The sequence below is a fragment of the Acanthopagrus latus genome, chromosome 23 (genome assembly GCF_904848185.1).
Source record: "Acanthopagrus latus isolate v.2019 chromosome 23, fAcaLat1.1, whole genome shotgun sequence".
Taxonomy (NCBI): Eukaryota; Metazoa; Chordata; class Actinopteri; order Spariformes; family Sparidae; genus Acanthopagrus; species Acanthopagrus latus.
In genome coordinates, this window is record NC_051061.1 from 16823216 (window position 1) to 16964950 (window position 141735).

Sequence of the window (141735 nt, forward strand, 5' to 3'; positions counted from 1 at the left end):
CACAGCGCAATTAGCTCTTCAGTTTTTATGCAAGCTTCTTTTGAAACCACCATCCTCTCTGGGGCTCCTCTCTCTCTCTTTCTCTGTCTCCCTCTCTCTCTCTCTCTCTGTCTCGTAGAGCTCTTCTTTGGTGAGTCAGCCAGCACGAAGAGCCAGACATCAATACTTGATCAGGGTCCAAGGCAGCCTGCAGCTACCCAGCTCCACCAGCTGGTCGGGGCAGCTTCACCGTGGAGCGGTAGAAGAGAAGGCAGGATGGAAAAGACCGGAACAGGCACTGCTCACAGGCTCCAGCATGCTCACGGTGTCCAGAGAGCCAGCAGGATGCGCTTGGCGGTGCACAGTCAGCCTCAGGTGGCATAGAGAGGGCATGACAGGGGTCCATCTTAAAATATCCCAAACACAGAAAGCGAAAATAAAAACACTGCCTATCAGGCAGCTGAGGGATGTGCTTGTGTTTGTAGAGAAGGTGTTGTTTGTTTGTCGAGTCCCGCTGGGTCCTAAATGTGTTAAGTCCCATGTGAGACATTATGAGGCAGCCCAGCATCTGCCAGAGACACACGCCTCCACCATTTTTCTCCGTCTCACCACCAAGCAAAGCCACAGTTCATCTAGAGAAGACATTCAGACCCGTCACACTGTGACATCTTCAGGGAGAGCTTTGTCTTGAGGCAGCGGCCAGATGAAACTCTGAAGATGTCCTCCATTCTTATGCAAATAATTTAAAGAAAACATTAACACCATTTAAATTTTAAATCATGGATAGATTAAATCCTCATCCATCAATTAGACAAGATAAAGAATTACAATTCAAGACTCTGAGATAAGATAGTGGGCGAGCATGTTTACTGCCGAATTGGCAATGATTAATTTTAATTTGAAAAGCTTAGAGTGAGCCAGCAAAACAATAAACAGCTTCAAGTTTGAAACTGATTATTTGAATCAGTGAAGTAAGAAGTATTGAGATGCTGTAGAGGAGCAAAAGAAGATGAAAAACAGTGAAAGAATACTTGTTTCACCAGTAAAATATGCTTTAAAAGTGCATAAACAGAATGGTTCTGTTCAATGTTCAGTTATTTCTATTATTATTACTAGTAGTAGTAGTAATAGTAGTAGTAGTAGCGATACCAAATCCAACACTCTTCATAAGTTAGGCTGGCAAAAACTAAGGCTTTGAGGTGCAAATGTACCTTGAGAGAAAATATTCTGTTTTCTGTTGTTATCAAGTTCAGCAATAAACTTCAATGCTCAAACAATGACTGATTCATATACTTGTTTATCATGTAAAGTTTTTTGGTTGGTACTTTTGCAGCTAGGAAATAAATAAAACATATAAGATTCTTGTAAATCTCCTCTGACTAACTGAAACCACAGAGACAAATGTAGAAGAATCATACCATCTCTACCAACATCTTTGCCTGGAGTGCAGAATGAGTCATCATCATTTTTTATCCTTTTCCATTAGGTGACAAACACTTAAATACCATTAAGAAAGCCACAAAACGAAAACTTTTTTGTCTTCATTGGAGATCTTCTGCCTGTGACTATTCACTGTTGTTAAACATCTGGCTCACACTCATGGAAGAAAATCAAACAATTGCTGTAAAAATTGAAACAGAAAGTTGAGGCTCATCTGTGCCACCAACTGAGTTACTGCCTTATTTGCAAATCTTATCCAAGCAACTACATGAGCATCCCACAGTCATTTGTGACACAGTTCATGAAAGCAAACACAAGCATTCGCCATTTGGAAGGTCTGAACACATTGTAGAGTTTAAAGTTCACCAGTCAGCAAAGCTGTGCACCAGTACGCACATGTCCAAGTCCAATTAGTCCTGAGTATAGTGAATTATCTCCTAAACTGCATCCAAATTTAAACAGAGTGACAGGCTTGGCAGAGCTGACTGTGTTTGTGCAGCAAACATCCAAATGTGCGATCATCCAAGGATTAATACGGCACTCAGATCTGAAAATTTTACTTGGAGCTTTAAGCTGTGAAGAGCAGACAGTTTGGGTGTCAGTGTGTCAATATGACTACGAGGCCCAGAGGAAAGACTGAGCCAATAATGGCTATGTAATGGCTACGTTTAATCAGCCACAAAGCCAGAGGGAGCACAGCTGAGGAAATACATTTGTATTTATCCACTAAACCCCCCAATACTTGTTTAGTTAGCATTTCTGTCCTGCTGATCATCACTGTATTTTCCTCTCTCCCAGCTCTGTCTCTTTACTCCGCAGCAGCAAACCATCACTCTTCATTCAGATTAATTCCTGTTCTCATTAAAGGTTGGTTCTTCACAGAATTACTGAACCGTATTTTCTCACTTATCTCTCATGATTATAAGCTAGACAGATGCTTTAGTCTTTGTTTTCCCAAATTTGTGATTCAGCTACATGACGCCTTCCCAGATCAAATATCCTGTGTTTCTCTGGTTTAAGGAGGCTGTTTGGTAGCATTTTAACAAATTCAGACTCTTTAAAATCCCTTTCCAAACCATATGTGGTTACATTTCAACATTTCCAAGTCACTAAAATCTCCAATATCCTGAACCCACATATCAAATCACCTTTTGTTGGCAGTGAATGCAGAGACACTAACAATTTTTAGAAGAAAGCTAATTAATGTTCACAACCTGAAAACAAGATGAGCAGCAGAATGTATCACAGCACTGTAAATGTCTGGAAGACCCGAGAACTAAAGCCTTCTGTAGTTTACTTACGCCGAATACTTAAATAGATCATTATTATAAGATGATAATAATAAGATATAAGATGATAATATCAAAAACTTTAAGTAGGAAACTAAAATGCTGTCAGCCCAGTCAATAGAATAAATGTTGGCATTTTACATTTCTGCAAATCATAGATATGATCAAATTTTTACCGCTCATACGTGAACCAGCTGCCAAGTGAGAGAACACTGGTCAAGATGGTGTTTTGTCGTTTGTTAGAGTAAAACCACTGGATATTTGTGATGTTACTAGGCAAGCCACATTTTTATCTTTTCCTCATATAACAGCATTGTCACAACATTAAAATGAAAATTGTATTGTAGAACAATTGCAGAACACGTACATTGTCGACATTTATTCTGCCGACTGGGTTGGATGAGTAGACACTTCCAAAAACTATGAGTTGAACTACAAAAACACTTGAGTGAGTGGTGTTTCAGTTATAAATTGAACATTCATTATATTAACCAGCGACAGTGAGACATGTTTTTTTTGATCATTGCTAATAAAAAAGGCTGTGGGGTGATAAAACGCTGGTCTTTATTAAACCTTGTTCCGTTATCTCTCAACATTAGCAAATCACTAATACCTGAAATAAGTTGTTCCTAATAAAAAGGACAGATGAGTGATAAAACGTTTAAAAAGCACTGAAATCTAACAGTTCTGGGTATTTAGTGTCATGCTATCGGAATCCATTCCTCTTCTGCAGTCCTTCCTGCGTACAGCTCTCACTGGAATGATCCCCTCTTCTGAGGAAATTGTCCCTATAAAAACTGAAAATCAAAAAAACCAAAAAAACTCTTTCTGTAGATAATGTATACTGGAACCCCTCCTTTTATGTCATCCCTGACCCCTTCCTTTAGGATCTGTTCACAACACTCCTTCATCTGATGGACCCTTGGGAGACTTCAAAAAAACCCTCTCCATATCCCATGAGTCTTTGGGCTCAGCTTGCAAGAGCAACCCCCTGTCAGCCGGAATCCCCTGAGAAACATTCTCCTCACTGGGACAGTTTGCTCTGAGTGAACTCTGCATTGCCACACTGAGCATGTATGATCGGTATACAGCACTGCAATAAAAAACATATTTCCGATTGAGAGTAAATTATGTCAGTGCTGTTGTTTACAGGGTTTAAAGAATCACTGTTCTGCAGCAAACAATATGGCTCTACACAGCACACATAAAGCCACACATCCACTCAAACACACAAGCAGAAACAGAAAACTCCTGTCAAAGTGACATACAGGCAGAGCTGTGCTCTGCTTCACTGGCTGCTGTGCACCTGAGTCTCTGCACTCTCTAGTCTCTCGCCTGGATGCTTCGGTGGAGAGATGGATCTTCCAGGAAAAGGCTGCAACAAAATCAGATCGCTCATCTCTCTGAGGGGGGAAGTAGGCCTGATCTCCTTTTATTACCTCTCTAACACTGCCCACCTATGGACATGAACACACAAGACACAGCGACCCTGTCACGCAGGCTCTCATCCAAAACTCAAACAAACTGCTTTCCCACAGGCTCCCTCTCAGCCATGCATTACAGTCAGATCAGCAACTGACAAGCTGTTTTTGATGCAAAATCTAACTGAAAGACATCACTTGTGATCTTAAAAGAAGATGCAGATTAAAGAAAAGGCACAGCAGTTTGTGTTTAAACAATTTCTCATGTCCTGACATCTGATATGGCTGCGAGTCTGTATCTTCAGGTGTGTGTCACAACCACTTAGCTCCCACCCACAAAAGCATTAAGTTGGAGGGCTGAAATATCGTGTGGAGCAGAATGTGCAGCAGAGGATGAGCCTGAGGACGGCTGAGAGGCCTGCACGCTTTTCTGTGGCGTCTCATTCATTAATGCGACGAGCGTGAGTCACCATGAAAAGCTCAAATCACTGTGGGAATAAAAACTACATTATGTATTTGTCTATTACGCATGTGTGGATGTATTTTGTCAAGATAAATTACAATAATATGAATAGAGGAAGGCTGCTGGTGTATATTGATTTTGTTTTGGACCTGAATCATGGTGGAAAATAAACTAGATAAGTAATTACGGGAAAAAATCATTTCGTATTCATCAATATGTGTGTTTGCTTCTCCATGCCAGCCATCCCTGAGACCTGGAGAAATAATAACACATAGCAACTGCTTGTTGTAATGGGAGAACTGGCTTTGCTACCAGCTAGCAGAAAATCTGAATTTCACACATTCTTTAAATGAGACCTACATGTGAACCAATTGGTGCACACCAATAAACAGTCCTGATATTGATTTCACACTGTGTGACAGCTGTTGGAGGTGAGAAAGGCACTGACAAAGGAAAGGAGGAAGACAAAATATGGACACAAACAATACGGGTTTCATATTCTATGTATAATTGGCTCTGAATGTTTTATGAGGGAGAAACAAGTTTGTTGGGCCTGAAGGATACACACAATGGGTGTTGGTGAAAAGCAGCAAGTGTAAAAAATATCTTTGTTGACATTAAAAGCCCACAGGGCACATTAAAAAAAAAAGGAAGGCCATCAGTGTCGGATGTCACAAGTTTTTGTCTCATGATAATGACTCAGCTTACGAGCTCCATCCACTGGGAAAGACTGTCTGTGAGATATGTATGTTGATGGCACAATGTAATGGCTATAGAATAATGACACCATTGATGTTATGAGTGGTTCCCTATAAACCTCGCTATCACTACACAATTTTGTCTGCCACTGGGCACGAAATCTTCAAGGAATAGGAAGGTTTGTTGTGTTTGTTGTTACTCTGAGGAAAATGAAAATAAGTTTGCTATGTAAGCTAAATTAAGTCAACAGTGACTTTTGGTTTCATACAGGACACAAACAATGGTCTCCTGGGTGAAAGTCCAGGTGTGTTTGATCCATCCTATCACTTCTGCCTGCTCCATTAAGTGACTCCATCACTTTTCATACTATGTCACCTGACTTGAGTCTTTGCATTCACCATAATTACCATGGTGACTAGACATCACTGCCAAACTACTGATGTAATTATTGGTGGACCCATTTTTCTAGTGTGGCCGGGTTGCATAACACACACAGATCTCTGATTTGAAGCTGTGTATTCTGGGTAATGTAGGTATTAGGTTTGGAAATAGAAGAATAATATATGGTTCTGCTGCATCTATTTCTGTCCATTGTCTAAACTGCCCATCCAGTTTTCGACAATGTTATAGGAAACCAGTTTCATTGTATTTGCCATTCGTAACTTTTTTGCCTCTGATAATTACTTATTGGTTACGATGTTGTTACAGAGTAACAACCCTAACCCCAACCCTGTAAAAACTGAGTGAGCTGTCAAACTACATTTCACACTGTAAGAAATGTATAAACCACCAAATCCGACATGCATGTAATCCATCATATGTGATGAAAGCAACTCTTTGCATCAAATGTTTCTTCTTTGTCAAATAGCCATGTTTATTCTGAAAAAGAAAATGTGCACTGGCTCCAACAGGAGACTTTGAGAGGCAAATAAATGGAACAGGCCAAACAGCGATGCATTTCTATGTAATGACATGTTTGTATATACTATACACTCTACACTGCACACCTCTTGCTCTCCTGTCTCTTTTCCGCACATTCCAGCAGACGTAAACTACACTCAATCTGTGCACAGCACTATCAGAGGTCTCACTGACATCTGAAAATGTTGACATGCAAATGACATCAGATGGGTTTAAGCTGCATGGAGATAAACGTCCGGATTAGCTCTCTCCTTCAGAGGAAATGCTGCAGCTTGACATTTTTCCTCGCCTGCCTTTCTGTCAGTAACTGTTTCCCTCACTCAGAAACATCCTCATCCTCATATATGTTTATTCATGCTAGGATTAATATGAAATCCACCAGGTTTGATTTCCCCAAAGACACTATGGGTTTACACATACACAAGCAGCGAACACATTTGCATAGCATGAAACAGATTTACTGACTGAATACCATGTGGTTACCAAGCTAATTTGGTGCATTGTATGAGGAGCTCATTGCGATAAGCATGACACCTATATGGTAATAATACTCAGCTTCCACCCTGTTGCAGCACATGGTCAGATTTCTTCCAATATCATCTGTGTTTCCAGGAACTATGAATAAATGAATTCTTATTTGAAAACAGCCCCAGCCGAGGCCCCAGATGTGGAAAATACACAAGGACATCCGTTAGAGTCAAGCTGAATACACAAGGGAAACAATATCCTGGATCACATCATGTAGCCCTGTGTGCCCTCACAAAACATTACAACAAACATGCTTGTTCTGAAATAAGAACTAAGATATCCTAATTTTCACATCAAACATTATTACTGATGTAGAGAAGTCACGGAGCAGGACATGAGCTTTTTTTTTGTTCGACTTAAACATTAGAAAAAAGTTCAATCTGAAATAGAGTTTCATTAGTTGTCTTATAAAACAGCAGATAGAAAACATGCAGCTTGAGACTGTATCTATGCAAGTGCAACAGATGGGTAATATGTGCTGCATCTGAGTGGGAACAACCTTTCAAACCTTGATTTTTTTTTTTTTTTTTTTTAAATAAGCCGGAAAGAACTTTCCACCAAGATTACCATTATTTTCACTTCATCCCAAGGTAAGTACATAACAAGCTTGCTATCTGTAATTTCAGAAGGAAGGAGAGTCTCCTAAAATGCTTACTTTGCTCAAAATGTTTCCTAATAATAGATAAACAAACTTCGATATGAGCAGTTTAATAATAGCAAGGTGAGATGTTCCCTCTGGTCATACTTTTCAGTCGTGTGTTTCCAATTCATGATTACAAATTCTGACGATAATAACTAGCAGTAGTGAAATTATCAAACACTCAGTGACCAGAGGAGAGCCCCTACAGCAGACGGGGGTGTTTAATGATGACAAGAATAATTCAGTTTTTAATTAAATTGCATTCCGCTGTCTGCAATAGCATCTTGCATTGTTCAGCTCCTCCATGTCTGACTCTGGATGTTTGGTAATGCAGAGAAGTTGTTCCTTCAGTTGTGCAGGAAACAGTGGGCACTCTGGGGGACGAATGGAGGGAGTCTTTTAATTATCATGGCTGAGCGCGCAGCACAAACAAAACAGCACTACACAGTCACCATGAAGGATGCTCTCCTCCCTATACTGAACATCTTTGCTGCCGTCTATATATTGTGTTTTCTTGCAACACAGTCTTTACAGAAGGAGCATCACAGAGCTGAATCACAAATTTGTGTGCGTGTGTGTAAAATCTTAAAACTGATTAGCAACAGGATTTGTCATCATGCCTCGTCACTGCATGCTTGCCTCGTCTGTTCTTGATTGCTTGGCTTCCCTTGTTTTGTCCTTGTTTCTCAGACTTGCTTGCATTGCATAGAGTCTTCTGAGTGTGCTACTTGCAGAGCTAAATCAACTGAATAGCTGATCATAAGAAAATTAATCTGCGACTGTTTTGTTAACTGAATCATTGTTTAAGTCATTTATCAAAATCTTTTCAACCAGAAAAGGGTTGGACAAAGATACTTGATCACAAAATCTTAGACGTTCATTTGTATTTTTGCTATTATTGTGAAATAAGTCGATATAGTGTATACTGTGTGATAGAAAAACATCTGTCATTTTCTTAATTTGCTCTCGCACAGTCAGGGTCACGGCTCCCTAATGGGCCAAGAAGGTACAGTAGATGGGAGTGGTAAATTGCAATAAACAAATAAAGTTTATGATGTTCTATTTTGTAAGTAAGTTTGAAGTTGCCAATTATTTAAGATTAAAAGAGTAGTCAGAAATGATAAAACAAGGTTGTCAATTAACATGTGTTTCTTCCTTTTTCTGACCTATTTTTAGCTGCTGTTGTGAAGTCTGTGACCTTAAAAACAAATGCTTTTCTCTCTCTTTGTTAGGTTTTCATTTGAGGTTCAGCTGCCTTCTGTGTGCTGATTTTACAGTGAGTCTACCGTGTTGTTATTCAAACGAGTAATTTATCATCTGAACAACTGTCAACAATTTGAAGATGTCCACTTGAATAACACTGGCATATTTGCAGTACCCATGTACACAATTTATAAAAGAAAGGAAAATAAAGTATTGCTCACCTGTTAGAACAAACAGCTCATACTCTTTGTCGGCAGCCTGTTTAGAAATTCGATGCACGGCGGCGCCATTAGAGAGTTCAGGCACATTTAACTCTCATGGGTCTGCAAAAGCCTCGAGCAGAGTGCCCTCTCTTGCATCCATAGCCACCCTCCCACTCTCTTTATCTTTCAAAAAGATTATTTTTTTAAATTATCTTTTATAGTGACAAGCGTTTGCTTCACAATTAATGTGACACCACAGGCGGGTAATTCTGGTAATTGAGGCGTTCTAGCCCAGGGAGCCCTGTAGAATGGTAATTAAGCCATGGCTTTAACGCCAGCCAGTGCCACATCCAGAGAAGAAACAAAGGGAAGGGAGATAGATGACATCCCAAGAAACCTCACCTGAACCCCTAGTGGCATCTTCAGAGATGGCATTAAGCATCACTGAATAGGTGTTAAATTGAACCAATCTCTGCTGTGAATGACTTGGTGAGCTGTATAAAGAATACATTGTAAATCACATAAAGTTCACACTATCTCTATATTTAAGGCCGCTGATTACATGTCGAAAGGGGTGAAAAACACCCTCTCAGTATCACAGAGTTACTTACTTCTGCACTTTTTGGTGATTGTCAATATTAGAGCAGCAGTTATGTAACCCTCTGTGATTCTCCATCTGTTCACCGCTGTGTAAAAGAGATGGCTTTACTCATGGGTACACCTTAAAGGACGCTGCAATAGCTTTTTGTCTGTAAAGAGGCAACAGAACACAAAGAGACATAGAGAGAAAAGGAAGAAGAGGAAGAGCTACGAGTCTAAGTCTCAATTTTCCGCCCCTCTTCTCTTCTCCTTTATCAACTCTTTTTCCCCTCACCTCTCGGTCACGCTTCAGTACAGGCACCAGGCTCACGTCTCCAGAACAGATGTGATTTATCAGGCCGCGTCTCTGCAGCAGCCCACCCATCCCTGTCCTGCCTTCCACCACAGCCCCTCTGTCTGAGCTGCACTGCTGGGGCTTGATATGCACAACCACAACAAACCTCGAACCATGTCAATTCAAAAACTAAAACCATCTACACAACTACACCCAGAAATATGTACAGATAGATGGAGACTCTCAACTTTGTATTTTCTTTCATATCCTTTTTGTAACCAGGGCGTCATTAAGTTGCCACTATGGTAAATAAATTAAATTCTTGTCTTGGTTGAAATCTGACGTTTGTGAATTCTCAAATGTTAAAACAATCAATATGTATTCTTCAATTTTTCAGCTGCCATGCTTTTGTTGGCCCCATTATCCCACCTCTGTTTGCTCTGACCCTTATAATTTCCAGTCAGAGGGACACTAGGGCCATTTTTCATATACATTTGCTAGTCTGGCTGTACTAAATTTGACTCTGCGGCTCCCCAGCATTGCAGGGATTTCCATTTCCACCACAACTGAGCTACTTGCTTGAAGGTGCATCTTAAACCACGTTAGAGGGAATGTTACAGGAAACGTTGCACTTTCACCAGCAATGAAACATGACAACTAAACATGACAGTCAGAAATAATTGGCATTCTAAACCTTTTTGTGTTGAAGAAATAAAAGTGACTGTATAAAAGTAACCACGTAGATTCTGTTATTTAAGTAAAAGATCCGAATAGCATCTACATCACTGCGTAATTACCACAAACAACTGCTGCAATGCAATTAAAAATAATTATTACCAAAAGGTTTCTACTCCCTTAAGATATTGTTAACACCTGCTATAACTCGACGTATTGAATAATGAAGAGCTAGTGTGAGTTGCTTGAGGATCTGAGGGGGAAACAGCATTAATTTTATTGTCTGTGTTCTCAACAGTCCAGCCTCTCAGGAGTTTGGTCAATTTGGTAAGTTCTGGAAAGAAAAGAAAATACAAAAGACAGAAAGACTGTGGACAGAGCTACACAGAATGATTTAAGTCATTTAAATCTACTCCTTAAAATAAACATTTCAGACTCCTGTGGTGCTCAGAGCTTGTGTTCCAGCCTTCATTAGTTTCTCTGGGAATCAATAAGCAAAAAAGCTCCAGCCAAATGAAACATTGCCTACTTTTTTTACGTGCGTCACTGAACTACTTTAGCAGATAATGTCTCTTATAAAGAACACAAAGCCCCAAGGTGAGAGAACAGAGATCAAAGATGGAAATGCTTTTGCGTCACTGGTTATATACAACCAAAGAAATAATGAAGGTTCAGCTCCAGAGAGGTCACTCAGATGAATGCTTCATGCACATTTAACCACCACAACAGATTTATAGGAGGAACAAACACTTAAAATGCACTGACAATTAAAAGATAACACTTTATACTAACATAATCAGTGAATGAATAAAATTATTCCAATAAAGTATCAAACGTACAATTTAGAGAAGAGACTGCTTACTTTTGATACTTGAAATATACGTACTTGTCGTTTAATACATTTTTGAATGCGGAACTTTTACTTGTAAAGTCATATTTTTGCAGTACAGCACAGTCCAAGTTCCATTCATCTATAAACAGCAATGGAGAGTGTTGAGGATAAGACAAGGATGCTGGGACAGCATTGCTCCACCGCTGTGGAACACATAAATGTTTGGGTAAATTGTAACTACATAAAACACTCAACACTTTTCATTATTCTTTTTAATTTCACAGCCTCAGAGAAGGTTTTCAGTTTCATAGCCTGTGCATGAAATTAAAAATGAACACATATTAGGCAGGAAGCTGACCATGTTGTAACAAGTTTAATAACGTTCATTAGCGCATACTACCAACAAACAGAAAGGTGATTGAAAATCATATAAGTAAAGAACTGAGTAGTATTGCACACTATCAGTATTACCAAAGGGCTTGAAGGAGATATAACAGCAGGCAGCTATGACTATGAAAAAAATTCTAAAGCCTGCAAATGTATGTATGAATATTTATTCACTACAACAGGAAAATGAACACAGTAGCATAAAGGTAGGTTAAAGTCAAGACTGCCGTCGTTCTCACATCTCATTATTCCACCCAAGACCAGTGCAAGATGACAACGCCACAGATCCTGGGCCTTTGCAAACAACTGATCAGTGTTAATACATGTACACCATACAGATTCATTCTCCCTGAGGACACCCGTGTTACCTTTGAGTGCATGATATGCATGTTTCTATTTACAGAAGAGAGAAGTCATTACCATCCTATGTTCTCACACAAGCCTCTTGTGTAACAAGTTGAAGCCAGAGGTGCCATTCTGTTCAACTGAGTCATGCGGATGAAAACAGTACAGTGACCATGTAAGACTACAGCAGCTTCTCACACATCCTGTGCACATGTGCAGGCGTATTCCTCACTTAAACAAGCACACGTGCTGTACTATAGTATGTCAGCAGAGCAACATACAAAGAAATAAACGGCACATACTCCGTGGCGTAACTCTATCACTCGTATAACCACACATAAATTCAGAACAAAGCGTGGGCTCTGGTCTGCGCTGACAAAGTATGAGTGGACCGGTGTGTCTGAACTTTTCCCCCACTCCATCGTCGGAGTGGGCGAGGAGCATGGGTGATGCAAGCTCAGGCAGAGGCAAATTCTCATTTCCCTGCTTCAAAAAGCCGGCAGCACTGCAACGTTTGATATCCTGGCAGCCGAGGCTTTCCCTCTGCTCTGCTGGTGAATACAACCTGACCCAGAATCCACTGCGGGGGAGCTGCAGGCGCAGACTGCGGGGATCGCCTTCTGTTCAGTCTCTGCTTTCATGTGGAAGTGAGAGCGTTGTGGGCATTTGTCTGTAGCTGCAGCTGAGTGGGTGTAGGGTTTCAATGTGATGCTCACTACAAGCACAATTACAGCAGCAGGATGATTAGGCTGACGAAAGCCTTTCCTTCCCATTTCCCTTCTCAATCCTTAATTCTCTCTGCTGGAATTAATTTTATTCTTCCTCACAGCCATTTAAACTCATTCACCCTTCTCATCTCACTTGTCATCAATACAAGAGCTTTGTATACTGCTGACCCATTGATCACCATTAAGTACTGACTGGACCTGCCTCCAATCAGCACTAATTGAAGAACACAGCTATAATTAACCACAAGTTCTAATTGGCATGTCTTAATGACCCTGCTTATCAAGTCAGGGTATTTTCCACAGCATGCAAGGTTCTTTATGCAATTAACTCTTCATTTGCCTTTTCACCACTGCTGTCACCCCCCACACACTCGAGGCGATACATTGATTCGGGTAAATCCCCAGTAGAAGCTGGTCGTATTTATGAGCTGAGCAGTCAGGAAAGACGCAGGTGATTGATATACCACATGCTCACAGTGATCACATTAGAGACGTTTGGGACATACAGGATCAGAGATTAATGTTTACAATATGCAGTATATCTGACCTTTCTAAGATGACAATTCACAATCAAAAGGGAGGGAAGTACAGAAAAGTGAATTAAAAGGGAAGAATAAGAACATGAGTAGAAAAGGTGACTAAAGAGAAAGAAGTGGAAGCTCATTTCTGTCAGGAAAAAAAAAAATGAGAGAACTGAATCTTCAAGGCATCTATTGACTCTGCTGTAAACAACTCTCTGAGTTGGAAGGCAATGTGGACAACGCCTCATCACATCTGGGCTTATTAGCTGGGCTTTTGGCTGCAGACTTTAGATTGAAAATGGCTATAGTGATTAGTAGTAGTGGGAAGTGTGGGTCTGGTCCAGTTCGTCCTTTCCAGTAAGTTCATAAAATCCAACATCTGGTCAAACATTTGTTTGTTGGTTAGTTGGTTTGTCAGCAGGATTACACAAAAACTTTAGAACGAAACTGGGATGGAGATTGGTCCTGGCCCAGAAAACATTTTTTTTCAGCTTTGCTTTAGCAGATTTTTTTCAACGGTTCCTTTATTTCTTGGTGAATAATGCATGGATGTTGATTAAAAGAATGCTGCGCTTATGAGTACAATTGAATGAGTACAATATGTGAATCCTAAATCTGGTCATCTTAAAATGATTAACGAGGTGTAGATGGTTTAAGATTTTGAATAAGACAGTAAGGGTTGGATATTAGATTAGGCTTGACTAAATTGAAGGGGACTGTTCGGGCTCGGGGGAGGTTTACACTCTACTTAGTGCCATTCTGGTTCTGATTTAGTGTATCACAGTTTTGTCATAGAAAGTCGAAATGTCAGCTTTGATTGACTTACCTTTTTCATTTGATTGTTTTTTTTTGTGGCATAGATTAGCAACTCATGCAGATAACAACAATTATTTGTATAATTCATGCTGTTCCAAACTGAAGCAAACATAAATTATAGGTCCAGAGCTTACTAACTTTTCCCTACATCTGCTCAATACGGTCTGTGCTTGTTTAAATTCATTGTCTCTTTCTATTCAGGGCCATTAAGCATGACACTTCTCCCAGAGTAGGAGAACACTCCTGACATATTGTCAATTCACATTCATACCTCACTGCAACGGACCTGCACTCACGCTAGCTTGGAGCAGTGTGAGTGTATGCGTTCTCACTGACTGTTTGTGGTGTTTTTTATTTATTTTATTTTGTACATGTTTTATTTATGTATGATGTATTAGTATGGATTTTGGTTTGTTTTTTATTGTCTGTGTACTAACTGCTCTTATTGGGCATTTATGTATAAAACAAGGTTGAAAGAAAAACAAACTTTTTCAAAGTCAAACATAATTTTGTAATAAAATAGTATTCTCAAATCATTGTACTATTACCACTGGTGATATGCAAGTATAAAGGGTTCAGTTACAGCACAAACACAGCCTTGCACAGGAGAATATTTTAAGCAGCCCTGTTGAAACTGTAGTCGAGGACAGCGAACCAAGCATTGTTGGTTTTTAAGCAATGATGCTGAGCATCCACTACGTTTGTAAAGTTGGCTGCAAAAAAGCACAGAAAAGTAGCTGAATAGAGAAGATCTAAAATTAAACTTGAATAAAATAATAATAAGTTAATTAACATAAACAATGGAAATCCATCACAGATCATTTTCAGAAAACAAAAAACCAAGAAATTAATTGGGAATCATTGTTGCCAAATATTGCTTATCATAGCGCCGACATAAATAGCTATTTTATTCTCAAAGTCTGTGGTTTCTTTCAGTTCTAACGATAAAGCAGACCTTGATTCGCCCATCCCCATTTGTTTTTAAAGGGAATACAAATTCATTGTCTAATTTGTGAAAGGAAAGGCAGAGAGACAAGGAAACATGAGGACAAAGAAAGGCATAATAATGCCCTGGCAGTGCACACCACAGTCTCCAAATGTTGTTTCTTTGTGCCTTATAAACATGTTCGAAAAGATGAAGAAAGAAGAAGAAGAGCTTCCACTCCAGTCGCTTTCCACAGCTAATTATAAAGGTTTACAATGAAGTTAATGTATATAAAATATATGAAAAATGGTAAATATAAACAGTGACATTTGGTCCACAATACATTAATAATAGAAAAATCCCCCTACAGCTGATTTATGACCCAGGACTGAGGGAGATAATTGAACAACCACAGCCTCTAAATGAAGTGTATGTATGTTACATCTGTTAAGATGAAGGATTCGTGCAGAACGAGGGGTCTTGTTACACCATGCACTGGGCCAGCTAACCTGCAATAAGCCCATGGAAAAGGACAAGGTGCTTCACACCAAGCAATCAATAATAGCTACACATAGATATGTAAAAACGTGCAGAATATTTTTTTTTCTCTCACCTTGGTCAACTGTGTATACTAGTGTTTGTGTGCATGTCTGGTGCAGAGTGACATTGTGACTCATTGGGACCTGGGTGGCCCCCGTCAGGCCTCTTTTCTTGCTGCTGACTGAATGCTCCTGGTTCTGTAAACATAGACAAATGTGCCCAACAGGAGCGCCTGCCGCCCTGCAGCTCCCCCATGCCTCAAACTAATGAATTTTTAAAGACGGCATCAATCAAACTGCAGGCCAGATCAATAGACCACAGAGTGGATTTCATCAGCGCTGCAGAGCGAGGTTTTGGTACAGACATCGCTTCCACCCGGGCGTCTTGTCAAGCTTCCCGTTGGCTTTGGTTAAACCCAAGGCCGTCGACCACGAGCGGAGCAATAAAATATTGAGGCAGGTCTGTCCATTAATATAATCTGAGTAAAGAGATTACGGAGTGTTGATGATGGCAGCCTGTCCTCTTCACAGGACCTACATGGATGATTAGGACATCTGATGGTCAGTCAATCAGAGCATCAATACAGTAGTCATGGACCATCAATTCATTTTACAACACTGAGGTCATTGTGTGCATTATTCTACATCAGAAACACAACTAAATGCAACTCTCCACCAGACCCATTACACAACAATCTAATGCCAGTTTTCCAAGAAAGCCACAAGGGAACACACACATTTGGATTTATGCAGCCATTGATGGTAGAACAATACAATGGACAGGGGAGGGAGGAGTTGCCATGCGACAAAGGCTCAGGGCCAGTTTGGGCACACGATGCCAACTGAGCCACCAGGACACACATCGACACATTATCAGCAGGCAGATGGCAGATTGTAGTTTTAGCAACATACAGACATTTACAAACAGACAGAATTACTCCTGAGGTGGAAATTAACCGCAGTTTGAGGTTAATGTCAAAGGACAGAACCACAGAAACTTTTCTTACTTTGGAATTTGGCAAAGAAAGAACTATGGTCCAAAACCAACCCAATGACAAGAATAAGTATGTTTCAGCAAAACCACTGATAAACTCAAACTGCCAACTAGGTTCAACTTTCTATTCCCTCTTGTCAGGCTGTGTTCATGCTCTTCTTAACTTTAGGCACGAAGAATGCTTGGTTAAGGTTTGGGTAAACATCATTGTTTTGCTTTAAATGCTTGTTTTGGTCGCAACAAAAATGGCTGGAAATGCCACCACAGACTTGAACTGCAACCACCCACTTGGCAGCCTTCTGGCTTGTAATAACGCCACCACCTTCCCCTCCACCTTGTGGATGTTAAAGTCAGCAAGTAATAAGCATGTAATGGGAACGTGATATGCCATGTTTGGATGGAGAGGGAATTTGCAGAAATGTTAACTGCTAATATTATGTCCTGATGACTGAGTTGGTCAAAACACAAACAAAAACATAAAAGTCAGTGACTTGCCTCATCCCGTATGACATCCCAAAATGTCAAAAGGCTCTGTAACTACCTTACTTGAATAAATATCGAACATGGAGTAATGTTGTTACTAAATGTGAAATGTCATGTGGTGCTTTTTGCAATACAGACGCAATCCAGTTTAAATGTGGGCATAATGAGACATTTTCAGGCTCTTTAGGTGGAATTTTTATTTTCAGTGAGTTACAGAAATGGTCAGACAAATTAAACCAAGTGTGGGAGGAGGGCGTTTGAAGGCTATTCAACCATCAATAAGCACTTCTGAAGAAGCACACTGGCATGCTTAACTTTCTTATTAAAACTGCTTTCGCGTTTTCTACTTAGTTTCCTCCCTTTCAGCCCAGACCTTTCACAACGTTTTACTACTCAGTCAGGAAAATGGTGGTTATTATTACCCTCTGCTGTACCGTCACCATATATCTGTACTATTAAAACTCTGGTCTGAAGATCTCTTTTAAAAAGGAGGGCAGCAGGCTCAAGTTAATTCAGTCTATTTCAGCCATTTGTGTGAGAAGACCATCCACTCCAAAGCCTGCTATATGAATAACTTTGCAGTAGCATCGGATCTATCAATTTACCTGCAACAAAAATAAAATAGTTGGCTCCCTCATATCTTCTCACTCTCCCTTCAGCTTTTGAGAAGCAAGAAATTACTTAAAGATTAGGCACAGAATCTAAAGAGGAAGCAATTTCTCAGCTCCACTGTGCAGTGATAAGAAATCGAGAGGGGGGGGTAATCCCTTAAATCAGATTTTATTCAATTACATTAAATTAGAAATGTTGGGTGGAATACAAAATAGAAGCAATATCATCAGCAATGATAAGTGGATGGAAAAATACAGTCAGATGGCAAAGAGAAAAATGTCTTGTACACAGATGGAAGAAGAAAGTATTCATTTGTCACCTGTGTCAGATTCCAAGTGAGATATATTATCTCATAAAAGGGAAAAAGGAAACATCAGAAGGAGCTGAAGCATGCTAAATGAAAGGGAATCATAAAAAACATCACACTAAAATGTTGAAAACAGTAGAGGGATTTCTTAATCCATAATTCATTTAATGAAATTAGAAAAAAATGTCCATGCTCATATGAAGTCAGCAGGTACAAAGTAGAGGGGTGGAGCACATGGATGGCTAAAAACAGCCTAAGGCTCATCTCTGTATGAACAAAAGTTGACTTTCAGGTTGACTTCACACTATATTTTTTCTGCCTTACATAAAAATAATTAAAAAAAAAAAAAAAAAGAAAGGTGAAGTAGGAAAAGTAGGATGTTCCAGGGATGAGGTCACCAATCTTTAGACCAAGTGTTGACAATCTTGCTCACAGTGTGTCTGTTTACAGAGGGACGTAACACAATCAACTGTTTTTCTGCATGAGTTTTTTTTTTTTCACTTTAAATTTCTTGATCCAAAACTTTGTGGAGCTGATCTGCAGTGCACATAACACCTAGGGGTTGTGTGAGTCACAGGCACCATAAGATTTTGAGCTTTTGCCTTCAGTTTTTTGACCCAGCACAGCACTGTTAAACAAGTTTGTGTAATATGGGTAAGTTAACATCTAAAGACAATAGTAAACATTTAAAAGTACAAATCAACAAAACTTTTGTACAGGAAATGAGGCCTAAGGACCCTTCACGTAGCTGTAGTTTCTTTTTAAGTGACATTACTGCTGGTCATCAGACATGAAGTACCATCAAAGCCGCCTGGAAGAGATGTAAGGAAGAGGTTTACTCACACATCACTCTCTTGGTATTTAGGAAGCAAATTTAAATTGACAGTCAACTGCTTTAATGTTCAATAATCAGTATATCATTAATAAAATATGAAATATTAGTTCAGTTCAAATTCAGTTCTGTTGAAGAAGTCTGAGGCACTCATAAGGGTGATGAGTTAAAAAGCCCTTTCATATTTTGTGGCTGCCTGTTAGCATGTTTTTACTGTTGTAATGAAAGATTAAAGGCTTTTTAACTCATCACCCTCTTGAGTGCCTCAACCTTCTTCAACAATTCTGAGCTAACATGATCCCCCAACAGAAGAGCACCAGAGGGAAACCATTTTCCACACCTGAGCAGCACTCTATGCATGCTGACTAAATGATGTATTAATCATCTAGAGGCTGGCATATAAGCAGCTCAGGAGAGAGGAGAATGGAGAGAGTGGGTCACTTGTCTACACCACTCATTGGCAGTTGTAGGCTCCAAGGCGGGCATACAAGATCATATCTACACAAATGAGACGTCAATCTACTATCTCATGATCGTTGGTGTAAAGAGGTTAACAGCATCTGCTTAAAGTCTTTTTATAGATAAAAGCATGAAAAGCATCCATGATCATATTGCTAAATGAGCATAATTCATACATACTAAAACACGTATTGGTATACTGTACTTGTCTGCAACATCCTGTAATCTGCAGCAAAGGCAACAAAAGAAAAATGTTTGCCGTTTTTCTCAGTTTTCCTGCCAAGAAAGGGATTTCACAGAAGAGACTAGGCCGGGCGAAATAAAGAAGCAGAGCCATTTGGCTAAATGCCTGCTGGATTCTTTGATTCTCAAGGACATTTCTATGTCCTATACTCCACTGAATCCCCCACCCTTTATCTGAGCCCACCGCACCCAGCCCCATTGTATCACTCTCAGTTGCACAGAGCTTCCCGCAATTCCAACTCAGCTGCTTATAAAATAGGAAGCCATGTAAGCCGTTGGAGCTGCAGGGATTGGAGCTCCCTGGGGTAAAAGCTGGGAACATTTAGAAAAACTCTCTCGTTTCACTTTTGGATGTTTTTTTCCTCTGCCTTATTCTGAAAGTCAAGAGATTTTCAAGTCCCTCTTCACAGAAAATTGTCTTTTTAACAAGTTGAAAGGCCAGAAAACCAGTACAGGTCTTATAAAACAGGACTATTATAAGTAAACTATATGATAAGTGGCACTTAAAACTGAAAATGTTCTGCATGAACAGAGGGTGTCATATAGTCCATTCATTGGATGATCTATTCAGATGCATCCATTTATTAAATATGCTAGTGATTCACTTTCAGTCAGTTTACGTAATGAGCTGCAATGTTCTTAAAGATATTACTGTATAAAGCAGTTCTGCTTGCTTTATTGTTGAACAGACCATTTAATCTATTCACGTTCTCTGCATCTGAAGCCCTTTCAACCATGGCCATCAGATATATAGTGCATTTAGAGCATTCACCTCTCGTATCCACCCAGGGCAAGCTTTACACAATGCATTGTTGTGTCATGGGAATAATAGTCATTGGATGGATCCTCGGATTGTTACAGCAGTCTTCTCCCTCGTTCTCTTTTTAGTGCCAAATAGTCTCGGGTTATACCCAGACTAAATGTGTTGAGTGAGGCAGAACCGCTGCCTCATTCATTTTCTATCAAAAGCTGCAAATCCCTTGTGCACACAACAGGATCACAAGTTCCCTGGTGGTCCAGGCCCTAAGCTTCCATTTTTGTCATAATTTAGGTTTGAAGTCAGATTTATTTTGTTGTGACAAACAAAACTTGTCAGAGTATTTGGCTCCCTTAGTAGCCCTTTAACAAATTTGGGGATTATGAAAACTGTCAAAATATGGGTGCTATGCAAACTATGGCGTTTTAACATACACAGTTATACAAAATACAAAATTATAGTAAGAAAAACATCGGCATTTGGAAGGCACTATTACATATTACTTTTTTCTATTAACGCATAATTTCAATCATACCAAATTTAAGAATTTTTATGGTCCCAAAAAGACTAGTGCTGGCCAAGAATCTAAACAAACAGTATGTAATGTCTGCCACAAGAGGTCTCTTAATCAAATCAATAAGAAATATGTAAAAAAAAAAAAAAAAAAAAAACATGTGGATGATTGTCAATTGTGTGTGCATTTCATCCACTAATCAATTTCTGCCATTTATGATGGCTACGTGGTCACATTGGCAGCAGGCTGACACACATTCATCAGCTCTTTTTGGTGTAACCAGGCCATAGATATTACATACACAACTGCTCCAGTCTGCTCTGGGACAGTCACAGAGTCCCCTCCTAGTTGAATAAACCCAGATGCCTAAACCACCAGATGGGCTCTTCTCAATGTGTAAAAGCAGTGGTGCTCAGCCTTTACGGATTTTGGTGGTGTGTGTGTGTGTGTGTGTGGGGGGGGGGGGGGGGGGGGGGGGGGGGGGGGGGGGGATTTAATTGATGATTATAGGGTATAGATAGGGTTGATGATTATGGCTTGATTTATGCCTCTGTATTTAATCTACATCGTTAGGCGCTACTGGAATGCTTCTTGGAGGCTTCTCCTCCAGTGCTAAGCGGAATGGCTAATACAGGGGACTGTGAACTGTAGTTTCCCCAGTAAACACACCAACCTCTCCAGCTTTTGCCAAAACCAAGTAACTTCCAAGCTTGGTGTGTATGGATGGGCAACCCTTGCTGTGGCCACTAGGCCTCTCCTCTCTGCCTAACTAGAAACATAAAACAACCTTATTGGAGAGGATAAGTCCCAGAAATTGAAATTGAACTGAATTAAATAGATCACCTCAAGCAACTGGACACAAAATTCTGATGGACAGTCACATTGTCACAGTGCTTTAAAAAAGTGAATCAGTTGCAAACGCAGTAAAACCCTCTTCATTTTAAAATTGGAGCTGGACTTGTAAAAGCTATCTATCTGGCCAACTTTAGCACTGATGCAACCACATACGACTCAACCCACATTATACTTGAATTATTTCATATTGAACTATTAAGAAATTGATACATAAGAGCGCAATCATCTGTGGCAGCCATGCTGATGTTAGTTCCTTATCATGTGTGTTCATTCAAGCTCAGTACAGCAGAAGCAAATCGATGTACAAACCACAAGGTCACAACAGTACATGTAAAACAAGCAAAAAAGAAGCGCTTCACATGCACAATAGGAAAATCTATCTAGTATAACAAGCCACAAACCAACCACTCTCTGACAACTTCAGGTCGTGGTGATTGTGTCCGAGTTTAGGTCTTAAACAAACACAGAACCAAACATATGCACATATTAAAAATACATTTTTAATAACTATTCTATTGTTTAGAGGTGAAACCTCTTTACCAACGTTTCTAAGTCAGATGGTCTGTTACAGATGGTGTTGTCATGGTTTGCCTCCAGCTTCAGAGTGCTGATAAAACAGAGAAAACAAAACATCTTTTTTTTTTCTTTTTTTTTAAATCTGGGAAGCATTACCACCTCCACAAAACACATAAGATGGGCGTAGAAAATACAACAGGGGGTATATGGGCTTCAACAGCAATTCTCCCCGCAGACTGGCCAGTAATATTTTCCAATATACTGTTGGAAGAGATGGCAACATTTTTTTTCTTCTTTATTCCCAGGTAAACATTCTCATCTTTCAGTCTCTGCGCTGATGAAGTAAAGCCTCAACTTATGCATAACAATGTGAGGAAGATAATGAAGTCAGCTAAGGTGAAGAAAAAATAGGAAAAATCTTGATTACACCTGAGGTCTGAAAACATTGCTTTAATATATAATTGTTTATGAAGTCTTGAATTTAATCAGAATCCAAGCCATCGAAGTAATGTGAAATAACACAGAAAAAAATGGCCAAAGTTGATTGATTTTCCGCTTAAACGACCACACCTGCAAGGGAGACTGATGGAAATATTTTTGAGATGCCTGCCACTCTGTCAACAACACAAAGACTGCTGTCAAGCAGTGACAGTGAAGACTGTTTCCCACTGTTTCTGATTAAGACACTGAGAGCAATAGATAAATCATGAGAGTGCTGCTCCAGCACCACAGTTCCTCAAAGGCCACCCTCAGCCATCTGTTTAAGAACAACCCCCCTTCACACAAACACACACTTAATGCCCCTCCCCTGTTGCTTGGAGAGCTGCACAGGGCTAAAGATGTCATGAAAGGCCACAGGGACTGTAAACAAACCCACAACATCGATCAGTTAAAGGCAGACAGTCCAAAGCACCAGTGATGAACATCTACTCCAATGACTCGAAGTAAAATCATCAACAAGGATTAACGGCCATTTCTGTTCACTGTTTATGAACAAAAGGAGAGTGACAGGGAGTAACTCAGTCTGTTTAGTTTGTCATGAATCCATCAGTGCCGTGTGGACCATGCCTGAGATAATGAGAAGTGAAATAAAGTTGTAGGGAAACCATGCTTCATTTACTACTTCCCATCGACTGCCGAACTCGGCAGCTGCCAAACCAGTTTGTCTATCAAAAGATCTGGAGGAGACAACGGGGGGAGATGTCTGTTATGATACAATCCATTTGCTCTAATCATTGAGTGTGATAAATACTAATGGCAGAATGATGGCTGTTTTTGGAAACCTGCAGTATACATCTACGTGTTGGGGAAACATCACTGACTTCAGAAAACAATGAAAACTGACAATGAAAACTGCTTATTCCTAATTTACAAGTAAATATCTCTTGGAACAAAGTATACTTACTCACCTGAGGCTGACAGTGAGTATAGGCTGCATATTTCAGGTGGCCAATGGCAGGTAATCATTTTCAAAATCTTTACTGCTACAAGGAAACAATGACCTCAGAGCTAGCAATCCAAACACTGAAAAGGGCAAGTTCCTGTAACTATGACCTGGTCGCTAATTTACTAACCTAAACAAGCTAGCAGCTGTTACTTTTTCTTTTGCAGGGATTTAGCCATTTTAACACCAGGACTCAACTCTGCTGGGCTTTGGGCATTCAAAATGACAGTGATTAGTTTGAAAAAATACAAATAAGCCAGGTGTTTTTTTTCCCCTATAGCAAAATAATAATGGGTGCATGTTGTCAATAATTAGAACATAATAACAAGACTAAGAACACTATAACTTAAATGTTACAGCCACTAAATGGTAAGAATAGTGATTTTTAAAAATGTGGCACACAAATGTCATGCCTATAAAAACTATTTACATCATCAAGCATTTGTTGGTATTTATTTTTATATTATTATGTCTTTCTGTTGGGGGTTGTCATCCACACTGTCCGTCTTGTTTTTGGGTTGAATTTCTTCTTAGCAAGGCTAATTGTCAATTAGGCTAATTAGCCTTTACAGACATTACATCAGTATGATAAATACATTCACATGGCCTAGTCAGTGCATGATCATGAAGCACAATAAGAGAATTGAATTACTGTGCTACATGAACCTTGAAGCAGTATAATATTACAGTTAACATTGTCAGGGACTTCTGCTATACAGTAGCAGAAACACTGTTGAGAGGAAGGACACAGAAACAAATTTGGAAGGTCAAAATCAAATTTGAACATACAGGTCTGAATCTACAATGTAACATTATATATTTTGTTTCTTTTAGAGTGGCCTTCAGGGACCAGTCAACCCCCAAGAGGCAATGCTACAACCTGTTCAATGAAAGAAAGTTAACTAACATTTGAAGGAAATTATGAAGTACTTCAGCGGTTTAACCATTCTACCATAAATACACGTCTTTCCTGTAAACTCAGTCTAAGTCATTTCTCTATAGCTCCTGGACTCCTGACAGCCACCTGGCCAGCACTGAAGACAGTGAATAGTTCAATTACAGCTAGGCAGGTTCACTCTCAGGGGGAATTGGCAGTTACCAGCTGATTAGTTCTGCCGCTGCTTAATACCGCTACTGTATAACACTCACCTGTTTATTGACTGGTGAGACTGTGAAGCTTGTGGGCCAATGCTTGAACAACAAATGCTACAAGGTGAGCAGAAACCAGTGGAAAAGACTCAGTAAAGTTTCCCTTAAGATACAGATGTAGTTTCGTGAGGTGGATTATTTTTTTATCTAATTTATCATAGTGGTCATGATGTTGAGAAGAAAAGTTGTTCAATTTAAACTATGAGAATCTAAATTTCTATTCTCTATCCACACTGATGTTGTTAAAAAAAATATATTTTTGAGTTGGCCCAGTCTGCTTCTCCATTCTTGTGCTGAGTAAAACTTCAAAGACATGCGCCTGTACTAGAACGCTACACTGACACACACCTAATGATGCATAGCTGTGATTGACAGGATGGCTCCAATTCAAACCAGCTTTCACGGTCTCTGTGCTGAGGTACTCTGCTTTTATGCTTTTATTCTGGATTCAGTTGAAGAGGGGATAATTATCTCTGCTGGTGGTACCAATCAGCTCTGGCAAAGTGGAGCACACAGGATAAAGTGGATGTAGGGCATTAATGTATGAGAGAAAGCATCAGACTTGTGGTGTGTCACAGAGATGGATTAACAGTTTTACACTGTGGCATGGTTTAATGTTTCAGGAGTTGATGTGATGTATGCAGAGAGAAAAAGCAGCTGCTCATACCTCTTTAAAGTTGTATTCTGTAAATGATCCTGCATGTTTGGGAAGGGAAGTTGCTCTCAGCACTTTATCCATGTGCAGAGTGAGCAGTGTGCTCTGCAAAGATAAAGGAACATCATATTAAACATATTAATTGCTATTAATAGGATACATTGAAACACAACTTGCATGCCAACCAAATGATATTGATTATTTTATAATTCGTCCCTTTTATAGTGCCTCTCAAGTATTTTTTGAATAAGGATTGCATTCTTAAAAATAATTTGTTGGAGAAATACATCCAATTGGTTTTATCAGATGGTCCATTTTGTAAATGTTCTGGAGCTTTCTATGACATCATCATCAGGAGAGGTAATTTGCCCTGTTGTCATTGAACGGTAGATATAATAAAATTCCATTATTAATGAACACTTTAAGGACCTCTCATTCTTACTGGCTCAAAAGTTGAGTTTTTGAGTTAATTACTGACCTCTGAAACACCAATCAACTCAAAGTTGTCATGATTTGGGCTTTTGGTTGTTACTGTTTCCTGTTTTTAAGATTCATCCTCATGTCTCATGTCATGTGATGTCCTGTCTTTCTCTTGTGAATGTCCTGATTAGTTTCACCTGTCCCGGATGAACCTCCTGTGTATTTAATTCTTTCCCTCTCTCTTTGCCAATTAGTTTGTTTTGTTATCATCACTGTGCTGCTCATTTTGTTCCCAGAGCTTCTGGTTTGTAGTTGTTTTGGTACAAACAGCCTGTTTCTGTCAGTTTTGTTGCTTTCATTTTGGGCTTTGAAGCTCACCTTTTGTTCTGTTACCTGCCTGCCTCTGTGTGTTCAGCATTTGGTTTCAAGTTTTGTCACACATCACAAAGGTCAGATAAAAAGCTGTTCTTGAGCTTTGAAAATGTCACAGGATCTTCACCAATTAGTGACTGAGCTCCAGAACAGCCAACTAAAATGACCTTGGGGTGAGATGGTTTAGTCAACAATTCTTTCATAGGGCTATAATGAACTTTGAATCTACTAAAGCAGGGATCACCAACCTTTTTGAAACTGAGAGCTACTTCATGGCTACCGAGTCATACGAAGGGCTACCAGTTTGATACACTCTTCTGAAATAACAAATTTGCTCAGTTTGTCTTTAGTTACATGTGATTATTAATGATTAATGATACTCATCTATGTGAAGACACAGATCACGCTAATGATTTCTCACAATAATTATCAACAATGACTTAACAACCTGGGAGACAAATAGTATCAATATTCAGTTTTCATTTTTAGAACAGGCCTGAGGGCTACTCATGTGGTCCTTGGGGGCTACCTGGTGCCCGTGGGCACCACGTTGGTGACCCCTGTACTAAAGGCTTCAGAAAGTGCACAGAAAAAAATGGAAATTTGAACATCTGAACTATTTCATCACAACTGCGAAAACTCTATCTGCTGTTGAGGAACTTGTGATGTGATTGAAAGTGTCACAACAGCGACCATCACCAAAAGGTTTGTTTGGTAATCGTCTTACTTGCTTAGTGTTTTATAAAGTGTGTGGAAGATGAGTTTAAGGAGTCTCACATCTTGAGGAGAGAAGCTGCTCTGTAGTCTGGTGGAATGACGGGGGATACACCTGTGTCCTGTGCTGGGTGAGTGCCACAGGGCAGTCACTCTTTTTAAATAGACACTGCAGACTTTTTAGACACAGGGACATGTTGGCTGTCTTGAGGCAGATGGGAACAGCCTCCTGTGAGAGTGAGAAGTTGAATGTCAGTAATAATAATCAATTCTGTTTACAAAGGTCAGGGATAAAATTTGTGACTCAGTAACTGGCGATAAACTGATCACTTTTAAGACCAAAACTACAAATAACAGTATTTTTATGATTGATGCCAAATTTACAATACAGTCTTATTTCATTTCACTGTAATGACATACTGCGACTTCCTCAAGTTGGTAAAATCATCGTTTAAAGTGACGAACATCAAAACATTATTTGTCTCTCTCCATTTTAAGTTTTTCTGCATTAAGTTCCAGTGAGGGAAACCGGAATAAGGCGTGACTTCAGCGCTTTGCAAATAATAAGCCAATTAAGCTAACCTACTTATTTTTACAGCTGTGCTTTTCATAACTTTAAGCCAAAATGTCTGCAACTAATACAAAAATAAAAATGTTACCCTGGCAGGGACGGAAGTCGAAGTTTTCCTCGGAGAGCAGATTTAACAAGCTAAATGGTGACAAACAAGCAACTACGACACATTTAGCATTAGCATAAATGTGCTAATTCAGCATCAGCCGTTACAAATGACTACACGGTTAGACCTCATTACCCCACAGAATCGTTCAATTCCGTCGGACGTGACCTTACCTTTTGTCGTGTGTGATGAGAGCAGCGCATGTTAAGCAGGTGCAGTCCGCCACCTAGCGTTAAAGATGTCGCACTGAGTCCAGAGCTCTCCTTTTCCAACATGGCAGCGGGCGCGCGCGGCCCCAGCGACCGTTGGTGTACGCATCGGGCGCGCGCTGAAGGTGCGATCATCTCACTTCAGTCACTGGCGGCTGCAGCAGCTCCGCGCGCGCTCACGAGAACAGATTTGGAGATGTCGGTGCCGTCTCCGCGCGCCTGGAAGCGGAGAGGAAAGTGTTTTGTCTCCTCAAAGGAATCCGAGCAAAAAGGACAAAATGTTTAGGTGAGTAACCGCGAACCCATTGACTGTTTGCTTCATTCGTGTAGGAATTGTTAGACTTTAAAAAAAAAAAAAAAATCTTCAGTTAACTTTATTGAAATTGAAATCTTTGTTTGTGGTGTTAAAAAGCTTGCTTCTGTATGTTCTATTAATCAATTGAAGGAACTGTTGAAATTAGTCGCTAAAGTTGTGTGTTTTGTGTATCTCTGCCACATTGTACACTATTAGTGACTTTTGTTTCCCATGATTCCCCTCTGCATGCTCATTTCCCCCACCAGAGACCACACACACAGTAACAGCCTACACACCACACACGCCATTAAATGGATTAATTCAGTGTCACTTCACTTTTTTATTTTCTCTTTTATAAGTTTTGCTTTTGTTTATTCTATTTAAGAAAACATCTGTGTAGGCTACAGAGTGTTTTAATGGTCTTGCAGTGTTGAACAAAAGTATTCAGATGCAGATTTGACTTCAGTAAAGGTAGTGACACCAGTTCAATCTGCTATAATGTTGCTTGGTCTTTTCTACTGCAATGGATCATGTGGCAGATCATTAGTGTTGTAAAAAGTGACCAAAAGTCTTACTGGAGATATGATGTGAAAGCCTTAAAGTAAAGTAAAAGGATCTGATTTTAAATGTATTTAAGTATCCAAAGTAATTTCCTGGCAGGAAATGTGCAGAAGTTGATGATGGTTCTGAGTTATCCAGGTCATGGTTATTGTTGTTAGTTAGTTTGAACTGAAGCAGTCTCTTGAATTTGAGATGAAATGTCTTAAAGAAAAAGTCCAGTTGCCTACAATAGAGTACTCGTAGTGGATTAAAATGTCCAATATTTGCCTTCAATTCTAGAGGAGTGGAAGTGTAAATTCGCAGAAAATACTTGTACTGAGTTATATTCCATCACTGAGTAGAAGTAGTAAGACCAGCATGTAGCAGATAATGTTGTAAAAAGTACCCAAGAGTCATAATCGAAGAAAAGTGTAAGGAAAATATGATACCACATTTACAAACAAGTACATACTACGTCCTCCTCTTTCTTAACCTCAGCTGTGCAGAAACTACACAAATGAAATGAAATGAAATTAGTGTTTATCTTATTGGTGTAAAGTATTCATTCACGTACGATGTATCCATGTATCAGTTTGATCTTTATTTGGGATTGTTTTACTGTGAATTGGGTGTTATGTCTATGCCAAGAAAAAAGTACATTTGCAGTAAATTTTTCTCGGATATGCTCTAAAGAAAAACATCTATCCTTGTTTAAACAAAAAACAAACTCTTTATAAAGAGAATATCCAGAACTTGGGTCTGAGGGCCAAAGAGCAAAACTGACTGAAAGGAATAACATTTGAGACAGCTGTGTTGGTGCTGTTTATCATCACAGACCACACTGAGGAATGTGGGACATTGAGTGATTTTTTTTTTTTAAAAAAACTTTTCTTCACCTTTTAAAATCCCTCCAATCACTCAGTTTACCTTTTGTGAAAAAGGAGTCATAAAAGCTTCGGGGCAGCGCAGAGAGAGAGAGAGAGAGAGAGACAGGAGAAAGCTCTGTGTGATACGGCGAGTGTAACACAAATTAATCTGATTAAAGAATTACAGCATTCCACTGCCGAATCTCACATAATCATCCAGGCAAGAAATGCAGGTTTACGATGTTGTAATGCGGAAAAGTTCAGCTGCCCTTTGGTAATTTGTGCCTGTAACAGCATATAAAACTGTACCTCTGCTTCGTAAATGTCACGCTTAATTACAAATCAATTGCGCCGCACCTAGAGAGCCGCCAGGGGAGCCATTGACTTCGCTCCAGAGGGTTTACACACCTTCACACAGGTAATCAAGTGGGGCAGGACGGGTTAATGAGTGACTAGACTCGGGCAGAGGGACAGGTACACTTTACGCTTTCAGAGAGACGCTAAGTGTGGGAAAATGTCGCCTAAATTGAACTGCAGATAATCCAAAAGTACTTTGGCCCGGACTGAAAACATCAGAAGGTAGGAGGTCAAAGTTAGTGAGAGTTTTCTTCTCAAGTTTGAGGCTCAGCCTGCCGGTTTAGATGCATGTGGAGCTGCCAATGAGTCAAACAGAATATCTCCAGGCTGTTTTTTTAACTTAATAGAATGGATTTAATGTTTGTTGTCGGTGATGGTTGCCCCAGTTTAGCACAAAGTCTCTCTGTAGCAAACACTCAGCACTCATTTTGACATTGTGTGAAGCGCAAACAAAGGGCAAGTACACTTCAGCTCCTTGTGTACTCAGATAAAGATCAGCTTTATGTGTGCGTTGTAGGTGTGCCACATTTGGAAACGGACAAATCACTGCTGATGGTATTCTCCTCTCCACTGACTCAGAGGTGCTCTGCGTTTCAACAAAATGGAAATTTCCTTGCAGAAGCATCCTCAAGTGTGACGATAATGGCATTTTCTCTTGGTTCGATGTCACCCAATCAGACTGAAACCTCCCATTATTCTCCCCCTGAACAGATGAGCGCCCATAATCAAGTTCGGACAATCAGCCGATCCTGATTGGACTCTCTTCCTCTCGAAACAAGTCGCTGCCTGCAGCCGCCGTGGAAGCCGGAGTCACCATGGAGACGGTGGTGATCGTGGCGATCGGGGTGTTGGCCACCATTTTCCTGGCCTCCTTCGTTGCCCTGGTGGTGGTGTGCAGACACCGCTACTGCCACCCTCACGACCTGCTGCACCACTTCGACTCCAAGTCAGTGAAGTACCGCTTAAATATATTGGTTTACTTGGTTTTAGTTCACCTGTTACTTGATACTCTATTATAATATTCCACCTTTTTATTCACTTTTGTACTTTTAAAAGTTATTTCTGGACAATTTTATTTCATACTGATTAGCAAAAGTGGTGAGGTAAAATGAGGTAAAGAGATTCAACTCCTTGAGGTCTTGAACCAGGGGACGTTCATGGTTGGCATATTAACCGCCCAAGTCATCAGGTCACCCCTTTAATGTTCTTTGTAACCTAAGTCAGACTGAATCTACCTTAACAATAAATATCCGTTTGTAGAGCTGCAATGATTAATCGATTAGTTCTCAAATGTTAAATGAATTGTCAACTTTTATTGGATTAGTTGGTTTGAGAAATGTTTAAGTAAAAGTCATAATTCTCTGATTCTGACTTCTTAAAAGGTTGCAGTTGGAAAAAATGTGTCGGTAAAATTACCAACAGAATATGAAGGAATAACAAATTTGACGTCTATGTATTGTGCTCCCGTGCTAGCTAAGACTTTGTCAGTGTTTCAAGTTCCCAGGTTGGACTGCTAGCTGCGCGGCTAACTGAGTTAACTGGCTTATGTATTAACACTGTGTGCTCTCGTTGACAGGCCCACAGTGGATCTGATCGGAGCCATGGAGACCCAGAGTGAGCCGTCAGAGCTGGAGCTGGACGACGTGGTCATCACCAACCCTCACATTGAGGCCATCTTGGAGAATGAGGACTGGATAGAGGATGCCTCGTATGTCTTACTATCTCACTGGCGGCATTGTGGCTTGACATTCGAGTTCAAGATGTTTATGGCTGGGCTTTGTTTTGCTTCAGTAACAGGCCTTCTGTAACACTACCGGAATTTAAACATACTTTGCATATATAAACACAGAACTTGTAATTTAACTAGGAAACTTGTAATATAAGAATGATTGTCTCAGAGGTCTCATATGGTAAAAGCTTCCATGTCTTTTCATTACTATAAAGCCGACCTAGCTGTTTCACGGTGATATCTATTTTCAATTGGCTCATTTCTCAGACACTGAGCCAGAAATCTGCACTTTAGTGGCACTTAGACCAAAACTTTCCAGTTTTTCTTCCATCTACATCTTCTCTATCTCTAATCTGACGATCTGCTCTGAGGGGTTTGCTCATTTATCATTCATAGCCTGATTTATCTGATATTTTATTCCCCCAAAAACATTGCAAAACAAATGTATATTTCATTGCTGCTGACAGTATTTTCTGATTCATGGAGTCATAAAAAGATGTATCCATAATTCCCTCTGTAAAAGCAGAATGCTGAAGAATACTGAGACCGACGTTGTTCAGTGTTTTAAATTTCTGTTCTGGAATCATATGCAGAGTAGCGCACCTTTGATTGGACAGTGTCTCATTTGCCTATTTAAATAATCTTCATATAAGCAACTAATTCTGTGAAGTTTCCTCCAACAGTGGACTGGTCTCTCACTGCATCTCCATCCTCAAGGTAACAGAATGTCTTGCTTCCTCCTTGCGTCCATTTTCAGTGGTCCTACTTATTGACTGACACATTAAACTTCCACGTACAGATCTGCCACACTTTGACTGAGAAGCTGGTTGCCATGACAATGGGTTCGGGGGCAAAGGTCAAAGCACCAGCCAGCCTAAGTGACATCATCACTGTGGCCAAACGCATCAGCCCCAGGTAACACGCCTGCATTCAATCCAGCAGTATTAACTCATTAGGGACTCGGGCTCACCTGCTCACGGTCTCGTCTCACAGGGTGGACGACGTGGTCAGATCCATGTACCCGCCTCTGGATCCAATCCTCCTGGATGCCAGGTAATCACTTTAAAGAGGCTTTTTGAGAGCCTTTTTTTTACTTTCAGTCTGATTGATTAGGCATCTGTAAGAGCTGGAGAGGAGCAACCATTTGAATTGATTTATCCGTAATGTAATAACCACTGATGTATGCAGAGATAGTCACAGTGTCACAGCAAATTGATGCCACCAGGGAAATATTATAACTCAAACCTTTGTGTTTTTCATAATTTAGTCTGACTAACTAATGCGTTTGCAGCGTAAGACACTCATCGAAGTCGGTCTTTTAGGAAATAAATGCTTTTCAGCCAGCAGCAGCCACAAAAGGCAGTAAAAAGATCGATACCTCCTCTTCTTCCTCCTCAGGGCCACCGCTCTCCTGCTTTCAGTCAGCCACCTGGTGTTGGTCACCCGCAACGCCTGTCACATGTCCGGCAGTATGGACTGGATCGACCAGTCGCTTCACGCGGCCGAAGATCACATGGTGGTTCTGCGCGAGGCAGCGCTGGCCTCTGAACCAGAACGATACATACACGGAGCCGACTTTCAGAGAGAACAGGCCATCTAGAGCAAACACACAAACAAACAGCAGCAGCAGCGCATGCAAATCTGTCCGTTTTATCCTTGAGCTGCCCTTTTTTTCCTTTTTTCTGCACTCAATCAGTACTTAACAGGCAGATGTTCTGCCAGGCAGTTTTGAAAAGGCACACTTCCCAAACTCACCATCCAATCTAAAAGGACACTTAGCAGTAAACAGGCAGCACTGTTGGGTGCAAACATTTTTTTTTTCTTATCAAATTTGCAGCGAAACGTTCTTCAGCATCGTAGTAATAGCTGACAAGTACAGATATAGGGTTTTTTTTATATGTAACCCTGCTGCAGATCTTTTCAGTCTTGCTCTATTTAAAGTGTAAGCTGCCTGAAAGTAAAAGGCCTTTTGGAAATTTCTTCTCGAGTGCGCCATCACCCAGCAGTGGGCCTAAATCCAATCTCACCAGCACTGCTCAGTCACATGAAGGCTTAGTCAGCTAATCCATTCTGAGGAAAATAACACCCAGTTAGCCAGTGAACCCAAAAGGGCTCCGACTCATTGGACCAATGGAACCCCAGCCAGATGTATTTACAATTTGTGGGGTCAGCGTGACTTGTGGAAAATCCCTCAAATACTCTTGCGCCGTTTGAAATCACCCGTCTGTGATTTTTCCCAAGAGCAACACCTGTAGTTTCAGCCACATCAGCAGCAGCAGAGAAGTTTTTCCAGTTAAATAATGCTCTTTTGACCAGTTACTGCATTGTGTTATGATTCATGCAGGCTCTTATTTACATAGAAGCTGGTGTCTGTTCTACTGAAAGGTTTTTAGTCATGTGAGTGGTTTCCAGAGGATGAATCCTATAGACTTTGTTGATCCACTGAACTTTCCTCTACAACTGCAGGATCACATTTCTGATTTATAAAAATGGCTTGGACATTCATGTGCCCCACAGCATGGGTCATTATTACTTTGGTCAAAAATGTACACATACTGGCAGCAAAGTTGAATTTTTCCAACACTACAACTTGGGCTACTTCACATTCCAATCAGCCTGTATTTTTGTTTACTTTTAAGTAGCATGTTTTGGCATGCTAGCACGCTAAACAAAGGTGATAAACATCAGCATGTTAGCATTGTCAATGTTGAATTAAAGCAGGTTTAATGTTTACTATCACTGTTGAGTTTGTCAGCATGTGTTAGGTGTTTAGCATTATACCTGTTATACATCAGTATGCTAACAGTGACAACAACAAAGCTAACATGCTGATGTTTAGTTGTTTAGAGCTAAACTTTACAACTGCCAAACATCACCACGTTGGAATTATCACTGAGAGTGTTAGCATGTTATGATACACTATGATATTTTGTTTAGGCTAGTGTGTTAACATGTGTAAGATGCTAAACATACCTGCTAAATGTCAGCAACTCCATCTTTGTTTAGTTTTTTTGCAGGATCATTGTGAGTGTAGCCATGCTAATGTGCAGCAGGTATCCATGAGTTTCAAATGTAGTCCTACACCTGCCATGTTGGGGACCCACAGGTGTTTCAAACTAATGAATTAGTTCTAAGCCAATCAGAAACACAACTCAAATTGAAACACCTGTGTTGGTCCCCAACATGGCAGGTGTAGGACTACTGAAACTCATGAATATATTTTAGCGTCTTTGTTAAATGTGTTAGCATGTTTTAGATGCTAAACATTATACTGGCTAAATATCAGCATGTTCTTATTGTGATGTTATCATGCTGATGTTTAGCATCTTTGTTTAGGCTAGTGCGTTGGATGCTAAATATTATAACTGCTAAACATCAGAATGTTAGCTTTATAACAGTTACTCATGTAGCATCAAACCACTTTTATACCTAAGTACAGCCAGAGATGTTATAGAGCAGCTAGCATGGCTGTAGATATCCTATTTTTCCCTTGTACAAAGTCAGTAGACAGTGAGTCAAGAAACACTTTTAATTCTGACAACAAAATGCTTAAAAAAGCTCAAGGTTTGCTATCAAATTCAACTGCAGCAGCTGTTTTCTATCTACAAGAGGAAAAGGATGTTACACCAGTATAAAAGTAGACATTTTAAGAACATCACTAGTAGCTGTTCGAAGTGTTGCTGTAAATGTTGAGCTGTCACACACCGCTGAGGGATACAGTCTGTCTTCATGTGTTGCCATGTTGTTGGGTTTTTTTTTTTGAACAGTGTGTCGGTTGAGGTGAAGCAGAATTAGCGTGCTGTTTCGGGGCCGGAGGGATGTTATTGGAGCATATCTATCATGCTTCTCCATGCATAGCTAATGGTGAATAATAAGGCATTACCCACAGCCACACTGAACACATGGGCTTAGGCTACAATACACATGGCACAAACATTTGTACACACAAGGCTGGCAGGCAAATGAACACATGAGTACATCGAATGACACATGACTGGTAAATACACATGATGGATCAGGGAGTCAAGCACACGTGTTTGTTTAAGATTCTGGTGACAATCAGGAGGAAAAAACAGCAGTTTTTAAAAATCTAATGAAAAAAGCTGCAGCTCTGAACATGCAGAGGTGTTTAGATGGATCGATCGAGAAGGAAACGTTTAGAAAGTGTTTAGCCTTTTATTTTTTTTCTTGTTTACATTGTTTATTAGCATTGATCTTTTTTTTGTAAGCACTCCTTTGTTTTCTCATCGTTATTCCACAGATTGTTACTGATGTCTTTCCCTCACTGCCACACACCTCTCTCTTTTTTTTTTTGGTTTGTTTATCTTCATTGATTTGTACAGATAAAATTAAGTTTCATAGGAAAAATGCGTTGTGTGTTTTTGCTCTGAACGATAGCTACAGAGAAATCCATGTCTGATAAAAAGTCCACACACTCGTACTAATTTGACATAAATAAAAGTGAATTTCCTCTTTTTATTACACTGTGAGCAGTCCTTTGTGCAGCAACATGGTGCAAATATCCCCCTGTCCTCTTTCCTTTCTCAGTGGAGGAGGAGGTCAGCTGCAGGAAACGCCGGTCAGCCTCCGCTTGTTATCGCCGTCTAGCAAAGCAGCCCTTTGCTTTTCTTCAGATCAATTTGCTTCCAGCTCGGGAGGGAGGCGTACTCATCTCTCTTCATTTCCAAAATAGCCTGAAACATAATTGCAGTTATTTGTTTATGGAGGAGAACAATGCAGAAAAAAATCAATTCAAGTCATGAAATATAAATGTTAAAGTTGAAACTTCCTCTGAGGATTAATCATCAGAGTACAGGCATGAGCCCGTGGTGAGTTCTACTCAGTGAACACTGCAACCTGCTGGCTGAACGACATCACTGCACGCTGCTGCGTCAGTTTACCTGGAAGTCTTGATCTGACAGGTAGACCTCCAGGTGCTGGGGGTCAACTCCTTCAGGTAGGGGGCTCCGCAGCAGCTCCTCCAAAGGATACTGGGTCTTCATGAGCTGGGCCAGGGCGTCCTGCACCAAGGTCAGCTTCACCCGCCCCGCGTCGCCCTGACAAGCACATCAAGGGAAGAGAGATGAATAATAGAGACCCGTGAAAGAAAGAGTGCTTCAAAAGAGGAGAGAATGTGATGCATGTAGTGTATTTGTTTGAAGAGTAAGTTTAAGGACAGTGAGATACTTTATTACTTCAACAATTACCGTCAACAATTAGGTGTTCAGTGCCACAAAAAAACCCATAAAATTATTCTCAGAAATTGAGGTGTTGATTAATGTATTTTACATTAAAATATAACAAAAATCTAATGTTGCAAATACACAATAGGATACAAAACTTTATCAGTGCCTGTTTTAATAGAGAGAGGAGAATTGAATCAGGCCAGGAGATATCTGCAGATGATATTTGGTAAAGTCTGGGCCTTGAGAAACCTTTTTTGTGTCTCTAAAAACTGATATGTATTCAAAGGGCTTATTCAGACTGGGAAAGGATAAATGCTGGAGGCAGTGTGGTCAGAAAATGACTTGTTGTTTGGGCCTGCCCTTGAGTTTTTCCATATTGGCAAAAGATTGCTAAAAAAAAATAAATAATGAAAATGGTCAGACTGGAAATTGCTCTTCTGTCACATTATACTTGGACAAGATCCCAGACAAACATGGCTCAGGATGAAAAAAACTCTGAAATGTATCCATCGCATGAAAATGACTGCAGCCAAACAAAGGCTGACTGGACTGACAAAATTGTCTGTTACCTTAAAACTACAACATGAACAAAACACATATGTGTATGTACAAAGTATAACGTTGGCACTGTACACTCTCTTTTTGCCAGAACATCCAGCCTCATAATAACCTGATTATATATCTCGGTGCATGTACCTGTGTATGGGGTCCCGGGCTCTTCTCCCAGCGGGGGAACACATTCGTGAAGGTGAGAGGTTCTGACCCCTCAAAGATGAGGTAGGCCTGTGGTGGGCGTCTTGGGTTCATCTCTGGGATACAGAAAATAAAAAAAAAAAAATCCTCAACAACTGGCATCGACTTTTTCTCCCGGGCCATTCCAGTCAAACGTATCCTTCGTACCTTTGCAGTACTGCAGCGCCGTCTGCATGGCACTCCGCCTCTCGCTGTGCCAGGAGCTCCAGGCCGAAGCTGAGCTCTCCGTCTGCTCGGGCTGACCCCTCTGCCACAGGTAGACCTCCAGACGGTTGTCAAGCAGGAACAAGGCTGGAGGACAGACAAGAAAGATGGGACGATGTTTGAGACAATAAAGTGGAATTAGATTAGACCGATATTAGATTAAGGTCAACTTTGATGTTTGTGTGGGATGTTTGGGTTTAAATAAAAAAAGGATTCAGCAAAGAGTCTTTCCAGCAGCTTCTTAAAGGCCTTTTTTTAAATGTGCTAACTAAAACAAAATTTTAAGGCATATTGGTGAAATAAAACAACTGGAGATCAATTGAGGAGATGTTAACGAGGGCTTTTGTGTGTTGAAGGTGAGCGTGCCTTCACCTGGCTGTGGTACAGAGTACAAACTCTCCTGGACGAAGGGCATCGCCATAACAAGCCCCGGCAGCCGCGTTGGACTTTGCAGCTCTTCGGCTCTGAAGCTCCCCGAGGCACCGCTCAGGTGGAAGAGGCGAGGTGTGAAGTTATACTTTCCAGGATCTGACAGTACACATCACATTATTTTTTGTTTGATTTTAAAGTTTAAAGTGAGAGAAGAGGGAAATGTCCTGGGTGGAGAGAAGGTGGAGAGAAGGTGGAGAGAAGGGTGTTTCTACCTTGCAGCATGCAGTCGTAGGCCTTCCTGTCCATCTGCCCCAGTGCGGTCCAGAAGTCCGGAGGCTCCGAGCCCTCCTCCACCACCTGCACCGTCACACGGCTGCTCTGGCTCAGACCCAACTCTGACGGACACCTGATAAAAACACATTCAACTCTGTGTGATGACGTGGACATTTTTCATCCTGTTTCCAAATTAAGAAAGTACAAATAGAAAATGAAAAAGAGAAAATATTTTTATGTTTCTACACAAATCAAAATGCCTAAAGAATCATAATTTGTCCTTTTTATTGTTACCTTCTTCATTGTGCATTCTAAAATGATCATCTAACATTTAAAATCCAATTCACAATTTCCTTTTGATTAAGATTTAAAGTCTGAGTTGTCTGAACTCAACTTCTTAAATGTGGATATTTTTGGATATTTATATAAATGTGATCATATTTTCAATTATCACATTTTGTAGCATTTTCTGTACTAAAAGAAATTAATGAATCAGGAAAATAATTGACAAATTAAAAAAAAGAAAGAAAGAAAAAAGAAAACATATTAAATGTAAAAACATCACTGCCACCCAATGTTTCAAGACTTACGTTTGGGTGAGCCTCTCCACTGCCCTCCGGCCGACCTCTCTGGAGCTGCTGTGAGCTTTACAGCCCGTCCAGAGATACAGCGCCCCCTGCTGGCTGTTGAGGAGAACCACAGAGCCTCTGGACCTCAGACCTGCACAGCAGCAATCAACCTCCAGCAGAGATCCCTCCTCTGGGAGCTCTCCTCGCACGCAGAACAGACGCCACTCTGCCAGAACAGGCGGATGACGACATGTCTTTTAAATCACACCACAGCTTTAAGAAGAAAAACAACATGGCTGTACTGTACCTGTGTTGGCCGCCCTGTCTCGCCTGCCCTTGTGAACGACCAGGCCTCCCTGGAAGAGCTGCAGGAAACAGGGAGGCTCCTTTCCCTGAGGCACCACCACCTGCAGGAGCAACAAGCACAAAGCCCTGTATCACTCTGAATCTTAAACCAAACTGTATATACTTCCATACTGAAGCCCGTACCTGTGACTCTTCCTGGTTGTTCATCCCGATGGACAGGAAAGCAGCCGTGTCCCGCCCGCTGACGCTGGAGTGTCGGCCCCTCCACAGAAACAAGGCGGTGTTTTCTTTCTGTCTGGGTTCTCTGCTGCACTCATCGCGATTGTCTACCGCAGGGAAAATCACAAATCATCATTAAACTGCACCAAGAAAAAATATTCCACACATAAAGCACAAGTTACCGACTGCAAAAATCACAGGAAAGAAGTGTCAAGTTCAAGTATTACATCGTGAACATCACGGACCGACAGTGATGGCGCTGTATGTCCAGCGGATGACGTAGGAGTCTCCTTCGTGAAGCTGTCCGGTGTTCTCCACGGGGACTTCGCTGTCATCGAACTCCTGGACGTGCCAGGTGTCCACGGCAACCGTCTTCAGCTCCATCTGACGTCCCTCCTCCAGCGTGATGACCCCGTGCCCCCTCTGGACGTCGACCCCGGCCAGCACGCTGTGGACCAAGCCGTCCCCTGCCAGTGACTGACCCGACACCAGAGCTTTGGCGTCGCAGGCGCTCAGGAGGTCTGACGACGGGGACACTGAGAGGGAGGACTGAAGTGGGACAGGCTGTTAAAGAGATGGAGAACAGTTGGTGGATAGAGAATTATTGTCTGTGCTGCAGGTTGACGTTCGAATACCAAACTCTGAGACGAACCTGTGTCTCCTCATTCATGGGAGCAGCTTCCTCACTGCCTCCAGTCCGGCCCATCCAGTCCAGGAACTTCTCTCTGAACAGAGACGTCTCGTTGTGCTCGGAGACGCAGCCGAACAACGCCCAGCTGGGCCGTCCCTCTCCCCTCCTGAGCACACAAGCAGAGACTCAGTGAAATACACTGTTTGGTTTTGACGCCCTAAATTGTGATACACCTTATGGCCAAAAGTGTGTGGACATACACGTCCCTTAAAATGCCCGATCAAAATAATGAAAACAAAACACTTAGTTTGACAACGTCATAAAGAGAATCATGGGAGTAGTTTTCTTCTGTGTTAAACAACCACAAAAAATCTATCTGACGTGACTCCAGCAGCAATACGACAGACGAGGTTAAAAGTTTAATATTTTAGTAATTTCACTCTCTGATGTATCATCTGGCATTTCTCCAGAAGTTAAAGAAACAGGCGATCAGATGAAACGAACCATTACCTTGAATAAAATGACTCGATTTTATGGATTCGAAGATTATTGGGAACATTTGGGATAATCCGAGCAGACAACTCAACACAATGAATAACAAAGGTTCAGTCGTTTTTAGACATTTGACATTGGCAAGCTCCTGTGCACAAAGCCGGATTCCTTAAAGATTTTTTTTTTTTTTTTTTCCCTGTTTGGTGTGGAAAACCTTGACAGGCCTGCACAGAGACCTGACCTCAACCTCATCCAACACCTCTGGGATGAAGCGGAAGATGATTGTGTCGCGCTAACGCTCTCGTGGCTAAATGAGAGTAAAATTTCTGCAGCCGCAGGAATACACCTCGTATAGAGGCTCGTCCAGCAGGCTGTCAGCTGTCACATCCCAGCGTAATGTTCAGGTGTCCACTCACTTTGTTCAGCTGTCCCATACAAGGTCGCCGAGTTAAACTGGAGACATACAGCAGACGTTAGTTGGCAGTGAACCGGGGCGCATGTCTGCTTGTTTGAATTTCTAAACAGCTGTCTTTTGCCAACCGCAACATGTCAGCGTGTCAGCGCGGGCTCAGAACAGTACGCTAGGATTTTTACAGCATGTCATGTGGACACAAAGCTATATGCTGGGGTCTCTCTGTGTGAAGCGCTGAACTACAATTTGCAATTTGGTCTTAAAATGTACACTAAACACACCGAGTGCAGACTTCTGGGGGTCGTCGCTGCATGCGTGGCAATCTTAACGCCTCGCTAAACTTGATTGCGTGGCACCACAGCGCTCAGCTAATGCCGCAGCATTCACCCCACTGTTTTTGTTAACGCATCCTCATCACATTGATATGCTGTTGTTTTCATTGTGAAGTAGTGACTGAAAGCTTTGCAGCCCGCAGGGTGAACTCACAGCGGCGCGCCGGGGTTGCACTGTGTGGGATCCAGAGGATTGACTCGACAGTTGCTGTAGTCATAAGCTCCGGCCCACACCTGGTGAGTCAGCTGGAGAGCAACGGTCCTCCTGCTGAGGGAAACATCCTGTCCGTGCCACAGGTACACCTCGCTGCCGAAATCAAACACCAGGGCCTGCACACATATACACAGAAACACACGATCAGCCATTAAAACTGACTCAAAACAACAGAGATCAACTAGAGAATCCATAACAGATTTCAGACCTCAGTGGAGCCCAGCAGGGAGACGCTGGGGATGGAGGCCCAGGCCTGTTCCTCAGGCACCAGCCTGTTCTCCATCAGCCTGTACACACAGTTGGACTCCACCACGCCACGCTCATAGAGCTCATCCTCCTCTTCTGCACTGGCTCCTGAGGGTGAAGAGAAACATGCTGTTCAGTCAATATGAACACACATCCAACAGATACTTGTCACTTCATGTTCTATAACCTTTCCTTTTAGACAAAATAATTAAACACAGCAGCCTTAAAAGTAGTCAAACAGGAGTTTAACAGTAGACATTTGGACCTCTGACCTCTGTATTGCGTCCGTCCCCCCAGAAGGCTCCAGAAGTCTGCGGCCAGGCTGCTGTCACAGTTCAGCCCCTCCTCCAGGTGGACAACCCGCGAGGCCTGACAGCCGAGGTCCCTCTGACTCTGGATGGATGATGCCAGCTCGGAGGCCTGACAAGACACAGCATCAGTTTCTAATACCGCAGCAGAACGTGCATATGAAACCGGGACATTGCAGAAAACTTGCGACCATGTTACACACAACACGTCCTAGTTTCAGGTGATTACACAACCGTGAAAACATGTTTATTAACCTTTATGTTCCATCTCCTCCCTTACATCATACACTCTGGACCTTAAATGTAGAATAACAGAGAACATGGACGGTGTGATATGTAACATGGGAGATTAAACTAACAGTTTATATGTATTTTACTGCCTCTGTAAGCTGCTGAAAATGCTTTTTTTAAGCACAGAATGAGTGTTTTTTTTGTGCCATTATTTCAATTTCCAGATATATATGCAGTGATATTTCACGGTCTCTAGGCACGTGAAGAGATATTTTGATACATTTTTAATCAAATTAACATTTCATAGCTCATAGCTTCCATGTGTAAATTTATGCCAACAAGAACCGTCTTTGTAAAATTAAAACCCCGTCCTACGCGGTACCTTGGCTTTCTCCTGCTCATTGGCAAACTCTCCGCTCCACAGGACGCAGTGCTCCGGAGCGACCAGCAGGAAGCAGTCTCCGCTGTTGAGCGACCGCGCCGACGGCTCCACCAGACGCACCTGGACATGCCGCCTACCTGTCACCACAGGTTCTAGTTAATATAAAAACCTGAACACACGCACGTCACCGTCAACATCAACCAAATCTTCTCTGACCTTTGACATGAATGAGCATCAGGCTGCTGAACGGAGGGTAAGACGCGGCATCAGAGGAAGAGATCACGCTGTCCGATCGGGCGAGATGTGACTCAGAGGAGTTCTTGGACTCTGTGGGATAATGAAGGAAGCTAAGTAAGATCAAGTAAAATGAAAGAAAATGAATGAAAAATGAATATTGCCGCTCACTGTTCTCTGCCTGGATCCTCTCCTCTGAAGCTGCAGTCACTCTCTCGCCCATGTAGTCCTGCCTGATGTCCTCCCGGGCGGCCAGAGCCCTCAGAGGGTTCCTGGAGCCCTGAGTCCGCCGGGACGGACGCACCGAGCGCCTGTGCTCTGCTACTGCTGAGGTCAGCCTGCAACACACACACACACACACACACACACACACACACACACACACACACACACACACACACAGAGCAAATACAGTTAGTATAGACGTACAGTTTATTTAATAGCTGATGATTAGGTGAGGCAAACCATACAAACTACCACTTTGGCATAACTGTGTTTTTACTGTTGTCTACTCATAAGTCAAATATAGGACGATTTTAAAGACATTTATCTGGAAGTCCTGAAAATATGGTACTTTGAATCTCCCAGTGAACTGATTAAGATTAAGAAGAAAGAATAATTTTATCTCTCTCGCTGAGTATTGTTCAGATAACTCTGAATTTATCTCAAAAGAAAATACTTAAAGTAAAAACTGTCGGTTGCAGCTTCCCTCCACCACATCCCTGAATATACAAGATGTTTTTAATGCAGCATGTGAAAGGCTAATAATCTTACAATCCGAGGTAAAACAGGCTCACATGGGTGTGTTGGTTTGGCAGAGGACGTCCAGGTCCTGCTCGCTCTCTGCGGCAGCGGTGTCTCCACATGGCGGTGGTGCGCGGGCAGAGGGAGGCGACCGATCTACGTAGAAACCTCTGTTGAACGCGTTTGATTCGCTCCGGTGTGTCTCCTCCTTCGTGTCATGAGGATCCACTGAGAGTGGGGAGCTCTGCGGAGCTGCCGGGGGGGAACACAGGACAGGAAGTGTGAACTTTAAATACTTGCACAGAGATTTCTGAAAACAGGAAAAGGTTTTTAATCTTATGAAAAAAATGCCATTCTTACCTTCATATGTGCATGTTGGAGCTTCAGCGGACGGTCTCTTCATCTGAGAGGCGTCACTTCTGTCTGATTCTGCAGATCCAAGTCCTAACAGGTGGGAAACACAGAGGTGCAGGAGTGAGTGAGTGAGTGTGTTAAAGACGCAGAGATAATGAGAGCGAGTACACTCACCTCTCTGGCCCTCTTCCTCATTCCTCTCCTCGGCTTCGTCCGTCTGAAAATAAATAACGGGTGTATTAATGTGAGATTTAAGCTTCAAAAATATTAAAAGATTTAGAGACAGTCACCTTCTGTCTCCACTGAGGCTGACTCTGGCTGCTGGTGGGAGAGGCGACCTCTTGCGCCTCAAAGGACTGATTCGTCTGAGGGGGACATGAAGACAGAATAAGGGGGATCAAGAGGTAACAGGTGAGTTCTTTCATGCAGATCGCAGGGGATTAAATATGATGCAGACTGAAAGTTGACTCATTCGGGAGCAATAAATGAAAAAGGGCGCACAGGAGATTGCAAAGCAAACAAATGTCAGGCAGCAAAGTAACACTCAGGATACATCAGATATACAGATTTCTGATATGAAGAACCTTTCTTTTCTATTCACATGATTTTACATCTGTGTCTAAAAACTTCATACAACCTTGACAGAAACACAATAAAACTCATCCAAACCAGCATTGTTAGTAATCCAACAATCACCTACTCGTCATGTTTAGGTGTAAAAATATTCTGGCTCTACGCTTCTTCGCGCTCTCCTCCCGCTGTTTTCACATCTACTGCTGTCAATTAAAGGTTTATTTTAATCCACCAGAGTTTGTGATTGTTGAAACAATGGAGGAACGAAATTAAGATGGATTTTGGTGGGTTTAAATCATTAAATTATAGCTTTTGCGAATGGAGTTTGGTGGAATTGGAAAAAAATAACAGAGTGGCTGTTTCAGGTTAAACCAAAAGGGTGAAAGGTATAATACAACATTTCTGCATTAAAATGTCTTCAAACAACTGGATCTTTGTTATTCATTTTGTTGAGTTTCCAAAAATTTCAAAATCAACAGAAATCTGTACTTCTACTAAAATTAAAGTGTGGTGTTTTTTTTGTCTTCTGGTGCTATAGCATCTGGGAGAGTGTCAGAGATAAGGTGGCGAATGAGACTAAACAAAATGTGGCTGCAACTTTAATACACTGCTTTGTCTGTGAGCATAAAGGGGGGGATCTATTCATGTAAGCAAGAGAGCCCAAAGAGAAAGATTTATTTCATGCTTTTGAACTTCTAACCAAACAAGGCCCTCTTCTTCTAACTAGCCACGACGGAAAAAAGTAAGAAAACTACAAGAATAAGAGCTCGGAATTAGCACGATGTGAATAGTTGAAGTGAGAGCTGTGATGTGTCACTTCAGAAAAAGGATCATTCTCACACACAGAAACACTCCGCAGGTGACGGCTCGTTAACGCAAGCGAAACTTCACACATCGTCAGTTAAAATAAAAAACCTTTCACTGCATACAGAAACACTGCAAACGCCAAAAAAAACGAAGAAGCTGCGATCCATCTACCATGCAGCGGCTCGAACAGTTACCTGATTGAAACACATGATATACTGGGGCGTAGTGCTAGAATAAACAGAGGCAAAGACGGGTTCCTGGCAGAGAGGAAAGAGGGAGGAGGGCTAAAGCTAATGTGAAAAATAAGCAAATGGAGACTCAGAAATGATCTTTGCATTGGTTGAAGACGTACCCAGCACTGAGGGTTCACGCTGTCCACACGGAGGTGCTCCGTCTCCTCCTACAGGGGGCAGCAGAGAGAGAGAGGTGAGTACATAAAAGACAGGAAACAAATAAAAATGGTTCTGCAGGAACAGAATTGAAACAGACATCAACCGAGCCAAAAAAAATGAACACACACACACACACACACACACGTAGACGTACACACACACACAGACTCACTGTCACCGCCGTACAGCTGAGCCCATGGGGTCATTAAAGGGTCGACATTTAAAGAGCACAATAATCAGTCTGTTTACATTCCTCGTCCCGCTCACGGACAGTTAAAATGCATCTCAGTATCAACACTAAATGGTTCTCGGTATATTCCCCAGTAACTTCAGTCTGATCTCCAGACATTTAGCACCTTCCAAATCCAGAGAGCCGTTGCTAAGCGATGCCGTATCTGGTTTCACTGGAACGACAAATGCACCGATTCGACCGTCGCCCACTTTCTGGATTTAACCCCGCGACCCCCTACATGCGCTTTTATCCACATTTTCTTCTGACTTCTAATACAATCTGTATTAGGAAGACCTGTACTTGATGCCTAACGACTACTTTAAATTTAATTAGAGATTATTGGAGGGGCAAAGCAAGAGATCTTCCCCCTCTACAAGCCATAGCCATGAACCTTTAGCAGAAACAGCTGCCGATTCTGCAGCTGTGATTTGGGAAGTCACTGCTGAGCCACTGAGAGTCTCGTCCTGCGTTTTGTTTCCTACCTTACTCCTGCCGGTGTCTTTCGTCTCCTGCAGTGTGACGTTGTCATCTACCAGTGTGACCTGAACGTGTCCCGTGAACCTGGTTTCTTCATCCGTCTTCCTCACACTCTCCTCTACATTCTGCTGCCTTTTGGACAGATAACATGGAATGTAAACCAACAAAAATATACAAAAAACACTCACCTAATCAGAACAAGACCTTCCATATATTAATGAATCAGCCAGTTCAATCAGACACTTACTGAAGTCTCTCAGCAGCATCTGAGCTGCTCTCCACAGCAGCAACCAGCTGTTCCTGTGGCTTCGTCCAGCTGTTCCTGTCCTCCTGAAGAGCGCCCTGCTCTGACCAGGCTCTTGTCGGTGTACAGGCGATGGTTTCCCTCCTGGTTCGAGCCCTCTGCCTCCAGGGAGCTGCGGTCAGCGAGCCTCCCTCCCCGCGCCTCTCTCTCCTCGGCGGTACGGGAATATCCTGCCGCTCCGTGCTCTCCGCCCTCCCTCGTGCCCCCTCTTCCACACAGCCTCCACCATTCTGTTCGTGGCTGAACGGTGCATCCGTCCTGCTCCACTCAGGACCTCCGGAGCTGCTCTTCTTCAGGATTCCTCTCAGGCCCTGCTGGGTCGGGCTGCCGGGCTCCACAGGCCCGGGGCCAGTGTCAGGTCTCGGCTGGGAAAGTCGTACCTCGCTGGGTTTGAGGTTGACAGACGAGGCCTGCTGTCTGTCGGACAGATGAGCGGACAAAGAGAAGGCAGGAAGCTGTACGGGGCCTTTCTGCAGCTGGTGATAAGGAACAAGGATGAGACACAGGCTTCATATATTTCTGTCTTTTTTTGTTGTTGATATTTCTATGAAACACACTGAGGATTTGATTGTAATCTCCTCACCAGGCTGACCTCCTCCACAGTGATGGGCTGCGTGCGGTACCGAGCCCCTTTCTGCCTCCGTCTCTCTGGGGGTCCTTCAGTGGGGCCGTCCGTCTGCCTCCCCGGTAGAGACAGTTTGTTGAAGAGGGCGAGCTTCTCACTCATGCTCAGCTTGCAGCTCTCATCGTTGTCCTCCACCGGCTCAGCCTGCTCGGACTGGGACTCCACTGGTGGTGCTGGTTTAGGAGCGCTGAGGAGAATAAAAACAGGCGTGTGTTTACAGGGTGACGTTGGTGATATATACGGTCATTAAATCAATGAAATAAAGATCACAACCAATAATGAACTGATCGCTAACAAGTAGCTCCACTGTTATGCCAACATATACCCTCCAGGCCCCAAATGTGTATTCATCCACAGCTAAAAATAGTCCCCAACAAATGCACCCTTTACTCCTGTTTGGCTGACATTTGACCCGCCCTCACTCTGCCTTCAATTGACTCTGACCCTCACATTCTTTTCCCAACCATCTAACCCTGACCATGAACACTCCACAATCAGGGGGGGTCATTGGGCGGGTCTTTTGGGATATTTTTCTGACAATTTCAGAACAATTAAGAATAATTCCAGCCTTGTCTAAAAACATAATGGTTGTCCTGTAATGGTTAAACAACAACAACAGTAGAACCGATGTCGACATAAAACTGTTAAAGATCCCACATCATCTTCCCTCTAGGATTTCCCACCTGATGGCCACGATTTCCTCGCAGGTGATTGGCTGAGTCAGGAAGCGATGGTCGTTGCCACGGCGCGCCCTGCGCTCATGGCAAACACTGCCTGAGCGTGGCTTCAGGAAGGCCGAGGCTTCGGGGGCGGCGGACTTCTCCAGCTCCTGCAGAGGAGGCAGGGGACTTGTTAAAGGGACAGTTCATGTACAAATCAAAGATACGTAATTATCCTCTTGCCCGTGATGCTGTTTATCCATCTAGATTGTCTAGACAAGGTCTGCAGATTATTTTGAAGGACTTGGTCATGATTTACCAAAAGGGTTGCTGGTAAATTTTTAAAATGTGTGTTTTGGGTGCTTTGAGCTCCTCAAGCCGAGCACCATCTAGCTCCAGAGAAGGCATCTCCTCAGCTCATATCTTCAAGATTCGGCGGCTCACAGCAAAACAATCTAGATGGATAAAAGGCCAGAAAGTTAAGAGGGAAAATATGTATTTTGGATTTTATGGGGAACTGTCCCTCTAATATCAACACGTCACATTTGCTTCAACGTGGCCGTCTTCCCAACAGGTGGACCCCAACACTCAGGTCAGATAGCAGCTTCAATCAACAGCCTCCGACTTCTAAATAAGTAATAAGTGTGACCACAAAAATGGCAGTGAAAACTCCCTCTCCTGATGTCTCCTGTTCTATTTGTATGGACAGATGGAGGGGGCGGGCAGGCGGGCTGGCGGGTGGAGGATCGGATGGCTGGTGAATAAAGCAGCTCGCTGTAAGGTGGAGTGTCTTGGCTTCGTGGATAGAATGCCGGCCCAACAGGTCACAGTGAAACCAGAGCTGTGCCTGCTTCAGTTACCTCCCGCCTGCCTCACCAGAGCAGTAAGCTAATTATAACGTGACTGCTGCGATTATTAGTGGTAATACAGTGTCCAACATGTTTTCACCTGGTGCTGCAGGAACTCCAGGAGGTGAAATGTAGGGAAAAAGAGGAAAATCCATATCATCTTCTCTGTGGAGGCTAGACAAACCTCTGGACTGTTTTGGATGTGTTTCCATGACACTATAAATTTAGTCTTTCTTTTAATAGGTGCAGACTGCAGCATTGAAGCACCTGTTTGACCATTCATATCAGTCAACATGATCAGGTTGTGTTCTGCAGGCTCAGCACTGACTCACCAGAGTGTAAGGTGAGCAGCCGAGGTGAGGAGAAAGCTCCTCACTGTTCAATATATTTCTCACCAGCCCATAATACTAGAATTTAACTAGTACTTTTAATACTTTAATTAAATCTTGCTCATAATACTTACTTTGACTTGAAGCAACATGCAAGATTTTTCTCCATGACTCTGATCTGGTTCATATTTAATGGAGACAATGGAGAGGTTATTAATTGATTTTGGTGAAACTGGATCAACTGTTATGGAGAAAATTACTCTGTGATTTACAGAGTTTCCTAATGGGTGGATGGCTTTGTTGCCTATGTCAGCCTAACCACTAACTGCTGCTAACTGTAGCTGCTATTAGCCAGTTAGCACAGTTAGCTGTGCAACTTGCAAACCCAGCCAGGCCTGAAAACCTCCACCCGGCAGTCCAAAGCCTAGAAACACCACCTTTTGCATGCCCAAAATCCCAAACCCAGCAGAGTAAGATAATAGGACAGCTAACTGCACTGCTAACTGAGCTAATTAGCTAAAGACAGCCCTCAGAATGAGTTTAAAACTGCTCTTTTAAGGTGAAATAGTTGCACAATGTAGCTTTAAAATTAGCCATTTGTAAGAAAAGTTTATTTTTGAGCCTCATTTCCAACTTTTCTTACAAATAGAAGCTTTAAGTAAAGGATCTGAATACTTCCACCTCTGCATGCATTTCAGTTTGTTATTACCTAGCTGTTAATACAGGATCTGACTTCCTGATAACGGCTTCATTGCCTCGAGTGAACTATTAGACAGGACAATTGAGCTGTGACTACATGAATGTCTCACATCGCATTAGATGTAAAAAAGCGAGTAAGGACAGCTGATTGAACTCATTTTCAGCAGCAGCCTCCAGGACAGACAGCAGCACGTAACAGAGCAAAATAAGTGGGTCGGGAAACAGCAATGAAGATCCTGTTTCAGTGCCGAGACAAACATAGACTCACTTTAAACAAAGACATCTTGGCTGCAACACTCATCTTGGCTCTGTCGTCTGTTTTCACATCAGCTGTGAGGGAAATAAAATAAAAACATAAATCATCATGTCGATAGGACGTGCAAGTAAACATGGAAACAGATTGTGAGTCAACAGAGGATACGTGATGGTTAATCAGGAGTCCAGGAAGGTGTGTGTGATCGAAACTGACCAGGCAAGGAACATTTTTCTGTTACTTTATACTTCCAGACACTCTTTTTCCAAACTGTATTTATCTGACCGCTGTAGTGATGAGCTTCATTACAAATTAATATTGTTAAAAATACAATTATACATTGTTAAAGGTGACACAAGAGCAGAATTTGGAGTCCTTGGAGTCACTTTGTTCGCAATCTAAACTCCAAACTTCTCAGAAGGTTTAATTTAAAATATCAGTTTGAGGTCAAATGTTCAGAATAAAAATAAATAAAAAAAATATGTCAGCAAAAGTTGTTGCGAAACTTTAATTTAAATGAATCTTCTCACGACCCCTCAGATTTGGGACCTCTAGGTCGGGAAACAATGGGCTGAATCCTCAAATTTCCATGTGCCATATTGGGAAGTGTGAGTTTAAGTGAAGTCTTACTTTAGTGAAGCCTTTTTTATCTTGCATTTGTGAAGCAGAAAGGCACAGAAATAAACGGTGTGACACTGGACCTGACATCAGTCCAAACGGCAATAAAATAAGCAGATTTACGTCAGCTTCTTGTTTCTGTAGTGGTGGTGTAAATTCTCGGTGAGTCAATCTCGCTTTGGCCGGGGTCAAAAGTGCCCCACGTGGTTTTCTTGTGGGGCGTAAGTCTGTCATCGCTGGGGAGATTAACCATTGTGGGCCTAAAAATACAGCCTGATTTATCTCGTGAGCTATTAAAATGAGTTTATGGAGGCAGCTGTGCAGGTTTGGTGCGCGCTCATTGTCTGTTTTCACGTCGAGCGAAGCTTCTACGCTTTTCCTGAAGTATGCGTTCCTTGTGTTCGGAATGTGTGATGTCAGCAGCTTTACCTTTAGCGTTCTCCTCTTCCTCCGCGTCCAACAGCCTGGAAGAGCGAAGAGAGGCCAAGCGTGAGGTCACTGGGTGAAACACTAAGCAGGCAGGTGACGTGGACTGAGATCTCCGACAGTCAGATCCTGCCTCGAACTCACAGTACGTCTCTCTGTGCTTCAGTATGCAGCTCAAAACAATCAAGACACTGTGTCATATTTGCATGCACAGTGAGGCAGCACTGTCGAGGTCATGGAGGAGGGGGGGCACATGCAAACTACACCACCTGCGGACATCTATTTAAAAGGTGCTTCACCTGCCACACCTCAGCCTAAGTGAACCAAACACTCCAATCCAAAACACTGCAACAAGACCACAGCAAACCACAGCATCCTGTTTGGGGAAAAAAACAAGCCGGTGCATCCTCCGCAGAGCCTGCACCCTGACCACAGCACACAGCCCCTACCCGCTGCTCTCCTCCATCTCATTGGCTGTGATCGGCTGCGTCCTGAAGCGCTCGCTGTTCTTGCGCCCGGCGCCTGGCCCGCCGGGGAGGTAGCGCCGGGTGCGTCGCCGGCCCCCCTCGGTGCCCGGCTTCACGGCCAGATCCAGAGAGGAGGTGGCGTCCGGGCAGCTAGTGTCCACACAAACAGAGCGGGAAGAAGATGTTGAGGCGCAGACAGATATGGCCACAGAGGGTACACAGGCCGATAGTGTCAGTCTGGATCACACACATGCAGGAGATCATACAGTTTCTCGGGCTGCGCTCCGCTCCCTGCCTGCTGCAGAAGGGTACTTCTCAACTGGCCCACCGACACCCGAGTGTGGAGCTGCGGGGCATCGAGTCCAAGAGGGACGGGGCACCCCTCCCCACTCAGCATGCTGGCAGAGTCACCCTGCCTGGAGGTGGGGAGGGGGGGGAGAGGAACGCTCTCAGAAACAAAAGTGTGATAACAAACCTTTTTTCGGCAAGAGCTGCGAAGAACCGCTGCAGCTCTGACCGCAAAAAAAAAGGTTCACGGATGCCGAAACATCTCTGTTTCATGTTGCGTGTGCCAAGAAAACGCTCCCAGACCACATGATGGGCAGCAACAACAACAACAACAACCAAATGCATAAGAAGAGTCAAAGTGGCTTTAAAACTCCCTGCTGGGACCCACTGATTTAGACCTCTCAGTTTTAATTAGTAACAAAGAACACGGAGCAACTGGTGGAGTCAAGGAAAGTGTGAGACCTCGCCAGCAAGGAGCAGAGCAACTTGTTGTACTGAATGTGTGATATTTACGTTGTAGACTTCATCAAAGTGTCAGGTTTTCTGATGTCAAATGCAAAAAAATATATATTTGACATTTATATATCACTGCTGATGATTTTTGTGATTATTTTCTAGATAAATCGAGCAGTTGTTTGGGAAAACTCACTTGACATTTTATTGGCCAAAGCACAAGATGACCTTCTCAAATGTCATGTTTTGTCCACAAGCCAAAGGTATTTAACTTTACTGGCATACAGGAGTGAAGAGAAAGGAAAACATTCACATTTACGAAGCTAGTATCAGAAAATTTTGACTTGAAACATTCCTGGTTTTGCTCATCTGAGCTGTAGCACCATGTTCTTCTGCTGGACACTGTTCACCTTAGTTTCCTTTTTTTTGTTTCATTGTGTGTTTTTCTATAAGGCTTTTATTGTTTTTTCCCCCTTTTGCAACAGCACGAAAGACGCCTACTTGATTTTGTTGCAGCTGTACAATGAAAACAAAGAAAGTCAGTTCTATTCAGTTCCATTTAAAGCGATTAATCAATTCTCACAACAGCTGACTACTAATCAGTTCATCATTGCAGTTACCCCTTTTTTTAATTTATCTGTTCATTTATTGTCTGATTAAAAAGGATCCAAATTAGCCGAACGCCATTTGCACCAGCTTCCTGTGCTCCAAAAGCCAATATATCTTATCTGATGATGAAGATGATGATGATGCTGTATAAAAACCTATCTGAATTCCCTTTTGACTCAGATCTGGTGTGAATCTAAAAAAATAACACACACTCTAACACGTCATTTACACACAAAACATGGTGTTTTTTATGTCCCAGATAGATTTTGTTCGACAGAAAGAAGTCCTTTGTTCTCCCTGGTCACGCTCTCCTCAATAGAATGCAGCACTATTTTGGGACAATACCTACAGTGTGCAGTGATGTCAAGGTGCAAAGGGTCGAAGCAGGTGACAGGTGTGCACGTTGCTTTATTGGTGTTTGGACAAATTAAGCCTGAAAACACCTGCTCCCCTCAGCACCCACACTCCGGACTGAGAACATAGACAGTGAGCTGCATCAACAACACAAAACATCAGTAACATTATGATAAAGTTCCTTACTTACTGATTTTTACAGCTCTGTCTCCACTGGATGTTTTTTTGTTGTGGCAGGGATTAGATCATTGATTTGTTGATTGGAGGAGAATGAATCAGCAACTATCTTGACGATCAGCTCATTATTTTTCAAGCTAAAATATCGAACACAGGCTGGTTCCAGCTTCTTGAATGAAAGGATCTGCTGCTTCTCTTTTCATTTGTCATAATAAGTATGAATTCTTTTGGCTTTGAACTGGTTGGTTTGACAAAACGAGAGATTTGAAGGGGTCACTTTGGTCTCTGGGGAAATTGTGCACACATTTCCGACGACGGGCTTAATCGAAATGTAAGATGTAAGTTCTTGTGGAAAGATAGTTCATTGTTGAGTCTTATCAAATACTGACGCCTTGAGTTGGTGTCCGACCCAAGCTGACAACCTCAAGCTTGCAGTATTTGACGGGATGAGGCTCGACAATCAACTCTCTCTCTCTCCACAACGTTATATTTAGTTGCCTTTTTTGTGAATATAACTCAGATAGAGACCCAGATAAATCCAAACCAAGACTCGGACTTGTTGCATGACACTTCAACAGCCTATCCTTCATGTGTAACTCACCTTCTCAAGCAGTTGGACTCTGCAGGAGCGTCTGCCTCTAATCCATTCGTAACACCTTGCATCCTGCCGTTCACTCTTTCACCGAGGCCATCTGAGCTTAACGCCCCCCTGTGGGTTTGGGTCGCCGGGTCCTGCACCTCCTTCCGGTCCCTCCTCACCCACTTGGTAGGCAGCTCCTCCATGTTGCCATAGCGTTCGGCCAGCTCTCGCCTCCTCTCAGCTTTATATCGAGCGATCCGCTCCGATCTGGGCTCCAGGACCGGGTTCTCCATGGCGTCCATGTCCCACAGAAGAATTCAGTCGAGTCTACTCGAATAGTTGCAAAGCATTTAGAGAAAGAAAGCAGACGGGTTGTTCTTTCTCCACTTTTTTAGCTAAGGCAAAACGCAGGAGCCAAACTTCCCTCCGGTCAAGTTCAGATTCCATCGGACCTAAGGCCTTTCTTTGCTCGGGGTGCACCAATCAGGGGCAGCAGAATGATCTGTTCCTGTGAGGACGTGGCATTGCTCCTGAAAGAGAAATAAGCAAAGAAAAAGCACGTAAGAAAACAAACCAGATAGATGCACTTATGTGCCTCTCAGCAGTCTGCACACGTCTTCCTGAAAAGGTCCATTTTTCTGAAAGGGCATCCTTCATTTAGGTCTCCTCTCCCCTCTTGTTGGGTCCATGTAAGATGACCTGTACCAACCTGCAGTGCCATGCAGGAATCTCCCCTTGCACCGAAACTCAACACCTCAGCAGCTCAGCTCCGCTCTGGGCCCAGGCCTCTATGGCACCGAGTCTGCAGGCTTTCTGGATGTAACTCAAGCCACACAAGTCACCGTTTTCTTGTTTGAATGTTATCTGACAAGCTGAATATCCACTTTGACTGTTGTATGTCAATAAAGAGGATGACACCTGTCATAAAACAGGTGTGAAGCCGTGGTTTGATCTGAACTATGACGTGATCACATGAGTCAAAAAAAAAAAGTCCCGTCTGGAGTACAAGGTTGCCTGGAGGTGAATAAACAACACTGACAAAGCTTGAGGCTGTGGAGCTCGTATAAATAGTCCTCATATGACACGATTTGCATTTAAAGATAGCCACTAACCATCAGCGAGGTTAACAAACGAGCGACTGTGTGCGCGCTCACCAATATGTACAACCATAAATGTGGGTTTGGATGTGTGTCCCTGTGCTTTTTTTTTTTTTTTCAGAACTGTGGATGTCAGCATTCCCGATGCAGGAAACACAATGGAGCCAGAACAAAGAGACATGAGCCGCGGACTTAGCGCACCAGATAGATCTGCAGCAGGCCTGAATGCCTCTGGTGGCAGCACAGCTTGTAAAGTAAAGAGATGCAACTTTTAAGTTTATGTGATTGTGCTTTGCATCTCCTACTGGAGAGAAATGTGGAGTGAACAAACAAATGAGGAGTAGATTAAACACGTCATAGAGCAGGAAGGTTGAAGTCAGTCCCTCATACAATCATACAAAATGTTGGCAATGTAAGTTTCTGCAAAGCAAGCATATGAGGAAACTTAATCTGTGCTTATGCTCCGGTTAGGATTTAGGCAACAGAACCACTTAGCAAGGATAAACAGAAGAAAAAGACAAGATAATGTTTTGGATAAAAAAAAGCCTGTCGGTCTCCACAAACACAGATGGAAATGTCCCTCCTTCTCAAAAATATCAGTTTTGCTTCCACAAACACAACAAGGAAAACGTCCCAGCTTTCACGCAAAGAATTTACATTTTCTGTCACCACAAACACGGCTGGAAATTTTCCCGACTTTTCATCAAAAATGTCCGTCCTTTGTCACCACATACACGCTGAAAACTGTACAGATTATTTGTAAAAACATCCATTTAGTATGAGCACAAACACGGCTGGGAATTGTCCCCAGGTCTCCCTAAAAAATATGCAGTTTCACACATAAACTGAAAGAAATCAGAAAATGTGGAATGTTTTTTCTTAAAAAAATGATTCCTCAGTTATCAACACTGACAACTAACTAATTAATTGACTAATTGTTGCAGCTCCAGCGCACAACTTGTCTTTAGATCTGCCCTTTAGTTTATCAGACCCACCCAAAGCATAATCTAAAGGTCACGTCTGCGGACCTTGTCAGCGGGAACACGTACTGCAGGTCCGGAATGACCCTGCTGCAGAGAGCCTTAATGAGCTGAACCATAATATTCAGTGATCCCCGATAAGAGACAACAAGCTCCACGTCTGCTGATCTGTGTATCTGTGTATCCGTGCTCTCGCAGCACGTGTACATGTGCCTTGAAACAAAAACAGTCCGGCAGCCGGAACTGGACCACTCACCTCCCTGTCCAAACCCGCAGGGCGCGAGCCACATGCGTCCCCCAGTCTCACTGACGCCACGCTCCTTTATGTTTTCTCTGGCAGAACACAAGAATGAGTCGAGGGTGGGCCACGCTTGTGTAAAGAGCAGGAGTCATGTGATGAGCGTGAGGATTGTCGATTGGGGGACAGAATGGCATCGAGGCTCAGCAGGGATCACTGCCTTCTAATCCAGCAACACTAGTTGACACTAGCTCAGAAATAATGCCAGTGGATGAGCACACAGGAGCCGGTCTACTCAGACAGGAACATAACGCTGTGCAGAGGGTTAAAGGAGAAGTTCATACTAAAATGAAAATTGGTCACCTTTAAGTCAACCGAATGCTGCTGGGAAGTCTGAAGTAGATGGGGGACTTGTAAAATAACCATAATCTGAGTCCCCAGAAGTCCAGATTGATTTGAAAAGACATTATTTTACACCCTTGAGGTCGAGCTTCAGTCCCCACTTCTGACGGGGTGCACGCTAATGCTTTTAGCTTAGCTTATGTTCATTGTGTAGCGCAGACAGGTTAGATAACAGGAGGACCTCGGTGTTCTGCTGCAGCAGCACAGTAAACCAGATTAGAAGACTGGCCAAGAATAAGCCTCCGACCAATTACACCTGTCCTGACCAGGCTACCTGCACTAAAGCCCCCCATGGAGCACCACTATTCAAGGGCAAATTCTTAAAGGCCTTTCCTTCATACGTCTCCTTAATATGACAGCAAAAGAGCATACGTGGCAGTATATGTATATCATGAATATAGACTCATTTACATGCATCATCGAGGACTAGGACAGAGATGTTTGAAACTGACATGAGCAGCTGCAGTCAGCGTTATGTCTGCTTGATCTCTACATTGAAGGGCTGCAGGGCCGAGAGGAGGAACAGCTTTTTCCTCATGCAACCATAATCCACTTGTTAGCTCCCAGCAGATTGTAGCACATTAACAGTCACTCTGAAGGCAGTTCTGACATTACACAATCGGGAACACTGAAGTCAATTTAGGGTTGTTTTCATCATCACTTAATTGGGAGAGTAATGTTATAATCCAATAATGTGAAATGTCCAAAAATATGGTGGGAATGCTGATCACAACTTCCCAAAACCCAAAGTCAAGTCAACAAATTGTTGCTTTTGTCCAACCAATGATGCCAAACCCAAAGCCTTATCAGAGGCTGGAACTGGAAAATGTTTGACATTCTAAACTGGGAGTTTATCAGTTATCAAAATAGTTGGCAGTTGCTTTCATTTCACTCGACCAATCGATTAATCATTGCAGCTAAAATATTCATCCAGAACGTCTAACAGCGAATATTTCAAGATGGAGATGCATAAATCAATCAATCAATCAATCAATAAATAATCCAATTCTATTTTTCTAGGTGTACACACATACACACACACACACACACACACACACACACACACACACACACACACACAAATAGACACCTAGGAATACTAAGAGTAACATTCTTTGTCAAATGTAAGATATTAAAAATAAAGGTTGGTGGAGTTTCATTCGTGCGTAATTCGCGCGTAAAATGTGCGTAAAACACGAGCTGGCAACACGGAAACTGCCAAATCGTCCCTGCCTTCAGCTGATGATCGGACAAAACTACATAAAAACCTTTCAGAAACAAGCCTCACAGAACAACTGATCATTGTCACGCTGAACGCACAGCCCGAACTTCAGCTTGACAGACAGAACAAACAGCAACAGTAGCGACTGGATGATATTCGTTATAAAAGACACTGAGTAGAGAATGAAGTGTACTCACATGCAGTGCGCGCCGTGTGATGTGGGCATGTGTTGTGCCGCTGCTACTCCACAGACCGGCCGGTCCCTCCCCACGGACTGTCGCTCCAAATGTAGTCACAGTCGCAGCTGCGGAGCGCTCTCCGTATTAAGGGGCCAGAGTATTAATAGACGGTCGAACCGTGGGACGCCCCCTTCGCTCTGTCCAGGCAGCGGCAGAGAGACGCTGCAGCCGCGCTCACCGGAGAACAAGAGCTTCAAGAGGACCAGGTTCACTCAACGTCACCTGGTTATTCTGCAGCGCTGAAGTACATCACATCAGACCTCAACGTGTAGTTTACTTTACTTTGTAACTGAACCTGATTATTCCACGCATGCTTCTCAGAAACCTGCCGCCTACATTATCCACAATACAATTCAGCCACTGAGCGACATCAATTTATCAGATACATGAAACTGCCTCTGGAACCACAAAAGGCATTCTAGTTATGTAAAAGAAATAACTGTATTTTTGTTTATTATGTAAATGTTTGAATCTGTTGAACAGATTAAAAACATGGCTTCACAATTACAACAATTACTGTTCTGCCTTCAGAGTGGCTGAGTTTTGTGTAGATGGAATCCAGCTGACCTGAAACCATCATGAGTCGGGCATTAGATATTATCACATAAGTATATGATTGCACCTTTATTATAAAGTCTAACCAAGCAAACAATTAATCTATAAATACTTTTAAATGTTGATGTTTGTCTTTTATTCACTCAGAAGTCTGCCTGTTTAGTTTCATCTCTAAAAAATGAATCGTTAAAAAACTATTTTCTACCAAACATGTTGTGTCCTTAATGTATATTTTAGGTTTTAGGTTTTAGTTTTTGGGGTCCCAGTGACAATATAAAGGATCCATTAAGCTGCTTGTTCTTCCTCAGCTGGTACAGCACTGCCCCCTTCTGTTCTGACTCTTCAGCTGAGAGGAAAAGGGTGTTTCTGCGTTGTGTGGCTGCTGCACAGGAAACATTAAAAGAACACTGACTTTACTCAACAGATCTAGTCTACCTGAGAGGACCGTTAATGTTATCGACGGCGTTTGAATTCAAGCACAGAGATGACACAGACGGACAGTTATTTATAGAAATGCTTCTTGAATGAACAGTGAAATATCTTGTACAATCTGTCAATACGAACAACCGTCTGCTCCAGTGATCACAACATAAATATCTTCGCAGACTTAACAAAAATAAAAGAGATCCTCCAGTGTACAAAAGTTTAGAACACACAAAAAGAAAAGCTTGGTTGAAAAAATGTAAACCGACTCATCAACTTGAAGGTGCAACAACAACAGAGAGGTACAACATTTGGTACTATTAACAACATGCTTGTACTCAAATTGTCAAATTTAACTCATCCATTTGTCAGATTTTGGAAATTTATCACCAAATATGTCACTGTGTGAGGGATTTTGAGCCACGTTGTACAAGTCATGTAGAACGTGTTTATTAACGTATTTACTGATGTTTAACCTGACCACTGCTTCTCATGATACGGGGTGTACGGTGGATTTAAGACGAGTTAGAAGGGCAGAGAGAAGAGTCGAGAACGGCGTTTCCTCTTGCACTCGTCGTTCGGTTGAAATCTTCAGTGCTTCATGAAGAAAGGATGAACCAGGGCTTTGGCGGCTGAGATGCGACTGCTCGGTCTGAATGCCAGACATTGCTGCAGGTGAAGAGATGTCACACCCTGACAAACATCTCAAGACCAAACATCTACTTGTAACTCTATAACAGAAAGACAGGAGCTGTGCAAGTGTGGTGACGAAGACAGACGAGACTGCTGACTGTGAAACAGACCGGAAGTTACCTAAAATGCTAATGCTTACAGCAGTTCTGATAATATATATAATACAGCTTTGACAATGAAGCATGTTCAAACGCTGATTTTATATAATTAGGAAATGAGATTATCCGAGGAGCACATGAACACAACATATCATCATCTGTTCTGTGAACTCTGCCTGGATCACGCCCGTGTTCCGCCTCCAAGCTTGAGAGCAAATAAAAGAAATGACTGTTCAACTGTCAAATTTCTGCGAATTTCTGTGATTATATCAGCATTACTCTGAATGTATGCTTAAACCGCACAAAGTCAGCCTCTCTTTGAGTGTATGGTTGTGTGATGTGTGATGTGCTCACAGAGAGGAGGTCGTTCTCGTCTGGGCCGAGGTTGAGCAGCAGCTTTTTGCAGGAGCCTTTTGTTCCCCAGCTGAGTGAGTATGAGATGGGGCTGTCCTCAGGCCAGTCCTCCTCACTGGGCAAACCGATCCCCCTAAAAAAAAAAACCAAACGGGCGAAGCAGAGAACTGAGCTGAAAACAGCTGTGTCTGCCAGTTTTCATACAATAACAAGAGTATTTTCATTATGTTTTATACCTGCAACAAGGATATTTCAGAATGCTTTCTGTCATTCTGTTGTCTTTACAGTGACATCATGATCTCCCACAACTGTCATTATTACTTTTATTTTTAAAACTATAAATATTAATTAACTATTAATAGTAAAAATAGTAATCTCACTTGTAAATGAAATATTGATCTCAAATGTGACTTCCTGATTAGACAAAGTACAAACACCAGTAAGTCCTCCCAGCACTGCTTGTTCTTCACTATAATGACTCCTGAATTCACCAAGATAAAAGGCTTCAAAGCATTGATGCAACATAAATTACAAATAACACTCACTCAAAGATTTTCTGCAGCTGCTGCACCTCTGTGTATCCTCGGAACAGCGGTCTGCAGGAGAACAAACACCATGAAGCTATTTTGACAACCGCAGAGTGTGTTTTAACCTCCAATATTAAACTCTCCAGAGTCACATATCTCCTCCAGCCAGACGCAGACTGAGCTCTCCTCACCTCAAGAGGAAGAGCTCGGCGAAGATGCAGCCGGCGCTCCACATGTCCACTGAGGACATGTAAACAGAGTTGAGCAGCACCTCAGGAGCTCTGTACCACAGCGTCACCACCTGAGCAGACAGAGGGAGGTCACACAGCCAGAGGAGAGGGAGGAAGAACAAAAGAGAATTGTTTTACCACGCCAAAAAGCAGACAGAACAAAATGTTATTGTATTTATAGCAAAACAACCGCCTCCACATCTTTTCCCTGAACAAGGTTTGTGTGCTGCCTCACTTACACCAGGAGTCAGAGCGATGTTGAAGGTGTAGATGCGACCCAGTCCAAAGTCTGCGATCTTGACTTCTCCACGGCTGCTGACCAGGATGTTCTCTGGTTTTAGGTCACGGTGCAGCACCATGTTCGTGTGCAGGAAGTCCAGTCCTCGCAGCAGCTGCTGCATCACATCCTGCACACACAGAGGCAGCAGCATCACAGTGCTTACTATTATTTGTTTTACAAATATAGCTCTGCATTCATGGAGGTTTTCAATTTTCAGGCTGAATATTTATGATTGGACGCAGCGATCGGGTGCTGGAAAGCCCTACAGTGCTTTTGTTTTGGCAAAAGCTGAGTTGAGTTCGTACCTTAATACAGTCACGACTCAGTCCAGGAGCAGTAACCTTGGACAGGTAGGTGGACAAGTCCTGGTCGATGTATTCCAGCACCAGAGTGAGGTCCAAGCTCCGGCCGTCCGGTACTGCAGACGCGTCCAACAGCCTGGACATGAAAGTCAGCACCAGATTAGAAAACACAAGGAATCAACAACTAAATATGTGCGGCTCTGTTTTTTGTGCCTGACTATTTTAATTTAGCTACAGAGACGAGACATGTAAGTCTTAAAATAATTGTCCCTGGGGCGACACCATCCCTCCAATCCCCCTGCTACACTGTAACACTCCTGAGGTTCATACTTGTGCTTCACTACATTTTATAGGGAAACATTGTATATTGTACCACACTTATAAATGTATATAAAAATAGAAATGCGTACAAGAAAAAGGACAGTAAATAGATTGAAGATGACAATAACAGCAATAAAAGACAGTCAGGAAAATAGAATAAAGGGACATCCCAAGAGAGGAACTACATACAGATAAACAGTCTAAGGGCTGTAAATTTATTTTACAGCTACTTAAGCATTTTATTGTTTATAATATTTTTTTTTATAGTTTCTATATTTGCTCTTGTATTTTAATTGCATTTGTATTTGAATGTGCCTGCAGCAATGAATAATTAATAAAGTTATTTATCTATCTATATCTAAAAGGAATTAAATCAGAATCAGAACTGTTTTTCTGTAAAGTAACTTTTTACATATGAATAATCTGTAGGTGCATAACAACAAACAAAATTATTATCATTGTTACGATATAATAAAAATATAGAAAAACAGAAACACACGGACCCAAATATAAATTATAATAAAATATAATATGAACAATATTTTAAATAAATGTTAGACTGTGCAGATTCATGCAGGGGTGCAACATTTGTGACATTTAAAAGATGGAAAAACACAAAAATTCAAAGTGCTAAAATCTTTAAAAGTGTATATAGTTACTTGAGTAAATGTACTTAGTTACACAGACGTACTTGATGACGTTGGGGTGGTTGAAGAACATCATCCTCCGCAGCAGCGCCACCTCGCGGATCATGGCGGCGGGGATCCCGCTCTCTGACGTGTCGACGTGGACGTTGAATTTCTTCACCGCCAGGAGGCGCCGTTTCCCGCCCGCCTCTCTGGCCTTGTACACTTTGCCGTACGAGCCTTTTCCTACTTCTGCCAGCAGCTCGTAGCACAACGGTTCACTGCAGACGTCCATGGTGGTCTTTCAAAGACGCAATTCAACACAAATTAAAGCGCATTTTCCAGATAAACTTCTGTTTTAATAATGACAACGATTAAAAATGTGTTTTTTTTTCCTCTTTGTGTAACTCAGATTAAGCTAGCTAACATGTAAATTGAGGTTTGCAGGTTAGCTAGCATGAATTTATCACCTGTCACAGACCAGCAGCTGTATAAACAATCATTTGAAGCACTGAACAAGCAGAATTTCGGTGTTTAAAGTGCAATATATGTTGTTTTTTCACTTTACCTCAGACTGCAGAGAGTTTCCCCCCCTCCATAGTCCATCCGCAGCAAAATGTGGCATAGCTGCAGCCAGCTAGCATCAAGGTTGTGAGACAATCACACCCCCTTTTTTTCGCCAACTAATCAGAAAGCTCACATTTGACACTTCCAGCACATGCTGCGTCCATGTGCAGGAAGTGTGACAAGTCCAGTGCTTATAAACAACCTAAATACACAAATAACACATTGCATATGTTTTCCATTTTGACAAAATATTAGCAGAGTTTTGTAAATAATGGAGCCTGTTTACACATTTCAAGCAACATCAATAGAAAATAGACAATATTTAGATTGCTGTCTTTAGATTCACTACTAGCTATTAGAGAAATAGGTGGAGAAACATCAGCTAACACAGAGAAATATAAATACTTAAAAAAAAAATCAACACACAAAAAGACAAAATTGCGGCCACTTCATCACTAGTACCCTTTATTATCAAAAAAAGGGAGCAACCTTTGTTACAAACTGCACACCACACAGGCACAGAGTTACACAAAAAAGGCATTTTGGAATGACATAGCACACAAGCTGCATGATGAGTTTCAACATGGTGAACGGTTTATATAAAAGCATCTGCGAACAGTTGAGGTCATAATTTGTTTTGATTAGTGCCGGCTGACTGTTGAAAACTCAACAGCATCGTGACTCAGAAGTAGGACATCCCACGTCTTACATTACTCATAAAACTGAGGTATTACCATTACTATTAGTGCATATTTTAAAAGTACAGAGGCGAAGGTAAACGCTTAGAGCGGTGTGAATGCATTCTGCGACCTGCATCTATTTACTGTTTCGTGTGTAGTGTGAAAGAGAAGTTTCCTCATTGGGATTAAAATATCAGGCCTTTCGTTTGATGAAGTCTGTGTGTCATTGTTGAGATGATAGTAGTGATTAATTACAGTATATAACTGTCACTCAGCTGAATGTTGCCATGCATTTACTCTCCCTTTAGTTTTGCATTAACATAGTTAGTTTTCTTTGCCAGGGCAATGGCGTCCAAATGCAGGTTGCGATTGAGAAGGACCGAGCCGCAGGTGAGAGCTCCGGCGAGAGCGCCAGCGAAGCCGCACAGGAACACGTCCTGACCTGCAACAGACAAACACAGAGTTTAGATCCTGTAAAGGCTCCTCGTGAATTATAGGTGACAACTACAGAACACACTGACCCGTCAGATAGAGGTTCTTCAGTGGAGTCTGAGGTCTCACTGTGGCGTGGAGTTCGGGGTTGAAGCGGGCGATGCCGTGATCCGCTCCGTAGATTTCCCCTTTAGGTGCTCCGATGTAATGTGTGTTTGTGATGGGGGTTCCAGCGTCAATGAACTCAATCTGCACACACACACAAACAACGACAGGCACGTGAATATACAGATTTTTATCAACCAGGGAATCTACCTTGGTTTCAGTCTTCTGTATCACCGGCTGCATCTGTTCAGAAATTTAAAATATGAATGAAGGGTAACAAAACATCTAGTTGAACGAGACTGTCATGACCTAAATCTACTGCGATCAATCCATTACTGAACAAGACAAACAAATCCTCTAATGGACCTCCAAACATCAACATCCATACGAAGAGTAAAAGCTCTCTGCAGCTCTGATTTAAAGTCATGTTAAGCTTTTTTTGTGGGCGCACCATATGGAAGAAGCCCTTTAATCTGATTCAGTTTGGTGTTAATAAAAGAGGAGATATGGGTACAAAGGTCATACATTTTCCTACATTTTTATGTGAATTTTTAATTCATGTTCTTCAACTTACAGAAGGTTAAAGAGAACAACAGACAGATTCAAAAACGTTACCTTGTCTCTGGTTACTTTCGGGAAGACATCCATAACAACCTCCAGAATATTGTCAATGAAAGCCTGTTTGAGCTCTTTGTATTCTGCCCCTCTGTTGTTCACTTTGTCATCTTTCCACTCCTCAAACCACTCGTAGTTGGCGAAGCTGACCAGACTCATGGTGGACTTGCCTGGTGTGGAAAGAAAAACAAGACGATATGTCATTCTGAGTCTTGCCTGGCTTTACTGCACACGCCGCGTCACATCACGAGCTTCTGTACCTGGTGATCTTTCCTCCCAGGTCGGATCTTTAGCTGACGGGGAGCCGACGAACAGGAGAGGTACGCTTTTAGCAGAATCTTCCCTCTTTCCGTTCATGTACTTCTCAACCCTGCGAAAGAAAATTCACAGACATCAAATAGCAAGAAGCTTTCCAAAGTGGAGAACAGCTGTAGGCACGGTTATTTTTCAGATGCAATATTACAGAAGTTGTTTTTCTCATAATGGGGTTATTTATCTCACCATCGCTAGACAGCAAGATAATCAATTACAATATCGTTACATCTATCACTGAACATAATTAACCATAATCCAAAATGCTCATATCAAATCACAAGGGCTCCAACGAGAGGGAAAAAAAAAAAAGGAAACAAACTGGTGAGTGGATGTCATGGTCAACGTCCATGTTACTATTTGAGAAATCAGCCGTTTGTTATCACAAGGAAACAAACTTTGTTATCTTGAGATGACAAAATACTTCACTTGTTATTTCAAGTTAACTGCGTCAAATTAAAATTAAAAAATGTGCACGTATGGCCGTCTTTGGAGAGAGGACCGTCTATTGGTGCAGACTTTTATGATAATTCTCATTTTCAGATTAGTCTGTCAGGGTTAAGTGGCCAGAACTCCAACAACAGATAAAGACGGACATTATAAAACTAAATAAAAAGGGTTTTGTTTGGCCAGGTTTAAAATGTACACTGTAACAGAGCAACAGATACAAGATGCAGGACGACTCACAGATCATCGAAATTGTTCTCGGTGAAGATGTAGTAGTTGTTGGCTCCCAGGCCCAGCTCCTCCTTCGTCCCGTTCAGACCCACAAAGATGCTCAGGCCGCCTGCGCCGTTCTTCATCATACTCAGCTGCTTCTGGATAGCTGCACGCGACAGGAGCATCAGATCGTCAGAGAAAATCAACAAGTAGACTGGGAGCACGTTTTTGCCCTCAGTTGATTAAAGAGGCCGATTAGTGAGCCGTCATTTCTTCCCAATTTCCTCTTGAGCAGAACTGATTAGTCACTGTGTCAGCGGAAAGAGGATTAATCAGCAACTACTTAAATAGCTAAACTCATTCATCAAGGAAAAACGCTGCTGCACAAACTGCTGCCTTTCTTGGTTTTTAATCATCTGTTTTTGTTATTGTGGGGATGTTGATTGAGCCTTAACTGAATGAATAAATAAAGATTTTAAAAATGACCAAAAATGTGCTTCTTATTCTTTACCCGGCATGGCCTGGAGGTCTTTGGGCAGCAGCTTCTGGTAGGTGTTGAAGATTCCGGCGTTCGAGATGACAATAGGGGCACGGACCTGTATTTCCTCTTGCCCTTTCATGACACTCACACCTGAAACCATAAAATCAAACAAACTCACTGAATCTCCCCCGCACAGGAGCTGAACCACGTGTTGAGAAAAACGGGGGAAATCAAACCCACCGTAAGCCTCGTTGGCGTCGTTGAACAAGATGCGGTGGACCGGGGCTCGGACTAGAACGGCACCGCCCGCCTTCTCGATGATGGGGATCATGTGATAAGCAATTTCACTGGCGCCGCCTTTCGGGTACCAGGCACCATTCAGGTAGTGAGTGACCAGCAGGCTGTGCATGGCAAAACTGGCATCATTTGGCGCGTTACCTGCAGATCAGAGACGGAAACTGTGAGCGCAGTGCTGAAGAAATAAAACCGACAACACCAGCGGAACAATGGCTTGATCCTACCATAGGTGCCAAAGATGTAGGTGAGCACGGCCCTCAGGTCCTTGTTCTCCGTCAGCCCATTGACCACTTCTGTCAGGCTGCAGGGCGCCATTTGGAAGAAGAAGGACAGACGTTTGGCGAGGCCGATGTAGACCAGGAACTTGGCCACTGGGGCGGGCAGGAGCTTCAGCAGAGCGAGGAACCAAACACCCCGTCCTACTTTCTGAAGATACAGAGACAGTCGGGATGATAATAAATAATAAATCAGTTGATTAGTTTAGGCAACTTGAGTTTGAGTGAGCATGGCAAAGCTGAGCAATGACATTTAATCATGGACCATTACTAATACATATGCTACATATGGTGTGTTTTAAGAGAAGAAACAAACAAAAAAATAACCCATAAAAACACTTGATCTTTTGCTCTTGGCCCTTTTTCCTTTATTCTGTTTGTCTGCTTGTTTTTGTTTTATTCCTGCAGCTGCATCTGTAAGCTCATTTCTTCCCAGCTTCTTAACAGCAGTTTTAAAGAAACAAACAATAAACTGAGAGAAATGAAAAAGGTTGCACTTAACTGACCTCACAAAGATAAACAGACAGTGACATTTCTTTATCTATATGTCAAAGCAAAACGCTGTTGCAACTTGATAAAATTATGTAATATGTCAGCTAATTGGAGGCCTTGCCAGTTTCTCCAACCTTTGGTTTACCGACCCTTGAACCGAATCAGTGACAACACCACCAGACGTCTGGATGGTGAAGCGTCTCTGTGCTAAAGTACAGTTTATAAACACACAGTTCACTGGAGGAGAGGGCAATTTGCACGAACAGAAATGATTCGCTAAATTATCACTGAAAAAAAGATTATTATTTCATATTATTTTGTCCTGATACTTTAAACCACCCAATCACAAAAATACCCCACCTTGACCAGCCTCATGTATTCATCGACGGCCTTCTCCTCTCCAGGGAAGCACTTCTTCAGCTCCTCGGGGAAGCGGTTCCTGCCGCTGTAGATGGGATAATGGCGCCGGTTTTCTGGAGGTCCAAGCACTACGTGGTCGAAGGGATTGTCCAGAGGCTCCCACTGCAGCTGCCCGTTGGTTATTTGGTCCAACATGCAGCGGAACGGCTTGTGTGGTAGCAGGTCACCGATGTAGTGGATCCCTGAGGGACGCGTCAGAGTTGCATGTGTGAAGTCAGTGTCTTGCTGTGAAATATTCCCATCTCATCAGTCTAGATCACAAAAAGATGCCCAAACTGACGCACACTGGCACAGTTTTTATATGCCCCAAAGTTTCACGTATCCCTAAAAAGAAACAAGAGCCATCCTTCTCACCGACGTCAAACTCGAAGCCCTTCTCCGTGAACGTGTGGCAGCATCCACCAGCCCGATCGTGCTGCTCCAGAACCAAGACTTTCTTTCCAACTCTGGCCAGCAACACAGCGAGCCCGAGTCCACCGACCCCACTGCCAATGATGATGGCATCCAGGTCTTTGGGTACTTTACTGGCCAGGAAACCTAAAGACAAGGTAACAGCACATTCATACAACACCATGGCAACCATCAGCAACATATTTGAAGAGGTTATTCAGTTCTTGCTTTGTAAATGTGAGAATTGACTTTACAAAAGTGCTGTCCACATAATCTGTGATAGACATTGACATTTTTGACACATATAGCTACTCCAAGGAATTTGTTACCTGCATGAAATAGTCTTTATTCAATACTGATGGCTCTATATGACCTTCACAAGATTATCAGGGAGAATAACTACGCCTGCCATCAGGTCCACGAGCAGACTGGAGGAGCCCGTTTTTACATTTTCCCTGGCAAAGTGACAGTGAATAGAATGTTAACCAGTCACAAAAGAAGCAGGAGGTGATTTTTCTTTGATCAACTTTATTTCTGATGTTGTACTTTGATGTTTTGATGGTGGAAAATCTACCAATTTGTCCGCAGGGGACTCCAAAATATCTTGTTACTTGTCATAGCTTTAAGAATAATGGGTTCAATAAAATAAATCAAAACTAGTAACATTTTCTGGCAACCTTAGGTTACTTGAGGTTGCAAAGAAACCATCACATCCACATTCAACATGACAGTGAGCTTGTAGAGAGTGGTTGCAGCAACAGAAATTTTATTTGATTTACTTTAAGATAAATCTGGATGAGGAAGTGCATGCAATCAGTTAGTTATTACTTTCACTACTAATTTCACTTATTTTAATAGGTTCATTTAGAAGTAGAAGACTATTCAATACAGTGTTTCTCAAAAGTTCTTACAGTTTCTTCTCAAAATTGAGCATTTTTTAAAGGGAATCTGGTGAATTTTTCCACTTTGTTCTTTCTCCAAAGAATTCCCGTTTACTGGATTTGTATAAGTTGACATGTTTACTGTCAATATGCTAAATATTTAAATACATTTGGAGTAAATAGTGAAATCAGTTTAAAAACAGTGTGTTCAAACAGCTCCTGGGAGGTCAGGTTTGGATGCGGAAGTAGACAGGATGCACTTGAAGCAGGAAAAACAGGCTTTAACAGCGATGCCGCGCCAAAAACTCACTTTTTACAGGGATAGAAACATTTTAATGTATTGTATTTAATGCCGAATTTACAACAAGGCACATCGGCTTAAGAGCTTGCTGCAGTCGCTCCGCAAGGTCTGTTAAGTTTCTTCTCACGATCCAACAACTCTTAAAATCTCACAATTTGTAAGGGAGTCTGGTGATATTGCCCCTAGTGACTTCACTTCACCACGCATGACTGTCACGCACAGAGCAGCCCAGTTCTTGCGGAGGAATGCTTCCCTGCATAGTTAAGATCACCGCCATGTCATAAGAAAGCAGGTGACAGGACATGACATGCCACACCGATGCTGTACAAAGTGTAAATTCTTCTGCAGCCATTGTTTACAACGTGTTTAACGCCCTTGTGAGCTCAACTCACCTTGCTTCAGAACTTTATTCTTCTCTTTCCGATCGTGAACCATCTTCTTCAACGGTTCACGAGTGTCCACCTCGAAGGGATTGGGCCCGGAGCCGCTGAAGACATATTTAAATATAAACAGCACGAACCCGACACAAATTATCGCTACACTGAACCACATTTTGTCAGTTTATCGGGCAGGTGGATGCTGGAAGACGACCGCTCCGTCCACTGTCTTCACCTCCCCGGTAGTACCGCCTACGTAACTGAAAGGCGACAACATCAACCAATCAGAGCCTGTCTTTAAAACTTGTCATGCAGTCTCGACCAATCAACGTCAAGTTCAAAGAGCAAGTGACCCCTGGACGAAAATCACGTTTCTGCTGTGTTTCATAACAACAAGTCTATATAATGCTAATTATCATTGCTACAACTGTAAGCATTCAAAATAATCTTTTAATCTATTATAAAAACGTATTTTCTTAAAACAAAAAGTTTAGTTAAGTTGTTTTTTTGTTTGTTTTTTGTTTGTTTTTTTGTTTTTTGTTTTTTACAAATATTATGTTCGGTTTTATTTGTTCATTTTTTTTTTATTATATTCATTTTTATATATTTCAAATTAAGTCCTAAAATGTATCAACCCCAATAGCAACATTATATCTATTTACGTATTATTAAGTTTTGTATACATGAGGTTTATCATTATTATTATAAATTGTAGTAACAGTATTGTATAGCAATACCAGTTTGTTGAGTATTTGTATCTTTGAACAATGTAGTTCAGTTGTATTATATTCCATTTTCTACGTATTTCTATGTATGATTTAAGACATTTCTGTAATGTCTAAATCTCCATACAAGTTTTATTATTTCTTTTGAAAAGTGTTATATAAGTGTATACATAAAGTTGAGTATTTGTATCTTTTTAACTAAAGACATGAGATGTTGCCTGTCTTTCCAAACACCTTGTGGTTTGACAATCTGTAATAACAGAAAATAATAGAAACACTGCAAGGTAAACACCAAGTCTTTGTGAATGAATACATGCAGATTAACCAGAACCAAAAGGCACAAGGTATCACTTAACCCATGACATTAGATAACATTTTCACTGCAGTTAGCATGAAAAACCTTTCTTCACCGTGGTCACAGTCTCTGACTCTTTATGTCAAATGCTCTTTAAAGATGTAGGATGCTAATAATTATTTTTGATTTAATGAACACAGCAGGTAAAGTAGCACAAAGTCAGCTGAAATTAAGAAAACTTATGATCCTATCACCATGGTGGAACTTAACGTGTGCAGTATCGCTTCTCAGTAATCATGTGCACAAGACTTCCCTTCAGAATTAATAAAGTTCTGTTTCATCTTTTCTTAACAATACAATAATCATTTGCATTTGGCCCATTTGACAAAAAACATGCAGAAAAACCTCACAGCAACTTCTAGATTTTATTTTTTTGCTCAAAAAAAAAAAGATCACCTGCATCTTCACAGTCATTTCCCGCATCATACACCATGAGACCCACATCTGTTTGCAAAAAGAACCAACATTGTACATAAGAAACATCATCACCTTTACCATTCACCCTGCACAAGCTAGACTACTTTTTGTGGGCCCAGTTGCAACATCCACCCAGAATCCTCACAACCTCACCTGAACAAAACATTTTATTGAGGTGAAACACTCCAAGAAAATACTCATATTTCATATTATGTTGTCCAATACTATCATGTGTGTTGTCTCCTGAATAAAGCCTATGAAAGCATAATGATGTTACTTCATAATATGACAAACACAAACCCTGATCATGCCCTTTACACAGCAAAGACTAAACATAATATGCTATGCGCATGTAAACATAAAGGCAGATCATTCAGCTTTTGCCATGTGTTTCTTTTATGCATTTTATTTTTTTATGAATATTTAAGACTTTCTGTGTGATTCCCTCAAGCAAAGTCAACTCAATAAGCTCAAAAAGTCTTCAAACATGCTGGCAAAGCACATTCAATCTGATTTCGACCTGAGCCCCTGCAGACCTTTCCAGTAGGGTGGACATTGAAACTGGGGCACAGTTAAATCAAGAGGTGTCATTACAAATCTGATCCCTGCTGATAAATATGTTGTGTCGATGCCGTCAGAATGCCTTCAACCTCCTGTGTGGCAGTCCAACTCAACCACGACTGATGATTCTGATTTTTCTTCTTTTTTTTTTACTCCAACTGAGCTGGTTCATTGTTATTATCAGTCTGTGTTTCAGAGCTTCTTCTGTTAGTGCAGTAAGCTGGAGGAGGAGGAAGAGGGTCATGATAGTTAATACAGATGAGAAGAACTCCAGAAGACAAACAGCATGAACATCTTCTTCAATTAAAGCTGAAACAGCTCCTTAATGACTGGCAGAACAGAGGGTTTGATGAGAAAAATAAAAAAGAAGACAGGGTCAAGCATGACAAGAGAAATCTTAACAGAAGCCCTTATCTGGTGTCCACTTTGGGTATTTATTACCTCACCTTTTTGAGCCTTTTCCTCTTTAAAATATTTTTTGATCATTTTGATTTTTCTTTTTTTCTCTAAAACTGAATGATGACATTTATCTTTTAATTGCAAAAAGCACTTATGAATAAAATAAACCAGTAGATTCTAGTCTGTATGTGTTAGGGCATCATCCGCAGTAATGTTTGATTTTATTTACACATGTATGGTACGTTTGTAGGTATGCCAACAGTGAGTGTTTGGTATCCAGTAAACTGTGCCAACTGTTCTTGTGTGTATGTGTGTTTGGTACAATCAAGACAGCTCTCAGATGACATATGTGTTGTTTGGGATGGTAACTACAATGGCTTAAGGTCCATGTGAACGAGGGAGGAGGAAGAGCAGGCAGACTCTCTCTGCCTCCCCGCCTGGCAGCGGTAGTGCAGGTCAAAGTTCAAAAGGTCAAAAAGTAAAAATGGGCGGTGGGTTTTTTTTTTTTCCTTTCCTGGAGCAGGAAGTCATCAATCCATCCATCAGGTGGTCAGTGCGATGGTGCGGTCTCTCCTGGCTTGTTGGTGACACTTGTTAATGGCGTAAAGGGGATGTCACTGCAGCACCAACCCAACCTGAGGCAGACAGATAAAAAGAAGGCATTAGGAGTGCAGTCATATTTTGAAACTTGAAACATGCTACAAAGAATTCAAATTCATAATTTACATATATACACACAGGGTTCATGCAGCTTTTCAAGAGTGAAATTCTAGCGGTTTCAAGTCACGTTGTGCAACAACTCGATTAAACATTGCCTCCCTTGCTGATTGGCTCCAGATACACTAGTTGGTTATACCCTTTTTTCTTATTTATTTACACATTGTCATCACATAACATCAACATAAACTGCACATTTTGGTGGCATTTGAAGTAGGTTGTGGTAAATGAAGACTACTGTGGTAAGAACTGCTCAGTTCTGACTAATTGTTGACAATTTGTAAGAGTTGCCTTACTTTTACATTTCAATTAGAAAGTCAAGGAAAATAGTTGTTAGGAAATATAATTTCTACTCTCAAGGTAAATAAATTAAAATGTTCCAGACTCTCCAAGCCTTTATTGACACATGTAAATTGTTGCTATGAATGCAACTATGAAAAAATGTCTTTACACCCACTTCGTCGTTTTGTTTATTTTACCATCATTTCATACTAACTTTAACTGTATGTTTTGTCAAGCTCCACTCTGCCTCTGACAAGACTGTTTAATTTCACATGTTGGTGTTGATGAAAATGTTTATAACATAAGGAGTTTCAGCAGCTGCAGTGAGCAGAAGTCACAGTGTTTGCTACAGCCTTCTGTAGCTCAATCTGTCAAAACACTGTCCCACTTTTGAGTCGAACATCTCCTGAAGGCCTGCAATCTGATACAACATTTTATAACCAAGTATTACCACCAGCAGCAGGGCAGAGAACACTTTTTACCTATAAACTTTTAAGGCCTTTTGAGGAAACTAAATTCAATGCTGGCCTGCAGACAGCCTGAGGTTATGACTATTATCATAAGCAGTCTTAGCAGAAAATGTACCTTTTCTGATCCCATGCTGGGACACTTCCAATTGTACAGATAATACTGTAGATTCCCGTCACCAATGCCGAACTTAAGCTTCTCCAAGAAAGTCTTGTTTTCCATTAGATCCAGTGCATTGAAGACGTCAAACCCTTTCTGGATAAAGAGAAGAAAAAACTCATTAGATCCCTGGGGGAAACATTTCAGAAAACACACACGTGGATTGAAGTGCAACACATACCGATTTGGCCAGGATGAGGGCATCAGACATCAGGTCGAGCAGAGGGGTGGTGGTGTGCACATTGTAGAAAGAGTACGCTGCCTTTAGGCTGCGGTGCACAGGGTGGTTCATTATGGTAGAGGGCAGTGTGTAGAAACTCAGGAAATCAGTCACCTTGCCATCGTTCTGCCAAGGAAACAACCAACATTTTTACTAAGCCTCTCGTGGACGATGGACTAATTTAAAGAATAAACACTGTCTTGTACAAACTACAACTTATACCTCCACTAGGTAAGTGTCGATAATATTCTCCTGGGGCAGCAGCCAGTGTTCTACCTCCTCTGGGGTCATGGCGGGCACCAGGTTGAACTGGCTCAGGTACTCACGGAGCAGACGGTGAACCACCGGCACATCCTTCTTGGTCATTGGTCGCAGACCTGAAGTCTTGGGAGCCTGAAGGAGAGAAGACAGAGGAGGAGATGAATAAAGTCACAGCAGAAAATATTGATTATTTTCATTATTGATTAATCTTCTTATATGTCCATAATCAGTCGAATAATTATTGGTATAATCTACAAAACTGCCCCAAAATTGTGAATAATACTATATACAATTTTCCAGAGTTTACCACAATATCTTCAAATAGCCTTTTTTTCCAACCGATAGTCTAAAAGCAAAATTGCTATCATAAATGACAAAGAGGAGCAGCAAATCCTCACAATCAAGAAGCTGGAAGCCACAAACATTGGATAATTCTGTTTATAAAAATTCATGATTGTTTAATTAACTGTGCACTTTGTAGCATAAAATTTGTTTCCACTGACCTCAGGCAGGCGGTACAATTTCATGGTACGCTGCATAGTCATGTTTCTGCTCAGGTGGGAGAACTTCACCTCGATGAGCTTCCGTGGGTTCAAAGAGCGATGCCAGTACCTGTACAGAGAAACAGAACACAGTCAAAGCAGAACAGAGAAGAGAGTGTGCATACAGTATGTGGAGAGTTACTCCGTCAGACCCACCTGCATGTGCCCACAGGTTTGGGCAGTACCACTCCAGCAGTGTAGACCGCCTGAAAGATACCCTGCAGGTTGACCCGTCTGGTGATTTCTCTGATCAGAACCGGAGCGACTCGCTTGGAGCGAAGCTTCTTGTGGACGCAGAGGAAATTGATCTCAACCATTTTCTTTTCTCTAAAGATCAAGCAAAAAAATCAATTATGTGAATGGCAATAAAATCAACAGTAACTTGATATATATGATAATATTTCAAACTGTTCTCATTAATGTTACATAATTAATCTATTATTTGTTGCACTTTTACCATTTAACCCTAAGAGTCTGAAAACAGAGGAACACAAGTATTTCAGAGTTTCATGTAATCCATTAGAATTCCGTGATTATAAACTTTGTAAAGGTGGTATTCATGACAGTGCTCTTGTGTTATTTTAACATGGATTAACATTATATTGAGGTGTTTCTTAAGTTTTTTTCCTCCATTTAAATACACGAGGGGGTCGGATATTAGAAAGACTTCCAACCTTAATGCTGAAATTATCATTTAATTATTACTCCTATGATTTATAGGCAACTCAGGACTGGATGCATTCATGAGTGAGCAAATTAAACAGTAGACTTAATTATCTTCTTCCATGTAGCATGTGATGGGATTGATTGAATCCATTATATTCTTTCATGCTGCACTGTTCACTTACATGTCGTAGATACGGATGTTAGCAGGAATGGCACTGATGAAGCCAACCAGCTTCTGGTTAGAGTTAACTCTCACCCCACAATGCCACTGGGGCAACCAGCCTGGGGGCCGCAGGGCCCTGAGAGAGAGAGCTCAGTCATTAAATGAAATACTTTCATGTATTGTAATCCCCTAATATTGAATGAAACATTTAAAATTGGGAGAATATCAAATCTGAGAAGAATTACCAGAGCAGGAACTCGGAGGAGTAGTCAAATCGGAACATGTTGTCATCATCTTCAACATAGTTCTCATTGAGAAGCGTGTAAAGCTCCTTGAGCTAGATTTACCACAAAAAACAGGCCTGAATTATACATTTAAGTTATTAATATAACTTTAATATTTTCATTACAACCTTCAAAGACACAGGTGAGTAACATAAAAAATACTTTAAAGAAGACATGATCAGAAAACAGATTGAATAAGTATGTCAAGTTCTTTAAAAAGGCAAACAAACATTAACGAGAATACAGAGACAGTTTCACACAAACAGCTAATGAGAGACAACTTTCTCGTGTATTCCTGCTGTCAGCGTTTGTGTGTTATAGACTCTCTTACCACAGCAGGGTTCCCCAAGTCGAGGGTGTCCCAGCTGAAGCCATGTGGGAGGCTGTAGGGCTCCTCACGAATGTTGTCTTTGTCAGGTTCAATGGAGCCGTGTGATGTCACCGTCTCCCCTGAAGGAAAACGAAACCGTTTCTGACATGAAGCAAAGACACCCATGATACATGACATTCATTGTGTGAGGTCATTTTGAACCCCGGAGCAGAACTGAGAGCACTGACAAAATGTCATACCTAGCTTGGGCACGGGCTGCGTGTCCCAGAACTGGTAACTCCTCCGAGTTGCCTCCTCCATGGTTTTGGCAGGGCCTTGGCCGACAGAGAACAGTTCAATGGCCTTTTGGATCTCCTGTAGTTTATCAGCTGGCAATGAATTCACCTGTTTAGACAGTAAAAACAAACTGTATCTAAACTGAAAAATTCCCTCAAATGAACCATTATTTTCTATCGCAACAGTTCTAGTGTGATTTTAAGAGCCAAGGAAGATGAGAGTTTGAATGATGCAGCTGTAAACATGCAGCGTCTAATCAGCAGAGTGCTGTACAATGAGTTAGCAGTGTACAAATCTCTAAATGCAGCAATCTGCAACATTATTTACAGCCAATTCAGCTATACGGTACTCAGCCATACATGAGCAGAAAATGGAGAGTAGGTGCATTACTATTATTTCCTGTATCATGACTTTTTTTTTTTTTTTTTTTACATCCATGAGCACAACTGCTGTAACTCTAAAATGTGGTAATTCATGCCTTGGCAAGGGGGTCCTGAGCTGCCTCTGGGGCACCAGATTTCTTCTTCTTTTTCTGCTTCTTTTTCTTCTTCTTGGCGCCAGTGTCGTCGCCCAGACCCCTGTCACTAAAACAGGACAGAAATAGAAGGCATCACTATTAGTCTGCTACCCCAGAGGAAAGTCACATCCTGTCAAAATGTCTAATTTTAAATGGCTACCTGGGATATGCTTACAAGAGCCACAATGATCAACACAGGATTATGAAATACTACATGTACACACAGCTGAAGTCGAAGTTATACTCGCTGCTGTTCATTTCCAACATCAATTCATATTTCAGTTAGAAAACAAAATCACTGTCAACTGGAAAAGGTTCACCTAGACTTATCTTGAGAACCAATTCTCAGTAACACTAATAAGCTAGCTGTTTGTTTACTTCAATAGTGTCTAATGTAAGAACTACCACATCAGAACAAGAACATCAGAATAGGTCACAAGAAACTGGTGGGACACATAAAGGTAGAGTACTAGAAACTTATGGACTGTTTCACTCAACTGTATCAAGTGATACAGGAGAAAAAGGATCCATAACATTAAAATTACCACACACAGGTGGTCCTGCCTGTTTGTCAAACACCCCCACTGTCTCATTTAAAACCTGAGGAACCACACACCCCCACCCAGCTATCCCACTGGCCTGAGAGAGACTGCATACTTACAGAGGATAATCTCATTAGTGTCCAAGACAGGAGAGAGGCCAAGCACTGGCCTGTATATGTAACACCAGCACAGATGGTGAATCACATGACCTCTGGGAGAGGAGTGTATGGTATCTACGAGTGTGTGCACATGTATGTCCAAGAGGTCAGTGAGGGACCAGGACAATGGACAACAAAACATTCAATAGTTTGTTCCACAGGCTTCCATTTCAGCCGCGTGGACAGGCTAACAGCCAGAACTATTCTTTGTTTCTGTATGTGTGAGTGTGCAGAGGAGCTTCATGTGTTGCTCGAAAAAAGCATTTACATCAATTCTTGTAATATGGTCCATCACTTTCCCTCTTACAGTAGTGGAGGGAGTCAGGTACACAAATATAACTGTTTTGTTCTTTTTTTCTTTTGAAGTACTGGAGGGCTTTCACCTCTTCAGGCCTCAAAAAAAAAATCCTTGAATGAAATCAACATGAGAGGGAGAGCTCACTCACAGCTCATGACCACAGAGATGAAGGGTTACATGTAGACAGTGATTTCTCTGAAGAGGTCACACGCCACAAAGGATTTGGCACCACTGCCTTACAATAGCACTTTATCTCTCCATTAGGTACCAGATTCAGGAAACGCACTCTGAGTGAGCAGGCAGGACACGCCTTATTATTAGCAGGCTCAGACTCATTTCATGTGTGTCACGGCTTGGTAAACATGAACAGGAGCCATTTCCACGCAAATCAGGATTTCCACCAAAGCCTGCTTGAAGTAGTAGCCACCGAGAGCTAAGCTAATTAAGGATATTTAATATGTCTGTGATTAGTTGGGTAATCAAAAGCCAAGACACATGTCATTAGCATGCTGCATGTCTAACAACATGCCGATTTGGCTGGTTTCACTTTTGGTTAGCCAACTGTCTGCACTGCGATCCATTTACAGACAATAGGGGTTTGACAGCTATGCTATCATGCAAGCTAACTAGCTAAATGTCAACTGGGGTTACCATGAATTGAATCAGTTACAAGCAGCCAACAGCCGCGTGCGAGTAACATAACAAGCTGTCACCTTCATAAAACGATAAGGTTTTTTCGGCAGGTTGTGCAAGTGACAGTAAATTTAGTGTCTGGTTAGATGACTAGCTTTCAAGCGCACTTTGGTTTTTCTGCTCCCATACTACGCCTTGCTAACAGAGCTGATCGGCTCTAAAGTCCGCCCACACGAGGAACAGAACGCGCTCTCAGCCAATCACACCACAGAACCGGCAAGCGGAATGTATTTTCTAGCCAATGAGCTAAGCGCATGTGGACGGGACGACCTCCATCCATGGCTGTCTACCCCGACTACTTCGCCGAGGCTTTAGCCCGCACTAGCTTCGCCAAAGCGTACGGCGACGTGACACATTTCACACCGCTGTGCCGCAAAAGCTCGCCTTCTTACCCGTCGTCGAAGTGGTGCTCTTCATTTTCACAGTCGCTGCAGTGTCCGTGGTCCTCTACATCTTCTTTCTCCGGCATCGGTGCTGTCTCATTCTCATCCGCCATCTTCATTCAGGAAGTGAGGAACCACCGCGTGCCATCGACGGCTTTAAACCTCTGTCGATACTATTGGCTCAGAGCGCCGATGTAACGTCTTCACTGTTGTCGTCTAGCGGCCGCTTCAAACAACATACAATAAGCACATGCTCACAATGGAGGTCTGCGTTAAAGTCTTGACTCACTTCAATGTCTCACAACCCTGATCAAAAAAAAAAAAAAAAAAAAGTTGGAATTTGGCGGATGTCATGTAACTTCTCTCACATGCACATATACATGATGGGAGCCATGTGATCTGCGTCCGGTCAACGGGACACACCGTGTTATCAACACAGTGAAGCTTTTGACAGGAAGCACATGACGATATGCTTGGTATACAATCTAGACTTTACATAAAGTTATTAAAGAAAACTTAACATTTGTATTTTATTATGTTATTATTATGTGTCCTCACAAATGTATAAATTCGGAATTTGTTTGGGACATTGGTGCATATATGCATGTGCATGGATATGCAATAAATTATATGTTATTACAGGGGACCAGACATTAAGCAATTTAGCAACTTAATTTGCATATGTCACAGAATAGATAATCAAGACTCAATGTAATACACGTTTCTCAAACTGGAATGAACCCTGTGCATTGATGTGGCTTTTTGTTGTGTGTTCAATAGTGTTTGGACAACAAAGGATGCATTTTTATTTGTAATTTTCATTTATTTGAATTGTAATTAATAGGGAGGATGCAGTTTAACACAGTCACAAAGAATGTAACTGATGTGCTGCACGCAGAGTTTACAGCTATTGATGATTTTCAACTCATGTCTCTAGTTGGGGTTTTACATGTGAGACATAAAACAGAACACTTTCAATGTTCAGTATCATAAAATCACAATACAATAAACTATTAATAATACCACACTACATCAATATAGATATAACCTGCATCATGGTACAATAATCTAAAAATGGGTACAGCTTTGTTTGTCTTTCAGCCAGCACTTAACCTTTGTTGTAACAGATTTTATATCTGTAATTTGGTTTCAGCTGGTAATGTGTTCCAGAATCGACAGTCTGTAATGGAGAAAGCTGATTGTCCAAATTTAGATCAACAATGTGATATTTTACAGTTGCCATTCACCGCACTCCTTATTACTCTGTTACCACCAGTAAGATATATCAGGACCTGGATATTAAGACGTGTTAGGATCAGTTCATTGTTTGGTAAATAACAGAAATATATATACAGAACATGACATTTTCTTAAATAAGAGCATCTTCTGGGTTGCCAGGTTGTGGACAAATTCCTTTGACTGACCACCAGTCCTCCTGAAATGTGCAGCTGGCAATCTGGATTAAATTATATTTATCAATACTTTACCAACCTAAATATCTGCCGAATTATAAATTATAAGTAGGTGACAAAAGCAGTCAACAGTTACTGATGGATTACCTTCACCTAGCCTCTACAATTATAAACGCATCATTATTGAATAGAACTGATAAAAATCAGCCGACAGAAGAAGTAACAGTTTGACATCGGGTCAAAAACTTCCCTGTATTGTATTGCAGAGATATATATTGTTGGCATGCTAACCGGCTAGCACCTAGTTACTTTGTGGGGCAATAGGTCGACGGAAAAAAGGCTCTCAGTGCTTCAAACTTAAAACATAGTTCGACTGCCAGCTGCACGGTTAACTGTGCTAACTAGCTAACAGTAGCTACAGTTAGCAGCAGTTAGCGGTTACTAGTGATATGCTATCCCCTTTCTGCTTGGAGTATGAATTTGACAGGTTGCCAGGTCTTATGTACTGCACCCTTGAAGCAGTAGTGAATGCCTAATTGACAATTATTATTCAGGGATAGAATGTAACTCTAAGTATCTTTATTGGCAACCGACCCAAAAGCATGTAAAAACACATATAATTGACTTTGACTTTTAATACTTATGTACATTTAATATCAGATACTGTGAGACTTTTACTCAAGTATTATTGTATCTGTGACTTTGACTTGTACCAGAGTATTAATACTCTTTTTAGGAGAGGTACTTTCTACAACACTGCCATTAATACAGTCTTTATTAATAGAGGGACAATATCAGAATGTAGTTTAACACTTTGAGAACACGCAGACCAGTGTGCGCTCCAATGCAAGTACATCAGAGACCTTTATTCATTTTCAAATTAAACAGTAATATAGAACTACTGAAGGCATGATAGCTGAAGAAAATGGTGAATAATGGTGTACTGCATTATGCTTTTTTTTTTTCCCTTTTCTTACTATAACATGGTACCAGCCTCCTGAATGACTCTGGCCTTGGCCCACATGCAGCTCACTGGCTCTCTGGATCTCCTGCAGCTTATCAGCTTGAGGGGAGTTTAAATGTTTAGAAGGTAAACAAGATCTGAATGCAAACCAAATGTGATGTGAACATATTCCTTCGTATTCATGTCTGTCTCTCTTTCCTCTGCATAAACAAAAAGGGCTCACACAGCGATGTGTTATTAATGCTTTTATGAAAACAGTATTTTCTCTTGCACACATAATACCAAGTGCCATTCGTACAACACTGACTGCAAGCTTTGAAAACTGCAAAGTCATACTTCACTCACCATTTGTTGCATGCTACAGAAACCCATCCTGATCACCCATCCTGTAATTACAGTAATCCGTGTGCAGCACCTTTCATTACTGCACCAATTTGTTTTCAGGGAACCCCCTTAAAAAGAGTATTACCTGATTCACTGTAGCCAACGGTAATTGGTGGTTGCATTAATTTGCTCAAATTAGTGTTTAACCACTCCTGAAATATACAGACAAGAAATGGCAACAAGAATAATAATGCAAAGTTAAATCTATCTACAAAGGCACATACAACAAATTACATTTTTTTAGAGCGTAAGTAAACATGTGTCTGTAAGTTAATACTGTTTATATTTCAAGTTTGTTCGTAAGTTGGGGAAATACTGCATGTCTTCCTCTTTTCCCCACAGTGAAATTAAAAGTGCCAAGTATCTGGAGAATCACGTAAGACTCAACCTTCTTGAATACAACCAGCAACAACCTCTCCAACATTATTACATCTGTATAACAGCATATCACATAAGCTGAAACAATAATTTGTAGAATAATATATTAATGCTTTAATGAAAGTCCGGTCATGCTTAGATTCCTACTTATAAGAGACTCAGTTAAATAACATTTTTTTTGTCAAGCTATAATCATCCTTTAAGTTTAAGTCACATAATTAAGTGTAAAAATGTTAAAATATTTTCTCAAATTAAAGATAAAAAAAAGGATAAAGTAGCACATCTTCACTCTATCTGACATATCAAGAGATAATCTACAAATGAGCGTTAGCGACACTATAATAAATTTTGTAACAAGTCCCATATCTGTGTGTTTCATGAATCCTCAGTGCTCTTCTTTTCCAGAGCACACAGCACTGACAAGAGCAAATACTCCCACAGTGCATCATGGATTCATTATCCGGCCTGAGGCAATTCATTTGCTAAGAGCCGCGCGCTTCTTCATCTCTGATAAACGACATCCTTCTTCCTGCGTTGGGAAGTGGCTCAGTGTAAATTGGACCACTTGAGGTCTGAACTGTGAAACTGGCTGGCAGCAGCAGTCTTTTCTCTCCTTCTCACATTCTGAGCCTCTTTTCCAAAGCCCCTTTGTTGTCAGAAAATGCAGCTTTCCATCGTGTTCAGCTACACGTCATGCTTTGCCCTTGGCCTTGGCCTTGGCCATTCGCTCGGACACAGTTTTGATGGGAACTCCTTTGCGGGACACTTTGACATGGATGAAGAGTGTGGCGGGGGACAGGCTGGAACCATCTGCTTTCAGTAAATGAACGTGTCGATATCCTGAGAAGAAAGATTACGCACATTACAAACAACATGCCACAGTGATGACTCTTCTGGAACATGTGCAGAGTAGATCTTTATGATCACCTGTCCGCAGGCTTGTGAAGGGTACAGTGAACTGCCCCACAAAGTCGTTTTTGGCAGTATGATCGTGGTCCTCCACCACAAACCGGACCAGGGCCAGATCAGGGACCTGCAGCTGGAAGCTCAGGGTGCAGTTCCATTGTGGGTTGAAGCCTGTAGAGGGCGCACGAGAGCTTTAGATACATCATCCAGCACTGAAGCTTGACAAACTAATCATGGCGCTGGACAGGAGAGGCTCCTACAAAAAGATGTCAAATATCTGTACTGCCTTCTGCATTCTCTGCATTATTACAAAACATAGCTTATTTTTCATCGATAATAGCTATATATGAAACACAGTATTATCTCTCTGCTTAAAATATTCATACACTTAATAACCAGGGTTAACTCTTTTTTGATAATACAATAAGTGAATCATGAAATCTCAGAATTACCATTGTTGTCGATCCGTTGGGTTTTGTCTCTTGCGTTATCGATAGAAACCCCGTGAATTTCCACCCACACTTGTGGGTCCACAATGGAGCTCGCCTTCTCTGTGTTGATTTTCGGCAGCTGCTGTGCAGATATTATCTGAAAAGCCAAATGTAATTAGTCAATTCTCACATCAAAGTCTGATGGGTAGTCTATCAATTTTAATCACACAGCCTCAAGTCAGATATATCTGCACCACTGATGACAGTCTCTATCTTTAGGACTTCATTTAGAAACCAAAAACCTTAATGGGAGGAAAACTCAGTAAGAGCAACACTGGAGGGACAGACGTGCAATGGATTTGTGTGAACAGATAGAAACCGCAAAAAATACAGTGACACAAAAACAGAACTTCCTCGATGGAGGTGACTCAATAGCTGCTCACTCACCCGTATGGTCAGCTGGGTGGGGATGTGACCGGGGCCTCCTCCTGTGATCTCTGGGTTGAAGTTGGACGTGGGGCTGCACAGGAAGCTCGGTTTGAGGACATATCCACAGCGACCATTGGGGAGGAAGCGACCCTGGTTCAGGTCCATCTGCTCCCCGGGCGTCTGGAAGTTCAGAGCCACTGCACAGCACAGAGAGTGGAGTCAGTAACACAGCACATTCGTGCCAATGGAAAACATTTCGGCATCAGTGAATCACATCACTGTGCTGCGGTGTAGCAGCAATTTGCAGAAATGAGAGTCAGTGTGACATTTGTTTGGCACTTACTGACCACATAATGCTTTTCAAATGAATTGCCTTGATTTGCTGCAGTCAGAGCAGCATCCTAGCTTCTAGCCTGGAGTACTAACCCATCTGGCAGCCACCGTTCCACATTTCCTGAGGATCATAGTTGGATGATTGGAGGCGCTGGCCGGAGGGGTAGATCCGGCTCAGCTGCCTGCTGTTGTGTCTCACAAACAGCTTTCCTGCAAATGAAAAGATAGAAAACCACATGCCGTGATACACTGGAGGCTGATTATGTTTTCTGTACAATCAGCTGCAGTGTCACAAAATATTTTTGACTCTCTCACTCTCCGGCGTGTCAAGAATACAGTTATTTCCATTGTTGTACCTGAGTCTTTGATGAGCTTGAGAGCCTCGTTTTCAGAGAAGGAGGACATTTCATTTGGTTGGTTTTCAGACACATTTTCAAAGCCACGGAAGGGAACACTTCTGCAGTACACCACCAGGTCTGATAGTTCTGGGCTCAGTTTACAACTGACCTGGGAAGGACAAACGTAAGAGAAAATGGGTCGATTATCTAAAAAGCTCACTTCAAATTGCGTTTATGAAAACTCCTCCTGAACTGACCTTTGCAGGATCCTTCTTGGGTGTATTCTTGTTGCTGTTTGCTAGTTCGTCATCAGAGCTCGAAGAGAAGCTGGCATAGCTGCCACTCTTGCCCAGCTGGCTCAGGTGAGGAGTGTGCTTCTTCCCTTTTACAAGAATACGCCCTTTCAGCTCCTGCGACCAAGGTCATTGGAACAAATGACTCCATTAGAAAACCTGACAGCCAGAGGCGTTTGAAAAGAGGAACCAGCTGCGTGTGTTGTACCTCAGGAGAAGGCAGATCCTTTAGCGGCTGGGCACTGAGGGGCTTGGTGAGCAGTTTGCTGCCCAGGATGGTGCGGAGGTGTTTGGCCATGACAGCCTGCTGCTCCACAGAACAGTGGTTCTCCAAGGACAGGATTAGAGGGTACGGGGACGCCTGCAGGAAGACACACGGGGAAAATGTGTACGCCAAGCCATTAAAACACAATTAGATCACAGAATAGCAACGCAGGAGCCAACACAGCGATACTATAGTATGTCGAAAACAAAATACCACAGGGCTGCCTGTGAGCCTAGTATGCAAGACGTGCAGTAGGCAGTAAAAGTCAGGGATCTGGATCTGTTTACTGACGACTACTCAATTATTGAATTAGCAGTAACGAGGAGCAGCAGGCATACTTTCATAGCTGAGGATTTACACCATCGCCGTCGAATCAAGTTCGTTTTTACCTTGAAGGCGTACTGGCCGATGGTTTCAATGACCTCCTTGAAAGGCACTTTGGAGGTGAGAGTGTGGCCGTGGTAGATGACAGGTTCACCTTTATCTCCGTCCCAGCAGTCCAGCTCCACACAGCGGCAGCCCTGAATCAGAGCCCTGGCAGTGAAAGAAACGTACTTAAAGGGTCAGTTCACCACAAAATCAAAAATACATATTTTGCTTCTTTCCTGTAGCGCTATTTATCCATCTACACGGTTTTTGTTTTGTAGATATCGGCAGTGGAGACGTCTGCCTTCATTATGTTTGAGAGAAGGCAGACACCTAATGCCAAAAACAATATAGATGAATAAATAACACTACAGGTAAGAGGAAAAATATGCATTATTGATTTGGGGGTGAACTGTCCCTTTAATTTTACACCATAGGACGATCATACAAATCAAGAACATCTTAACTAGTTGTAGAAATGTTTGAGTCTCTGTCTGGATACCTGATGTATGGCTCAGTGCTGCTGGCACTGGTAACTTGGTCCTTGGTCAGGTAAGTGTTGTGCGATGAGGAGATGAAGTAGTGGGACAGAGGGCGGCTCATGTCCTGGTAGACTCTGGCGTGGTCGGGGTTCACCACATCGTTCTCCCGGGACAACATGTACATGGTGAATCCATTCTGGGTCATGAACAGGTTCTTCTGAGCTGCAATAAATGGCAAAGTGTTATCTTTCAGTGGGTTTATAAGCAAAACTGTTGAGAGTTAAATTAATATATTAGCACAGAGAAGGACGACCAGCTGGGACGAGAGACAGATCCGCTAAATCACAGCCTCCTTCTAAGCTAAACAGTCTAGAGGAAAAGGAAATCTTCACTTCTTTTATTAATCATGTTGACATCATTAATTTTAAGCTGTGTTGTGGTGTTTACACTTAGCGCTTTACTCAGCAGACCAACAGCGCTGAAATAATTTATCCCTATTCAATCATGTATTTTGGAAACTTAATAATGTTTTACAGATATTTACTTTCATGTACAAGATTGAATTTGACGAAACAGTGCCTATTTTATTATCTTATGTTCATTAAATGGACTCTATGTAACACTTTGAAGCAGTTTACATGTATTAATCAGTTTTTATTGGCCATAACTTGAGCATATTGTAACATGATGCAAACAACAAGATCTTCCTCGTCTCTCTCTGGTGCCTTTATAAGCCTGGTGATGATTTGTTGAAGCTGTTTAATGCTGCTGGACTGTGGATTTTATTTATGAGGGACTCGGGACGGATTCTCCCTGACAGTCCAAAGGATGTGACCTTATGCATGTTCTCGAGTGGCCTGTTTGCTCTCCACGTACAGAGAGCACCAGTAGCTAACATTAGTTTAGAAATGGAGTCTGCAAAAAGCCAAAACTAACGCAGCTACCAGCACAACACAGAAGTTCCACAGAGCCCCTTTAAATCAAGTCTGTTTACCTTTCACAAGATATAATAAGATATACTATCACTTACAAATAAAAAGTTACGCAAAAACAAACCCATGGTCAATTTGGTAAACTCAGTTCTGTAGCTTCAAAAGCCTTTATATATTTTTCGATGCAATATTTCTGACTTCTAGTGCTGCAGGAAGGAGTCCTGAAACCTGAATAAGTCAGCATTTTTGCACTTTTAGTTCCCTGATCTGTGGTTTATACAAGCTTAAGACATTTTCTAAATGAGATTATGTAGATTGTCGGGAATATTTGAATACAAAACATTTCTTACAACCTGTTCTACCATGATATACACACGACACAGTAGTGTAGTATTGTGTAGTAGGAAGCTTGGTGTTGGTGACGTTGAAGCATTGGTACCATGATGTAGTTTGTTTAAAGCTTAACATGAGCTCTTCACTCATGGTGACTGCATTTACACTTTAAATTTCTGTTTCCCATGCAGTTTATTTCCTGCAAAAATCAAAAAATTGTCTTCTTAATGAGGGGAACAGGGTGTTTGCTACAAAAATACATCATCCCTGTATCTATTGCTCATTCTTAACACTCAGATTTCCTTAAAACAAACCTGCTCTGACTGCATCAGTGGTAAATCACTATTTTGTCAGTCTGGATGCAGCTTAAGGAGGGACACTCACAGTGTCTAAATTCAAATGTTGTGGGTTCTTCTGTTAAAGCCTTAAATGAGTGCTTTCAGGACCTACCCCAGTCATTGAGCTCATAGGTGAGTATGAGGCTCTGAGCGTGATTCAGTGAGGCGTCTTCTCCTTGGTCTCCCAGGAAGTCTCGCAGCTCTGCGGTGGCGAGCACACAGCCATTACTGGAATAGTGTCTGAACACGGCATCCAGCTCGGGCCGCCGCAGCAGCTCCCTGCAGAACTCCTCAATCTCTATGTGATCCAGTCGACCGTCGCCAGAGCGGTCACACCTCTGAGACACACAGGGGGATCGGGGATGGGTTTAAAAACACAAACAATCCAACACACACGGAGAAACACAGGCACATATCGAAATAAAAGCATGCTTTTATTCTGGGTGTGTGCTTCGTATCACCTGCGGGGAAAGCATCTTCATAATAATTCAACCCAGCTGCGCAAACTTACATTAAAAAAATGGTTCTCTGAGGAGGGTCAGGATTGGAAATTGCACCAGGAAGGAGCATAAAACCAACATTTCTGCTGTAATAGAGACCTGAGGGACAGCGCAGCCAGTAATCCCCCACAATAAAGAAATAACTGGCTCTTGATTTGTTGTGGGAGGGGATAAAGATGTTGTGGAGCGGAGCTGAGTGGTTGGCTTGCCGCTGGCTTGGTAACTGAACACAGACTCTCGACTCCACAGCACGCTGAGCCCATACAGATATCTACTGACCACACTCAGTATTCCACAGGTGCTTAAACAATTCACATAAAGACGACCCTGACCTTGAATAAAGAGCGGGCGTACTGCTCACTCAGGTCGATGTTGATCATCTGGAGAAGACGTTTGACCTCGTCGTAGCTCATCTTGCCGTCCTGGTTCTGATCGGCTCTCCTCAGGTAGCCTCGGATCCAAGTTCACAGGGTTAAGGAAAAAAAAGTGACTCAAATCTAAAACTTACATCTTACACTTGACTGCATCATGCTTCCTAATGTGGATCCCTTCATCCAGGATCGAGTCTAAGCTCCGTTCTGCTTCTGAACCACTTCACTTGGCACCCATTGTTCACCCTGGCAGGGGGTCCTGTTTTCCATGGAGCCACCCAAGGTTTTCTCTTTCTCCTCCCTGTCTTCCCCTGCTTACTCAAGAGGGTTTTTTTGTTGATACAACAATCACTTGCCCACAAAGACGCAGAGAGTTACTGTTGGTGTGATAATTTCTCTCCCTCATAATAGTTGTGAAATGATCCTTTCCTAGTGTGACTTTAATGTAAAAGATTCACAGTCCTTGTTCGGGGCCCCTCGTGATTCTACCTCTCGCTGTGAAGAATGTGTTGAAGGAGGCATGTGGTTGTTATTCTTTAGAGGAACAGATGGACTTTTTGGAATTGTGGATTTTCGTATATGGTGTATATGTTTTTTGTAAGGTTGCTAACTTGGCCAAGTCTCTCTTGTAAAAGATATGTATGATAAAATAATAGTACACTTAGAGTTGTATTAATAAACTTTAACTGAGCAGACAACATCGTCAGCTGCTTCCCGCCGTTCTAGCTCAACTTTTTTTTTTTTTTACCAATTCTTTTTTGATTCTAAAACTATTTCGGACAGCTGTTGATTCACTCCCGGGATCGTTTTGGAGGATGTACTTTGGAGTGCTGCTGAACTGTGTTGCATAACTGTGGTGTTTCTATTATTTAGCCTTCTCTCATTGATATTTAGTGAAGAGGTGGACAAAATATGAAACAAACGAATGTATGAGCACCTTCTCGCTCAACTCGTCCAAAAGCTAGAATAGTTTCAACAAAAGAAACCTGAACATTAAAACTACAGCTCTCTGCCACTCTGCCGCCCCATCACTTGCTTCTGTTTCTACTTGATTAATCGGGAATATAAGTGACAGATTGATTTACAATTGAATTAGGATGCATAAATGGAGTATTTATTGCAGAATCATCTGCCTGAAAGAGTCTATAGCAACAAGACTTATTTTAGTTTGCTGTCACCTGGACGCCAACACATACACAGTGCGGCGTTTAAGACAAACATCACCTAGGCTACTGAAAGGCTCCACGATGAAACGTCATAAGATACAGGAGATAAAAAAGACAGAATAAACAAGATAATTACGGTGATGATTATGTTTTCACCAAACTAAAAATATATAAACAGAGAGCACTACCTGATACCTACACTGAGCCTCAGGCTACAACAGACTGTAATTAACAGTGATAGTTGGACTATATTTAGACTGGCTTTTTATCTTGTCATTACTGCTCACCTTAGCTATGCTACGGACATGTGATGGCACATGTGACAACAGTGCTGCCTCAGCCTCACTATATTTAATTTAGCACCCTGGAAATTGGGCAGGATATTGGTCCAGTTTCTCTTTCTGAGTCATGTTGGCCACGTAGTCCTTTAAAGCCCGGAGCCCCCGCACCCAGCGCTGAGCCTCGTCCTCACAGGGGCACAGCAGATCCAGGCTCTTCCTGGCTCCTCTGAAGACGACAGTGAAGCACTGGTTCTCCTTAACTGAGCCAGACAGACGCCTCAGAGCCTCCGACTGGCAGCCTTCACGCACACATTCCACTTCTGTCACTGCGACTGGGAGGAGAGAAGAAGAGTTCAGACTAAAAATGTTGTTGTGTTGTTGAGTAAACACAGCTTTAGCAGGAGAACACAGCACACAGAGCGAAGCGGCTAAAGGTCAAACGTAAAAGCCAGAGAGCAAAGTCTTGTAATGTGATTTATACTGGCGTCTATCTCAACATGGTGGCTGCGTGTTATAATGTGTGGGGTTGATTTATGGGATACGTAGTAAAAATCCAGAATAAACAGATTACAGCCATGCTAGCAGCTCTGTGAGGCTGTTTTAGCTGAATCCTAACATTAGCACACTAGTAGCTCAAAATAACGCTAACATGTCAATGTTAAGCAAGTTTGCCCATTTGAGGTGAACATGTTTGCATCCTAAAGTCCAAGTACAATTGTTTTTTTTGCCCCGGCCCCTCATACAGCTCTTGTTGGCCATAACATCCATGTGTTTATGATTTATTTTCTGTAAATGAAGAATATCTGTGCCAGTCCATGCAGTAGATGTTGAGGTATTTTACATAACAAGTGAAAACTTTGACCTGCTGGTGGTGCTAGAGGGAACATCAAGGGACTGACAAGGTCATCAGAGTTGACTCTCTGGGACCATGAACGTGAACAATGAATTGTTGAGATATTTTAGTTTGGACCCCTGTGGTGGACTGACTGCAGACAAATCTGTCTCATGTAAGTTTCAGTGTCTTCTCTTATATTTGACTTCCTGTCAGTTACTGAACAATTGTAAATTCTCTGCTTCTGCTTGAGGAGAAAACTCGATCGACCTCTAACAAGAGTATTTTTATGTGATCTGTTTATCTTGTGTTTGCATTTCAACACCCAGAGAAGACAGCCAAACACAAACACACTGTGGGGCTACTAGCTGCCCCTAACACAACAACTTTATTCAGCACAGGAACTCGTCTATTTCGGCTGCGGTACGCCTTCAGTGTGGTGATCACTCAGTTGGGTAATAAGCAGTGTCTGCCCTGACAATAGCCTCATTCTCTTACTGGAGGTCATAAAGCCTCTGCCATCCACCTCTTCAAAATTACTCCACATTCCTGCTTTGTGGTTATCCCAGAGACATGGCAAAAGTGACATGCAAGTGTGTGTGTGTGTGTGTGTGTGTGTGTAGAAAGGCACAGCAGAAGTAACGCGTGTTGTATTCTATGCTAAGTGCTTTTGAGGCAGAAGAGCTGCAGGCGTCAGATCACACTGGACCTGGAAAGGCGCTTGGAGCTCGGAAAAGAGGAACCAAGCCAAGCTTCAGTCCTGGATTCACACAAACACACACTTAAAACACACGCAGACATGCTCCTCAGCAGCCTGCTGGTGTGGCACTATCAGTATCTGCTCTCACACTGCTTGTTGTCATCATTGTAAGGAGTGTTACAAGCTGCAACTTGTCCACTTGGAGTCTATTTCTGGTGAGGCTGCAGCACAATTGAGATGGCCTTCACCACCACCGCCGCCACTCGCTGACCCACAAACCTGCCCACCCACCCATTCACACTGAAAGGCCAGCGGGGGTTAGCATTAAACTGCATACCAACATCAGGACGGAGAGCACAAACAGAAAAGAGGAGGGAGGGACAAAGGTCAATTAATGAGGAAGAAAATAAAGGAGTGTGACACAGATTGGTCTTGTGCATGTCAGCTGACACTTCTCCACCTTCACTCTAACTCCCCTGCGGTGAATATTCATTCCAAGGAAATGACAAAATAATTAAAAGTCCAATTCTGTGTAATCACTTTTGTATAAATACATTTCTATTTCAATATGGGAAGTCGGGCAGATAAAACAACTCTGCTGGGGTTTAAAGAGCGAAATTTGTAATCTACTCAGCATTTGTATTGATTCTATATTCAACACAACAATGAGATGAAAAGACTTCATGTTTTACTGACTCTGAGGTGTTCCTATTATTCATTTATTTATTTATCTATTTTTTTAGGCCACCAGTGTAACTCTGAGATGCTGCAATTGGGATCTGTAACAAGTGTGTCCTACATACTGACATCCTCAAATTGATTTTTCAACCTGAGCTTCAAGCCCATGCAGGAGTGCGGTCACCTGTTTTCAAACTTTACCTGCCAGGATTTGGTTTCAGTTTCTTTATCTGTTATGATTGAAAAAAACATGAATCTCACTTCTTCTTTTTTTTTTGTTTTGCATTGTCTCTGTTCCAGAGGTCACTGCTAACTCCCACTCTTGGCCTCTGTGATTAAACATAGTATCACCAGCTGTATTTTCCCCCTCAGAGGAGTCTTCACTCAGGTCACAAGGGTCAGTCCAGCCGAGTTACACAAAGATTGAATTACTATCTAACTAGCAGATAACTTGACTTCATAAAAAAGTGTCTGCAGACACTTGGTCTGAGCCTTATTTGCCCTGGATGTTGCCTCTGAGGCTACAATACCTTAATAGTGGAAGATATTTTCCCCACTCCGTCACAGAGTGTACTCACATGTTATCACTCTGTGAACATGTAGGGGCAGCCAGTTCATCTTAAATTGCCCTCTCTTTGAAAACATGAACTGTCTGTTGCCTTCTCGCGATGTTTATAAGTTGCTTGATGTTGAGTCCCTCTAAATAACAACACTTTGAAATCAAATGAACAATTCCTACGCTTTCTGGACGAGAGAGGGGTAAATATGATCCTAAATACGATATGAGCTTCATGTTGTGAACATCTGCATGACCATATTTAACATCTGTCTTAGTTTCAGCAGGTTTCGTTTGTACAGGTAGTTGCATGGAACTATCACATACACAACACAGTGGTGCACTTGGTCAGTAAGTCTGTGATGTTGTAAACTTGCTGTTGGAAGTTTCAAGGCTAATTGGTTAGCGACGGACCCGCCACTCAGATGTGAAAAAAAGAGTGGAGGTGGGTGTAGGGCGTGACTTGAGAAAGGCCTTTTGTTGGGCCTGTACACTCTGTGAGTTTGTAAAGACGCCTGCGACATTGCTAAAGATAAAACTAAAACAACAACGGTTAACTGTGAACACTGGAAATGGTTAAAGTCATTACATTTCTATAAATATGCTTGTTTTATTGTTGTTCAAGAACCTTTGAGTTAATTGGGCCCCCACCCAACTTCTGAAAACAAACCTACGCCCTCGAGATTAAATATTACATCCTTGCAGGACTAGTAGCCAAAATATACAGGAAAGAGTTCACTTCTGGTGCATTGTGGGAAATGGTGCCATTAGAGAGCTCACACTAGTTTGACCCCATGATCTGGACTTTAAAAAACGCTTCACCAGTCCAGGTAATTATTTAATAAATCTGTCACATAAAGTACAGTTGGTTGCAGAGCCCATGAGTAGTCTTCACACTCATCGAGGAAATAAGCCACCCCTATAATAAGTCAAGGTAGAGAGGAGGGCATTAGATAGAGCCAAGATAAAACAGCTCAACAACTCTGAACAATAAGCTGGCTGAATGACTCACATCCCAGTCTGTGCTGGGCCTGCTGGAAGGCCTGCTGGTCTGCGTCTACGCGACTCCCCTGTAGATAAGCTTTCCAGGCTGAATTGCTTTCCTCATCTGATATCGAGTTTCCTCCTTTTCATCCTCGAAGACCACTTCCTATTCATCAGAAATCTCACTTTCAGAGCTCCACTTCCTCCCTAACCCCAGACTTCTCCTCTCGGTCCTTCATCCTCCTTAAAGCCTCCCTCCTGATGATTAGTTTGGTAGAGCAAGCTCACACACGAACTCTCTTCCTGATCATAAAGCTAAGCTTCAGCAATACTCACATGTCTGCTGGGCTTTGGCTTTGCGGGAGCTCTTGGTGGACTCGCACCACACAGTGAGTCCGTCCTCCAGCAGCCGCAGGTTTCGGCTTTTCTGCCACCTCGACGAGCGAACTTTCACCATGTTGGAGCCCCGCATCATTGTGCGTATGTCCTCATTTTCCAGGCCTATAGCACAAACACAAAACAGATTGGCATTGAGTGATAGAAAGTTGATTTGATCACTAAAGTCTATAGGACTCAGACCAACACCAGTCACATGACTAAAAATAACACAAAAGTACATGTAAGATACACATATTGATACATAAATGATAGAAATATGTACAGTGACTATTACGTCACTGTTTAAAAACCAGGCTGTCCACATCGGTGGATTGTTAAAGCAGCTTAATATGACCCATATTTACGTTTGTTTCTGGACAACAGCCTCTAGTGACCAGAGTAATTATAACAACATCACAGGAGGAAGTCAGGTGGAGCAGCATGAAGAGCAACAAGTGTGTCCCCATCATATCATTTATTCAAGTGTAATGCCAAGAAATGGCTCGATCACACTCAAGAATGTGAACACTGATGCATGATGTTTGCTAAACCTAACCACAAAGTTTTAGTGCCTAAATCTAAATCAAACTGCCAGCATACTGTAAGATGAAGGCCTGTGGCTTCCGGTATATTTCTCTGAAAGCAGACCTCATTGAATGTCAATGAACTGACTATAGTCAACACTTCTCTGCTTATACCTTCAACCAAAGGTTGTGTTTTATATACAAACTTTGGACGAAATGACCAGAGGTTGATACTGGTCAAAGATTTCAGTGTTTCTCTGGGTGTTTTTTTTTCCCCAGTCTAGACTTTTGTTCAACAAATTAACAACATACTTAAAGCCAGAGTAAATCTGCAAGAAATCTGAATGCAGAGACGTGAATCAGCCGTGATAATTTATAGATTTATTACTCTCTTGGGGCAGCAGCAAGCCAACGGACAGCAGAGAAGCAGTTGCAGTATGGAAAGTTTCAGAGTGTTCTGCCGGGCTGTGCCGTTGGTCTCCCTTGCTATGGAAATGTCATCAAGAAGCTAAAACAAATGCAGAGCCAGGGAACAGATTGTTATTTGTTTTGAGCACTGAAAGGATCTGGGAGTGTTTTAGGGGACAATAAATGATGAAAGCAGGAGGCCTGTGGGATCTATAGATATGGTGAACACACAATAAAGCTTTAAGTTGACCGAAGGTCAGTTGTTTAACATCACTGAAACAGAAGAAAACAAGTAACTATGAAGTGTTTAGTTTGATGATTTATTGTATATCTAAATGTTGGCACACAAAACATGGCTTTTGGATTTACAAGAACATTTTTACCGGAGCTGGTTTTGATTAAATAAAGATTGAAGAATAGATTTTTTTGTTTTTTTTGGACTTTTTGCTGGACAAAACAAGCAAACTGAAGATGAAATGAATATTTTATGGACTAAATATTCAAATTAAAAATACAAATACAATACAAAATTGTTAGTTGTTGCTCTAGTTTAAAGCTCAGGCTGATTTTTGGACTGAAGTTAAAAGGAGAGTTGAAATAGTCGTTTGCTCTCTCTCATTCCAAAAGTTCAAACACAGCAGACTCAGAGGGCTCAAGCTGCAATCCAACACTGTGACGTGGACATTTTTGCATTAGTCAAATGTTAAATGATGTAAGATTTACTCAACAAGATCTTCTGTAGAGTCAGAGTGTGTTTTTTCCTCCAAATGAGGGAAATAACTCTTATTTTAGTTCATTATTTTAATACATTTAAGATTCTTAGATTGTTTCTCAATAAAAAGAGATGTGATTAGTGATGCCATAAACATATCTGATTCCCAAAAGTATGTAAGGTGAAAGTGATTGCAGTAAGTTTTTTGGCTATTACTTATAATACTTTTTCTTCGTTTTCACTTTTAAAAATCTGTGCTATGACAGCTGTGTGTTGTGGATTGATTGAATAGTTCTGTAAAATAACAGAATTACAGTATGTTGTTATTACAGTTACAAATAATGTATACAGGGAATTTCAACAGCAATTCATGGTTGAGGCATGTAATATTTCAGTGTAATTTCAGGGGAACTGCTCGGCAAGTTTCACTGCCAGACATCTGACTTTGTTTTTTAACAGAATAATGTTGCCAAGAAATCTGTGGAAACAGTGAGGATGACACGTAAAGGCCAATTTTCCCTCCAGAAAAAAGAAATGAAAGTTTTCTTATAAGTGATATAAAAATATTCAGACAATCTGGCTCAAAAATGGTTTGAAGTTTACAGTGTGTTGCACATATATACTTTTGCAAAACAGGTATAAAAATGTGCAAGGCAAAACAAAGCACAGGTCTGGTTAAGAATCTGGTGATATAAAAAACTGCTTCATGACAAAATAATCAAACTGCAGCTTTACAGTGAAGTGAAGGACATTCAGCTACGCCTCATTGCTTCTCTTGGTGGATGAATGGGATCTCTCACAGAGCTCTTTTTCTCTTTCAGGGCTGTTCAAGGGAGAAGTCTAAACAAACTCTCTCTCTTGTCACATTATTCTTCATGGCTTAGCCTCTTCTGCTCACCCCTGAAGATTTGTCCAGACCCAGTTGGCATTCTCTCTTTTCTCTTTGCTCTAAATCCTCATACTGTCAGTGCCAAACGGCTGAGGTTCCTCAAAGGGCCCCCCGAGCTACAGCACAACTGAAACTGCTCTCGCCCCCCCGCTCGCCTGACATCGAAGCAAACTGGAGCCGTAGATTCCTCCCCATCATGGTCAAACACAAAGAAATCCCCCTACCAGCCCTCCACACACACAACAAGCCTGTTAGTCCAAGCTGTTACCGCATGCAAGGCATTCCCACAAGCAGAGCACATGGACCTGATTAAGTGCAGGTCATTGACCATGATAAGCTGCCCAAACAGCCCTAACTGCCTCTGTCTCAACCCACCGCTTCACCTTTTATTACTGCCTCTCCAGCCTGAGCAAAGCTGTTTCCCCACCTGCATGTTTTTTTTTTTTTGACATATCTAACCACAACAGGACAAGTGCGCACAAGTCTGCAACAGTGAGGCAGTCAACACTAGACACTCCTGAAAGCCTATTCATGAGGGTTTTATATCGAGGGATGGGCATGATTCCTCAAGCTACAGCACTGAATCGTGTTTTGTTGTCATGGCCTCCTGCTGAAAATCTGGTCGACATCCCACCACTTTACGTGGTCAAAGCCCTGCATGCTAGGCTAGCAACCATGGTGATGTTTCTCTAAAGGAGGAATTTCAACACTGCACAGGAGTAAAAAAAAAACGCAGAAATGCAGCAGATCTAGCAATGTTGAAGGGGGAAGAAAGTACGGAACAACAAGAAGAGTCCACAGTCTTTGCAAAGCTGCTCAGTGATTTGACCACGGTATAATGTTTATCAGTGGTTTCCATCCTAGATTAGCACAACAGCATGCAAGCATTGGCACTGAACACAGCTGAGGTTGACGGGACTGTCATCAGTTGTGCAGGTATTTGCCACATTAAAATAAAAGGGTATAATGTTAGCCTCAACGCTAGCCTTGTTTTTATACAGTGGTGTTTTGAGCTAAATGATAACATCACACTGCTAACACACTCACGATGGCGACAGTTTATCATGTTTACCATCTTAGATTAGCACAAGTATCTTTTTGACCTAATGGTGACACCATACGGAAGTTAATGGATCCTCAAAGCAATTGCAATTAATCCTGTGAGGAACATGAATTTGTGGTCAAATGTTAATGAGTGAAATAAGAAGCCTTTTAATCTGACATATTGCCTGCAGTGATGTCACTCAGCGACTAAGTTGCATTGTGGGTAATGTAGGTGCCAGGTTTTGAAAAGGAGGAAGAATGGTCTAAATAAAAAAGGTGTTTTTAAACTGTTCACAACAATCTTATAAGACCACATTACAGGCAGCTTCCTCTGGCGCCATAAAAGGCTTCAATAGACCTCTTTTCACATTTGTAGTCGTCGTCCTCAAGACCTGAAAACACGCTTCAGCTTGTAAAATTGTCGGAGTTACCCTTTAATGACAATCCATCAAATGCATGTTGAGACGGAGGATTCATCACCATCAATCAATTTAGAGCTGAATGAAAAGTCAGGTAGCTGTCAACATTACAAGGACTCCTCATCGAGGGACCATGAACGTACGGATACAATTTCATGGTAATCCATCCGACAGTTGTTGAGACATGTTACTTTGGACCAGAGCAGTGAAAGTGTGTCTCTAAAACTCTAAAAACTGTTAAATAGCTGCCACTTTGTGGGTGTATAGGCGCTGTGAGCAGCGGGGGGCCAGGGGGGCTCTTAAACTTAAAGGAGGCGCTGAAGGAAAACAACCATATCAGCTGGTCAGTAATAGATTGTGTCTGCATGAGTCGTCTTCACTCAGACCCACATACCAGCTCATCCTGGGACACGGTTCACGTTTCTCTCAGCATAACAACTGTCACGAGCGTCGGCTAGCCGGGATTCTACACCCGCACAAAGATAGACGAGTCGGGGTGTTGCCGACGTGATATGGGTGGAGGGTCAATTCAATTTTCTCAATTCGGTCCCCGCAAGACGGGTCAGGCGGTCCTCTCCGCATCTCGTCATACAAGGTCCAGTCTTTAATGAGAATTAAGAGATGAGCTAAGGAAAGACTTTGCTTTGGAGTTGTGACGTCTTCTGATCTGAGAACAGATTTACCAGAAAAAGGATTAGAAACAAATTGTGGTGTTTTGAAATGAAGAATTACTGCCAATGTTTTTTTTTTTTTGGACGGCCCACAGCCGAACGTGAAAGTGAAGCATCCTCTTTGTATTCAGCTGAAAACACACAGCGACCTATTCTCTCATTCTCTTTGTCTTTCATAATGAGGGACAGATCATTCACCCACTCATTAACACACACAAGATGACCACACAGTGAGGAGTCTATAAATACAGTGTGGAAGTGATGTAACATACAAAAGGATCATATGCAGTTCTCACAGCAGACAAAGATACGAGTCCTGTTATCTGGAGGCCAAAGATCATTTCTCCTGCAGCTCCAGAGGTTGACAGGCTTTAAAGATATTCAGGAGAGAACCAGAGCTATATGATGGTTTACATATTCTGGTGTAAAGATGAACGAAAATTGGAGCGGTAGTTTAATTTTGATGTGTTAAAGCTGTTAAAAACTCAAAAACATGGAACAGAAGACAGGATTATAATCATACGCCACATGTTTTTTCATGACTATAGTCATGAGGGTCCATAAATCTGATCTGACCTTGTTTGTAGTTCAACACTGTTTATAATCCCACAGATCCACTGCAGTAGCTGTAAAAAAAATTATGATAATAATAACCGTAAAATCTAAATGTTTTCTTTTATTCGGGCCAGATTAAGCCTAAATGTGAAGACAAATGAAAGCCTGAATGCAATCATTTGTACACAAACAACAACTTTCCCAGTCCCCAGACTTTTGCCCCCAAATTTGCCTGAAACATGTTGCTGGCACCAGATTCAAAATATTTGCAAAAATCAATACAGCTGATGAGGTGAAACATTTTATATATAGCCCTTGTACTGTTCCTAATTCAGTATATGTAAAAAACATAGAAGCAAATGATAAAATAAAGATAAAATCCCGGATCCTTTGGAAAAGTGGTGACTCTTCCCTTTAACACACACTCCTGCACAGGCTGCATGTTTGATAATGATGACCAACAGTGTCACATGAAGGCTCAGCTGGAATCGTATTAATTATATGCCAGTAATGTCTTTAGTAAACAGTGCTGTTCTGTAACTTACAATCTTATTATGTACCATAAAATCAAGCCAGTCAGATGAAATCATCTATTTTCAGCTGGTTATCAGTCCATCTGCTGTATTACATTCTGATTACACATTACATGCTGATCCCATCTATCATCTAATGAACAGCAATAGTTTCCCTGCACATGTTTACATGTTGTAAACAGCTTCTCAGCCTTAGTTTAACATGTACTGCACTAAACGAGGTCCTGTGTTAAACCTCTGTCATAATTTCACACCAGATTTAGCAGCAGCCACTTTTGACCACAGGTGCTGTCTGAGAGCGAAGCGCTCATCCTCATTTGTTAGTTAACATTTATCGCTGCGAGCTGTATTTTATTATTTTTTTTCAGAGCATTTTTCTAACAAGCACTTCGTAAAGTGATGGAAACCGCGCGGGGTGTTACGTTTACACTAATCAGCAGATGAAAATGGATGGATTGTGTTTACCACACGGTCTCTGAAATCCCAACAAGCAATGCATCACTGGATGATTTTCTCCAACATCACCATCGCCTCACACCTTTGTTTATAAACAGCTTGACAGGAAATCAGTGGAACTTCTGTGTCGCGCTTGAAGCCAGGCGTTCGGTTTATGTTAGCAGACTCCATTTCTAAACTAACGTTGGCTACTGTTGCGGCATTAAACAACTTCAGTAGATCATCCTCAGGCTTGTGTCGACTGAGAGAGACGGGTAAGGTCTCATTTTTCACATCGCGTTACAATCCTCTCACATATGGTCCATATAAAAGTGACTCATACATGGAAATTGCTGTAAATTGTTACATAATTTCCCTTTAATCAAATTAAGAAAAGCCACAACATTAGAGTTCAATTGTTCTTCTCTGTTTCTGGCCTCTTTGTTGTGTGTTGTAAGCTCACTGTCATCTGAATGTAGTTGTATTCATGCCAAAACAACAAAAAAAAATCTATGCACGGATCCTCAAGGTATTTGTCACCAAGTCAGCTGATGCAGACTGTCTGCACAGCAAATTCGTTCCCATAGGTGCAACCTGTGAACTCGTCCCTCTAGTCGAAAACCCCATAAAGTCAAACCACGGACTTTGTTTGTGTAAATGCTGGGCGAACGCTGGAAAACTGTTTGTTCTCACTCAAAGCTAATCGCTGTCTCTCAGCGTCACAGAGCTCTTGAGTTAACAACACCGCCGATGAGCTCCGAGTCACTCTGAAATCAAATCCACACACCAGACCCACTGGGAACGAGTGCGGTGGTGAATATATTTATCCATATGTGCACCTGTCTGATTCAAACACAGATTATCTCAAAACAAACAAATCTCAGGCTCACAGGCCTTATCTGCAGGAAAGGGCTTAGAGTGATTAAGCAAACAAGACGTCCCGCGACACCACATGACTCAACTCACTCTCTTCTCACTGGAAATGACAGAACTATGTGGTGTCTGGACTTTGATGTGAGTAAGGATTAAAAAGCATTTAAGACATGGCCAGTTGAAGACCACCTCACTGATTTACGACGACACATGGCGGTGAGGGGTCAGGGTCGGAGGGGGTGGGAGGGGTGTAAGGGGCTAGGGTGACATAACTGGCTCATTAGTCGGTATTAGCGGGACACTCAAATATAGCATTAGTTGCGTCTAACATTTTCAGGCACAGAGATACAGTTTCATAACTCAAACATCAGTAATGCTTCAACAAGTGGCCGCATAGTGTCAGAGCTTCAACATGGCCTGCTGTGTCAAGGATCCCTGCACACTTACTCACCGCTCCAAAAACATGACAAAACACAAGTTCAATGTTCGGGAATTAAATGCTCGCAGGCGGATTCCAAAACTAACACCTGTGATTCTTCGGAAGAAGTGTTGCCAAAAAAAAAAAAAAAGTGCCCAAACGTCACGCTTGTGTAACAGCGAAGATATTGTGTTGAATTATGACTTTGGTAAATTTCAAAGTCACCCAGACATGTAGTGCTTGAGTAAAAGTATTGTAAGTATGTACAAGGCTCCAGTTTAACTTTTCACACATAACCTTTTTATTTAGGTGCATCTGTGCATAATTCAGGAGCAGTAAGTTCCCAAAAGTTGAGTAAAAATCTTCAGTAAAAGCCTTAAAAGATCTGATATCAAAATATACTTAAGTTACAAAAGTAATTTTCTGGCAATTATGGTGCTTATCAAAAGTACAAGTACAGGGTCCGGATTATCTTTTCAAACTGGTTGCACTGGTGCAAACTGAGGGGCACCGACACATTATGTTTGTGCAAAAAGTACTTTAACACTTGAGTAAAAGTAACGATACCATGTTAAAGCGTCAGTTTGGTAAATGTCATCCAAAGTCACGCTGGTCGCACTGGTGCGCCAAACATTTTCCTGGGTTCTGTTAAGAGCACCAGCACATAATTTAGGCGCACCCAATAATACGTTTTATTTATTCATCTTTTATGTGTGAGGGAGACTAAAGCAAACTGTATTTAACTGTGAGGTTGTGCAGACAGTCACTGCTTTGCATGCAAGACGTCGTGCTGCTGACTGGACTTAACTTAAACCTGCCAAATATGATGAAGAAATACGTGAATTTCACAGCAGATTATTGGCTGCGAGGATAATTTACATTTGCGTGGCATAAATAGGTCGCGCAGCATGAATGATGGGGTCTTTTCAGGGATTCTGACAGGTGCTCTGTCGCTGCTCAGCAGGTGTCTATTTTGGGGTGAGGTGTGACGGTGAACTCAGAGGGCGTGTGAGGAGTGTCGGGCTGACAGGGAGTGGGCTGGGATGGAGCCTGAATCACAGTAGTGGGTTACAGGGAGCAGCTCTGCGCTTCATAAACACATGATCTCTTCAGCTAACACCCCCACACACACACACACACACACACACACACTGACACACACACCGTCCATTTCAGCTGTGTTTGATGTGTCAGTGGGCTGTCATTATCTTGTCATTCTCAATAGAAGCTGTCTTACTCTGTTTTCTCTAATAAAATGACCGGGGCAGAACCAGGACACAAGCATGTAACCACACAGTCAATAACGTGCTGGATGTTCATTTACTACCACTGACTGAGTTCATTGACTTGAAGTACTGCACAAGTTTGACTGAGGTACTTGTACTTTACTTGAGTAACTCCTTATCCTGCTACTTCATGCGTCCACTCAAGCGCATTTTGAATAAAATGTTCTACATTTACATCACTACATTTATTTGATAACTTCACTTAGTAGCGGTGTTTTACAAAGTACTAGTGAATGCAACGTTATTAAAAGTTGTTAAAACTTTACTTTACCCAAACAGAGTGCTGGAAGTTCATTTACTAGCAGTGATGCCAATGTACTTTAGTCTCATGAGCAGAACAGAATTAAACATGTATTTACATATAATTTGTACACTATGATATATGATAGTCAACATTTTTTCTGATTATTTGTCAAATAAGTTACTTTTAAAATGCACTTTTTGGCTCTGGTGCAGCATGTAATCTGCAATGTAACTAGTAACTAAAGTTATCAAATAAAATGCAGTGATGTAAAAATACAACATTACGTGCCTCCAAAAAGTAAAGTGGAGTGCAGGTATAAAGTAGCAGAATGATGGAAATAATCAAGTGAAGTGCCTCAAAGTTGTACTTAGGTGCAATACTTGAGTAAATATACTTAATTACATTCAATCACTGGTTACATGTTGCTTCACAGATGAGAGTTTTACATGCAGGCATATTTATTTATTTTGTTTTAATTTTGATACATTCACAGCCAGAAAACTACTTTTGAAACTTAAGCAAATGTAATATCAGACACTTAAAGTCCCTTTAGGACACTTTACTGGTAAGTAACTCAGTAGTCAGAAGATAAGTTAAGTAAACCTCTCATCTTTTTTTAGAAGGATACAAACTTCACATTCCTGCTGCTTACATAGATATCACAGTGAGGGTGTTGATCACACACAGTATTTTTCAAAATGTCATGATTGAAGCCTCTTTATCACTTCTGAAGTAAAAGATATCAGTTCACCTCCTGCAGAGCTGTGATGAGAAACATGTGAGGAATGACTGATAAGTTCATACCAAGAATGTCTGAGCAGTTTTCCCCACGATGAAGTGACACGGACACACTTTTGAGTCCTCACGCTGATTCTCTGGTGTTTTCTCACGGAGCAGATATGTGATGTGAAAAGTTTGGATGTGTCCTTACCGAGCCTCCTGCCGGGGTCCATCGCCTTCTCCGCCAGTTTCCTCTGCTCCTCGGTGGGACCGGTGGCCGCTGACTTCCCGCTTCCCAACATGATCACAACGACTGCAGCGACACTGACTGCAGGCTCAACACTCGAGACTCTGGGAGACGCGCAGTCTTAGAGGGGGTGGTGGGTGCAGGTGTCTTCAACGCAAGTGCAGATTTCGCGCTGCCCCAAAAAGCCCCCCGAGCAGAGAGAGAGAGCGAGAGAGAGAGCCGAGCAGCAACAGTTATTCCTTTTCCACATGTAGAAGAGTCCCTCCCCGGCTGCGCTGCGCTCCGTGCCCGTGCGTAATACGACTCCAAACCAGGCGCACACTTTACGCACCTCCACCTCCTCCTCCTCCTGCCCCAAGCACCGCGGAGGAACATGAACCAGGGATGGTCCTTGAAACTTTTTAAAGCTCTGTGAGAACAGAATGATCTTTGATTTATATATATATATATATATATATATATATATATATATATATATATATATATATATATATATATATATATATATATATATATCTCCAACATGATAAAACAAATATCCAGAATGTCCAGAGGAGTGCAGCTTGGCACAAGAAATGAAGACATAATGGCTGCTAAATGTTTAATTCCGCCTGATTGTTAAGATAAATCTACATATAAACCTTGAATGTGCAGAGAGAAGCGTTTATTTAACTGTTTAAACTTAAAAGATACGATAAGTTCGAACATTTAGGCTTCGGATACTCTCTTTAAAAGGGGAAAACAACTTCTTAAAATCTGAAAAACGTGTACTTACATGTGTATACATGGTATCCTGTGTATTGATGACCACTAGCTTTTCATATTGTGTGCGCCACACCTGGAATCCTCTGACCAGGTGAGTTTCGCGAGGACTACACATCTCCTTTACAAGTTCTAGGCCAACTTTTGTGAAATCTGGAGGGGAATGGGGGGAAAAGGACAGATTATAATAACATGAAAGATGTTTTCTCTCAGGGGAAAAAAAAAAGCCACAGAAATATTCCCTTAAACCAATCTGTTAGAGGGCAGCGCCCCCCCTTGGTCGTGAGCACGAACTGCAGACGTTCTCAACAACAACAATCAATCCTGTTCTTCAAGTCAAACCCATCCACTGCGAGCAGATGTATGTGATGGATCTGGATGGAGTGTTATGAAAGAGAAAGGGCTGGATCTGTGTTGGTGGGTGGATGGAGAGATGGGCCACGGCAGCAGAACACTGGCTGGAAACCTCATTAAATCTTCTGTAATGGAGTTATAACAGAGAGCACAGGGGGGGACAGCTGGGCGGTCAGGAAGCTGCTGCTGTCAGGAAGAGCATAAAATGTGATCTTCCCTGATCCACAGCCATCCACGAGCTCACACAAACAAGCAGGCACTTAAAGTGATATGTTTCCTTCACTCAGTCAGTCATTTCATACAGCTGATGTCGTACACCCCCCCCCCAAAAAAAGAAAAACAAGCTGGACTTGCTTCATAAAAATCTAAAAAAGAACAGAGCCCTCCTGTGCAGAGATGGATGAATACACCCTTCAAGGCCATGCCTATTACAATTTCTATCTTTCATCTTCTCTCAATTGCAGCCACAGCCATGTTAGACAGGGTGAGAGATTAAGTCATGCCTACTAATCCTCACAAGCTGTGATCTATGCAGGAGGAGCAGCCCTGCTTGTGTTGCAGCAACGCTCCTTAATGTGAGAATATGGGCACTCTTTGGTATAATTTCTCAATCTCGCCTCTCCCCCACCCCCCCACCAACACTTGGTCGTTAGGTTCCACATTAACTGGAACATATCACCTCTTCCTAACTGGATTCCCAAGCTCAGCTCATTTTGCCAGAGCTGAAACTCTGCCTGCTTCTATTAGTAGAAACAGTAGGCCTGTGTTGTTCGTGGCCATTGGATTCAGTCAGTCTTCACAGGCGGTGTTAGGAGAGACCAGCCACCCACCATAAGAGGTCACAGACCAGAGAACCCATTTCTTCCATAAGTGGAAGTAAACAAACAAACAAAAAAAAACTGCTTTGTGCAAACTAGAAACTGTATGTTTGTGATGATACACAGTTTAAGATGAAGTCAGTGTGCTGACTGACCAGAGAGATGGTTAGTGCTCAAACACTCCTATAAAATACTATCTGACTGTAAGGATGTGCAATAGAAGAGAACCATATATTTGCATACACCCCATAATAAGGTTGGCATTTAAGTGTGATTTTTAATCCAACAACAACTGTTTATTTAACACAAACAGACACAAGTTTTAAAGTAAAGTTATGGACGGATTATAAGTGGACTGTTGGTTTGGCGTGTGAAAGCCAACTACAGCTTGCTAACCATCTGTAAAATAAAGGAAAGCCTCAGTGCTGCCTTGCAAGATCCCGGGCCCGTCTACTTCCTGAAACTAAAATAGTTAATCGAGGGTTCCATGTCGCAATGTACTACGAACGAGGGTTGTTTTTCTAGCAGTCTATGAATATTTTTACGAGTTGTGGTCCATGTGGTTCTGATAAAAAGACATAATGTAAAGTGTGAAATGAATCGTAATCCTTTAGTGGGGGAAACTCTCACGGGAAACATTACAGTCCAGCAATTATGCGGACCCTGTATCAACACACTGGCCTAGTTAGCAGATGGCTACCGTTGGAACCGTCTCTGTCGTGTATCCTATTTTTTTTACATTCACTTGACTGCGTGTTCGTTGACGCTGTATCAACAAATGTCTAGAAAATGAAGAGAAACGTTTGTTTAAACATTATCGAACGGTCATGGTCTTAGTGTTACGCTAGTTAGCCTCAGCGCTAGCTAGCCTAGCTTGATACAGTATGGCGTTGTTGAGTAATACTGGTCCCGCTTTGAAACCATTTACTTTTAAAATTTCACGTACTCAGCCATAACGTTTATTTTGATACTAGTGCGTATAGATACACACTTTATAGATTTATGCAGTGTTTAGTTTGGGAGCGACACCACGTAGCGTCCATCCGCTAACTAACGTTACCGTTTGGCTAACGTTAGCTAGCTAGCTTATCCTTAGCTGTTAACCCGACTCAACAGTGCAAAACTAACACTGCATATCAGAACATGGGTTTCGCAGAAATACTCAAAACTGATCTACACCAGTCCGTCCACTGGCAACATGATTATTGAGCAAGTGTGAGATCGCCTGACCCACCCTTTAACAACGAGGGGCTCGGAGCTGTGCTCGTAGCGGCAGCCTGACAATGAATGCCGTTTGTTTACGCTGATTCCAGAGTTCCCCCCGAGCCCCTGCCCATAACGTATTACTCCGCACAACACACAGAGCATTCATACTGAAACGTTTCATGATCCAACTACGGACAAAACGACTCCCGTTTACGCCACTACACACGTAAAATATTTTAATTTTGAAAACAGGCCGTATTTACTAATTTTCTTACATAAACAATTGGAACGGACTAGTTTCCAAAAGTGGGTGTCTTCATTTCGCTTTAAACACAGGAGGAGCTTCATTGTATTATTAACTCGGAGTTTGACGATGAGGTCAGCAAATAAAAGTAAACCATTTAGTCTTACATACAAAACATTTTATCTTGTTCTGTTGATAGAAAACTGCAATTACAAAGTATTTAAATAAACTTGTATTTCTTAACTTTTAATTTTAACCCCTCCTTTGCAGATAGTAGCGCCCATAAAAATGTCCGGGACTGCTTTCTTGGTGTGGGTTACGCACTAATGATTGACGTTCGGACTGTCCAATCAGAAAATACTTCAAGCTTAGCAACAGCAAAGTTAGCCTCTCATCCAATCAACAAAGGGAGGTGTGGGCTCTATTGCGCTCACGATTCTGCCATTTGATTGGTTGAAAATCTCGTCAGTTGTAGTGGACTTGTGGGCCATGTAGTTCGGTGTGCGAGCCTCCGCCAGCGCTGCGACCGCGATTGAGACCACACGTCCCACAATGCACCAGGCGTTGCGAGCACCAGCATGCGCACGGCTAGAGGCGGAGCTGCTATATAAACACGAGCAGCCTCTTCTTGAGTAGCACACTGGACACTGTTGTGACGGCGGAACGTCGTCTCCGGGTGAACGACAACCCTGACAGCATCGAAACAGTTAATGGTAGTTAGCGACAGTTGCTCTGACAAACCCTTGGAGGAGCAACAAGTGTGGACTGCTCGGAAGTTTAGTTTTAATATACGAGAAGCCGTTAACTCAAACTTTCTTTAGTGATAACGGCTCATTCTGGAATAAGAACATTTTTGTCGAAATTAAGTTTTAAGTTTAGCGTCTTTTTTTTTTTTTTTTTTTAAACGAACTTTTGAAGCTCCATTTTTGAAGAGCGCGAAAATGATCTGAAGCGCGCCCGAAAAGGAGTCACCAGAGCGGATCAGCAAGGATGACAGAGCCGGCGGAGCAGACCCATCACCTGAAAACTTCAGGCAGCCCATCAGGTGGGATCAGCGGAGAACCTATGGAGCATCTCACAGCCAGCAGCCGTGCCGGACCACAGAACGGCGACAGGGGGCGGCAGAGAGACCAGAAACAGAGGCAGCGGGCGGAGAACTGCGAGGATATCAACACAGACAAGTTATGGCAAATGAAAGGCGGACAGAGGGGGGTGTGCCCTGCCTCAGCGGCCGGAAACGAGCTCCCAAAGTGCCCGAACGCAGCTCAAAACGATGCTCGGGCAACTGGAGACGGTCATCACACCTCGCACGGGAAGAACGGCGAAGACAGACAGCTGGAGGAGACTTTAAACCAGGGCCAGGAGGAGAGCTCGCTCATCGACTCCGACACCGGCTTGGATGCGCGTCTGGGCAAGAAGAGGCACCGGCGCAGGACCTCCAGGAAGAGGCGCAACTGGAAGCCTTACTACAAACTTTCCTGGGAGGAGAGGAAAGCCCTGGAGGAGAAGGAGACAGCCAGGGCTTCCAGGGTGAGAGAGGAGATGTTCGCCAAAGGGCTCCCGGTGGCGCCCTATAACACCACCCAGTTCCTGATGGACGAGCACGACCGAGAGGAGCCCGACCTCAACACCGAGACCGGGGTCAGGCGACCCTCGGGGGTGGGCGGCCGCATGGAGGACACGGGCAGCGAGGAGGAGTTCTTCGACGAGGAGGACGACGACGACGACGGCAGCGGCGGGGGCAGCGACGGTATCGGGAGACCCGGGAACGCGGGCGGGGAGTTTCTCCAGAGAGACTTTTCCGAGACCTACGAGATGTACCACGTCGAGAGCCTGCAGAATATGACCAAGCAGGAGCTGGTGCAGGAGTACCTGGAGCTGGAGAAGTGCATGTCCCGGCTGGAGGAGGAGAACAACCGGCTGAGGCGCGCCGTGGAGCCCGGGGGTCCGACCGTGGAGAGCTCCCTGGTGCGGCTCGGGGAGCTGGAGAAGGAGCTGGAGAGACTGAGGGCTCAGAACACGGAGCTCCTTCTGCAGAACCAGCCGAGCAAGGACAGGGGCCAGGTCGCTACCAATTAAAGGACATTTAAAACGCTTTCAAGAAGGTAAAAACATGGGACTACTGCATTTTTAAAAATAATTGTCATCGGTTTTCTGTAATCAGTTTTGTCATCTTGGCGAAGAAGTCCTCGCATTGCAATGCAATACTTGACGTTTCTTTTCTATTCGGACTGTAAAGGGTGTCCTGTTAATTTTCCTTTTTTGTTTTTTGTTTTTTTTTTTTCAAGAAAAAAAATGTAAATATTTCAAAATAAGATTCTTTTTCTAAAGAGAATGTATCTGACAAACACGAAAATACTTTGTTTCCCGGGTCAACTTCAACATATAATGTTCATTTTTTGTTTTCAATTTAAAAAAAACAAAACTCATCTGTTGTATTTCTCCCCCTTCAACAAACTGAATAACAAATCACAGCTGATCGGGCCAGCTTGCAGAGACTGTTTTGCAGAAGTCAGCTCCAGAGCGACCATTTTAACAGTTGTGTGTTAACATAAGTTCAAATAAAATTTTGAAATTCTGCTGTCATGTGTTGTAAAGCCTCCTCTAAAAAAGAAAAAAGAAGAAGAAACACACTCACACATACACACACACACACAGGAAGCGGCTGATCTGAGCTGCAGCATGAAACTACTGTATGTGGCTTTTGATCATTGTACAAATAATGATAAAGGTTTTACTTGTGAGGCTCCTCAAATGGGCCAGACAGACGACATCAGCGGGCTCTGAATAGGAAGAATACGCGGACTGGAGCCAGAGGAGCAGAAGAAGAAGGAGAAGAGGGGGGATGGGATTATGATGGAGATGCTCTTTATGAAGGTTAACCCACTGTGAGTTACAGCTTATAAGACTTTTGGAAGAACTGGTTAAAAATTCCCCTTTTTGAGTGTTGAAAATGTTAATAAAAAAAAAAAAAAAAGGAATCAACTTTAAGGTAGAATGATCAAGTTTTAACAGTTTCTTATAGTATTACAGTCATTGGTATTCACTCATCAAAATGAGTGAGGGATGTTGGGATATTTTAGCATTTAACTTGTTTATTCTGTGACATATCTGAATTTTTGTGGTGTTTTACGAAGCATCAAAATGAATAAATAACAACAGGGCAGGTTGTGTCCGTGGTTAAAGGGGCACTATGTAGTTTTGTAGAGGAAATCCAAACTCAGGGAATTTTAATATTTACAATATTAATGAGGTAATAACACAATCTCAGACATATTTATATTTATACTCAACAACGTTTGAAGCTAGAAAAGGTGGCCGGGTCCGCCACACATCAACAAAGTGGAAGAGTATGAAACTGTGTTGTCCTTTAAGGTCAATTTGATTATCCAGTTTATTCAGTCATGAAAACAAAGAGAGTTTGTTTATGCATTAAGAAAAAGAGCTCCTCTAAACTACAAACTGCTCCTTTAATATAAGTTGGCCTGGAGAGTCCATCCTCATGTGCAGCCTCCAGAGGGCGCCATTCTCCTCCAATTATAAGTCACACATCGTCATCCTCCTCAAGTTTGTGTCAAACGCATGCACACACACACACACACACACAAGCATTTTCTTTAAACATAGTTCTGTTTATTTACATCATATAACCTTGCTTTAAAGCACACAGCCGTGAGGGGAAACTGTTTTCAGCCGGACAACCTTTTTTTTTTTTTTTAAAAGTCCAGTCTTTTTCATATTAGTTATACTCAAAAAGCAATTCCAAATGTACACAATACAATATGTTACATATTAAGATAGTATGTACAAAAAAAAAAACGTGTTTTTTAAAAAAATACAACAATGAGACATCAGGCGAGTCACATTTCAGACAAAACACACGCCGACTTGTTGATGGAGGAGAGCGAATTGTTGCCCAACACGACCTGACGTGGTTATTTCGGGAGGGTAGGGGGTTTGTTAGGTGTACCATTTTCACACACTGTGGGGTCACCAGGCGGAGAGAGATGAGCTCAGTTTGTCAAGAGAAAAAGCAGCTGAGAGTCGTACGCCTCTTCCCTCTGAGCAGCGGCGGTAATGGCTCTTAATGCCTGCGTTAAAGGCAAAGAGAGTGCATAGACGTGTCCTTGGCTTGAAGTGTGCTTTCTTCTTCCTTATTTTCCTCTTTTTTTTTTTTTAACAGCCTCTCAGTTAGACCGCTCTTAGTTAATGTACACATCTTTGGGTCAGTGCCTTTTAGTTCCACCATCAACCACAGGAGAGGAAGGAGGGGACCCAGAAACAACAGAGGGAAACGGAAAGATAAGAGCCGACCGTGGCACTGCAGAACAAAAACACATTCCAGAAATCAGGCACTTGTAGAAAAAAATCTTGAGGTAAGACAAGACTATAACTTATTTATTATTATTATTATTATTCCTATTATTATTATTCTTCTTCACTGGGTTATTTGGTCAGATGAAAACAACATGACTTTGGGAAAGTCGCGCCTCCTTGTTTGTGTTTTTCTGTGATGCCAGTTTCCGAGAGATGAAAACAAAAGATACACAACCGTGTTCGCTTCCTCTAATGTACCATTTTTCCCGACAGTCAGCCGGTCGAGGGAGGACTTATCAGAGCCTGACCTTATGGAAAACGCCTCGTCATGTTAACCCCCCGAGGTGATTAGACGTGTGGACAGATGAATCCTCGGAGGGGGATGTGAGGAGGAAAACACACATCACCACCCAACAGAGGTGAGACTGTAGCCGCTCATGTTCACTGCACATCAGTTTTAACAGTCTGTAAAAAACACAGTCGGGCTTCTAATCCTCTGAAGAAAGATTTGGAAGATACTTTAACTGGAGCTCGATCTGTGGAGGCAACGCTCAGTGATCCCAAGCACGAATGACAAAACAAATGAGGTCAGCTGTCACAGTGTGGCACTGAGCTGCCTGCAAACTGTCCAATAAAATGTAATAATTAACTCATTACACATCTTCCCTCGCTACAGATAGTCTGTGGTCACCGCTGGAAGAGAAAAGACGACTAAAGGTTCGCTGCACAGTGCTGAGAATCAGAGCGAAAAGGCCATCGATGAGGAAATAAGTAACAGGTTTTAGTCTTGTGTATCTCGTCTCCTTTGAACAGGTACACCAAAGAGGTGAAATCACAATAAAAGTACTTTTTTCTTAACTTTAATACAAAATATATATAATATATATATTGAATATAAAACAAAAAAAAAAGAATATATTAAGGGAAACATTTCAAGTAACATCTTGAAAAAACAAAATGACCGTGCACTTTGTTGTGCACTTTTTGTAAACCATAAAAAAAGGAACTAAAAAAAAAAAAAGTAAAAACAAATATGATAACATAATATTTATATTTACAAGGTTAACTTAACAAGGCTTTGTACAAATGTTACAAAAATTGTTCAACACAAAAACACCTGCACACGCAGACATGGTCACGAATATTGTTGCGAAAACACACATAAACATTATTAACACGCAGAGAGAGACGACGGGAGTTTGTGTGTTTGTGGTGGCTTGTCTGGAGTATAAATGGGAGCGTTAACAGTGTCTGTGGTCTGAGGAGTTACAGATCTGGAAGACTGATGTGGAAAATCAGCTGAGATCCCCCTTGAAATTGAAAGTGACCGATTTAGAGAAATTTGTCTAATTGTTAAATGTCGATAAGCACCGTTTTCTCAAGAACCAGAGGGAAGCTGTGTTTCGGCGTCCTCCTCTGGTCACTCGAAGGGACTCAACCCTTTAATTTAAGTCATGTGGAGGTGGAGGAGACGGGAGGGATGCTACTCAAATGAGTTTTCTTGGCGGTAAAATGGATTGATGAGGTCAGTTTGTGTCTCTGTTCTGTTTCTATAAAAGCACACATATACGAAAAGAAAAAAAAAAGAAAAACAAAAGCTTTGGCAACACTGGAATGCCCCTCGCCATGCAAATGGAGCTTATGGAAAAAACAAAAGAGTGGGCTGTTCATTGGAACACTGTGCTGCTCCTGGCAACCGACCGCGACCCTGTTCACGCTGCTGCCGGTCTACTGACCTGCAGGAAGTCAGCAGCCCAGTCTGGACCCTCTTCAGAAGCCTGGGAGTGCAGGGTGGGGGGGTGGGGGGGGGGTCAGCTGGCAGGGCTCACAGGTACTGGTGGAACCTGGAGGTGGGAGCTTGACGTGTACCTGCTCCTTGCTCGAGTCCGTCTGCATCCCGAGGCAGCCCTGGTGATTTGACCTGGTTCTGAGTGATAGGGGACAGGGGGAACTCGCTGACAGTTATTGGGGGTCTCTTGTCGGACGTCTCAGTCGGGGAGGCCACCACGGTGTGTCTGCGCCAGGCTCGTCTCTTCCGGCGCGTCTCTGGTGACAGCGGTTTTCGCAGTCCTACGCTGCGCAGGTCATCAGCGGAGCCCAGAAGACGAGCGCGGACGTGATCCGCTAGTGATCTGCCGCCCAGGCCAGTCGGGGTGAAGGAGGCCGCCTCGCTCGGTGGCAGGACAGCCTTGGGTCGGGCCGGGCGCAGACTCTCCTGGCTGCTGGCTGAGGAGGGGTTGGTTCTGGAAGTCTCCTTCCTCGCCGACCCAGAACCGGCTCCGTCGCTCTGACCTGCAGCCGCAGACAGCTCCAACAGGTCCAGAGAGCGAGCCTTGGTCTTCTCCGACTTGAGCTTCTTCCTGGCCAGAGTGTCACACTGGATCAGCTTGTGGGAGTTGAATGAAGGCCGTGAATGCAGTTTGTGCGTGGTGGAGGAGGAGGAGAAGGACGAGGAGGAGGGCGTGGTGGAGCGAGCGCCTCCCTCGCTCCTGTCCCCAGAGTCTGGTGTGTGAGCGAGGGCCGTGGGCGGGGCGAGAAGGTTGGTGGGTGAGAGAACGGGGGGTTTGTAGTGTGTGTAGAGGAAGCTGCGCGGGGCTGCCGGCGGCGGCGAGCTCACGGGCGTCTTCGGGTGTTTGTCGGGTCTCTCCTGGGTGAGGGAGCGCGAGGCGAAGCCGCTCTCATTGTCCGTCTCGCTCACCAGCTCACTGTTCTCGTCGTCGGCGTCGTCCCCCCTCCCCTCTGACCCCAGGCTCCTCCCTAGCGTGGAGAGGGTGGAGTAACCTGAGACAATCGAGCGGGCGTCCTCTGGAGCTCGCCACGGCGGCCCCTTCACCTCCGCCCGCACCTCCTCCTCCTGCAACAACATGCCTGCCTGCCTTCCTCCTGCCTCCTCTTCCTCTGTACAGCGACTGGGAATAACCGCCACCACCTCCTCTTCTACCTCCTCTTTCGCTACGCTCTCTACAACTTCCTCGTCTTCCTCTTCCTCCTCCTCTTCCTCCTCTTCCTCATCGTCATCCTCCTCTCCCTCCGCTCGAGGAGCCGTGTCTCCAACAGGCGACTCCGCCTCCTCTTCCTCCTCTGCGCCTAGATGTCCGGCTTTGATTGGCTCGTGCTCCGAGTCGTCGTCGGTGCTGCTGCCCACGCGGCGGCCGTTGTGGCGCTTCCTGCGTTTGCGGCCCGTAACAGCTGACATGATGGACAGAGTCAGGAAGTCCTTGGCTGTGAGGTCCTTCTTCGACCCCCACGACCCCTGGAGAAGGAAAAAAACACAACTGTGATACTTTATATGTTCATTTTTTAGATTTTTCCAACAATGTCCGAGTGTATGAAGAACCAGAGCGCCATGTGAGGAGATGTTACCTTTGATTTAGCTGAGTCACTGTTGGTTGAGTCTGGGGAAAAGAGAATAAAAACATCAGCGGGTCACACACAATGAAGTTAACAAAAGGCCAGACAAGTCACGGTGGAGGACACAGAGGCAGTCGTTGTGATCGTCACTCTTTTAAAGGACAAATACACAATAAAAGGAGAAAACTGCTTTTGCACTGCTCTAAACATTAACGTCACAGCTAGCGTTTTCCATCAAGACGAAATACGTCGGCCGAGACATCAACAACTAAGGTGTGGCAGCAGTTTTGTGTCCTGAAAGACTAATAATCGCAAGACAGATTCTACTACTACATTTTAAGGAACTCGTCTTCCTCTGTGCCCTCCGTCCATGACGAACACCAGGACAACAACAATGATTTACACACTGGAGCATGAGGAGGAGAAACAATGATCAGGGGGGAAGCAGGGTTTGGGTGTTTGGAGGAGAATTTGCATTAGGAAACCCACAGCACACACCGCTGACATCACCGAAAAACCACTGATGACATCAATCAGCGAAAGAATGAAGTGTTGGGGGGGTGAAGTCGACAGAACGAAAAGAAACACATTCCCTCACAAACACAACACTTCGCTCGTGAAGGTGTGGCAACATTTCAGAATAAGATCTCAACAAGCGCACCAATTAGATTCTGGTAAGCTGGAGCCTTAAAAGAAGCGTTACGATAACTAGTAGGCCTGACAGATCATTTTATTATTGGATCTAGCTAATCAAACCAAATTATTGTAATCATACTCCAAGGTGAGAATTCTCATGCTTAGTTAAATATTCTAAGACGACACCTTCAGCTCAGCATTTTTACACTATTTTTAGGCAACTGCTTGACAATATTTTCCAACTACTCACTGTTCAGCCCTGGATGATTATCAAGGCAGATATTTAGCGTTTTCCATTTATCGCAATCAGCAATTTTTCTGTCAGATTGCCGATGAATTAAAGTAATTTTAAAATGTGCTACTTGCTACTTTGGCTCTGATGCAACATCCTCTCACTCAATGTCTTATTGGAAATTCACAGGTGATATCAAAACTGAGGAGAAAAAATGAAAGTTTGAGCCGCTACTGAGCCTCACGCAAATTAATCAGACAAACAGAAGCTTTAATGACATAGGAGCTTTGGCGGGAAACGGCGCCAACTAGAGTTCTGTCGGAGCTGAGAGTGGTGTTAGACAGGCCTTGATGTTTGGACTACGCTGACTGAAAATGCTCGAAGGTTGAGTGCTCGAAACAAGAGAGGCCGCAAAGTGAGGGTAGTTGACTCTCAGTGACAGATACAGCAGCTGTAACAGGCAGAGAGCGGCCAGTCACCCATTAATTCATTAGTGGGACTGCGGCGACGACACTGAAGTGACACGTTCTTAGAGAGACCGCCGTCTGACACTGAGGGGGACACTTTCAGGAGGGTAATGGAGACCATGGAGACACAAAACCACCACCAACACACTCTCTCACTCACCCACACACAATTTATTTCATTTTCACATCATGATGCACTGACTCGGTTGCGCACACACACACACACACACACACACATATTGCCAGGGGAGTTCCCATCCTACCGCAGTGGCTGCTCCACAGGCTCAGCTAAGAGAAGGAAATGCAGAAACGTACAGAGAAAGTGAAAGATGAGCAACGTGGAGGGAAAAAAGAGGTCAGCAGAGAAGAGGAGAGTAGTGTAGGCACGCTATCAAACACAGACAACACTCCAAGTGCTAACGGAAGTAATTTCTTATGCTGCGTTCCAGTTCTGTGGGAAAGTAGGGAATTCTGGTTTTTAACTGGGACGAACTTCCAAGCGAGAGATCTGACGTGACGTGCTTTTCAAACCTCCTCTTAAGTCATTTAGCTTTGTAGATATTTTGAACTGAAAACATCTCGAGTTAGGCTGGAACACAGATTGTACTGTGACACGCTAAAGGGGAATTTCCTACTCCCGGCTTTAAACGGAAAGCAGCATTGTATTTCTTCGAACTGTACTGGTCGGCTGACTCAGATTCAGCTAGCAGTGACTGGCCGAGAGCTGAAAGCAGGTGCTCACCTGAGGCCTCTCCGAGCAAACCGGTCCTGCCGATGTTGGACAGCAGGTGGTCGATGTTGGGGGCGGGCTGCACGTCCTCCGTGTCCACCGGCGTCTGGACGGATCAGACAGAAGAGAAACGTTCAATGACACAACAAAAGGCCGTGATTCACCGTGACTTTAGAAACCTTCAGAGAACTGAAGCCTCATGAATTTACTGTCATTTCTACAAATAAGCTAATCAGTTGTTGCAAATTGATGAAACATTAGATATCTAATGTGTGCTGGGAAACTGATGACTTGAATGTTCAACTGATTTCTTTACAGCCGCTACAGAGAGCTTTTATCTGCGCTCGCAATCAAAAAGATCAAAGTCACTGCGATAACGCGTCACCTTGAAACGGCGGAGTGACTCACTGGTTCTATAAAATGGCATAATCACTCCAAAAGAAAAGATATCAACCGTTCAATACATCTTTCTACTTCAATTGTAAATAGCTGAATCACAGCCAGCGATAATTACTCTGCATTCGTCTCATTCAGCTCAGCCTTCAGGATGTATTCAGGATGTATTCATCAGATCTTTCAAGAAGAGTATCTGCTGTTTGTCAGGGGCATAAAAAACAAAACGAGGCAGACTGCTGCACTAAAATATATACATTTATAAAAATGAGTGGCTGCTATAAGTGCTGAGCGGTGCAGCTGTGGTTTAATTTAAGAGAGACATTTTTAGGCTGCTAATGTTTGACAAGAGGTGAAGCGATTGATCCCCCCAATTGCAGATTTAGTTTTTTACGAAGATAGTATATTACATTTATAGAGTATATCAAATGTAACTATAAAGAAGACAAGAATCTCTGTCTGAAAATGCTGCACAGTGCCCTCTTGTAGATAGTAGATAAAACCTGATAAAGTGCCCTTCCAGCGGAGGAAACCTGACCAAGTGCGTTCTCCTCACTATATATGTATCACAGCTTTCAGCGTGTTGGTGCCCTGCTGTATTCAGCTTTTTGTTTTCCCCTGCTACTCTACTGAGTGTGCTGTTTGTCTGTCTGTTATTCACACATCTCAAGAGCCGTTCATCCGATCTATTTCACACTGGGCAGGTTTGTTGCTGAGAACCCCGGGAAGTGCAGTGTCTATTAACACACGTCTCCCATAACAAAGAGATTGAACTGCTCTCATTTGATCATCCTGTATAAATAAAAGTTAAATGACTAAATAAGTAACTTGTAGTAATGTGCTCTTTATTGTCCCTGAGGTACAATGAGGTCTAAATAAATCTTTATTGTCTAGACGATGGTAAACAAACAAACCTTCTCATCCTTGTCTGCCTCTTCGGTGAAAAACCAGATGCCCTGCGAGAATGACAAGGAAATATTTAGCATCAAAAGGATTATTAATACGGTGTGTGTGTGTGTGTGTGTGTGTGTGTGTGTGTGTGTGTGTGTGCGTGTGTGTGTGTGTGTGTGTGTGTGCGTGTGTGTGTGTGTGTGTGTGTGTGTGATCTCTCACATGTTGGATGAGCGTTTCTACTATCTTGTAGCGGTCAGGCATGTGTGTGACCATATCTTTCATGTTGTCCTCAGACGTCCGGACCAGAGTCGGCCCGAACACCAGAGCCAGGTTACGAGGCTCCATCTGCACACGGGACAGAGAAGGCTGTTGATACCAAATATATTATATGTGATGAAATTATAACATTTTTAACTACAACCACGGCTTCACACACCTTGTTTTTATCTGAGTTGTCGGCTACAGTCTTCAGGTGGCTGACTAGGAACTTCAGAGTGTGGTAATAATGATCTGGGAGGTCTCGGATCTACGAAACAAGAGGAATGACAATACTGAGAAAACCTGTTGAACCAGTCTCAAACCAGACACACACACACACACACACACACACACACACACACACGCACACACACACACACACGTACACACACGGGTATTATTTCATGAAGGCAAACACACCAGTTTCTTCATGGTTTTTAGTCTTTCTGATGCATTTTCCATCCGGTTGGCGTCGATGAAGTCGTTGTACTTGTCTGTAAAGATACCAGAGATATCCCATTATGCTATGCAACAGTTGTGAGATGACGTGGTTTGATATGAATGACTGGCATGTATGAAAAGGCTTGTCGCGACATGTCTTCGCTCACCGTTGGTGAAGAGCGGCTCTGGGAGTTTCCTGAAGAAGGATTTGAGTAAACTGCTGACGACGTTGAGGTCCTGCCACTTCTGTTGACAGCAGAGGACAGAGAGAGCAGTCAGCGATCACAGTTTATTATTCAAGGCTGCTGCAGGTCCTTCATAAGTCCTTAAATTGAGTTTGAATAATTTAGCACCAACATTTTATCTAACTTCATTTGTTTATCTTTTAATTTCTGATCGTCAAAATGAGTCAAGCTCCTCTGTGTCAAAGTCCACATTTCTGACGTCAAAAATCTTTAAATCTACCACTGAACCTTTTTTTTTTTTACTTGTACTCACCTGTTTGCCCAATGTAGATGAACCCAACTCTGTCTAATTACTATATCCCTGCATAAACTCTACCCCTGGATGGCACCACATACTGTATACAGCACACTATTTACTTCTACTTTCCTGCAGTGCTTGACATTAGGCTTAAAAATATTTTATATGCCAGACTCCCTTAGCAAATTGAGTGATTTTAAGTGTTGTTGAGTGAGGAGAGTCTTAGCAAACTTGCAAAACCCCTAATGCAAAATTCTACATCAATCAAGACTTCTTGTAAATTCATCATTTAATGCAATACATTAAGTTGTTTCTTTCCAGCCTCACTGATTCTGTGTCTTAAGTGCATCTTATCTGCCAACATTTAGCAGCTGTTTGAACTGATTTCAACATTTTGTAAGATGTTGATTCAGGAGAAACATTACAATCTCTGTGAGACGCGGTCCACAACAAATTCTAATAACTATTTGTACCTTCTTGTTAATTCAGCAGATGTTATACATGCAGATATTTCTTTCTTTGTATCAAGCATTGTATATGTTTGTCCCAGTGATTTACGTTGAAAGATGTGATAACATGTGGTCACTCACGACTCATGCTGTTCATTTATGATTGGATCCCTAAGGACCAATGTTAATACCAGGTCTAAACAGGTCCAAGTGTCTGACACCTGTAGAAACCCTTATTTTACCCTCCTCATCGAATGTTATCTGATTTTGTTGAGTAAAGTTGATAGAAACCTGTCAGTTCAGTGGTTTATTCCCCATCAGTCTGGATATATACCGTGTACAGGTGTATTTGTATCTCCTCACCTCCTCTGCAGGGTTGATGTCGACGCCCTTGTTGAGCTGATCCTGAAGCATCGACACCATGGCGTTGTTCCCGGGGACTCTGTAGATCCCGGTGTACTCCAGACCCATGTCCTCCACCAGGCCGCAGCAGATCTCCACGATCAGCGGGATGAACTGAGAGGGATGCAAACAGAGTTACATCACCAGTGAAAAATTCAGTTTCACTAGATTTGGGTCGGACAGAGAATATCGGTACTAACCTTGTTATTCACACCCGGCTGACAGTCCTCCAACCTCACGCCGAAAGCTTTGGGGCCGGCCTTCTTTGTCTTCTTCATGATGTTGATTCCCCATGGAGACTTCGGAGGGCCGCTCTCATCTAAAGACAGATTGAAGAGAGATTTTGACTTGACACAGAGCTTAAGTATCGGCTTCATGGTTCACTCTTCCCTTGTATTAAAAGCTCTTGTCAGAAAATATAGTAAAGAGGTATGACACTACAGGTGAATAGGTAAAAGTTTTTAACTCACAGACTCCCTGTGATATTCTTTCTGTTGTCTTTATATTTATATTTGTAACTGCCACTGTAATACTTGTTTTTACTTGTGAATGTGCAGTGCTACATAACTCAACCAGTCTGAAAGAAGACACATTTATCGAAGCAAATTAGCCCAATATCAAAATTGAATAAAAATGTGCTATTTCCTCTTTGAAAAGCGACACATTCTACACTGAAACTAACACATGACCCAAAAACAAAACATCCTTAGTATCTATTTTGCCTGTAGCATCTGACCTCAAATGTTCTCACATCTGCTGACCTGAAATAACATGCTCAAAAGGATATTTTATCACACAAATTTGAATTTAAAATAGATATTGACATCTACTTGAAATACTCTGGTCAAAGCACGACAATTGCATTAAAAAGGAAGAAGGTACAAAAAACTTTATGAGCGAGGCGGGAAAATATGCAACATGTTAGCACTTCAAAATCACAAGTGTGGTACCCAGTGATCTCTTTTTGCCGGTATGTTTTCTGTCCCTGACACTGACCTTTGCCGTCTGGTTTGGGTGAGCGTGGCGCCCCCACAGCGTTTTCTGTCTTGGTGAGGAGGAATGGAGGCTTCATGCGGGGTAGAGGTAAGAACTTTAGCCCGAGCCCGAGCCCGAGCCGGCCCGAAATTCGGGTCGGGTCGGGCCTAAAATGTCAATCATTACGTTCGGGTCGGGTCGGGCTCGGGCTTCTCTCTCGCTGACTTTTTTTTAAATAAATATATGTTTATAAAAATGTATACTAAAACGATGTGTGGACACTAAACTAAGGAATACTTATTGTAAATAAATAATTTGGATAAAACAGAGAAGGCGGCGCTGTAGGGTAATTGCTATATAACTACTACTAAACAGGAGGCGCAGAGCAAGAGCACGCTTTGCGCACGGCTTTGCGGACATTTCGTGAACGTAATCTTGAAATTTCGGGTTTGCTTCGGGCTCGGGCCTGCAAATCAAGTTAATTGGTCGGGCTCGGGCTGGGTCGGGCTTTAATGCCTGCGGGCCTGGGTCGGATCTTACCTCTAATGCGGGGCAGCCTGGGAGAGGAGTCGGGCTTGCTACCTGTTGGACTGCAGGGGGAGACAGAGAGACGGGTTAAATCCTGGCTGTCAGCTGAGAGTCAGCTTCATGATGCTCAGCTGCAGTCTATCATCAGGTGACTCACCTCTGTTTTCTGTAATCATTCAGCTTCTTATTGATGAGGGCCTGTCCGGAGAAGCCGAGCTCCTGCAACAGACAAATACATCTGAGTTAAGACTTTTGATAAGATTTACATACTACAGGTCACAGTCACAGGCGATGTTAACATCTGACATGACACAGGTAAAGGTGTGTCCTCTGACCTCGCTGTCCGTCTTGCTGTTCTCCCTGATGACCTTTATCCAGTCCAGCATGTCCTCCCGGTCCTCCGCCTGCAGCAGGTACTCACAGAAGTCCTGTGTGGTCAGCCGCAGGGCGTGCTTCCGTTTGGTCTCACTGTATGCGATGTCCACCAGACAGCCCCGGATGCTGATTGGCTGCTCGTCATCGGCCGAACTGCCAATCGTCGCACCCCGTAGCACCGCCTCCCTCTTGTCCTTGTAGAGGAAGAGTGAATGGGAGCGAAGCACCGAAAAGACTCGCTTCCACGGACGCATGCCACTGCCCACCTTCTGTGAAGGACAGATGAGATGAGATGTGAGTCTTTAAATCTTTTAATGCCTCTAATTATTTTCTAAACCAGTCTGGTGCGCCCACCTTGCCCTTCTCTGTGAGGATCTGCTTGTAGTGCAGCCATCCTTCTCGTCGTACGTCGCTGTAAGTGATGTTACCAAGCTCTGAGGTGGAGTGCCGTTTGGATCGAACCTCCTCTGCTGTGCCCAGGTTGTCCAGAGACTGAAACACAGATGAGGACATGTTGTGCCATTAAAATATGACTTTTAGATTATTTACACATGAAACCCCCCCAAAGCAAATATCTATGCAACCCTGTGTGCTCATAATGAAATGAAAATATAAATAATATCCCTTTTTATCAATATGTTCAATTCTAAGGTTAAAATCTTGAGAAGTATTTAGTCGGTGGTGGTGAGAGTTTGGTTAAGAGATAAGACATGAAAAAATAGAACTTTTCTAATCCTGGAGGAAATTTCTTGTGCCATAGAGACTAATAATCAAAAAGGGTAAAATAAGCAAATACTGACAACGGTGCCCAAAAGAGCAACTATAAAAACATGTGAATGCTGCAGCAGTTGATCAGATCAGATAGGTATATGGGAAAGAAGGGCAAGATGTATAAAAAATAAGGTTTTAAGCGCTTTATTCGTGTTAATCAAAAATAAAGAGCTCACCCCGTCTGTGAAGAAACTCTTCACTCTCTTTGGTAGCCTCCTGTGAAATGCAACAGAGTGAACTGTCAAAATGTCTGTCGGCACATCTCATTTAATGAACATCATTTTAACGCAACAAACAGCCAGCTGTCGCTGTCGCATCACTACTCACGAGAAGACTCGTCCTTCCTCCCTGAACGAGTTTAGTCCTTCGTCGCATGACTTGGAGCGCTCGGTGGTGATGGCTAGAAGATAGGAGGAACGGCGACTGGATTTAATACTGCCTGCTCGATGAGAGGATGAATGAGCACAGAGAGAGGGAGAGAGAGAGTGAGAGAGAAGGAAAGAGAAACAAAGAGACAGAGAAAGAGAGAAAGACAGAATGTGATGTAATGCCAATCACCAGCGTGGACGGTGTTGGATTAGGAGATGGGGACAGTGAGGGGGGAGCAGGAGGTGGTGGAAGTCGGGGATTTGAGTGAAGTCAACGGATGGTGTGGTGAGGATGGGGAGCTGGAACTGTGGGTTAGATTATATTTTCTCACCACTGGCATGCAGATACAGTATCTGTGAACACAGACTGACATGCAATTGAGCCATTTTTATCAAAGAAACTTCATGCAAGTTGTCCAGTTTCAATCTGAAACACACTGATGACGTTTAGGCTTCATGCACATCTAGACAGAGCTGTAATGATTAATTGATTCAATTCGTCAACTATTAAAATCAATTAATCGACAGCTATTTTGATATTCAATTAACCAGTTTGGGTCAAAACTCTCTGATTTCAGCCACTTAAATGAGAAGCCTTTTTGGTTTCTTCTCTTCTCTACGAAAGTAAAATGAATATCGTTTGGTTGTGGACAACACAAGATATTTACAATCTAATCTAAATCGCGGCCCTAAAAAATAACCAAATACATTTTGAACAAACATGTTTGTACAGTATTTGTTGTGCAGAACATGCAACATACAAATCCAGCATGCAAAAATGGAACAGCACTGGCAGAAATTGCATCCTTTGCAAGAATCTTCATCTTGGTATTCAGCCCATAAAGTCTCCTTTTGAAGTAAAGCCAGATTATTGCTCCCTGGTCCCAATAAAAATAATTATTAGACCAACTTCTGGACAAAAATTACAAAAGAATTAAACATGACTTCTTCAAACAATTTGATTTCAATTGGAAAGTGGCTGAAACTGGCAGATTTTGCCACTTAATCTGAGAAAATAAGACTTATAGGGCTCAATAACAGGCAAAAATACTTGATAAGATGGAAATCTTGGAGGACCAAACACAAGGGTTTGCAAATCATCAACCTTTCTCTGGAGTAAAGACAGGGCTCATCATTGCAGGTACAAACACTTTTCGGCTGCATGCAGTGGGGAGGGAGGGAGGGAGGGAAGAAGAGGGGAGGGGGGGGCACTCACTGCAGTCGTGTGAGAAGAGCCTAGTGAGGGGGAAGGTGAAGGTGGGGGAGGCGGGGCTGGTGACCACGGCGGGCGCCGAACTCATGCCGCTGGACACCACGGAGGACGCCGGCACGTGGCGGGCGCGCAAATCAGCGCCGGGGCTGGTTGGCTCATCTGTTGGAGGGGTGGACGGAAGGAGGAGGAGGCAGGGGAGGAGAGGAGAAGACGGGATGAGGTTAGGTGTTAGAAAGGGGAAACAGAAGGAAAGTAAAAAGGGGTTAGATGAGGAGAAAGCATGGAGGAGGAGAGGTTTTTTTTAAAGGTAGAGGAGTGGCGAGGAAGAGATCCTTAATTTACAATTTCAACAATTGTACTCGAAAGTGAGAAACAAAATACCACAGACACAATTCATTCATTTCGAAATCCACAGAAGAAGCTAAATTAACAAAAACAAATGCGACCTGAGGAAAGAGACAGGAAGTTACACAAATGAGCAAATATACAACAGACGACGCGGTACCTGTGCCTCCTGTTGCCATAAGAAGAGCTTTTGTGCTGCTAACAGAGGGGGGTTTGAACAGAAATCTACTGGCTGCAGGTTTCAGTTCTTTATGAGATCTACAGCACAGTGTGTGATCTGATACCGCCGAGGATACATGTGAGAAAATGTGTCACAGTCCACTGAGGACATAGACAGAATATGGTTGATGACTGGATGCAGATATTAAGTGGTACTTTTTGAAGGCATGAATGAACCCCGCAGTGTTCAAGAAGACAAAGGCATAAAGCGGCTTTATAGGTCACACAGGCTACTGCAGGCTGATGCAAAGGGATATGAAACTGCAACACACACACACGCGCATGGACATACACGCACACACAGACGCTCACACTTCCGGACTGACAGAGAGGATTAGAGGCCAGCTTGATATTTGCATAAAGTGAGTAGAAGCTGGATTTGTCTGTGACATTTTAAACTGTCAGGGCTAAAATCACTGTGAGGCTTTGGTGTGTTTCTCTGTGGGGACAACAGAGGGCAGCACAGCCTCACACAGCCCTGCAGACTGGAGGGATTCAGTCAGTGGTTCACCCCAACCGACCACCACTTAGTCTTTTTGTAAATTCTTGCTCTCTTCAGCTCTGATTTCCCTCTTTCTTCCTGCAAACATCCCCTCACCTTCGCCATCTTTCACCTTCCCCCCTCTTCTTTTCCTTTCCGTCTTCCATCTACCACCTAAATCTAAGTTCTATTCTTCCCTCCCGTGCATACTAGAGCCCAACTCAAGGCGGAAAACATTTCCAATCTGGGATGAGGAATCTGCCTGTTTACAGCGCTGCCCAGAAATAGCCGAGCTGTGGGTTTAACAAAGGCCGTCATTAAGGGGCAGCCAGAGAGTGAGCTCAGAGGCACGGAGACGGACCAGCAGAGGGGAGCAACATACCGCTCTGTCCCGACTCCACAGCGTGTCCTACAACAAATAAGGAGCTCAGCACTCAGAGATTTCATTAAAAAGAGAGGTGAATAAGTCAGGCAAAGAAAAGAGATCAACACGGACTAAAATAACCTTGAAAACACATCGAAATAAAAGTCTGGTGATTTTTACTCATTGGATTACTTTGAAAAATGCAGTGTTACCAAGCGTACAGCAAGGTTGTTTTTACTTACTGTTAAAATCTGCTATTTGAGAGCTGACAGAACCAGTACATAAGTTATACCCTTTTCTCTGTAAGAATTTACATCTATTTATCACCATTTCTTTGACCATGTGTGAGAAGATTATAACGTGACCTTTCCCGTCTCTCTCATCTACCTATAGAAGCCCGTGGATGATTTGTTGAAGTTGTTTAATGCTGCTGGACTGTGGATTTCTCTGTGACAATAATTGCTGTATTTTGAAAATAAAAAATGTGTTTCATACAATAATACACACACATTTATATCATGTAAAGTAACCCAGCAGCTCCTAGCTCATTTCAGTTTCACTTTGTTCTTGCATTTTCATATTAGGTCGCTGTAAAACACCTTAACGCTAAGAGGAAGACTGTACAAGGTAATGTCAGAGGAGATGACAGTCGAGGGTAAGACGCTCTACCTGCAGTGTCAGTTGATAACATTGTTAATTATCTTGTGAATCAATTAATTGTTTCAACAAGGCTGTACACCTGACCAAGTACTAGATCACAACTTTTGGAACTTGACAATATTCTGTACTCTGTGTCGTGGTCGTATTTTGATCGGTAATAAAAAAAAAAAGATTTTTATGCCAGATCAAGAAATAAAAACAGGAATCTAGAAAGGAGGAGGATAAAACGGGAAAGAATGAGATAAAAAAAAAAGCCTGTAAGACAAGACAGAGGGAATAAGAGGACAGAGTACAGAAGGTCTTGGTTCTGGTCTGTTGTGTTCAGGGCCCGGCTAAGATAGTCATAGACTGAACCCCCCCATACACCCACACAGACACACAAACCCCTTCATCTAGCAGAGCAGCACAATAGCAGCATTGAGGGCGGGCGGGAGCTGAGTGTATGGGCCCCTACTGTTCCCCACAAGGAGTGCCACAAAAACCTCCTGGTAATTTACAGCTCAGATTCATGGCGAAAGACTCCGAGTGGGTACAGAGTTAAACACTGCATCTGTTGACATGCTTCTTCCTGTTTCATTCACACTGTGTGAGCTGCTAAATACTTGATCAAAGTTCGGAAATCTTCTGTATCTCTGTACGAGACGTCATGCAAACACATTTGCCGTCAGACACAGCCTGCTTTTGTGCTCACTTCGCTACCTCACAGACATCTGTGCTTTGCAGACAACAATGATAACAGCCAATTAAATCGCATGTTCCCAAACGGGCCCAGATCATATCAGCATCTCTGTCAGAGAGATAAAGAGATGGAGACGGAGAGAGAAGAGTGGAGCTAGTTCTTGTCTATGGGGAGAAACTAGCCCAGTTTCTGTTTATGGCCTTTAAACGTGTCCCAGCCTGCAGCTCTGCCTGCCTGCTTTCTGAAGGAACGAGGCAAGAATGTGCTCCGACAGACTGAAGCAGAGGCACAGAGATGCCTCATGGTTTTGCTGATCCGCTGGATTTACTCCCTTTAAATGACTTTCTCTGGCCGAGCGTGGCTTGGCTCAAGTATCGGCGGCCATTCCATGTTGGGTCAGAGGCTTCCAAGTCAGCTGATTTGAATCTATTCAGCATTAGGGTAAGCAGCGGCGGTTTTCTTCAGGCTGTGACAGGCTGACGGCTCGTCGGACCGACTCACTTCGTTTGCGTATGGTTTGACTTAATGGCTGCTCAAGCGATATAAGCCAATATGAAGTCAGCAGAGCCCCTTCTCTTGGAGGCTTTTCTGAGCAGGGAACAAGCCGGAACAAGACCACAGAGGCCTCCCACTGACACCAACTTATGTAGACCATAACTGTACATACTCGTGTAAACAACCGCACAGAGACACAGAACTGCATCTCCTGCATGTACAGAAGCTGTTACAGATTATTTATGTCAGATTTAGGCAACTTTGTTAGAAGCCATTTAAGTGGGACATGGTCATCCCAGGGCTAAAGGAAGCCTTTTAAATAAATAAATTAATAAATAAAATTGACATGAATACACCTTTTTATATTTAGTAAAGCCAAATCCCCAGTGGTTAAGAGGTAACAAGGCTCAGAGATTACAGCCAGGCTACACTACACTGCACACTGGTAATTTAAGTTAAATGCTAATGCTAGTGTGCCAAAATATTCACGGTGACAACGCTAACATGCTGGTTTTTAGCAAGAATAATGTTCACAGTGTTCACCAGCTTTAGTTTAGCATGATTGCATGCTAAAATTTGCTTACTGGTATCATCTGAGGCGGATGGAGATAGTATCAGTTTTGCTGTATCCAAGACAACACAGACACCACTTGCTTTATCTCTTGTTGTGGTGCAGGGAGTCAAACTCCCTCAAAAATTGTAGTCATGTGAATTCATCCTTTGGGGACCATGAATGAGGAAGATGACAGCCGACCTGTTACAGAAATGATGGTAATATCTAGTACTACTACACACACACACACACACACACACACCCCTGAAGTCAAGACACTGCCTCATTTCCTCAGAATGCTGAGATGACCTTAGAGACCAGGAGCAGGACTTGTGAATTCCCATCACATATGATTCAATGAATCGACTAATACTGTCTGTAAGACAGTGGGAAGTGCCAGTATTTCCCAACACACAAAGACAAACACACACACGTGCACACACAAAAAACAGCAGCATCTCAATGAGACAATGGAACTGAAAAGAGCCTGGAGCCTGTACAGACAGACAAGAAGGAAATTAAGAAAACACACACACTCCCCCAAACTCATAATTTTGTCTGAATTTCAGCTCTGCATTTCCTCTCAGTTAAGCTTTCACTAACATTCAATAAACATTCAATGAAGATTAGAATTAGAATGAAAGCGATGAAATCTCAAGGTCAGAAGGAGGTTTTTCAGGGGGATTAAGGCATCAGGATGAAGCTCAAGCATCCCTCGCTTACCTATGAAGGGGATGGAGGCCAGCGAGTCATCCTCGATGGGGAGGGGGGCAAGGTTGCCGTTTGGTTTGCGTGGGGCAACATCTCCTGTGGAACCGGGGGCAGGAGCTGAGTCTGGGGGATCTGGTGAAAACAAAGAGGGTTCTAGCCCGTCCATGGGCAGCGCGTAGTGGGGGTGACGCATACCGTAGGCGTTCCTCCGTCCAGTGGGAGGTTTTTGCCGCATCACCACTTCCTGCGTCTGTGCCACCACCTCCGCTTGCCCCTCCACTGACCCTCGTTCCCTCTCGTGGTTTGTCGGCCTGTACGCTCTGTCCTGGGATTCGGGAGAGGCAGAGGCATGAGGGGATGAAGTAGAGGCAGTAAGGGGTGCTGCTGTGCCCTCTGGGGGGCTTTTAGGTGTTGGGTTCCAGTTCATGTGGGGGCCAGAGTATGAAGGGTCCCTGAAAGAGTGGGCTTGCTGCATGATGCGGCCCGTCTTGCGGTAAAAAGAGGGGCTGTAGCTGCGATACCCAACTGGCTGGTCGTCCATGCTCTGCCCGGGAGGAAGTCGTCTGCTTTGGGGGGCGGGCTGCTGGGGCTGAGGCTGGGATTGGGCCTGGGTGTGAGTCTGCGGGTGGTGTTTAGAATGTGACGGTCGGGACATTGGAGGAGCCTGTGCTGCACCATAATGGCTCCCCTGCCTCGGGTAGGCGTCAGTCCTTGGAGGCGGCTGGAGAGCCTGCTGGTGCCATGAAGGCCTCTCAAACCGAGGTGAGACAAGTCCAGCTGCTGCTCGGTCCAGCATCTCTAACGAGCGGCCGTGGCGATCGTACTGGGCCAGCAGGTTTTCAGAGCGCGTTCGGGTATAATTAGAGGCTGATTGGCCCCTACCCGGACCCCCTTCCCAGTCTCCGTAGGACCAGTAGGGCTCTCCATGAGGTCCCGGTCCTGACTGCTGTAGTAACAGCAGAGTGTCCTGGGAGGCGCTGTGCGGCCAGGCACCTGTCCGCTGCTGCTGCCTTCTGCTTTCACTGAGCCGATCCTGGGAGTAGCTGCGGTGGCGAGTCTGCATGCTGCGTTCTGGGCGTTCAGGCATCTGGTTGTAGTACCAGTCCGACAGGGCCTGCTGGCAGCGCTCATTGCGGCCTTGGCTGAGCTGTGGGAGAGGGGGGCTGGTCCAGGCTGAGCTGGACTTGCGCGGCTGAGCCTGCGAGGATCCTGCTCCATGGTGATTAGGGTAGTGGACTTGCAGCGGGCTGGAAAGAAGGCCTCCTGATGAAGAAGATGAAGAGTAGGAGCGCCCCCTGGTCTGCCCCTGAGGCTGCTGGCTGGTCATACCGTACTGGATCTCCTCTGTGCGGTGGGCTGGGCTGCTGTGACCCACACCGCCTGGCTCCCCTGATCGCCCTTCCTGCCAGCTGGCGGGACTGCCCACAGCCGAGCGGTTATCCAGAGGTGAAGATGGGCTAGAAGAGCCTGGCCAGCGACTCCAGTTATCCAGCTGGTTCTGGCCCATAGGGGCAGACGGAGGGGCTCCAGCAGGGGGGGTGGTCTTGGAGCGTGGGTAGCAGAGGGGAGGCGGTGGCGGGAGGTGCTGAGCTCCCCCTGAGTAGGGTTCGTTGCCTGTCAGGTAGGCATCCTGGGAGTATGCCTGGGGAGTAGAGGAGATGAGAGATAAGACATGACAGGAAGAAGGTGTGTGACGTTTTAAATCAAAATACACTCTCACTGTAAACAAGTCTGACAGCACCAAAGAGTACGACCATAACTCTATAAGACAACTTCATGCCTCTGTACATTACACAACAAGCCCTAAAGTGGAACAATCTCTTAGCTCAACCCCTTCGCCACAGTTTGTCCCCAGGGCCTGGACTCGCAACACAAACACACGCTAGCTAGCATGAACTGGATTGGGCTAAAGCCACAACACTCGCTGCACAGACACCAGCTGCACATATGTCCTCGCTAATGTTGTCGGATATGAACAAAAATTAACCGTTTTTCTCAACAATTAGTCACATTCAAAGAAACACTCCAAGCTTCAGCCCGACTTCATATCACCAGAGGGACAAAAACACACCTGCTAGCAAAATGTTTTTTCCACTCTAATGATTAAGTCGCACAGTTAGACAAGTTTTTCAGGGTTTCAGAGTCCAAACCTTTGCTCTGCCAGCATGTTAAGCTTGTAGCCACCACAAACAGACACAGAGAGGAAGAACACAACACTTATCCTCACCGACTCTCCTCTCCTGCCGTTCTTCAGATTTTATACCCTCCTTCTCACAGAAACACCCCTCGTCTTTATTTCTAATACTTTTTTTTCGTGAGTTTTCTATCTGTTGGTCTCCTTGTTGTCTCCTCTCTCGGCTCCTTCCAAACTCCCTCTCTCCTCCCTCTCCCTCATTCTCTGCCTATTACTCCACCCTGTGGGAGTGTGGAAGGAGGCGCAGCACTGGTGATGTCATGTGAGGAATGCAGCAGATACAGGCATGGCAGCGAGGGGAGGAGTGTGAGGACAGAGGAGTGGGTTTAAAATGTTTAAAGATGGCAGTGTATTTAAAATTAGAACCCATTCATTTGGGCCGAAACACTGACGTTTGTGTGTGGAGGATCGCCTAAATCTGGTGACATGGTTCTCTGTGCTGCCATGTTGCTCCAGGTTAATGGGAGGGACGAGTTATGATGCATGTCTGATCATGTGAGCGAGCGTGGAGCAACCTGTGGAGCGCAAAAAAAAAAGTGCTGTACGGTACATGGGTGTGTGAACGAGCACGGAGCTGGGTTTTTTTTTTTTTTTTTTTTCAAAACGTAAGCGTCGACAGTCAGGATACCAGCAGCTTTTTAATGAATGTGTGTTGTAATCTAAACACAGAGCAGTGTGAGTCTGAGTCACTCTGCAGCCATTCTAAGAAAATCTTGACATTCTTGGACAATGACAGGGTGAATCTAGGTTCAAGTATGGGACATTCTTTTATTTCAACCATTATGTTCTCAAGGTTAGGAACACTCTCTCCTTCAGATATTGACTTCAAGATGACACTTGTGTAAACCAAAAATTTAATATTAATATTTGTTTCTTGTACATTACACAACAAGCCCTAAAGTGGAACAATCTCTTAGCTCAACCCCTTCGCCGCAGTTTGTCCCCAGGGCCTGGACTCGCAACACAAAATCTAATATTAATATTTGTTTCTTGTACATTACACAACAAGCCCTAAAGTGGAACAATCTCTTAGCTCCCTTAGCTTTCCTGACATTGAAAATAGCAAGCATTCAATAGTCATGATCAAAACACAAGATCAGAGTTAATATAAGTGCTGGAAATAAGAAAAAAAGTGACAATATACCTTAATATTAACAATTCAGATACAATAAAAGCATAAAGAAGTGTCTGGTATAGCTGTGCGAACCCAGAATAAATTGTTTAATCACACTCACACTTACCAACTGCAGCACGTCTTCATCTTTTGGCATAATGGAGAGCTCCAACACACTCTCACTGCAGGACATGTACGGGGGAGAAGGAAGAGGGGAGGACACGAAGAATAAATAGTTAGAGGTGAAAAACACATTGGGCGAGGAGAAAAAAGGCTTCTACTGTTGAGTTCTTATTCAATATCATGACCTGGAGCTCCATACAGGGTGTGAGACACAAAAATAGAATAAACATCTTTCAAGATATTCTGTACTGATCTGAGGTATTTATACTGATTTATAGGATTAAAAGGTTTAACTAGACTAAAACAACAACAGCTTCAACAGCAGCCTAAGATTCAATCTGCCCAATCTGTATTAGACTTCACTGACTTCATTAAGGGGATCAGGCGCTGTCCAGATGCACCCGGTCAGTATCAAAATAACTTTAATGCTCAGTGTCATCATACAATTGCTGCTGCTGTCATTTATATTTAGCTACAGACGTTTTCAGTGTGACACGTTCCCTGTATCATATGAGCCCACTGGAAAACACGACCTCTGGGGGCTCAATAACAAGACAAAAATCTTTGTGAAGATGAGCTTTTTAGTCCTGCTGTAAACTTTCTGCTGGCTGAATTTGTAGATTGTGTGTTTTGCAGAAAAGAATAAGCCCAAATGTCTGTGTTTTCAGATTCGATTCAGTTTACTGGATGACAAAATCAAATATCACAATATTTTTGACCAAAGAACGCGATATATCGATATTGCAGCAATTTCGAAGGGCTGAATATTGGTGCATTTACAAACACATTTAACACAATGAGATTTTTGATAAACAATCATCAGTAATGTGGACCTAATGACTGAGAGGGTTAATACAAGTATTAGGACAAGTGCAACAGTCTGATAAGTTCGGAGAAATACATCACTTTACTGTAATGGAGCCTTTCAAACCAGGAAAACACAACACACGTCAAGGCACGATAGAACAATATTAAAAATCTAAGGCAACAATTGGTCACATATCATGATAATGATATCAATATCCATATATTTCCCAGCCCTAGGTAAAGGAATCTGAATTTCCATCGAGAGAGAAAATTGAGAGTCACACCTCTAACCTCCCTGAGCTCTGACCTCCCAGTGGATGCTGGGGTCTAAAAGAAGGTCAGAGTCTGAGGTTTCAGCGTCTAACCCAAGCATTTGGACAGAAAAACAATAGTTTCTTTCGTGAGATTTAAAACCCAGTCCAGTGTCACAACTTCTGCTCTGTGGAGCCATATTATCCAACTAAGGGACCGTGTAGAACATGTGAGCATGTAGAGGCCACCGCTTCAGGCTATTCAATTTTAAAACCAGGGAAAACTAATGCTACTGACTGGCTGTATGTCATCTAAATGGCAAGCCTACAAAGAAAAAGCAAACATATGTTTTACTAAATCAACAGACCGAAGGCTCAAAGCGCTGACAGGCAGGCAGGATGTCTTACCTGTTCTGGATGAGAGCGATCACCTGCGAGTACGTCTTTCCTAAAACGCTCTCTCCGTTCACTTTCACCAGCCGATCCCCTGCAAAACACAGACATATTGTTACATTAAATTCAGGTAATGAGATATGTTTGGAGTTTCTGACTAGATTTTGCGGTGTATATTCTCTTTATTTTTGTTCTTATAGCTAAGGTGTGTCTAATTTCAACAAAGCAAAAACATGCAGCCAAAACATTAAGCTTCTTATCCGTATTAGGCATGAAAGGACAGTGTGGTGTGCGTCAGTCTGAGACAACTGAAATTCTATTCTTACACATTTAATCATTTTGGTATTTTATTTCACTTCATCTATGTATGTCATTTGTTCTTTTGTTTGCTAAGTGTTGGAAAAAACAATAAGTAATTATTATAATCTTATCAAAAGCAAGTTTCCTTGTCTCCCATGTGTCTTGAAGACAGCATCTTCTCCAATATCATGCATAAAATGTAAACATTGATCAAATTAAAGTATCTTTGAAATCTGAGTATTTTCTCCTCAGGTGAACATTGAAGTTTTGCCGGCCCAGTTTTGCATTTTGTGAGCTGAAGCTCCCGGAAAGACAAGATACGAAGTTTTTATGTATTCATGCAAGCTAAAACACATACAAAGCGCTCACAGAGAGTGTTTGCATATGTTCATGCATGTGACTTTCTGGATGTGACAGTTTGTATTAAAGCATGCACACTGGTTCGATCTGCTGCCTCTCTCAAGCAACGAGACACAACAGGAACACTTCAGCAGCTCTGTCACATTCAAATGCACTTGAGAGTTTGAGTTGTCATACTGGAATTGGTGTTAAATCACCCAAAGAAGTTCAAAAACAACAACTTCATCTCTAGTGAGGCTAAAATAAATTATCCAAATAATCTCAGCCTGTGTTAATGAGACAGAGTTTTTACTCCCGGCTGTTCACCCATCTCTGAATCTTTCAATTCATTGTGCATCCGCTCGTGGCAGCAACGTCACGTGACCGGAGCACTCCCCAACAGATTTCCAATGCAAATCCGGACATTCATGTTCCGGCACCATATGTTCCCTTTACCTGTGCACAAGCCTGCCTGGTGGGCCGGACCCTTTTCTCTGACGCTTTTCACAAATATGGTGTCCATCGGCTCCATTCGACCTTTCTGATACCCTGAGGAAGAAACGAAGAAAAAGAAGAATAAAAAGAAGAAATGCAATGACTGAGGATTGAATTGTAAACACTTCATATTCAAAATAAATCAAAATAAAGTTCTGGGTTAACACAGGTCTTTCAATATTTTTTAAAGACTTGTGTCTATGACTTTCATGGCCTGTGAAATAAATGAATACTCAACATTTACTGTTTATTATAGTTCACATATGTTTGACTGCACTTGACTGCTTTAGGTGCAGTGCAGAATAGTGTCCTGTAGGGGGTGCAGAAAGGCTGCAGAGGCAACGTGAGGGAGTACGGGAGGTCCCAGCTCATTACATCAGCGGTTATCCCACCGTAAGGGTTTAAATTTGTCGCCTGATGAGAAGGCGGAGCAGAGGGATGGAGAACACTCACCTTTTCCGTTACCGTTCTCCTCATCCTGCAAAGAAAAGAAACAAATATTTATAGAAAACAACCAGTTTAGTCCAAACAAAACACACAAGATAATAACGGCAGCAGACACAATTAAAACATTGTCATGTTAATAATTAAGGGAACTGTTAAGCAGTTGGTCTTTAGTTGATAGATGATAGAGATCTGACAGTGAGACACAAACATTTTTACAGCAGCAGCAATGAAACCTAGAGGATGGTCTCCAAACTATAAAACAAATAAAAGGTTTTATTTTTTCACTCTCTGACGAAACCCTGATGACAAAAACATGTCTGACGTTGTTTGCAGGTCTCACATGACCATGCCACGACAACAAAGGCACTTTAACTGCATAAAAAGACAGCGCCCTGAAGTTTACTTGGGATTTTTTTCGTGTCTACACTGTCCCTATCTATAAGAGCACCTGCATCAACTTTAATTTGAGTCCAGGAAACATTCTTTTCCAACTTTTTTTTCCTATTAAAAAAAGACAACAACAACTAACAGAAGTTATTTGTTTGCCAATTCGACACTGAGATTTCTGGGAACAAAGAGGACAAAGAACATTGGCTGCACCACCTGAGAAAGTTTTGGGACCGATAATAAGACGCTCTGTCTTACTCATTCTCTCATTAAACTGGAAAACAGTTGTGGCTGTTCAGCAACTGGAAAAACAGGGACTTTTAATAGAATATTACCCAGTGCTGATTCAGGGTTTAGGAACATCTTGCAGGACACACACAGTGCTGTACTGAGGGTTTTTACTTTACAGCAGTGGTAGAAGACATGCTTTGTTTTCAAGGAAATTCTTTCACAGATCGGAAATACACAAATATGCACAAAGAGGATGAATACACATGCATTAATGCATGACGAGGTGTCAGAGCGAGTCCCCTCAGGAGGGGTTTGGGTTCGGCACACCTGACTGGTCCGAGGGGGGCTGGAACTAACCACTGTATGGTCCCCAAGCCAAGTCCCAAGTACCAAGTATTTCTATTTCCCTACAATTTAGAGGGAAATATTGTACTTAACATTCAGCTAGATTTATTTGATAACTTTAGATACTAGTTAGTTGGAGATTGTGTGCAGCATCAGAGGAGGAGCGTATGTTTTCGCCTGTGTCGCTTGCCTTTTTTGTTTGTTGGGTTGTCAGCACAATTACACAAAAACTACTAAACAGATTTCAGATCTGTGAATTTCTTCTCACTTTCTTTAACATTTCGAAAGATGGCATTTTTCTCCATTCTGTCACGGATGGATCTTGAAGAAAAAAAACTAAATCAGGCGTATTTAGGTGGCTGGCATCTATGAGTGAGTACAGTTTGATGGGGATCCTAGATCTTCATACACGTGTCATACGCCTGACACATAACTACATTTAATATCAAATACTTCCAATCCAAGTATTTTTCATGTGGACTTTCATTTACTGAGTACTTTCTGTCACAGGCAGAAATGTTCACGCTTCAGGTTTTAAGATCTGAAGCTTTAACATAATACAAATTACACCTTTTTTTTGCCAAGAAAACCAGAGTTTGGCTCAGGTTTCAACCCCGACATGACCGGAGTTGTAAATTTACTCTGGTTATTCTCTACATCTCCACCAACTCCAGACCACAGGAGAAGTTGTAAGTATCCCTTCTGTCATGTCATCCTGCGGTGAGTGTTTACAGGTGACTCGAGCCAAACCTCCACAGACAGACCTGTTTGTGTTTTAATGAGCTTTTTCTCGAATGAAAATGTTGAAGTGCAGCTCCTGCAGAGATGATGACATTCAGGTTAGACCAGTGGTGTCAAACTGATCCAGTAAAGGGCCATGTGGCTGCAGGTTTTCATTCCAACCAAGCAAGAACACACCTGATTTGGATCAGCCAACCAATCAGCCAACCAAGCAAGAACACACCTGATTTGGATCAGCCAACCAATCAGCCAACCAAGCAAGAACACACCTGATTTGGATCAGGTGTGTTCTTGCTGCAGTTCAAACCTGCAGCCACATGGCCCTTTACTGGATCAGTTTGACACCCCTGGGTTAGACAGTCTGTCAGATGCTCATGATGTCATGTGAAGCAAACACACACACACACACACACACACACACAGAGCTATCAGCAGGGAGGATGGTGGTGGTGAGATTCGATAGCTGCAGGTTGTCTGATCATGTCCACACACAATCGCACACACACACACACACACAGAGCTATCAGCAGGGAGGATGGTGGTGGTGAGATTCGATAGCTGCAGGTTGTCTGATCATGTCCACACACAATCGCACACACACACACACACACACACACACACACACACACACACACACACACACACTAAGCTGAGTGGACAGTTTGGGTTTAGGGGCACGGTGGGCTGACTGCTGCCTGGCTTTATGCTGCGCTGAGTGGGCTCATTCCTGGCTGTGCAGACAATGGTGGGGGGTTTAGAGGCAGAGAAAGGAGAGCTGCCGCCCCCCAGAATAGAGCTCCGAGCTGGGGACACAAGTGACCAGCCCCAGTCTGAATATATCCAGGAGTGAGGAGGAGGCAGTGAGAAGAGGGCAGGCGAGAGTCTGCAGCTGGGTCAAATACTGTACATGGGGGGTCAACACCTGCATATGAAGAGGGTGTCTTCATATGATTATACAATAATAGTGTGTGGTGACTGTGAACATACTACATTAAACTTGGCACACACCATAAAACTTTGAATCTGGTTTCTTGGAAGATGCATGAAGATCATTTAAATGTCTGCTGGTGATTTTGATCGTTAGTGCCACAAGCTGACAGTAGACAGTGGAAGCTACAGTTCTGTCGTAGCTTCAAAAACGTAAATGTGCAGAAACTACATTTCTCATAATCAGATAAAAATTGTTTCTCTGCAGAAGGTTTTGTTTATCATTAAAGCAACAATGCTTGTGAGATGACTCCCATTTAGTGGATTCATAATTGTTACCTAAAAATATCTATGCAAGCACCTTCTCGATCCCAGTTCAATACACAGGAAGGGTATCTATTAGTCAGGCTGCACAATTATTACGCTAATTTGTTTGATCGTAAAAACGTGATAACTGTATTATATTTGACATTTCAATTTCATTCCAATCAAATTGTCTTCCTGTATCGTAAAGTTTTACTGGCTTTTCATTAGCTATTTGTAGTATTGCCTTTTCTTTCTTAGTATATGTCTTTGTTGTTGTTTTTGTAATTAACTCAATGTCATTATAAATGAGGGTTACCCCTTAATGAGTACAAATTAAAGTGGAATGGATGAATTAATGTATTACATAATATAATTGAAGACTCTTAAAGACTTTCAGGACCCGTAAAACCATGAAATGAGTGCTCAATTGGGTCATGCACCCAGTAGGCCTCTGATAATTGGACACTATGAGGGTAATTTGGGAGACTTCCACCCAGGCTCTACATTCTGTGGGTCCGATTGTCCCAAAAACACCATGTGACCCCTTCGAGGCAGAGGAGACGAGGACAGAACCGGGACCAAAGGCCAGCAGTGGGCCTATTGTTTGGAGCCGGGCTGGTACGGCCTGACTGCCAGAGAGTGGTACCAGGCTAAGACAACAGATCTCATTCAATCTGCACTCCTATCTGCAGCTGCTGGACGGTGGGGTGGTGAAATAATAATAGAGGCCTTGTTTCAGCTGGCTCACCCCACCCCTGCCTCCATATCCCTCAATTTCACATCTGGAGCCGTTTGCCCCCACACCTCAAAGAGCTAAATAACCACTCACACACACACCAAAATAATCTTGAATTCACAAGGCCTGTGACGAGACACTGAAAAACAATTCAACGTTTTCCTTATCATTTCTTCTCAACAATCTCTCTTAAATCTAATTGATCCCTGCTTTGCTAGGCTTGGTTTGTTCATTGTCAAATCACCTAAGCTTCTTTTCTCCTGTTGTCTGCGAGTTTATTTTGCTCGGCTCGACCTCACTGACCCCTCGACTTCAGTATGATTGGCTTTATCTCCCAGCACAAATTGGCTCTGTCCGGGGTTCAGCAAGTTAAACGTAAGGCTTTTGAAAACCCTCGATGCCAGCTAGTGTGAAATGGAGAGGATTTGGTGTGTGAAAACACAGAAGTTGAAAAAGACTCAAAACTGTATATATTTTATATAATTCAACACCTTGAAACTCGATTCTCACCTTGAGGTTTGTGTGTAGGGCGGACTCTGGAGGGTAAACGATGAAGTGGCGTAGCGTGAAGCCGAAACCCTGGGAGTTCTTTTGGAGAACCAGCGTCCGGGGACCCTTCCAGCCCACGCCGACCCCCTCCCTTCCCGGCCGGGTCGCCATCGGCGGCCGAGGGTTGTCACCGGCTGAGGAGAGACCATCCCTCCGCCCCTTAGCCTGCGGACACAGACAGAGTTTTGGTGAGATTCAGGAAGGATTATGCATATCTTTTCCATCTTTTTCTTCATGAAAATCTGCTGTGTTTTCTCAAAATTAGCACCACAACTGTAGAAATGGTCCAGTTTTCCAGATGCAACACACTTTATGATTCCCAGGACTCCGCTGCTGGGTATTACATTAGCAGCTTTCTCTTGAATGCCACCACTCTCAGAACAATAGCCCATAAACACAGCTGGGGGGTCCACTATCAGGAAGGGTGCCGTCTAGACAGTACTGAGGGGGGAACGTGGGACTTCACCCAGTTCTGAACACACTGACCTTGGTCTTATCACAGGGAGAGATGTCCAGAGGGAATCTGGACTCTGAGAGGAAAATAAAGGCAGATTTTCACCCACTCTCTAAATATCTCATTCCTGAGGCTGAGTAAATAAGCCCAGTCAGCTCAGCTGACAGACACACGTGAGAACTATCACCCTCATGCTGCCCCGACGACCCACATCTGTCAGTCAAACACCATCACCTGACCAAACAGGCGGGAGCGAGGAGGAGGGAGATCCTCAGCTCAGAGATGGAGGCTGCGCTGCGTGTTCACTATCAAACGTCTCCTAATTAAACTGAACCCACTGAACTCTTTAAGGAGCAGATCATAAATCTGAGAGACAGCTCGAACACTGTAATCATCAGTGTGTTGTCCCAACCCAGACGATCAATCACTTGGTATGCTAACACCAAGTGATTGATAACTAATTGGCAGATTAACCAATATCAAGAACACATATTATTTTCCACTTTAGTCAGTTTTGTACAGTGCTGTGACACTTTCAGTACTGTAGGTTTCAGGCTCGCAAACAAAACTGGCAGCTGCACACTTAAATCAAGGTTCTTAAATCACAGTGTACTCATCTCTGCTCCCACATAGTAATGTCTGTTATGGCTTAATCTGTCAACAGCCCAAAAGGAAAAAGGTTTGGAATGAGTCAATACAGTAACTCGATGATAATCAGAAAATAAATCCGGTCATTATCTGGTCTCTGATTTCATGCAAGCTACAAATCACCACCAGCAGCTACAGTTCAGTATGCTGACAGACAGCTATGTTTACAGTGTTTACAGTTTACGGTCAAACCAAACTGGGTGCACACAATCAGTAAACATGCCCTTAAAATATACCAGTCCAGCTGATTCATGGATTTTTCAGCATTTCAGCGGGTAAGCTGACCACAGGTCCAAACCCCTAAACCTTTCTTTATTTCTTTAAGTTCCTTTGACTGTCTGAAGTGTGAGAATGTTTGTGTGTCTTAATGTCAGTGGCCCAGGGGTGAACATGTCTAGACGACGAGCTGCAACCCCCA

General features: G+C 42.6%; 8 protein-coding genes across 34 annotated transcripts in view; 2 read left to right on the plus strand and 6 right to left on the minus strand.

Moving 5' to 3' along the window:
- Positions 1-17955: 17955 nt before the first annotated feature.
- Positions 17956-58514, minus strand: svilc (supervillin c). Of its 11 annotated transcripts, XM_037089362.1 has the most exons (41): positions 58196-58514; positions 54081-54589; positions 51865-52014; positions 51581-51748; positions 51135-51169; positions 50103-50164; positions 47983-48128; positions 47258-47486; positions 46618-47150; positions 46376-46502; positions 45622-45669; positions 45464-45526; positions 44180-44254; positions 44064-44106; positions 43896-43979; positions 43589-43787; positions 42963-43129; positions 42774-42884; positions 42558-42694; positions 41909-42056; positions 41599-41744; positions 41331-41506; positions 39962-40106; positions 39555-39873; positions 39274-39416; positions 39092-39191; positions 38806-39010; positions 38215-38348; positions 37943-38098; positions 37514-37657; positions 37310-37422; positions 36329-36484; positions 34401-36121; positions 32806-32971; positions 32398-32553; positions 27605-27859; positions 26818-26983; positions 25261-25353; positions 24594-24650; positions 22025-22091; positions 17956-18635 (listed from the first exon to the last, which is right to left on the minus strand). In XM_037089362.1, the coding sequence occupies exons 2-33, from the start codon at positions 54359-54361 to the stop codon at positions 36032-36034; spliced, it is 4833 nt and encodes a 1610-aa protein (XP_036945257.1). In that variant the 5' UTR covers positions 54362-54589; positions 58196-58514; the 3' UTR covers positions 17956-18635; positions 22025-22091; positions 24594-24650; positions 25261-25353; positions 26818-26983; positions 27605-27859; positions 32398-32553; positions 32806-32971; positions 34401-36031. The 11 variants fall into 11 exon arrangements, with proteins under 11 accessions (XP_036945257.1, XP_036945256.1, XP_036945258.1 ...); XM_037089361.1 differs by lacking the exon at positions 22025-22091; XM_037089363.1 differs by lacking the exons at positions 22025-22091; positions 24594-24650 and having other exon boundaries at positions 47267-47486.
- tmem98 (transmembrane protein 98) lies at positions 27785-35909 on the plus strand. 6 transcript variants are annotated; one of them, XR_005072933.1, is made up of 8 exons: positions 29776-29920; positions 30410-30644; positions 31275-31406; positions 32111-32144; positions 32227-32342; positions 32421-32480; positions 32826-34480; positions 34618-35909. XR_005072933.1 is itself a non-coding variant. In XM_037089378.1 (8 exons), the coding sequence occupies exons 3-8, from the start codon at positions 30514-30516 to the stop codon at positions 33025-33027; spliced, it is 675 nt and encodes a 224-aa protein (XP_036945273.1). In that variant the 5' UTR covers positions 29794-29920; positions 30216-30279; positions 30410-30513; the 3' UTR covers positions 33028-35909. The 6 variants fall into 6 exon arrangements, 5 of the variants coding, with proteins under 5 accessions (XP_036945272.1, XP_036945269.1, XP_036945273.1 ...); XM_037089378.1 differs by adding an exon at positions 30216-30279 and having other exon boundaries at positions 29794-29920; positions 32826-35909; XM_037089379.1 differs by adding an exon at positions 30216-30253 and having other exon boundaries at positions 29799-29920; positions 32826-35909.
- A 763-nt stretch (positions 58515-59277) lies between the features above and the next one.
- Positions 59278-63374, minus strand: cdk21 (cyclin-dependent kinase 21). Of its 2 annotated transcripts, none has more exons than XM_037089464.1 (8): positions 63215-63374; positions 62712-62947; positions 61703-61835; positions 61357-61524; positions 61079-61188; positions 60906-60956; positions 60361-60493; positions 59278-59884 (listed from the first exon to the last, which is right to left on the minus strand). In XM_037089464.1, the coding sequence occupies exons 1-8, from the start codon at positions 63269-63271 to the stop codon at positions 59807-59809; spliced, it is 966 nt and encodes a 321-aa protein (XP_036945359.1). In that variant the 5' UTR covers positions 63272-63374; the 3' UTR covers positions 59278-59806. The 2 variants fall into 2 exon arrangements, with proteins under 2 accessions (XP_036945359.1, XP_036945360.1); XM_037089465.1 differs by having other exon boundaries at positions 59832-59946.
- A 287-nt stretch (positions 63375-63661) lies between these two features.
- Positions 63662-70106, minus strand: retsat (retinol saturase (all-trans-retinol 13,14-reductase)). Its single transcript, XM_037089463.1, has 11 exons — positions 69947-70106; positions 68337-68519; positions 67923-68164; positions 67020-67221; positions 66739-66936; positions 66529-66648; positions 66045-66183; positions 65306-65415; positions 65046-65215; positions 64415-64574; positions 63662-64335 (listed from the first exon to the last, which is right to left on the minus strand). Exons 1-11 carry the CDS (start codon positions 70104-70106, stop codon positions 64187-64189), a joined length of 1833 nt encoding a protein of 610 aa, XP_036945358.1. The 3' UTR covers positions 63662-64186.
- Positions 70107-71357: 1251 nt separating this feature from the next.
- nmt1a (N-myristoyltransferase 1a) lies at positions 71358-79644 on the minus strand. Its single transcript, XM_037089504.1, has 12 exons — positions 79358-79644; positions 77236-77341; positions 76721-76865; positions 76482-76600; positions 76112-76203; positions 75886-76002; positions 75194-75364; positions 74999-75107; positions 74457-74627; positions 74196-74360; positions 73973-74110; positions 71358-73023 (listed from the first exon to the last, which is right to left on the minus strand). The coding sequence occupies exons 1-12, from the start codon at positions 79465-79467 to the stop codon at positions 73003-73005; spliced, it is 1464 nt and encodes a 487-aa protein (XP_036945399.1). The 5' UTR covers positions 79468-79644; the 3' UTR covers positions 71358-73002.
- Positions 79645-81956: 2312 nt separating this feature from the next.
- plcd3a (phospholipase C, delta 3a) lies at positions 81957-107743 on the minus strand. Of its 4 annotated transcripts, XM_037089923.1 has the most exons (18): positions 107525-107743; positions 105132-105271; positions 104688-104765; positions 104321-104528; positions 94337-94501; positions 90354-90582; positions 88765-88894; positions 88045-88270; positions 86350-86551; positions 85871-86015; positions 85425-85577; positions 85181-85333; positions 84942-85092; positions 84679-84795; positions 84271-84449; positions 83845-83980; positions 83414-83563; positions 81957-83326 (listed from the first exon to the last, which is right to left on the minus strand). In XM_037089923.1, exons 4-18 carry the CDS (start codon positions 104409-104411, stop codon positions 83178-83180), a joined length of 2376 nt encoding a protein of 791 aa, XP_036945818.1. In that variant the 5' UTR covers positions 104412-104528; positions 104688-104765; positions 105132-105271; positions 107525-107743; the 3' UTR covers positions 81957-83177. The 4 variants fall into 4 exon arrangements, with proteins under 4 accessions (XP_036945818.1, XP_036945819.1, XP_036945821.1 ...); XM_037089924.1 differs by lacking the exon at positions 104688-104765; XM_037089926.1 differs by lacking the exons at positions 104321-104528; positions 104688-104765; positions 105132-105271; positions 107525-107743 and adding an exon at positions 94029-94166 and having other exon boundaries at positions 94337-94456.
- A 540-nt stretch (positions 107744-108283) lies between these two features.
- Positions 108284-110326, plus strand: hexim1 (HEXIM P-TEFb complex subunit 1). Its single transcript, XM_037089927.1, has one exon. It carries the CDS (start codon positions 108731-108733, stop codon positions 109817-109819), a length of 1089 nt encoding a protein of 362 aa, XP_036945822.1. The 5' UTR covers positions 108284-108730; the 3' UTR covers positions 109820-110326.
- Positions 110327-111351: 1025 nt separating this feature from the next.
- arhgap23a (Rho GTPase activating protein 23a) overlaps positions 111352-141735 on the minus strand; it is a 72815-nt gene continuing 42431 nt past the window's right edge. For 3 of the 8 annotated variants that reach the window (XM_037089919.1, XM_037089917.1, XM_037089914.1), the window contains exons 2-24: positions 140177-140380; positions 136000-136024; positions 135508-135600; positions 134428-134506; positions 132966-133020; positions 129543-131172; positions 125027-125182; positions 123770-123881; positions 123619-123658; positions 123026-123163; positions 122632-122940; positions 122454-122515; positions 122309-122358; positions 120994-121112; positions 120755-120907; positions 119627-119705; positions 119439-119512; positions 119197-119286; positions 118980-119105; positions 118781-118822; positions 117486-117579; positions 115421-115452; positions 111352-115310 (exon numbers count right to left, since the gene is read on the minus strand). In XM_037089919.1, coding sequence (XP_036945814.1) covers positions 113883-115310; positions 115421-115452; positions 117486-117579; positions 118781-118822; positions 118980-119105; positions 119197-119286; positions 119439-119512; positions 119627-119705; positions 120755-120907; positions 120994-121112; positions 122309-122358; positions 122454-122515; positions 122632-122940; positions 123026-123163; positions 123619-123658; positions 123770-123881; positions 125027-125182; positions 129543-131172; positions 132966-133020; positions 134428-134506; positions 135508-135600; positions 136000-136024; positions 140177-140380 — 5190 coding nt within the window. In that variant the 3' untranslated portion in view covers positions 111352-113882. Of the gene's footprint in view, positions 115311-115420; positions 115453-117485; positions 117580-118780; positions 118823-118979; positions 119106-119196; positions 119287-119438; positions 119513-119626; positions 119706-120754; positions 120908-120993; positions 121113-121789; positions 121875-122308; positions 122359-122453; positions 122516-122631; positions 122941-123025; positions 123164-123618; positions 123659-123769; positions 123882-125026; positions 125183-129542; positions 131173-131757; positions 131892-132965; positions 133021-134427; positions 134507-135507; positions 135601-135999; positions 136025-140176; positions 140381-141735 lie in introns of those variants that run through there. The other 5 variants (XM_037089921.1, XM_037089915.1, XM_037089916.1 and 2 more) reach the window with 5 other exon arrangements.

Bases quoted from the DNA above. Each gene is read 5' to 3' on its own strand.
- retsat (XM_037089463.1), bottom strand. From the start codon at position 70,106: ATGTGGTTCAGTGTAGCGATAATTTGTGTCGGGTTCGTGCTGTTTATA. The intron at 68,520-69,946 runs GTGAGTTGAGCT...CCTTGTCTTTAG, and splicing joins GAATAAAGTTCTGAAGCAAG to GTTTCCTGGCCAGTAAAGTA. The intron at 66,937-67,019 runs GTAGGATCAAGC...TCTGATCTGCAG, and splicing joins CTACATCTTTGGCACCTATG to GTAACGCGCCAAATGATGCC.
- cdk21 (XM_037089464.1), bottom strand. From the start codon at position 63,271: ATGCCACATTTTGCTGCGGATGGACTATGGAGGGGGGGAAACTCTCTG. The intron at 60,957-61,078 runs GTGAGGAGAGCT...GTTCTCCTGCAG, and splicing joins GCCGAGCTCTTCCTCTTGAG to ACCGCTGTTCCGAGGATACA. The intron at 59,885-60,360 runs GTGAGCACATCA...CTTCACCTGCAG, and splicing joins ACGAGAACGACCTCCTCTCT to CAATGTCTGGCATTCAGACC.
- plcd3a (XM_037089924.1), bottom strand. From the start codon at position 104,411: ATGTTGGGAAGCGGGAAGTCAGCGGCCACCGGTCCCACCGAGGAGCAG. The intron at 88,895-90,353 runs ATATCCTGCCCA...AACCCTGTGAAC, and splicing joins CAGAAAGAGAAACTGGACCA to TTGGATCCGAGGCTACCTGA. The intron at 88,271-88,764 runs GTCAGGGTCGTC...TGTGTGTCTCAG, and splicing joins ACGCCCGCTCTTTATTCAAG to AGGTGTGACCGCTCTGGCGA.
- tmem98 (XM_037089377.1), top strand. From the start codon at position 30,514: ATGGAGACGGTGGTGATCGTGGCGATCGGGGTGTTGGCCACCATTTTC. The intron at 31,407-32,110 runs GTATGTCTTACT...TTCCTCCAACAG, and splicing joins GACTGGATAGAGGATGCCTC to TGGACTGGTCTCTCACTGCA. The intron at 32,481-32,825 runs GTAATCACTTTA...CTTCCTCCTCAG, and splicing joins CCAATCCTCCTGGATGCCAG to GGCCACCGCTCTCCTGCTTT.
- svilc (XM_037089360.1), bottom strand. From the start codon at position 54,361: ATGGACGCCATGGAGAACCCGGTCCTGGAGCCCAGATCGGAGCGGATC. The intron at 45,527-45,621 runs GTACGTCTTCAA...CCTCTCTGCCAG, and splicing joins GCGTGAACCCTCAGTGCTGG to GAACCCGTCTTTGCCTCTGT. The intron at 39,874-39,961 runs GTTCGTCTCAGA...TCTCTTTAACAG, and splicing joins CCATGAATGAGGAGACACAG to CCTGTCCCACTTCAGTCCTC.
- nmt1a (XM_037089504.1), bottom strand. From the start codon at position 79,467: ATGAAGATGGCGGATGAGAATGAGACAGCACCGATGCCGGAGAAAGAA. The intron at 75,365-75,885 runs GTAAGTGAACAG...CTTGATCTTTAG, and splicing joins AACATCCGTATCTACGACAT to AGAAAAGAAAATGGTTGAGA. The intron at 74,111-74,195 runs GTATGTGTTGCA...CTCTTTATCCAG, and splicing joins CCCTCATCCTGGCCAAATCG to AAAGGGTTTGACGTCTTCAA.
- hexim1 (XM_037089927.1), top strand. From the start codon at position 108,731: ATGACAGAGCCGGCGGAGCAGACCCATCACCTGAAAACTTCAGGCAGC.